The 123,159-nt window shown below is 39.2% G+C and overlaps 1 protein-coding gene across 5 annotated transcripts; it reads left to right on the top strand.

Moving 5' to 3' along the window:
* The first annotated feature begins 4,759 nt into the window (after positions 1–4,759).
* On the top strand, positions 4,760–112,135 carry COL12A1 (collagen type XII alpha 1 chain). 5 transcript variants are annotated; one of them, XM_049817783.1, is made up of 66 exons: positions 4,760–5,065; positions 7,673–7,780; positions 16,180–16,296; positions 17,065–17,208; positions 18,111–18,167; positions 18,878–19,141; positions 19,255–19,419; positions 19,873–20,046; positions 20,873–21,163; positions 21,387–21,989; positions 23,378–23,650; positions 25,971–26,243; positions 27,199–27,471; positions 38,629–38,898; positions 40,806–41,072; positions 43,418–43,610; positions 46,341–46,462; positions 49,111–49,260; positions 49,350–49,469; positions 50,014–50,178; positions 50,369–50,515; positions 51,183–51,322; positions 52,529–52,658; positions 53,719–53,864; positions 54,144–54,273; positions 55,092–55,231; positions 55,987–56,116; positions 57,522–57,661; positions 57,906–58,038; positions 58,139–58,165; positions 58,477–58,619; positions 61,075–61,204; positions 62,092–62,231; positions 63,338–63,467; positions 64,094–64,236; positions 65,301–65,430; positions 66,954–67,096; positions 68,992–69,121; positions 69,316–69,435; positions 70,082–70,228; positions 71,045–71,161; positions 71,616–71,762; positions 72,228–72,302; positions 72,858–72,997; positions 75,001–75,124; positions 75,329–75,472; positions 77,722–77,886; positions 79,902–79,940; positions 80,034–80,172; positions 82,347–82,489; positions 82,876–82,985; positions 88,185–88,334; positions 89,500–89,577; positions 90,211–90,297; positions 91,174–91,227; positions 91,755–91,850; positions 93,804–93,857; positions 95,333–95,386; positions 96,590–96,643; positions 97,769–97,840; positions 104,239–104,274; positions 104,384–104,450; positions 106,031–106,219; positions 107,317–107,385; positions 108,440–108,610; positions 111,047–112,135. In XM_049817783.1, the coding sequence occupies exons 2-66, from the start codon at positions 7,708–7,710 to the stop codon at positions 111,226–111,228; spliced, it is 9,369 nt and encodes a 3,122-aa protein (XP_049673740.1). In that variant the 5' UTR covers positions 4,760–5,065; positions 7,673–7,707; the 3' UTR covers positions 111,229–112,135. The 5 variants fall into 5 exon arrangements, with proteins under 5 accessions (XP_049673740.1, XP_049673744.1, XP_049673742.1 ...); XM_049817787.1 differs by having other exon boundaries at positions 109,772–111,190; XM_049817785.1 differs by lacking the exon at positions 111,047–112,135 and adding an exon at positions 108,981–109,519.
* Positions 112,136–123,159: the final 11,024 nt, after the last annotated feature.

Raw genomic sequence — 123,159 nt, 5'->3', positions numbered from 1 at the left:
CACTGCACCGTTTCAGACTTCGCTGCCAATTAATATTGTGTGCTTCTTTGTAGGGAGTAATTACATTGAAATAGTTGAAGGGTTACCAAATGTAGGGGAACCCATGGCTATTAACCTTTCATCATATGTTGAATCCAATTAGGTACGCAGAGAACACTGTATTATGACATTCTGCAAGTAGCAGCTAGTGACTCATGATTTTTAAAAGTGTTTTGATTTTTTAAAGTGATGTGTTTCCTCAGTAGATCATCGTTCTTTCACTGGGGACCCCTCAGCCACATGGAGAAGAGGAATGCTTAGACCTGCATCCGCAAGTCTTTATGGCCAGTCCAATGCTGGGACAGGAACAGTTGTGTTAAGACTTACTGTGATACCTGACAAATATACAGGGTCACTGTCCTCAGTTAATTTCTTTTCTCACCCTCTTCAATCAAGCAAGATTTTTACTGGCTTCATTAGGGAATGCTTCCTGATTAGATCAGGATTCTGTTGCAAAGTAACAAACCAGCTTCTTTGAAACAAAGCAACTTAATTTAGGAATGTTTTAACACAAAGCACGTTTGTGTATATATATGCAAGGGAGTGTAAGATCCTTGCATCTTATTTTTTCCAATTTTAGTATTAAAGATCTGATATTTTAAAAAAATGACTGCCTACAAATTAACTGGCTTTTGTAAGAGTCCCAAATCACATTAAAAGGCCAGTTCCTTTCTATTTATACCTCTGCTTTTGAATGATTTATTTTCTTTTCCAGTTCTACTTATTTGGAGCCACAACCGTTTCTTACTTTCAGAGCATTACATGATGGGAGAAATCAGTTAGAGAAATTAAAGAAATAAACAGTTGCTAAGGAAAACATACCTGGTGAGGTAGATAATTATTTTATGGCTGTAGCACTCTCCAGGGATGCTGCTTCCATAGTTGTTCCACTAAATGAGTAGATTTCAGATAGAACCAGTCCTCTCTGAACACTGCTAATATAAGAAGCCTCATTATGAGAGGCCAGACTAGTACTGCTCTCTGAATACCACTCTGAAATGAAATTATCCAAATAAATAAACACTGGACAGAGTTCTTCTCATGCTATTGACTGGAAATCTCGCAGAGAAGGCAGGACCTGGAGGAAGCAGTTTGCTGTATTTTGTCCTTCTGCATTTTATGGATGCAGATATAATACTGTGCAATATTAGCTTTCTGACCCATTTAATAGGGAATAAAAAACACACCGGAAAGGCCGTCCTTTGTGTTGTAAGGAGCTAATGAGCCTCCTAAATGACTGTGCTAAGACAACGTTTTGTTTAGATACACCGTAGTGATAGATGCAGTGATAGACCGACCAGCAAAGTACTTCTCGGGTAGATGTAGGTAAAAGTCACTCGTAGCAGCGCAGTTTTGCCTGTATAACAACACTTATTGCTGAATCTATTTATTGTTTAACGTTCAAAGAGCTGACACTTTTTTTGATTCTTCCTCTGTGCAAAACGTGTACTCAACTACATATCTACATACGAACCAGGCATTTACCGTATCCATATGTAAGGCAGATGCAACTGTCAGGAAGCCACGGAAGCCAAATCTAGTGTGATATCCACATGGAAACGATATTCGAGGTTTACAGTGCTGAAGTGCAGAACGTCCTGTTTTATTCTACCCTGGCAATGCAGCCCGAGGAAACAAAAAAAAAGGTGCCAGAAGCACAAAGAAGCTTGAATTATTCTAGACTCAAACCCAGTTCAAAATTTCTAAGAAATTCCTGGTTACCTGCAATAGTACTATCACATACCTACAGCAGAAATGGGCAATATTATTAGAAGTATAAATATGAATTCAGAGCTTGATTTTTGTGTTTAAATTTGTCACTGTTTCAATTTATTCAGCTTAGATAGCAAAGAAAATTGCAGAGCTGGAGTGCATGGTCTTAATGTGTTTAACACTTGTCTGAGAGACAAGCAGACAGGAGAGCGTTAGTAAATGTTTATGCATTTCAGAAATGCCTTCTGCATCACATATTATGTACTCAGACTATGAACGTACATAGCAACAGAGCTGATTAAAAACAACCCGTTTAATTACTGTGATGTATGGAAGCACACACTCTAAACGCAATTTGTTGGTGCATTTTACATCTAAAAGGTCTTAGGAGGAACGTGGTTAGAATGGTTAGAACAAAGAGTTAAAGATAAGAATGAAATCCTGCTGTCCTTGGAGTCAATGAATTATTTGCTCTTGCCAGCTCTGAGTCTTCTTTCATGACAAGAAATTAAGCAAAGCTGGTCAGAATGGGAGACGGTCCCCTCAGCAGCACCTAGGTCTAAGAGGGAGAGTCTGTGAGATTCTTGCACCCCTGGGAGACACACTGGTCTCCACTCATGTAAAACCAGCTGTAGATTTAGTACTGAATTATTGAAATATTTTAAAATAATTGTTCCAAGTGATTTAATTTTTAAATAGAAGATTACATATTTTCTTCCATCCTCATTATTTGCATTAATTGATTTTAAGTATTAACATAAAATCTCGGTTATCCTATGATGAAAAACTCCACAGTACCCTGTAAAAAAATACCGCCGCAGCGCACGAGTGGTAAAAACACCTCATTTGCATGAGTTCACTTCCTATGGAAGGATATTTCATCATAATCCCTGATGTCCATTCTTCCGAACTATTGTTCACACCACATTTATACCGGTGTTCTTGGTGTGTTCATTCGGGAAATTAAACTAAAATTTTTGAAAAGTATTATTTCTTAGAAATACTGCTTTTACACACCAGATCTGCGCAGGAACAAACTAAATTCCTCACTCCAAAATGCCAAAAGAGAAAAATCCAACTCAAGAGCTGGGCAAGAGGGTTGACAGGTTGAGAGTATTTGAAAGTTTATCAGCAGAGGAGACGTTGCTTTTGGAAAGTGCATTTTATCAATACCAGACGGCCGAAGCTGTGGCCTGTCCCTAAGAGCAGCTGACTCACTTCCAAAAGCGTCTGGAAATGTCAGCGCACGTCTTCTGGTCATCACTTTTTCTTGTCAGCGTTCGGGTTCTCGTGCAGATGACGGGTCTGTGACGGAAACGAAGGCAACCTCATCAGCTCAGGGGAGACAAGTCCTCCCGTCGACGCGTCCTCGATGTCCCCAATCCTGCGGAAAAGCGCCCAGGAAAAAGTGCGCAGTGTCACCCCGGTAAACTCTTCATCTCCGCTCTCAGGCACTTCCACCCAGCCTGGAACTCGCCCCGCAGCTCACGTCCGTGCAAAAAGCCGGTGTGGGGGGGCCGGTATGACCCGGACACCTTACCGACCTCTCCGAACCGGGGGTCCTGGACACCTCCCCGAGGCTCTGCCCCTCTCCCCAGCCTTGTTCACCCTCTTGTCCCCTCACGTCGCGAGCTGCTAACCCGGGGAGCCCCGCCGGGTTGTATGTGTGTGTGTGTGTGGGGGGGGGGGTGTGCGTGGAGCGGGGGACACGGGCCGTGGGGTCGGGCCGCTCCTGCCCCGGCTCCGCGCCCGCCGCCGCCGCTGGGGGGCGCCATAACACCGCGAATGGAGCCGGCCCGGCGCGGCGGCGGCGGCGGCGGCGGCGGGGGGGCGGGGGGCGGGACACACGGGACACGGCAGGGAGCCGGAGCGGGGCCGCGGCGGTCAGAGAACCGCAGCTTTTCTCTCTCCCCGTTTGTCCCCGCTCCTCGCCCATCATCTTTTCCGCTTCGCCGAGTTTGCGGACCCGCTCCGAAGGGGCGGGAAAGGAAGGCGTTCCGCGGGGACGGTGATATCCCGTAGTTTAGCCCGAAGGGGTGCCCGAGGAGCCGCTTTCGAGAGCGTTACCGGGGGTGCCGTTTTCCCACGGGGGCAGGCGTGGGGTCCCTGCAAGCCCTGCCCGGCCCCGGGCAGGGAAGGGACCGCGTGTCCCGCCGGATCACCCTCCGGCACGGCGCGCTGCGGAGGCCGGGACACGCCGGCTCCCCACGGGCAGGTTCCCGGGAGCGAGCGACGGGAGACCCCGGCGGAGCCTTTCGCCCAACGGGCTGCCCGGTTTTGGAAAGCACAGGGTTTTCAGACGGGAGCCACGGGTTTGCCCGCGGGCTGTGAGGGAGGAGGCGGTGGGGGCCGTGCGCTCCCGTCCCGTCCCGTCCCGTCCCGTCCGCCCGCTGCAGGCGGTACCCGGTACCGGCGGCGTTTTGCGCTCGAAGCAAAACACCTTGTGTGGCGACGGGGGGGAGTGGGGGGTGGTTTAACGTATGTAGGCTGCATAGGGTGGAGGCCAGACAGCCCCCAACTGTGTCAAAATGACTGCGGTCTCTTTGCCCCGAGGCTGCCCGCACCTCGAGGCTGTCCCGGGGATCAGCCCCGGCCCCGGGAGGGCGAACGGATCCTCGGGGGTGGGATGGGGACTGCGTGGAAACCCCCGCGCGGGGACACCCTTCGCTCCGACGTCCCTCGAAGCCATGCCCGGGGACTCAGTTTTTCCACTGGCCTCCCGTGTCCCTTCCCCCCCCCGCCCCGTTTGGGAAGCCGAGGGGCGGGAGGGGGCGGCGGGCCGGGTCCCTGCCCCCCGGGCGCGCTGCCGGGGCGGCCGCCCGCCTCATGCCGCAGGAATGCGCGGAGGTATGCGCCAGTTTCCAGAAGTGGATCCCCTTCTTTGCTGGAGCAGAGCAGCGCATATATCACCCGGTGGCAGCAGTCCACCTTCCCTGCAGTTTCGTAACCGCTTACGAGGGTAAATTGAGAGTTGGGAACAGCCCTCTATTAAGTAGCAGATTGAGAAGAGGCTCTTCCCACTTGGAGAAGGCAAGTCTTCCCAGACGGACCCCTCGCACCGGGAGCTACAGTAATCGAGGCGCCTCCTCTGCGCTCAGCTATCGCCGCTGCTTCTGCCCCTCCTTCGCCGCCGCTGCTACTTGCTGCTCCCTCCACAAGGTGCCCCCGGAGCTTCATCCTTTCTCCTCCTCCCTTTATCCAGGTCCGACGGCTGCGGCTGCTGCTGCTGCTGCTGTTGCAGGCACCGCCGGAGTCACCGCCGGAGGAGCAGCCCCCCGTCACCGACCCCGGCACCCCGCAGCCGTCCCTGAAGGTCTGTGCCCGCGCAGGAGCGGGGACCCCCTGCCCTCCCTCCCCTCGGCCGACCCCCGTTGCCTGTCCGTACGCACCACGCACTCAGCCCCTTCCCATGCGCTCTAGGCTGAGGTTAGCAGCGCCGGGCTGAAGGCTGACAGAGGGACCGCGGGGGGTGGGTGGGGGGAAAGAGCGTGTCCGTGGGTCTCCGCGTGTGCGTGTCGGGCATGTCGGAGCCGGCTTGCAGGCGTGAGGCCGAAAGGGTGGAGGAGAGGCGCCGAGCGGAGAGAGCCCCGAGGGGCTGCTGGCTCTCAGGCCACGGGGCAGCCCGGCGGGTGGGTGTCCCGGCCGCGGTGGGTGTCCCGGACCGAGGGTCCAGGCGGAGCCCGGGGTCAGCGCCCAGCGCGCCCGCAGGCAGCTGGAGCCCCTGCGGCTTGGGCCGGAGCTCGCCGGCCCTCTCTTCTCCTGCGGGTGCAGCTCCCGGTGATGCTTTCTCCCCTTTGCCGTTTTCTGTGCCTTTGGTAGGTAGTGGGTTTTTCCCTGTGGCGTCGGGGTTTTTTTTTTCCTTCGTTTAGGTTATTTTTTTCTTTTTGGAAGGGGTAGCTGTCGCGCGCTATGCAGTTTGGAAATGCTTCGGCTAAGGTTTTGCAGGTTGAATTCGTGTGAGATGGGACTGGCACTGGTGGAAGCTCCCCCCCCCCCCCCCCCCCCCCCCTTCTTTTTAAAGTGGTCTCTAAGGATCAATGAGGAAACCTTTAGTCCTGAGACAAAGTCTGCTCGTGTCCCTGCTGAGCCAGCGAGAGGACCTTTCCTCCATCACCTCCAGGCTTTCTTTCACACACCTAAGTTTGCAAGAAGGAAACAGAGTGTTTCTAGGTGGGCAAAGGAATGATTTGGCTGAGACGTTTTATTTCAGGAAAGAAAAATGTGTCTCAGGAACGGTAGACCTGCAGCAGTAGTGAACTCTTAGACGCCTTTGTGAGATGATTAATTTCTGTTGCTCTTCAAAAGGATCAAAAGATGGCACTCCAAGCCCACACAAGCTGTCTGGGACAAAAGTCCATTTACGCTGAGTTTAGGCGATCCTTTAACTCGCTGCAGAGTGCGGTAGACGTGCTCAGGGACAGCCGTTTCCCACGCAGAGCAGTGACACGATGTTGGAGCTTTCAGGACAATTTGATGCTAACCTTGGTCTTTCTCGTGTTAGTGTCAGGGAGTTGCTACGGTCAATATTACTCCTCTGTTTACCCGCTGGAGGTACCATTGGACTGAAACCGTTGCTTAGTTTTTCTTTGAGCTCTTGGTATTTTTATGTGCAGTAAAGGCATTTGGCTAAGGCAAGTATATACAGCTGCCCGGCAGAAGCCTGTTAAGTTCAGTGTCAGTAACTGGGAAATTCCTGGATCCCCATAGCGCCTACCCGCTAAATGTGCCTTGCTGGTTAGTTCTGTAGATGGTAGAAGAATATTATTTTCCCCTTCAGCTGTTTCTGCAGAATAATGATTTATGTATTTTTCTTTTGTTTTGCTCTTGGCACCTTTCTGATAAAATCTGTTGCCTAATTGCTTTTGGAATTCTCTTTCCTCCAGCCTAATTAGTATATATGATGCATTTATGACTTTATTCAAAGAAATGACTCCTCCCCTACTTCCCGAGATAGAAACCCCCAAACTTTAGAAACACTTATATGTATATGCAATGAGGACTGTTCATATTAGCCTTTAGTTAGACAAAGAAATAACTTGCAAGTTTTGCTGGGGTAATTGGGAGGAATTTGATGTGACTAGAGCATATAGTTATGAAGGTAAAGCTACTTGCAATTAGGAGCCACTAACTTGGCCTAATCCCACCTAGTTTGTCAGGCAACCTGCAGCGATTGCGAGACTCTCTCGCCTGCCTGCTTTTTGTGGTGTATTTTGAACCTCTTCTCTCTCAGGACGTGTAAATGAATTATCAGATGTTGAAACATCATGGCTAGACAGACGTGTCAGGTTTCAGTTGTGTGTTATACACACTTCTGTATAATCTATTTCTGACCTTCGAGAAATGAAGAATAGCACATTCGTAGGCAGAACCCCTCAAAAAAAGTTTTATTACAGTTTCCAAACTGCCTTGAGACCACTAAAACACAGCTAACTAAGTGCTTCAACAGTTACGAAAAAGGAGCCGAATAAAATCCCCAGCTGAAAGAGACATTTAGTTGATCCAAGGCAGGAATGACCTCTGAATTAGCTATCATCACACTCGGCGATGAAGTCATGGAGCTCCCTCCTGGCTCCTGCCCGTACGGAGGCACGGACCTTCACCGCACTTCCCTGATCAAATTAACCCCAACTAGGTTAAAGCCGCGTGTGCTTACCGTGATTGGAAAGGGTTCAGTAACAAAAGGCACATTATTGTGAGATGAAACTCCAGTTAGTCATGCAGTTCTGTCATCGTCTTGGACGGCTTTCAAGTCTGGAGGTTTCAACCTGGTCCCTTGGGTGGGGGCTGGGGATAAGGGAACAAAGTGAAATCCACGGTTCGTCTTTTTTATGTTTCATGAATACACCCACGCAACCCTCTAATCCACGCGTATCATTTCCTTCTCCTTTCTCCCGTTCCCCCCCCACCCCCATCACTGCAGATTCATTCATGTTGTTGTGATCTGAAAGGGCAGAAATGAAGACAGCGCTGTGCTCGGCAGTCGCTGCTCTGTGTGCAGCCGCCCTCCTCTCCTCCATCGAGGCTGAAGGTAACCTTCCCCTCCCTGCCCCCTTGCCCCCCGGTGCCCTGCTGACCAGCAAACCTCCCAACCAGCCTTGAGCTACCGTCTCTCTTCCTCTCTGTTTTTGAGTGTAACTCCTTCGCCTTCTCTCTTTCTCTCCTTCAGAGAAACGCCTCTCCTTCCTTGCCCAGCTCCTTCTGTGCTCTGTTTCTCCCGGCTAGTCAGCCGGACCGTAGCTCCCTCTCTCTCTGTCTCTCTGGTGTGCTGTCCACACATCCCCACAGACAGGACGCCGGCTGGCACGGCACGGCACGGCACGGCTGCCCGGGCTCAGCGCCCCGAGGAGCCCGCTGCCACTGCCGCCGGTGGTGGGCAGCCCGGCACGGCCGGGGCCCTGCGGCACTGCCCCGCTGACGGACCGAGAACGGCCGGGCTCTATGCTGTAGAGTGCCCGTTTAGTTATGTTGAGAGAGGAAACGAAAAAAACCCACCACCCAACAACCCGCAGCTTTGAAAATAAAATGCTCCAACAGAGTCTGGCTCTCTGCGCCTGTGTGTTTTGTTCGAGTCGGACCCCTCGCCTATGCCCCGCTGGCGCAATGGCCTCCCCTGCTCGGCGGGGCGACCCCCGGCTGAGCCCTGGGTTGGCTGGACCCTCCCTCAGGGACGCTTCGGCCTCCATGGTGGGTCTGACCCGGGGGCACCCCCGGGAAGATGCCGCCGCCGCCATGACATGCACTCACCGCTGAGGGGTGGCTGGGCCTGGGCCGGGCCTTGCCGTGGCAGCTGGGGGCCCAGGGCTCTGGCACGCATGTGGCTCCGACACCCCAAAAGAGGCCTTCCTCCTCCTCCTCCTCCTCCTCCTCCTCCTCCTCCTTGCAGGGCCTTGGCCCCATCTCTCTGGAGGTTGAGGTCCCTGTCAGGCCGTGGCAGTGTCCTGCCTCCAGCTGCAGGGGGGAAGACCCATCATGGCCACCGCACTCACCACGGCCTGGCTCAAAATGGCCTGGCCCTGGTGCATTTGCCTCCCCGGCGGATTAACAGCAAGCGTGGGGGCAACCTCTGCGTGAGCTGCACGGCTTTGCTCGTAGGGACGGTATTTCTGCCAGCAGCAGCTGCCAGGGGAAACAGAGATGCTGAACGTCCTGCGCTGAAATGACTTGATCTGACCTCTGGGACCTGACGCCATCGTAGGCCGAACCGAACCCCTGGGTGTGAACTCCCCCGGATTTACTGGACAAAACCAGAAGCCAGCATCTGATAATTCAGGTTTTTTCCTTTCCTTCTCTTTCTCTATTGAACTGACACCAATTCTCTGATCGTGGCCTGCCACAAGCTCCTGTGCTTGGACCTGGCCACCTTGGCTGATGGCTACTAAAAACACAGTGTATCAGAGATGCCTCTGGGGCATTTGCCCCCCCCTGCTCCCGGGCAGCGGTGCTTGCTTTGGGCATGCAGATGTGAAGCACACTGGCTTTCTGGAAAAAGATGACATTTCTGCCAGTAGTGCAACATCTGGTCACCCTAGGAGAGAATCGGCCTGCTGCCTCCCTCTCGCGCTGCGTTGTTGTTGGCTGAGGAACCCAAAAAGGTCATTTAAAGTCATTTCAGAGTTGCATTTGAAATGCAGGACCGCCATGCCAGAGAAAGCAGAGAAAGTGCACAGTTTTAATGGAGGAAGGGAGTGGATGTGCTTGCACATTCTTCCCCATCTTAGGAGCTTGCTCGCAGCTGGAGTAATGTTGCTGTTGTCCTGCACCACTGATTACATGTATGGAGTAGGTTTTTTCAAAATGTGAGGGCGTTTTATTTAGCTATAGTGGGGACTAAACCAGTCATAGCTTAAGTACTGTTAATGAAAGCTACAAAAATGTATTTGGAGAAGCATACGGTTATTTGGTAACAGCAAAACTAGACACATTGCCAGACAAGCTGGCCAAGCTTGTTTAGATCTCATGTTGAAGGATGTGCGATTGCTAAAGCAAAAGAGCAGACAAAGCCTGACCTTGTGAGTTGTAGAGGGGTCCTGGACAGGCATTCAGAAATGTATATTAAATAAAAAACCTAGTTTACAGTGATCAGGTTTCTACAAAAAACTTCTCCTAGCTCTAGAGTTTTAAAGTAAGAGCAGAAAAGTGTCTTGAGTAGGAAGTGCAGTGAGAAATAGTGGTGCTGAAAATGGAAGTTCAAAGCTAGGAGTACCTTTGGACTTTCTCTGGTGGGAACTGCTTTCGTAGAGCTTTTTGCAGTGTGTTTTTTGTTTGCACTATACTGGTTATCCTTCTGCACTGTTTAAATTTTGTGCTTCAATTTTGGGTCATCTTGTAAAGCGCATGTTGGATCTCATTTAGTTCTGGTATCATTACAACTTAAATCCTGTCTGCTGAACTGACTTTCTCCTGTGGAGATTTGTCCTTTAGTCTATTTTTCAACTTTCAGATATTTTTCAACTTTCAGATCACATTGTGGCAAAGCTCTCCCCTCAGTCCTCTTTTTTTTTTTTTTTTCCTTTGGCTCTCCCTGTTGTGTTCACAAGAGATGCAGTTTGAATTTTCTTTCCCTGAGGTGTGGGTAGACACTTGGTGGGATGAAAAAAGTGAGAGGAGGATAAGGGAGAGGGACATCTGATGTGGTAAAGATTGTTGATATGGAGTGGGAGGATGGAGTGAAAGCAGAGGAAAGGAAAAGCTTGGTTCTGTTTCGCTGCCTTACTTCAGCTTTCATTTTTCAGTCTTCCCTGGGAGTAGATCTGCCGTTTATCTGATACTGCTGTTCATAGATTCCTAAATCTTCCAGGATGAAACTGGTTCTTCAGCAGCATCCCAGCTGCTCTGCGAGTCCTTTGTGAGAGCCGTGCTCTGTTGCTGTTGGCAAGGCAGTGAGCTGCAGTAATGGTGTTAGAGCTTTTCTACAGAGATACAGCAACGTGGGGGTTTCTAGTTGGACAATCACTGTAGCAGTAGAGGGGGTAAAAGCAACATATAGTGTGAATGCATTCATGGCATTTCACTGGGGAAGTTGTTTGTTTACCCTGGACAAGGAAGCAAATCTATTTTCACGCTCAGCATTTTTGCTCTTTTCTTTTACAGGGAAATTCTTCTTGTTTTATTTTGCAATCCTGCTGATGTCTCTCTCTCAGCTTAAACTTCTTGTGCGTGATGCTATATTCTATGCTCTGTTTAAGTTGTTTCTTGCCTTTTTAGTCCAGCACTGCAATACTCCAGTGCATTCCCTCTGTGTCCTTGTGTCAAGATTTCTTTCTGTCACAGTATTTTTTCCATCTGTGATCACAAAGAGCCAGGGGGAAATCTATGTCCTTTCACTAGATAAGATTCTTTTTGCATTATTCTAGTCACAGTTAAGCCAAGTAGATTAGTATGTGAACAACCTGTTAGTAATCTCAAGGTAATGCTGTGATGATGTCAAGGCTTGTGTAGTGTGTTGTGTTTCCCAATACGGAGGGATTTTTCAAAGGCACAGGAAAGGAATGAGGAAATCATTGGTTCTGTGTGACCTCATTGAGCATGTGAAGGTGCTAACTTCACAATGTTTCAGGAACTGGTTCAGACCCAGAAAAGTCTGTTTTCTGGGCTGGAGGTAGGGAAGGAGGGCATCACTGAGCCAAGCGTGGGACCTTTGTGTAGCGCAGAAAAAGGTTTGTTGGGTGAAAAATCTGTCTCCAGGACACGCAATGCAGTAAGTGACAAATAATTGCAGCACAGCAGTTACAGAGGATTAGAAAGTTTCTCATATAATAAAGCTTGTGTTGAGTACATTAATTTTCATTGACTGAATGGTTTAGAGACATTCTGGGTAGCTGAAACTTTTGAAGTTAACCAACTACTCAGCTTTGGAACTGGTTTGTAGGACCATTATTTTATTACCTTTTGATGTCTGATTTCTATCTTTTGAGAAACTAGCTGTTGATTTCCAGGTTCTTAAAGAGAGAACCATGTAGGCTGATGTGTGAAATTGAAATTTGTGTATACATGAAGGTGACTAACTCCCTGTTTCTCCCACTTCTAATTGGAAGCAAAATGTATGTGTGTGTATATGTATACACACACATACGTACATACATATAGATATGCACAAACTCATGTAAAATTGGGTAAATATTCATGCATGGAGTGTGTATATATATGCAATTATCTTTAGTTACATACATCTTTACACGTATAGGTGTATATATTTAAATGAATTTTTTTCAAAATACACTTATTAACTATAGATCTCGTATTTTGAAGAAACTTCATATACGTGTATAAAATAAAAAAAATGCCAACATACAGGTGCCAATGTTTCTGTGTTGTGATTGGCAATGAATATCTAACCGGGCTGAGAAGGTGCTCTTTATGAGATCTCTAGGCTATAGCTCGTTCTTTCTCCCATTCACATTGGCAACACTGGCTTCAGAGGAGCTTGAATGGCATTGTGATCTAGTTAGTTGTGTCAAATCCACGCCATTTATGAGGAAAATAGTAAATTAGGCGTTTTGGTCTCTTCCAGCCTCAGCAAGGCTTATCTCAGTGAGAGCAAGGCTGGGCTTATTCTTCATCTTCCGTGGCCTGTATGTTATTTTAACATGGGCTAACGTGTTATTTCATATGCTAATTATGGTGACTCTTTTCCAGTGATGGAATTACAGATTTTGTTTCACATAGGGATTATGGATGGCAGCTACTTCCAAGTTATATCACTTTTAAGTTTGGTGCTAGATTTAAATTGCTTGATCTTCTGGTTATATTTTACTTCTGTCTTGTGAAGATGATACTTACTGGGATCCTCTAGCAGTCACATTGTGTTTTCTCTAAAAAGGTGTAGACTTTTATGGTATATTAGGTTTGTATTACCTGTCAAGTAATACAAGCTAGTAGAAGACATACATAGCAGAAGACAGATGCCTTGCCTTGCTTTATATTTTTTGTTTCAGAAAATATACTGTTATAATACATGTATATAATACAAGGAGTGGCAATGAATTAAGTATATTATGTCTGATTTTTTTTTTTTTTTTTTTTTTTTTTTTTTTGTGGTACATAAGATAGGGTAACCAATCATGGAAGTTATCATATATCATAGCTCTAAGAGTGGTGAAAACTAACATTGTGTAAATTACTGCCATACAGCAAGATGTTTTTTTACTACGCTGGAAACCTGTAGGGGAGCCATACACTTCTGTGCATCAACAATGGAATCACTGTATTAAGGCAGTACTATAATACCATCACATGTTACGATCACGATCCTGTACCTTGACTAGTCAGTGAGAGGTTTGGCATGGATTTTGATGGGCACAGGAGCAGACCGATCAGCACAGTCACTTCACTGTAAGCATAGGTGCAGCTTCACTTACGCAAGTAGCCCGCCATCAAGACTGCTTGCTTGAGTAAAGCTGTGCTCACACATAAGACTTTGTAGAGTGGAGTTTTAAGGTTTGTCCCTGTAATAGGACAAACTCCCACCACAACTAGGGGCACTTTGTTCCTAGAAGTCTGGTCTGATTCTGTATTGCATATGTATTATTTCTCCACTGGTGAGTTGCCTTCTGGAAGAAGAATTTTAATAAGGTGGAGTAACAGTTGCCCCGTTTTTGTCATCTAAACATTTTTCTGTACTTCAGATCAACTTACTGCTCTCAGTCATATGCCCATGGTTTGGTCTTCACCCCGCAGCTGTTTTCACATGGGTGAAATCTGACCCATGTGAAGGTCCGTGGATGTTTTGGAGGTTCTGTTTGAGTATCAAAAGCTCACAGGCCATCTGGAAGACGTTTTGACAACATTGGATCCAAACTGGCTTTTTTTTCACTCAGGCAAGATTCCTTTTTGGATTTCAGTGGGAGAAGTATTCAGTGCTTGAGTTTGATAAGCCAGCCACAAGTTGAGAATGAATGGATTTGAAGTGCAGCAACGAAGACTGGGGTTAGGTGTCGGGAATAAATTTACGATGATCAAGGGAGTGAGGCATTGGAGTAATTTCTGTGGGAAGCTGGCAGTCTTGTCAACAGTGGAGCTCTTTAGGAATGATCTGAGCAAACATGTCAGGAATGGCATGGGGTGGCTGGTCATGTCCTGGCTGTGGGATGGATGAGGGGACTTTCTGAAGTCCCCTGCAACGCCATTGTTCTCAAAGGCTGTGAACACCTGGATGAATGGATACATCATTTATGTGTCGATGTACTACTATTCTTGGTACCTGCCAAGATCCACACCTGAATTTGCATAAAATGGATTAAAGTCCTTTAAAATGTTAAAGACTTTTCCTCACAGTCAGTTTTTTCAGTTTATCTGGAATCCGGTCATTTGGATATCAACAAGTTGGGCTGCTGCTGTCCTTCAGCAGTTAAAGCCTAAAGTCTCTGCTGCAACATGCCAATTTACTTGCAAGGTTGGTGGTGCTATTTTTTCCATGTACTGAATTTTTTTTAAAAGCATGCTCAGGTCAGTTGTCTCTGCCTTTGCATTAAATTTGTCCTGAGCCATTGCTACTGAAACAATATTTTATAATGATATTCTTATCACCTAAATGTATTTTACTATTAACACGCGTTGCATGATTTTGATACTAAGTAACTACCCTGCTGTCTCTAGCATTGTGATACTCGTAAACTGAATGATGAATAAACTATGCATGCAGGTTAATGGTCTAATCTCACTGCCTGTGTATGGACAATAGGAAAAATAACATTTACTTCAGTACTAGCGTATCTATTGTATCAGTATTACAAAGCCATATTATCCTATGGTTGGAAATGACAGTAAATTCAAAGGAGAAAAAAAGGCCTACACAATTGGTTGCAAGTTTTTTTTGAGCTCAATATTACTTATTGCAATTGGACAGTGTCTTTTCATACGTATACATTCTAGCATTCATTTCTTTATCTGCTCTATAAATTATGTTCAAAACTGAAACAAACTTTGATGTATGGTGGAGATCTTCCATGAAACAGAGAAAATCTGTCTATTAAAAATGCCTGCAAACCGATCTCACAAGTAGTTAAGGAAAGTATGGCTGAATCTAATCTTACTTAGTAGACCTATTTAAACAATAATATATAATACACCTACCATGCACTGACAGTGAGTCAGTAAAATACTGCATGAATAAGCATGACAATTTTAGAAAGAGAATATCATTATAAAATATTTATGAAACGTCTTTGTGTAATGAACCTTGTACATGGAGGCTTTTGTCCATCGTGGGAAGCTAAAAAAATAATAATCAACATTTCATTTACATATGCATGATGCTGCAAAATAGCGTATGTAAACTATTTCTTTCTGTACTGTTCAGTTACTTCTGTCATCAGCTCCTACAAGTTTTATTTGCAGTCATTTGTTCAGATCACTGGTGCCCTCTTTGCTGTTTTCTATAAATTCTGTAAAATAAATGTCCATAAATATACTTTGATGTTGTCTTTTCATAATTAACCATTGTGTTGTTTGGAACCATACTGGCATTTTATGTTAAAATGCCACTACTAGTATGGGTACACCTGCTGCAAAGGGAACATGAAAGCAATGTTTACACCTTTGAAATTGTACAGCAATCTGGTGTAAACAGGTAGAATCTTATTTTTGTGAACTTTTGCATCAGCTCAAATATTTCAGCAAATTGCAACCATTACTAACCCCATTTTTTATCCCCTTAGTTCCTGAATCCTTTGCAGCCATATGCAAAGTACATCACTTTAGTGGCTTCTAGGAACAAAGGGGTGGAGCTCTCCATATTTTGAAATAAAATAATACATCGGTATATCATTATTACTGATATACATTTTATATGTATATTTGTATCTAGACCCTAACAAAAATTGCTTTACTGAACATTAAATGCCCAATCTTTTCCTGTATTCTTTAAAATATTTTTTCTCTGCCAAGTTTCTAGATTCAGTGAAATTGATAAGAAATATGACTATGCAGAGACTATATTAAAAAGCTGATCAATTCTTTGATGTCTAATTAAGAAGAGTACTGTGTTCTCAATGTCCTAAATGATCTCATGATATTGTAAGCAGGTTGTGATTTGGCATGCTTGTACGGATTGCACCCAGCATGTAAAAAAATTTCCTTTAATTGTTATGTGAAATGTTTGCATATGTGGTGATTATCTGTGAACTCATTGTACATGTATTCAAATGTGTTTTCTATTGTGCTTGATTTTGCTGGCCATTCTTGAATGTCTTGGCAACTCAAGAAACATACGTTCTGTGCTGTCCTCTGTAATGCGTATACTCTTTGATGTTTTGTCATATTTTGTCAGCTTTTATTTTACTCTTTTTCCAACAACATATCTTTATATTTGTTGGAAACAAATTTATGCAAAGACAATTTTAGTAAGCTTTGCTCAACATTATTTTATTTATTCATTTGCCAAAGCTTGTTCAAACTTTTAAACATCAACCTGGTATAAATCTTTTGCAGTTAATCCACCGTCAGACTTGAATTTTACAATTATAGATGAACATAATGTTCAAATGTCATGGAAAAGGCCACCAGATGCAATAGTGGGTTACAGGATAACTGTGGTTCCAACAAATGGTGAGTTCTGTAAAATGTTGTTATGTCATTAAACTTTTTGAAAACTTAGGTTTATTTTCACTTATCTCTAACTTAGCTATGAAAATAGCCATTAACATCTTTCTGAAGTCTGTGATCTAGACTGGGTGGAAGCAAAGGGCTTACAGGAAGGAGCAGTGATTGTTCCAAGTTAGAGTTTTTCTTACCATAGCATTTTCCTTTTGGGGACTGCAACTAATAAGTTTTGGACGCCTTTCCTCTGCAAGGAGCAAAAAGAAGGCAGAATCATCACTCTGCTCCTCTTCTATGCTTTTACCTTAACGTTAGAGAATTGTATTGTACTTCATTCAAGTTCTTCTCCCGGGGGAAATATTGTGCGTGTCAGGTAATGATGCAGCGATGTCATATAACTTCCTGATAATGGCCGTGTAAGACACCCATTATTCTATTTCACTTTGAGAAATAATCACTGTAAAAGTGATATTGAATCAGAACCGGGCCATGATTTATTAGTTGATAGTATATTTTGTATGTGCATTTTAAGTTTCAAATTTCCTGGAATTTACTAAACACTTTGGTAATTTTGTTCACATTGAAAAGAGGTTAGTTTGAAGTTCAATGTTTCAAAATTCATACTTCAGGAAAAAAGAAAGTGTATCGTTCTAAAATTATCTTTGGATTTTAGATAGATTATTCTCTTGTTGCCTTTATTTTTTTTCTTATGATCAACTTGTCATTGATATTGCTGGATTTAAGGGCTGCACTAACTGTTTTATGTATTTATTGCAGATGGGCCTACTAAAGAATTTACTCTTTCACCTAGCACTACCCAAACTGTCTTATCGGATCTCACACCTGATATAGAGTATGTTGTATCAATAGCCTCATATGATGAAAGAGAGGAGAGTCTACCTGTTTTTGGCCAACTGACAAGTAAGTATGTGTAATACAATTAGAAAACCAAGTAAGATAGGTGAATGGTCATTCTCAAAACCTGGCTTTGTTTCAGCTCCTCAACAAAATTGCCACATACCTAAACTCTGATCAGATGTAGTTGGCTGAACAGCCTTTTTCCATTAAGCATAATTCCTAGTAGAAACAGAGATAATGTGCAAGAGATAAGAGGAGACTGACATGGTTATATCATGTCCGACAACAGACATATAGAATTCTTTGCAGGAAGCCACTAGTTCTTTTGAGCTAAACCTGATTCCTATAAACTGCATCTGCTGAAGTCAAGGGGAAGACTCTCATTGACCTCAGTAACAAATGAATCCAACCAGCTTCCTGTGTGCGTGGGACAAAAAAGCTAACTACCTTCATCAAACAATAAAATGTGACACAATATTTCTATATGCATAATAAAATATGGAATTTATTTTTTATATTTAATAATTAAATAAAGCATAAAGTAAATTTAATTAAATAAAAATGTTAAGCACAGCAGACTATCTTCTCTGACAGTTTGTCTCATGTCTCAGGCTTCCCAACCAACCATGGGAAAATTCATTATGATGAGTTCTCCTATGTGTTAGAGAAGGGTAATATTGGTATTTCATCCAGGGACGTTGCAGTTAATTTTCAGGAAATTACTGTACAAGATGTACAAATACAGAGGATTCTTAATTATTTGCATTTTCTGTATTTTGTGTTGCCATGAATGCTATGTTGTCAAATCTGTCAGTACAAGTGTTGTATTCATTACTTGCACTTATGTTTTCATGTTCTGAGGCTTGTCAGATTTGTGCCTCTAATTCTCTACATGCTTTTCTTTGATGTTTACAAATGTAACCTGATTTTCTCCATTAATTCTCTCTATGTTGTGCTTTGTGCAGTTCAGACAGGTGGTCCAGGGATACCTGAGCAAAAGAAGGTTGAGGCTCAATTACAAAGTAAGCTGTTTTGTCTTTCAACTTATCTGACATTTTAGAGATAAGTGAGGACTAGCTCTAGGGCCCCATAAAGTTAAACTGTGTTCCTGTGTTACCTAGCAATGAAGTTAACTTGTAAAATTGTCCAGAGTTAAGAAAACTTGGGAAGGGACTGGGGTGGAAGGAATTTATAGCTGCCTTGAAAGAATAAGGTTGCAAAGTTGGTACTGAAACTAGGAATTTCACTCAACTAACCCGAGCAAGTCCATGAGTGTCTTAGTCCTATTAACAAAAGACTGTGGATAAAAGGCATTGCAGAAGAATCTGTGCAGCTATTATGGGGAGATGAGATAAAGATGCAAAGTGAAAGTGGTAACAAAAATGGAATGTTCCTATAACATCAAACTGTTGTAGAAAGTTTTGTATGTGAGTTTTCATCTGCTGTGGTATAACACATCTTGTGGAATAGTGTGACAGGTGTCTCAAAACTGAGTATTCAGGTCACAGTTCCCTTTTGGTAATGGCAGCTAGAAGGCTTGTATGGGTGTTCTCATATGTGAATAATGCTTCCCCAAGTAAGTTATTCCAGATAAGAATATCAATCTATTAAACATTTAAACATCTGTTTGCTTTGGCTTTTACCTATTAAGTTTCTGTCAGACATTTCTCACTGCTTTGTAAGAATGCAATTGCTTGCTTGCTAACAGAGATTTTTTTTTTTTGTGATCCAGGATGCTCCATAAGTGCAATGACAGATTTAGTTTTCCTGGTAGATGGTTCATGGAGTGTAGGGAGAAATAACTTCGGATATATTCTGGACTTCATGGTTGCCCTTGTATCAGCTTTTGACATTGGGGAAGAAAAGACGAGAGTTGGAGTTGTTCAGTACAGTTCAGATACAAGAACAGAGTTCAATTTAAATCAGTATTTCAGAAGAAGTGATCTTATTGATGCAATTAAAAGGATACCTTACAAAGGTGGCAATACAATGACAGGTACAGATTTTCAACATACATGTTTATTCAGCATTTCATTTTATAATGCATATTTGCTTTAAATCCTAGTTTTTTCAAGCCTAATAAAACACAACTTGTGGTGTTGTTTTTAGGTGAGGCTATTGATTACCTGGTTCAAAACACCTTCACTGAGTCTGCTGGAGCAAGAAAAGGTTTTCCCAAAGTAGCAATTGTCATTACGGATGGAAAAGCTCAAGACGAAGTCGAAATTCCTGCAAGAGAGCTTCGCAACATAGGGGTTGAAGTTTTTTCTTTGGGTATGTTGAGTTTTTCTAATGATTGAGAGATTGGCATTCCTAAAGAAGTAAGTTATAGGTTCTACAAATTCTCTGTTTCAAGAATTTCGCTGTGCCACTCTTTCCATGTGGATGCCTTGAAATGGGTTGTTTGCGTCCTCCAGAGTGGAACATACCGATTGTGTTAATTTGATAGTAATTCTGTAGCTTCTTCATGGAGATTAAGACAACTGACAAACATAGTTTCAACCTTGGCCTTATTGAAGATACCACATTATTTTCTCAGGCTGAAAATGGAGTATGTCACCTCATTGCATTAATCATTATTTTGTAGTCTGATTATTGATAATGGCAGAAGACAGAACCAAATTAAATTCAGCTTTACCCCAGGATGTTCCGATACTTTGTGAATACATTCACAGGTGTCTGAATTTTACGGCCACTTAACACAGTCCTGTCTATTGCAACTTCTAGGAATCAAAGCAGCAGATGCAAAGGAACTCAAGCTAATTGCATCTCAGCCTTCACTGAAGCATGTGTTCAATGTGGCTAATTTTGATGGAATTGTGGATATACAGAATGAAATTATCTTGCAAGTGTGCTCTGGTGTTGATGAACAACTAGGTGAACTGGTTAGTGGAGAAGAAGGTGAGATACTTTATATGAATGTATTTATTGACTTCAGTTTATTCTGATGCGTACTTAAGGGGCTATCCCTGCTTCCTTTGCTTTATTTCTGGAGTTTGATCTGTTGCCTCATTCAGCAAGTGTGGAAAACAGGTCTCAGCTTTGTGCATTTAAATGCAGGAGAACAGAACATGTGATGTAGTAGATTTGGAATAGCTCCATTATTCCGTAGTTTCAAAGACAATACAATGATGTGCATTTATCAGAGTCTCATACAGTTAGTTTGGATGCAGGCATCACTTCTATGGAAAAATGTACTAGAGGGAAAAAAACCTGCTTGGTGAATGGGCAGAATATATCATACATTAAGAACCGAGGAATGAAAAATGGAGAATGCTGAGAAAACAGACATCAAGCTGTATTGTTGTAGATTTCTGGCCCTGTAAGATTCTGTTCTTTGACCAAAATGGCAGCAGAGATGACTCCACTGTCATAGTGCTCTGCTCAGGTCTGCATTTGTTCACACTCTCTACTATGTTTCTGGGGGTGATAGCTTTCACTTCTGGTTGAAACAATATTAAAGCAAGGCAGCATTTCTCCTGGAACTTCTGCTATGCTCAGGGGACCACAAATGCATTATTCATATTACTGTCCTCTCACTGGTGCCTCATTTGGACTGTCCTGTAATTCACTTATGCTAAAAAAAAAAAAAAAAAAAAAAAAAAAAAAGTATTTTTAAGTAAATATTAAGCAAACATGACTAAATTTATTCCAGAAATAAAAATGTGGAAGAAAATATGTTTTTAATTGTAATTAATATTTTGGATTTGTTTTTCATTTCTTTCAGTGGTGGAGCCTCCTTCAAATCTGGTGGCCACTCAGATCTCCTCAAAATCTGTTAGGATCACTTGGGATCCATCCACAAGTCAAATAACTGGCTATCGGCTGCAGTTCATTCCAATGATAGCTGGTGGAAAACAACATGTACTGAGTGTGGGTCCTCAGACTACTGCTCTGAATGTTAAAGATCTCTCTCCAGACACAGAGTATCAAATTAATGTTTATGCAATGAAAGGACTGACCCCCAGTGAGCCAATAACGATAATGGAAAAAACACAACAAGTAAAAGTTCAAGTGGGTGAGTTAGAAGCTACTATGTTATTTTCACATGGTAGCTTTTTGTTGTTTAAACCTCTGATGCTTGTTTTAATATCATACCTTTATTATTTGTGAGAAACAACTTTACTTAGTGTGTTTTTTTTCTTTATAAGCAACTGGGTATGATACATGAACTGCACATACAATTGTAATTTTGTGGCTATTGACTATCTGTTTATAGTGGTGATTCTTTTTCTTTACAGAATGCTCACGTGGTGTGGATGTAAAAGCTGATGTTGTGTTTTTAGTGGATGGTTCCTACAGCATTGGTATCGCCAATTTTGTTAAAGTAAGAGCATTTTTGGAAGTGTTAGTTAAAAGCTTTGAGATATCGCCTCGAAAAGTACAGATAAGTCTTGTCCAGTACAGCAGAGATCCCCATATGGAGTTTTCTTTGAACAGATACAACAGAGTGGAAGACATAATTCAGGCTATTAACACCTTCCCCTACAGAGGTGGATCTACCAACACAGGCAAAGCGATGACATATGTGAGGGAGAAAGTATTTGTTACCAGCAAAGGATCAAGACCAAATGTGCCAAGAGTCATGATTCTTATTACTGATGGAAAATCGTCAGATGCTTTTAAAGAACCTGCAATAAAGCTGAGGGATGCAGATGTAGAAATATTTGCAGTCGGTGTGAAGGATGCAGTGCGTACAGAGTTAGAAGCAATTGCGTCACCTCCTGCTGAAACCCACGTTTACACAGTGGAAGATTTTGATGCTTTTCAAAGAATATCATTTGAACTAACACAGTCTGTCTGCCTACGGATTGAGCAGGAACTGGCTGCTATACGGAAAAAATGTAAGTAATTACTATTACTTAGAGAAATGTAGAAAATGCAATGAAAATAGATCTGAACCAATGTTTTGTGCTTGTAGTTACCTGAAGAATTGATATTGATAAAATTGTCCATATACAAATGATAATTTTAATAAGTAGGGATTAATTTTCATTTTCAAACATATTAAAAGCAATGGGGGAAATTAATGGAGAAATGGAGATGAGAAAATTATTGGAGAAATATTTTTTTCCCTCCACTCCTAGGTGCCTAGAAAGCTATTAAAGTGTATGTCTATCTGGAATGACCTTAGTGGATGTACTCTGCTTTTACACTTAGTGTCTTGACTAAAACAGTTACTAGGGCCATTCTTCTTTAGCTGTCCAAAATGTGGTAGCTAGTCTAAGCTTGTCTTTTAGAATTTCAAAGGCAATGGAGCAATGCCGGTACTTCCAGAGTGTGATGTGATAAATTTTTAGGGTAAATGAATGGTCCTTTGAAATGGACTTAGACAAGACAATTTGAGACAGCAGATGCTAGGTGATATTAATCTCAATCTAAATGTAAAGGCTGAAATGAAGTAGCACATAAAAGTCTTCACATGCATCCAAATTTGGTGAGCTTGGATAATGTCTAATATTTAAAAGATTTCTAAATGACCAACTTTTGGTCAGCTAAAGTTACTTATGATTAGTTGCACCCTCAGTGTCCCTACCTATGTTTAGTAGAACACTAACATTGAATAGTCCCCAGTATTGAAAACCCCACTGTCTTTAAAAATAAGCCTTTTGTTTCAGGGTAGCTTTGAGGAACAAACCAGCAAAGCAGCCTTTGTTTTAGAGGGCTCAAGCAGTCTTAACATCCTCACTGTTAGGCTGACTAGGCCAACCAAAACAAGCCCAGGATGTCAGGTTTGTGTTTGTGCCTCATGTCAAGTTCCTTGTTTCCCCTTTGACTCCATTCCTGAAAAAATACTGGGATTTATTTTGTCCTATTTCTAATCTAGATCTGAAAAAAACCCCAAGGATTCTTAGTTCCCATTGAGGGCATAATGTTATTGCTGTTCATGGGGCGTAGGAAAGAGGGAACCCAGCTTGATCATCAGATTCTAACTTAAGTTTTCATAAGTACATTTTTTTTAGATGGACTGTTCTTGTTTGATCTAGAAATCACTGAGTTGGTGCTTCTACTCATTGTTGTATGATTTGAGACAACCCAGATATGATCTTCGTGAATATTTGATAGCCATAAGCAAGTATAGAAAACAAGTACTGTTGCATGTGCAACAAAATATCTGTTCAATTAGAATAAATCAAATTATTGAGGGACTTTTTTAATTTATTTTAGAGATTTTGTGATAAAAAATATTCTAGCAAGTATGCCTCATCTATGCATTTTTATTTCCACACAGCTTATGTACCTGCAAAGAATATGGTCTTTTCTGATGTAACATCTGACAGTTTCAAAGTGAGCTGGTCTCCAGCTGGATCTGAGGTTTTGTCCTATCTCATTAAATATAAAGTAGCAGTTGGTGGAGATGAATTCATTGTTTCAGTACCAGCTTCAAGTACTAGCTCAGTTCTTACCAACTTGCTACCTGAAACTACTTATGCAGTCAGTGTGATTTCTGAATATGAAGATGGTGATGGCCCTCCCTTGGATGGAGAGGAAACCACCTTAGAAGGTAGGCTTCCCATTATTCTCAGACACCAAAATGTCATATGTTGAAATAAAAATTTTCTTTGAGTGAATGGGTGTACGTGGAACAGCCAGCTAAGGCTGAGAAGCTGTACTGGTATGCAGGATGAGAATAAACATTATTGTCTCTCAATGCGTTTAGTAAACATATAAAATTCCAAGAATAGGCCAACATTAAATTGTTAAGATTGGATTTTGTTTTCCCTGAAAGTTGGGTGGAACCTGTGTTTTTCTGCAATGGCCTATTATTGAACGAAGTGGTGTGTTGTCCATAATAAATTCATTGGCATGTATTAATTTACTATACACTTAAGTTGGACTAGATGATCGTTGTAGGTCCCTTCCAACTGAACTATTCTATTTAATAATTATGACTGATGCAGGAGTGCACATTGACTTTAATACATTTAAAGTCAAGCATGTACCCATGTAATTTGCTGTGTCTACATCTAACTTACATTAATAGAAATTCTGTTTTATATAACATAGGCTTAAAGGGGGCTGAGTATTTTGTCAGCTGTTTCTTATCAGAACTTCATGGGTCTGATCCAATACTGATTCAAAACTTCCATTGATGTCAGTGTGAGTTTATGTGATCAATGGCTGTAAATTTAAGCATGGTAACAGTACTTTTTCTTGATAAGAGTTGCCACAATGCATTTCCACTGATTTAAAGTATAAGGATGATGGTAAACTTGATTTTCTATTCCAGTAGTTGAATAGTCAGTCTTGTCTAAATCATGCTTTTTAAAATATTGATCTACTCTTTTTCATTATTCCATGCTGTCATTTGTGACCTTTGGTGATGTAAATGGTTCCAAGGGAGCAAAAGAAACAGCATGGAAATTTGTTAATTGCTCTTTCCTCTTAGGACTGATAGAAATGCACACTTATAAAATAGCTTAGTTTGGATGTTAAGTATGGAAGATACAGGTTTCGCTGTTGGTGTGCATGTTTCCATGACTGTACCAGTCAGAATGTTTTGGCCACACATAACTTTTCCTTAGGAAAACAGACAAACTCTTGGCTGATATAATATGTAGCTTGTGAGTGTAAGGGGCAGGAGAAGGAATAGCTTTCATAAAAATAATCAGTGTTCCCATGTTGCAACTGATACTGCCTTACATAATTGTCAGCATCTTGATCTGATGAAATCCCAACATGTCTGAGAAGGCAAAGTTCTTCTGCAATCATGTAAACGTCAGCAGCTCTCCATGCAGATCTAGCTAACAATTTGGGCCAGACAGCTTTCTTGGCAACTGACTTTGGTTGCAGGCTTTTAAAAAATTTGAAATTGAGTATTGTGTTTCTGATTAGTAGAAAACAAGTTAGTTTCTTTAAAACTAGGATTATTAATTGCTCCACCTTTAACAAGTTTGTAATTTAACGCTGAAGAACAAGGCTTTTGGCAGATAATATTCCAGCTGAATTATACTTCAGATAGCAAACAACAAACCCCAAAACTTTATTTGCCTAAATGACAATGCTACATACTGCTAGGTGACTTGCAGTACAGTACATCTTAATGTATGTTGGAAGTTCCAAGTTTTTCTTTGGCGTGCCCACTGAGTTTATATGAAATAACCTGAGCTGCTGTGTCTTTTGTCAAGGAGTAGGCTAGGTTAAATGATTCATCACCGTTTTCCCTTAATTTCTGGGATAATAAGCTATTTCTTGTCTTTGAGTTTGAGACTTAATTCAGAAGCCTTATTTAAATGTTATATGCAACTTATATTGCAATGAATGTATTTTTTGTTCTGAAAATCTAACTTGAAGAATAGAATTGTTTTGGTGTTTTTTTCCCTGTTGCATCTACCTTTGTCATTTCTTTAAAATAGGATAGCTGCCTGTGTGTAGTCAGGTATGTCTGACAACTATCTGTAAATGGAGGTGGTTCAGAAGCCAATGGCCACAGCAAAGAAACAAATACGATTTGTTGTGTTAAGAAATTTCCCCAGTATGCCCAAATGTCCCTTAACACAGTTCAGTTCTACTGTTACTGCTAAACACAGTCAGACTGTCTTAAGTTTCAGGAGCAGTTGTATAAACTGGGATTAATGTACTTTTGGGGACAACTTTGTTACACTGCTGGTTGTAACTCTGGCGATAAATTTTCAAAAAATAACTCTGGCCCTAAATTTTCAAAAATGACTAATGGTTTGTGTACCTTAAAACAATGGGAGGGCAATATAAGTTGTTGTTTTGGTAAACTGGATAAGCTAACAGAATGGTTGGAATGGTTTCACTTCAGATACTGCTTAATTAAAAGCAAATATTTACAAATTATATGTATGTATTTTTTCTAGTGAAAGGTGCTCCTCGAAACTTAAGGATAACAGATGAAACTACAGATAGCTTTGTAGTTGGCTGGAGTGCAGCTCCAGGAAATGTCCTACGGTACAGGATTGTATACAGACCACTTACTGCAGGAGAAAGGAGGCAAGTGACTGTCTCAGCAAATGAAAGATCAACTATTCTGCAGAACTTGATCCAAGATACAAGATATGAAGTGTCTGTTATTCCTGAGTATCAGTCTGGGCCTGGGAATTCGCTGAATGGATATGCAAAAACTGATGAAGGTACATGATCAGTGCTGTGAATGTAGTAAGCTTGAGAAGAATTCCCTGCATGCTGACATATTCATACTGAAAACAGAATAAGCCATATTGGCCATATCTATTATCCCAGATGAACAAGGAATTATAAAATTACTCAAACCTTGTTGAGAGGTAATTTAAGACAATATAGTTTGTCAAAATTTTAATATTTAATTTTAAAATATAGTCTATTGAACCTGCAACACCTAATATGGCAAGGTAGCTTGGGTGAAGAATCTACTTGTATGTTTAATTAATTGTCCTCATGATTCTTCATATTGTCAATGATATAAATGATATTTCTTTTCAGCAAATTCAGACCCTGTTTTCACTTTGTTCTGAAGGGCTAGCAAGGAGTGAATGAAACATCTAATTTACTAAAGTTATCACTGTAGCCTTAACTTGTATGAAAATGTATGATCCTTTAACAGGTATCATGCCTTATTAAACAAAATCCAAAGAGTACAGAGACAGTATGAATGTCTTGAGCACTAGTGAAACTTCACTGAGATTTTAAATTTTAGAAGCCAGAAAAACTATCATAAAAAAGAACTCTGTAGGAAACAATAATGTGTTAATTTAACATTTCATTGGTGACCTTTGACTTGATTCTGCAGACAGTGACTTCAACACAGATATTGGTGTGTTGAAGTTGAGCATATATTCAGGTGCTAGTATGTATAAGTGTTCCAGGATTCAGCCTGTTTTAACAGAAAAAAATAGGAGGAAAAAGACTTTATTGGGCATTTTTGCCTAAGGAGGGTGGGGATGGAATTGTACATCCTGATTACAGTAAAGTTATACTGTAGCAGTGTTAGTGCAGGCTATTCAGGAATTATTTTTTTCAGCATTAAGTCCTATGTTGTGGTAACCTAAAAAATAAACCAAGAAATGAAGCTTGCTTCAACTTGTTTTCACCATCTTTTGACATGTGCAGTTCGAGGAAATCCAAGAAATTTGAGAGTTTCTGATGCTACAACATCAACAATGAAGCTGTCTTGGGGCGCTGCTCCTGGCAAAGTGCAGCAGTACTTTATAACATACACTCCAGTCGCAGGAGGTGAAACTAAGGAAGTGACTGTGAAAGGTGACACTACCTCTAAAGTGCTGAAAGGCTTAGACCAAGCCACTAGGTATGCATTGACTGTGTCTGCCTTGTATGCCTCTGGAGCAGGAGAGGCCCTTTCTGGAGAGGGAGAAACACTTGAAGGTAATTATTTATTGTTTCTGTACAGTCGTTCATCATTTATATAATTTGATTGATATTTAAGGTGTCTTAAAGTGTACTGGCTTCCTGAGTTTTCTGTAGAAGTAAGTGAATGAAAAATAGGCACAAAGATATTCTCCTACTTTACAGGGATTTTTCCAAACCTACTGTCCATCAGAGAAAACAGTGGGATCAAATCGTTGGTTGTGGAGGCTACTCTGGGTTTCTTGAAAGGGGTATTGCCAGAAGCACCAACCAAAACTGACTGTACTTCCACACCAACCTCAGTGAAATATTTTGTCTTACAACTTGCAACTTCTGAGCAGTTTTAGTGACAGATTGCTCTTAATGTAACAGTATTAATTAATGGCATTAAAGTATGTAAACCATTTGAAAATTTGCAGGGTTTCTACTGTACTGAGACTGAAAGATTTTCAGGGACAATTTTTGCATTAGAGAAGTAACCACTAGTCTAGGAATAGGAATAATGAATCATATCCTGCTTTTAACTAATAGAAGTAAGGACCTGAGACTGAGCATTAATAGAATGCTGGCAAAAGCGTTAAGTTGGAGCCAAAGACTTTCTTATAAGGAAGGGAGGCTGCTCCTGCTTTGCCTTCAAGTGGAGAATTTCCCAGACTACTTCTCTTGAGCATTTTCTGTGTCATCTGTTAATTGTCAGAGGATAGGGAAAGCTGCCTCCTAGGCCATGAAAGGAAGTGTGACTGTGCTCTGTGCTGGCCAGGTATGTATTGCTAAAGTCTGGCACTGCAGCTGTGTAGGCATGGCACTTGAAAACATCTTACAGATTAATTATGTAGAATTAAAACTTGTCCATTGATGCTAATTGAGTTATAGTAGGGATATATTTGGCTCTCAGTTTCTCCATCAGTTTAACTTTTTGTTTATGACACAGGTTAGGAAACAAACCAGAAAACCTATTTTAATAGGAAACTGTAAGAAAAAAAAGAAAAAAAAAATCAGTTCCAATGATTCACCAATGTACTAAATTAATCCCACTAAATATTTAGGCATGTATTTGAACACTGCAGTTTGCAGCATGGACCCTATAGGATCCTTCTGTGATTGATGAAGGCAGATACTTCCAGAAGGTAGTCCCTGTGAGATCTCATTTTTCCTTCAAAGGAACCTTTCTTTGTCCATTAACTGTAGAAGGACCAACTGAGAGCTAGGCACCAACTCCCTGCCTACCCCACTATCTAGGTCTTGGACAATGATCCAATCCACCTGCTTACACTAAGACAAGGTGCAGCCATCAGAGAATCATGCACGTTGCAATTCACCCTGAAAGTTCCCTAACTCCCTTGCTTTCGCTACCAATGCAAGATCCAAAATGCTCCTTTTGCAGGAGAAAAGAACCTGTCTCCTTCCCAGAACAGTGCCGAGATCCAGGTAAAGGAGAACAGGTAGCTGGATTCTGTCCACATCCTCCAGAAAAGCCAGAGGTGATCAGGACTTAATGAACTTCCCTCTTGGTGATGGTGCTGCTACTTCCTTTTGTACGGTATTCTGCTAGGTCTAACACTTTTTTTGAGGGAAGAGGGAGCGTGGAGATGTAGGCCTTACTCAGCCTGGGAGAGCTTGAATTTACATCCCCACATCCCAGCAGATTCATAAGGCTGTAGTGTATGCTGGGCAAGAGTCTCCTTTACTCTTTCTGTTGAACCTGAGCCACTGTACATCCAGGAATGCAAATTTCACTCTCGAACAAGAGCAGGCTGGGTCCCAAGTGGACAGAGGAGACTGCCATTTGTGCTTTTTTCTCTGTGCTGTCAGTGGAGAGAGGAACGCCTCGGTCTTCCTTTGCAAATCTTGAGACGCCTCTCTCTGTCTGTTAAACAGACTGAATTGTCCACTTCCTTGGGGAGATGCCTCATATTTTAGTGAAGCATTGACCGAGTTAACTGTTTACATTTGGTGGAAAGGTTTTAATTGAGTATCTTTGTAGTAAACCCATAAGAGACCCTTTATTAACATGGAGCTCTGGAGAGATCAAATGTGTTTCAAATGAATAAAATAAGCTTAGCTTTTTACCCTATCATAAAACTTGAGCAACAGAAAAGTCTTTTAAGGCATTGCCTAGAGCTTCAGTTAAAACATATTCTAAATAGAGAGAGAAGTGAATGAAATACAGCAGAATTGAAAAGACAGAGTCATCAGAAAACCAGAATTCCGTCTCAGGGAGAGACTGTCTTGTCCTTTCAGTGCTTCCCCCTGTCCAGGAGGGCTCCGATTCTGATTTGGACTTTCTGCAGTGATAAATTGTCAATTAAAAAAACATTCTGAAAATTAGTTAAAGAGTCAAAGAATTTAAAAAGGATAGTTCACTATAGCTCAGGAATGGGTTTATATGCAACCAGATGGAGTTTAAAATGGATGTTTCACTTAAAAGGACACACAAGCATTCCTGTAAGAGGTTTTACTCTAAGCAACTGATTAAAACCTTATGTAAAAAAATTCTGTGACAGATATTGTCTTGGGACAAATACAAATAAGTGAGCATCCTGTCACTTAACTGAATTACTTTTTATTCTGTTCCTCAGCTGGGAGAAAACCAAATTAAAAATTACTTTTACCATTTTGACAGGTATAGCTTTGTGACTCAAATGCATATCCTTTGAAGATTCAACTGGATTTGAATATCCAATCGGGGTGCACTCCAGAAAACATTACTGTTCATATTAAAGCTGTCTATTAAATTTTTTGTGGTTAGGTAAAATGTTAGTAAGAGCATATACAGATGTCAGTCATTACTGGGTGATCAAAGGTAAAGAATAGAATACAAATGTCTGTTTGCATGACAGCAGAGGACTAAATCGTGATGTTTCCTCATGGAACATCCACCATGTATTTCAGTAACCAGCATATCTGCAGTTTCATGGGGTAATAAAAATACTTGAATTAGGCCAAAACTCTTTGGACATCGTTCATAGATATTTTTAAAGACTCTCTGACTAATGGTATAAAAGGTTCTCAGAATATCTGTCAAAGTACATATAAGACAATATTTTATTTTATGGTGTTGTCTTACCTCATTAAAGCATAAAAAGACAAAACCTTTGAGGAAAAACCAGACAATTAAGAATAAAAAGGTTGCAATTTTGGAACTGAAAGTTAACATTCAAACTTCAAAGCTTAGTATAGAAGTTTACTTGAAAAAGAAGTCATGCTGCCCATGAACTAAAATAAATATGGTTGGACTTGGCTGAAAAGTTACACAGGTCAGTGAAGTGAATACTTGACTAACTATTAGCTGAAATAACCTGTCTGACTGAGGCTGGGAATGGGACAGATCTTAATTCCTGGAGAAATAAACTTATCAACAGTAATGACAAAAAAGCTGTGAAAGGAAGCATAAAAAAGTGTTTAGTATTTCAGTTAGTTTTTCCGTGAGCCATAGTGTCTGAGAAACAAAATAGTGTGGTGTGTGTTTTTCATTGCCAACAGCACTGAAGTACTGAGCACTTAAGTATTTTCCTGTATCAGGAATCCCAGTGGGGCTTACTTGATGTCTTCACCATATGAATTCTCACCAAACCTATTCAGTCAGTGATGCCATAGTTGCTGGCCACTTCATTATCATATCAAGAGCTAGGCTTGAGATTGCCTTTCAAACTGGGGCAGTTGTTAGTTTATGGTATTGATCTGTAGTCTAAGAGAAATCAGATTGGGTATAGTGAACATTTCAACACTAATAGGAAAGTGAGAAAAGAGGAGCCGGATACAGTAGCTTCTCCAGCTATTGTATAGTCAAGTGGCAGGAAATGAAAAATCCAAGCTCTCAGATGTTTATGGAATTTTACTGAGTCACTAAATGGTCCCCTGTGACTAAGGGTGTAGACAAACATTCTTACTGCCTTCAGTAATGATTTATTTTGCTCTGCATGTAGTAGAACTCACATGGGCAGTTACTGTATCTCGGTTGCAAGAGTAGCCTTCAGCAGAGAGAGGAAAAACTGAAAATTTTTTAGACTGCTCTAGCAAGATTTGCAAGAACATGTCTGCCCAGGTATTCATTGAAGGTCCTTCAGTTGTGTATGTTATCTGCAATGTATCTTGGAGCAGTCACGAATTGCTCTTGGAAGTTTCTCCTCTCCATCTGCTTTGCTCTGCATGGCAATTTTTCCATGTTTCAAAGTGATTTGTTTGTTTCAGGTTACTTGGGAAAATCAATCCACACAAACCCAGCAATCATTCTGTGTACTTGGTATCATTTACCAGCTGGGTAATCTCTGCTTCTCCTTTTGCTTTTCTTTTTGCTAGGTATGTGCTTGCCCTTATTGTTTCTCTGCATAAAACAGAGAGGGCAAATATTCCCCCAAGTAACTGTAGATAATCTCTTCTATAAACTGCATAGCTATCTGGTCCAGTCCAAAGATAAACACATGCCAGAGGATCAGAATTTTATGAACTGTCCACAGACAACATGGTATAGAGAGTTTAGCAAATGAGTAACCAGATTACTCATTTCTGAGGGTGCTGTTCCATACCATACAGGTAATTGTTATTCAGAGAGTTTTATTTATTATTCAGAGGGTTTATTTCTTTTTTGTGTTTGTGGAGCGGGAAAAGGGAAACAATGTTTCTGCCCCTTTGTTGAAGGAGTGTGCTTTCCTTCTTCAGTAATCCAGATTTTAGGAATTTTATAGTGCTGTGATCTTTTATACAGCCTCTTTCAGTCACTGGCTGATTTTGTCTACTGTTATGAAGTACCATCCAGAGGTGAAAGTTCTGGAGCTTTATATTTCATACTGCATTAAACATAACTGCACGTGCAAAATATGTGCTGTAGAAAACCTTCCAGTTTTATCCTCTCGCTTTCAAAAGTGCACAGTGATCCATCACTAGGCAGCTTTGGTTGGAACCCTTCTATAAAGGTGCCATGGAAAAATTTTCCTCAGACATATTTTGTTGGCTGTGCTTCCCCTCAGCTCACACAAAGTCATTGAAACTACTAAGGTAAATTAAAACAGTGCAGGCTGCCATTTGCCGTGTGGTGGAACAAGGCTTGTGACAACTGGGGGAACTAAACAAATTAGCACTGATGGTTGTATTTGATGATACATAATACAGATTGAAGAACAAGCAAGAAACACCCACAGGAATGCCTTAGGGAAAAGACTCCCTCTTATCGCTGAACACCCCAAACAAACCATTTGGCTTTCAATTTTTTGGGGATCAGATGATCTTACCCAAGTCATCATACACCAGAAATAAAATACAATGATAAACACGGTGAGGTCTGTGAGTATAAATGCAACAGACAGTGAGCAGTTTGCGAGAGCTACTGTTTTTCTAATCTGTTTTTTAATAAGAGAGGTGGTTGTAAGTCTGGCAAGAATTTGGTTTTCTGCCCAAAGGCATGCCGTCAGATGAAAAGAACATACTGTACATTAGCTGCTAAATAGATTAACTTTCATAATTTGCAGTTGTTTTAAAAAGAAACAAATTCATTGCTAGATTAAGCAATCTACACAGAAATGTTTAATCCTAATGAATGTCTGAAAAGTTTGAAAGCTGCAGATCTATTTTATGAGTGTCCTTTTGCTGGCAGTTATATATTTTTCAGAGCAGCGTTAAGACTATTTCAGTTACTGACTGCAAGCAGGGGAGTCATTACACTTTAAAATATGGATTTCAGAAATTTAGGAAAAAAGGCTTTTTTTTTTTTTTTTTCAGAAAAAGATTCAGTGATCAGATTCTCATCTTGCTTGCACTGAGACATTTCAAACTATTTCCACTTATATCAGTAAAGTTCTTAGGCTAGAAACACTATTGGTGTAAATGGACATAGTTTTTTGAAATAGATGAGACTGCTAGTCTACAGTAGCAGAGATGTCAACCCATTTTATTTATTGCCTTTGTACATTATAGAATAAACAAGAGGTGTAGTGTATTATATGCAGAAGATAAATCTGAGAGAGAATTATGTCATAGTCTCTTCCCCTTTAGAAAGAGAATCTTTATGTTTCAGTAATATAGGGCCCAATCCTGCCATCCTGTTTGACAGGGAGCTATTTGTGCTGTGAGAATTGGGCTGTACTGAAGCAATATATTAAAAAAGGTTGTCATGACTGAGTCACTTTTCAGTTTTGTTTTCTGTTGTATACATTTCTTAGAGCTTAGGTTGGGGATTTTGGGGTGTGTGTCTTTTTTTGGTCAGAAAACGGATAGTAGTTCTTTGGTAAATAAATGATTCCTTTTTGCTGTTTCTATAGTAACGTAAGATTGCTTTAGAAATGAATGACCTCCTACAGGCAGAATAGCACAAATTCAAGTGACATTTTCTTACAATGAGGGTTTTAGCATATCACAGGGACTTTACGTAATGTTCAGACTGCATAGTGCTGCTTCCGTCCTGAGAGAAACAAGGACTCAGTGTCCTCAGGAGATTTAATGCTGTTTCATGCATTTTTAAAATTATACATTCCAGGATTTTTGAGTCTGACATTTGAAATTGACTTCTGATAATCTGTGGAAAATTATTTTAGTTTTAAATAGGAAATGAAATATATATCAGAAAAAAAACACAGGCGAAGGTTGAATTAATAATAAAAAGATATTTCTAGACAGTTGAGAGTAGTGTTAACTGATTAACTGTTGGAAAAGACAGACAAAATATTAAAGGGACTAAGTATGAATTCCTGTTGGCTTTATCCTAGAGCAGGGACTTAGGACTGCTCTGGCCAAAGTCTCTCTGTTTTGGATCAGAACTCTTCTCACCTTTCTGCATTCCCAGTAGCAGAAGTGCAAGAAAACTTTTCTAACAGGGTCAAGTGAGCATTCCCTTTGCGTGGCAAGTCCTCGATTCTCCCCTGCACCATGTCCACATCCCCTCACTACGTGCCTGAGGGCTGGTACTCCAGGAATAACCAACTACTTTGTGCCTCGGAGGGAAGGGTATCAGCCGACCGAAGTGACTGCCTCCTCCAATGCTGAGGAGAGTTTCACCAAGTAAAATAAAACCTTAAAGTGATTCTGCTACCATCATGCCCGATGCATGCACTGAGACCCTTGGCTGCGGCGACCTAGCCTGCTGACTTAATGGGATACTCCTGACGTATCTCATTGTAAACAAGGCAGGACTCAGGCCATAAAATTTTGGTTATATGCCTCTGCAAGAGAAGGTTCATTTATTTAGTTGATTATGACCTTTTAGGATACTGGCTTACATCAATCCTATGTTTAACTTAAATGAAACATGGCTGTGCATGAAATTTACCCCTGCAGGTTGATTTTGAAAGCTGGTTTTAAGAGCACATACAGAAAATTCTTTAAACTTTGGGCCCAAACTGCATGTACAACTCCCACTGAAATGAGCTGGAGTTGTGTAAATGTTTCTGAAGGAAAAGGCCATCTGAATAAGGCCATTTGATTCTTATGAATGTCAACATTTTAATTTTAGCTGATTCACAGTCTTGTGTTCAGTAACAACAGTGATTGCTGGAGAGCTATGGGAAGTGAGCCAAGTGGACACAGGGAAACTGCTTTAATATTATATTTTGTCTCTGGCATACTATAGTGGAAAAACTTAATATGGAAACTGGACATTGCAGAAGTCCAGAAGTGGATGTAAAAGCACCTGACTGAAAGTTACCAAGTTGATTTTTTTGTGTGTCTGCGCTGAGTGATGGTGGAGATGTACAAGGGACTGTCGGCAGATCAGCTCTGAGCTAAAGACTGCTGAAGAGAATCCGATAGCCTGAAACTGGTGACTGGCTTGCTCACCCAGAGGTTTGACCTGTCTGTGCAAGCACTTTGTTTTGCTGCATTCATACTCACCATGGCTTACAGCTGTGCTTACACCAGCCGGTTTGGTGCTCCAGAGCATCATAAGACCCAATGTCTCTTAGGGAATAATTTTCAAAAACCAGCTGCTTCCTCACTTGCTCATGACTTGGGGCCTGTACAAAGTGATGACCATACTTTAGCTTCCATTTCAAGTCAGGAAAAAGCAGGAGTCTTTTGACAACCACTTGTGAACCAGCCAGCGAGCACTTTTCTTTCTTGCAGTGTACATTGTTTTTATCCATCCAATTTAAACAAGCAGGCAAGAAGCAGGTGTACAACAAATGTTTCTGAACATGTGGACCAAAGAACAGAATGACTTCTTAGGTGTTACAGTTGTAGATATTTTTCTGGTTTTTTTGTGAAACGTAAGCAAGGTAACTAGGTATTTTGTTTTAATCCAAGGGAAAAATATCTCATAGGTCTAATTGTGTGTTTGCTAGTGACTACATTATATCAGTGTTATTGTGCAGCATAAATATGTTTCTTTTCTTGACTCTGAGTGTAGCAGCATAGATAATAATGGGTGGAATCCTAATAATTTAAGACTTAACAGCTGGACTGCAACTGTGTCCCCTAATACAAAAACACTTGTGGGAGATCCAGTGAAGCAGAGAAAAGCCGTCAGTGAACTTCCACCTTGCACATGAGGTGCAAATCAAGTTAGTGTGTTATGTTAAAGACATGTTCTCGTTGCAGTGTAACATATAAAAAGTCTAATTTCCCTTCGTAGGTAAGTTGTCTTGTCAGCAGTTTCCAACTATTTGAAGTAAAAATTTTCCATTTAGTTCTAGTGGTTTGGTAGGAATCCCAGTCACTTTTCCCTCTCTTACCTTGCCTTATAAAAAAGACATTTAGTTCCAAAGAATATTTCTTTCAGAACCAACATATTACAGTAACTGGTGTTCATTACAGTCCATTCCAAACAAGTATTTTCCTCTGTTATTTAATGACCTCAGTAATGACTTAATCAATAACGGTTTTAAATATGCAGTTATTTTTGCAGTGTTTCCAACGTATATCATTAGCTGTAGCGTCCAAGAGTAGACTTGCAAAAAATTGTGCTGTGGTAGCAGATACTTTAATACTGAAATCATGTTGTGGCAGAGCCATGTTTTAAAGTAGCCAAAATAAAGTGACTTGTATATTTATATTACATTAAAATATGGAAAGAAAGGTTTTTATTGTGAGACATCTGTGCATTCTATCAAGTTAGGTTTTCCATATTTTTTCCATTTGGATTGCTTTAATATTTTTTTTTATTGTATGAAAAAGCCAAGATTTGGGAGCAGAAGCTTAAGAGCAGACAGAAAAATTGGTGTAATTTACTTTTGAAGGCAAATCTTTTTTTCAGGCTTCCAGGAAAATTGGTGTTTGGAGTTTAGATTCTGCCCTGGCTTGCATTTAATGCAGTCACTGAATTCGGTGAGACTTCATGAAGCACGAGCTGAATCAGGCCTTTTCACTATAACTTTTTCACTATATGCAACTGATATTGTTGTGAAATGATAAAGAAGTGAACTTTACCAAAACCTCTGTATCTCAATGTTTTCTTTGAAGAGAAGATGCCACCAATTGTAATGATTTATATTGTGAGGCTAAAAATTGGTTGGAAGAGTAAAATTATAAGAACTGATGCAGAGTTAGGATGGGAAAAGAATTGTCTCCACAGAAACATTATGGGATGTTCCAAGACTGTGAATTAAAATCAGAAAAAACTCACAACACAAAGGAATTCTGTTACATGATCTATTAGCTATATCTGAGAGTCCACTTCATGGTTGGAGTGGTACCCTCTGATTCTGTAGTCTGTGTAGCTGATGAATCTTTATTATACTGTAAGCATTGTTTTCAGATAGGCTGATATTAATTTCCATTCATCATTAAGCCAAGTGGGATTCATTGGCTCAGTTTTAATGAAGTTGTGCTGGCGATGAGATATTTCCAAAACGAAGCTTTCTGCAGGTAGTCCTGTTTGCTCCAGTGGGATTATGTTTGGAAATGTTGCAGATTTGCAGTGAAAGTGAAAGACAAATGAATATGAAAAGTGAAAACACAGTATATGGCTTTGAGCAACTTGTTGCTCAGTCTTGGACTGAAACTGCTTCAGGCTTCTGAAAACAGTGAGGTCTGTTCTTGCAGTGAGCCTAAGCAGTGGAAATTGGATAGGTACTGAATTTCTCTGTGTTCAAAGAATTTTGAGTCTGGTCCTGTGGCTGCTGTGGTATAATATAGGGATATATTTTTATCAGTGCAAGTAAAACTTAACTGTGATGTGTTGAGGCCACCTCAAGCATTTAAGTCCTCTTGCTAAGCAGTCTCTTAGGAATGTCTTGTACAGTGAGAAAGGCCACAGAGAATACACACCAAAGAACTGAGCGCTTCTGTGTGTATGTGGATCTGGTTTCGTAGATCCCTTTTGCAGATTTTGCTACAGTGAGGCCATTGCATTAAACCCACCAGTCAGTGCCCCTTTCCTGCCATCAAGAGGCAGCCACTGCAATAGGAAAATTGAACATATGTTATAAACGTATGTTAAACATTAAGCGGAGGCACTCCGTTCACTGCACCGCTTTAGACCAATGAGCTCCATTTTTAAGCAGTGGAATTACTCTGGTGTGTTAGGTGAGGCTCACGCATCCAGCTGACAACTGGATTTCACAGACTAATGAGCTGTTTCCTTTGTTCCAAGCTGTCTGGAACAAGCTACAGGGAGGAAAGAGGTACAAGTCTTATGAGTGGAAAGGTGGAGACTGTTTTCTACTGTAACTGCGGCATAAAGTAAACACACTGCAAATTAATTGTAAACATAAAAAGAAATAGCTGTTAAATCTGGTAAGCGGTAGTCTGGAAGATAAGAATAGTACTATTAAATGAGAAGATAATGTTGTTAGAGAAAGGACTGTTTGACTTGTGTAAAAGTCTCCTTTATCTAACCCCCAAGAAAAAAGATACACACATGAGGTTGAAGATGTATGGTTGAAATAAAATTATTTTTATTAGTTTTAACTTGAGAGTTAAAACCTACCTAAATGAGCTTCAGCACATTTAAACACTGGCTTCATTCCAAGTCTTTGATTAATGCCATTTTTATTTTGCATATTCTAAAGCATAACTGCTAAGTATCTTGCACGGTAAGGGATGGGATCATTCATAGTCTAAAGTTAGCTTTAAGCATTTTGATGAAAAATCAGTGAATTTTCTCTTGAAAGTAGAAATGTACGTTATTGAAACTAATATTGATGGGAAAAGTTTGATTTTGCTCTTATGATAATTTCATTTTTCCATTTGTACTTTGCTAACTTTTGTTATTTGTATTTTAGAGATAATTTGCTGTTTTCTTTCTTGCAGAACGTGGTTCACCACGTAATTTGATTACCACAGACATAACTGACACTACAGTTGGGTTATCATGGACACCAGCTCCAGGAGCAGTTAATGATTACAGGATAGTATGGAAATCACTTTATGATGATACAATGGGAGAGAAGAGAGTCCCTGGAAACAGAGTGGATGCTGTGCTAGAAGGCTTGGAGCCAGAGACTAAATACAGGATTTCAGTATCTGCAATCTACAGCAGTGGAGAAGGAGACCCAGTAGAAGGAGAGGCTTTTACTGATGGTGAGTGTAGTACAAGGTTACAACCATTTGTAACATTCTGTGCTTGGTGAAATTATCATATTTTAAAGAAAATGGACCTTATTTTTCTTCACCTTTTTTTCTCTCAGATGTCCTCCAAATCAAAATGCCACCTCAGATCAGTCAATTTTGGCTTTTTGTTTGACCATTAAAAAAAGGGAAATCTCTTCTATGTCATGTAGGTTTGGATTCAGCAAGAATTACTTCCAACTTAAGATGTACTTTGTCTGCAAATTACCCTGAACCTGGCCTTTCATAGGTTTGGTGTGACTGCTAGAAATCAGGTGGAAGAAATGTTATGGGTAGAGTAAGGAGGAAACATGGGGTAAATTCCCAGAGAATCAAGGAATTTGCTTTCCAGGCTATTGCCCTTTCCAGTCTCCACATTCCTCAAACTGAGGCTCACTGGATGATTTTGATGTTTGTTATTTACCTTTCCTAAGGCTCTTTTTTTTTCTTATTTGCTAAACGTTATGTAGTATTAGTCAAAGCAGGCTCAAGCCTCTCCTGCAGTGTAGGCAAAGTAAAAAACACTGAGAGGCCAGGGATAGCTTGTTGCTTTATAGCAAGAACTGGCAAGTAGACAAACCAGAATGAATGAAGGGATGCCCTGGATCAGCCGTGATGTTTCTGTTGTTTGCTTAAAGGGGCCATGTGAAGCCGAAGCCTGAGGGAGTGCTCTGGGGAAGCATCATGTGTGTTTACATGTTCTTGTACTCTTCCCTAAGCATCTGTTTTGACTACTGTTGGAGACAGGCTGCTGAACTACGTTAACCTTTGGCCTTGACCCAGTGTAGTTGCTCATAAGGTCTCGCAAGAGTAGTGATTGCTGCCATTGGTAAGACTGGACTCCCCAGAGTCAAAGCAGACCGCTGTCCCACATCTTCCTTTTTTCAAGAACAGCAGCGTTAGCTGTCCTGCATCTTCCAGGCTAAGGAGGCAGCTTAGCCATGTATCATTTGTTGCTTCTCTCAATGTGCTGCCTGAGGGAACTTGCTGTCAGGCCCATCAAGAGACCCAGACCTGAGACCAACTAACATTACTTCTTTCTGTTACAAACACAATTAGAAATTGTGAGTTCCTAGGACTAGGAGAGGATGCTATAGCCTGAGAAGTCTACCTTACCGTGTGATGAAATACTGACCGATTCTGGCATGCCGAGGAGCTTCTGTTTTGCCAAAACCTAGATGGCTTATTCCGGCTGACAGCCAGCATTGCATACCTTTCAGTTCACTTCAGATCATTTGTAACATTTGTACAGTCTGGAAAATATCTCTTAGAAGCCGAATGCTCCAATTTGTAGAGAAAATGCTTTATTAGTCCGTGTGCTTATTTCAGCACATATACTATCCTGCAAATAGCGGTGAGTGATTTTCCAAGCATTTGGAAAGTCACTTACCGCTATTTGCAGGTTAGTTTGTATGGAGCCCAACACCCAGCAGTTTAGGTATTTAGCAGTGTCTTATCAAATCTGTGAACTCGAAACTTAGAAAATCTTAACTCTATAGGACATTGTGTTCATAAAAACCCAATGGCTTTATGATTTATCACTTTCATTTGGGAGTGCTGAATCCATTATTTAGCAGATTACTGAAAAGTGTGACTAAATAAAACCCCCAATTATGTTGTGTCATCATGTAATTTATACTTCTCTCTTTTCTTCTCTGTAGTGGAAAGCACACTTATGCTTGTTTAGTTCATTACCATTAAAAAATAAATTAACAATGGCTTGTGAGATTCCCCTGTGTATTCCCCACAATCAAATACTGTAATTTTAAAGATGGCAATTGTTTTTTTTTTAATACAGCAGAATGAATTTTGTAGGCATGCATTTGAATATATTGTTCTGTGACAAAGTAAACATTTATCCGTATTTTTACACTGAAAAGTGTCACCAAATGCCAGGACTGTGACAGTAGACAACGAGACAGAAAATACAATGAGAGTTACGTGGCAGCCTTCACCTGGAAAAGTCTTGTCTTATCGTGTGTACTACCGACCACGCAGTGGAGGAAGACAGATGTTCGGAAGAGTAAATGCTCCTACTACAAGCATAGTGTTAAAGCGACTTAAGCCGCGAACTACATATGACCTCAGCGTTGTTCCAATTTATGATTTTGGACAAGGAAAATCAAGAAAAGCAGAAGGAACAACAGGTATGTATGACAAGCTTGTACAGGATTTGATAATTGAAGCTTTGTGCTTAAGATTAATAAGCATGATATGTAGAAAAGTATGGTGGAGGCTGCTAAGATCATGAATTAAGAGGCAAATTGAAGGAAATGCTAGAGGTGAAGAAGAGAGTTTGATTTGTTGTAAACTTCACTATGGCATAGCCTGAGCACAGCTTTTTGCTGTTGGCATTGAGGGTGTAAATGTGGTGTAAAACCTGGTTGAAAATACTGGACTTGTTTTGAAACACTGTCATCAGAAGTCAAAACAAAGTGTTTTGTGAGGAAGACAGTATATCAACAGACTGCTTAAATGTTGTCAGTTGTTTCATAATTTGCCTTTTGGTTGTGGGTATTGATTAAATAGCTACTCAGCATCCTGTTACTCAGATTTGTCTTCTTTGGTCACCGTATTTTCTGTGGAAAACCTGAGGTAATAAAAAGGGCGAGTAGATGCTTTTGAAGAGTTATCAGGGGAAGCTTGACCTCAGAGACCATGGTCTTTTTGACCAGCTGTCTTCTCTCTCAGAAGCTGAAACTCTAAAATGTTTATTAAGTCCTGGTGAGGGGATTTTTGTGGTATGAGCAAAACTGATTTTGTACTCTGCCTTTAGTATGTATCTAACGCTGGTCTTTCATTTTGTGAGGAAATGTTCTCTTGATATCTTGATCAAATCAACCAGATTTAGAGTCAGTTTTCTGCTTCCATAGACAGAGAGCCATTACCAAAAGAGAGGTTTTTTGAGGATGTTTCTGCCCACGTGAGACTAGTGCCATTCACTGAGGTACACTGTAAATACTTCATGACATTCTCTGTTCTCTGAACATACGTCATATCAAATGATGACAGGAAGTAAGAAACAAGTCTCTTAACAACGGAGATATCAGCACTTCAGTTACTGCAGGAAGATTTCTTTTTAAATTAAAATGTGGTTGATGTAGAGGAGTCATGAAAACTTGATCAGCTCTTGACCAACACCTAGTTTTTCAATATTGAAAACTATACTGAGATAAATCTCAGATCATCCAGCTGCTTTTGTTTTTGTGACCTGTTCATCTTGATACGGAAATGCTTCTGTGCTTTCAGTGTAAATAGTTGTGGTGGTAATCACTCTTTGGAAGCAAGTGGAGCCCAAGTGATCTTGTTAGTTGAAGCTGTCACGATAATTCAGGGAGGAGTGTCATGGGAGATGACACAGAGAGGCTGTATTTTTCATTGTGAGTGGAAGTATATCTACTGTTTCTCAGCAGAATTCACAATCTGAGGACATTTATGATCTTTCAGCTATAGTCAGACAATTGCATAGGCACAGAGATAAGACAAAAGACAAACTCTTACTTTTTCCCTCCACTTTTTCACTCCAAAGCTATGGGGACTTTCTGTTTACCCTAATTCCCATTTTTGCAACTTTGAGATTACATTGCTGCAGTGTATTCTGTGACTGCACTTCAGATATACACAAAACCAAAAGTGATGTAGAAGCTAGCAGCAGGCTTGTTAACCACTCTGTCTGTGAGTACTGACCTGCACTGAGTAGCCGTTAGTCTTCAGAGGAACTTGCTCTTGACCTAAAAACCTCAAGCTGTTTGGCTGGCACTCCTCTGAATAAGTATTTTTTGACACACTGCCATACCTGTGGTTGGTGAAGCTGCTAGAACTGCCAGGCCCTGAGCCTGTAAAGGGAGAGGAGTGTTGGCAGGACCTTTTCTATGAAAGGGTCCTTGCTTCCACTGTCTCCATACTCTGACCTCTGGGACACAGAGCTCTAAGGAGGAAGCAGCTTGAGAAGTGATATTGGTGACTGAGTACTGGCTGGGTGTGACTTTTGCCTGCAGTAAATTCTGATTTTTCCAGTGTTGGTTTGAGAGGAAGCTGCTTCCTTTTCTCTCTTTTGGTCTATATGGCTCACCTACTTGTTGCCATTTAAGAGAGGGCTCATCTAAGCTGGTCATCTAGTCTTTCCCCCCATAATTAATAGAGAGAATGACTGACTGTGGTTAGTCCACCTATTGCCAACTTTTATTGTAAGATCAGGTGGATGTTTAAGATAGGTGAGATGAATTGCTATCTATACCTCAGTCCGTTGACTGTAGAGGCAGCCTTGATAACAAACCTGACCCACATACCTATTGGTTAGACAGCTAAAATTAAGTGAAGTGAATCTCACCTTTCAGCTCTTGATACTTGTCTTCATGTGAAAGGAAAGGCACAAATAGTTTAGGACTGCCACTAATACTGGATTTGCATATGGATTTTTACATAAAAGCATACTTGTTGATTTTTTTCGATAAGCAGACCTGATTTAAACCCTTTTATTCCACCCTTGCAGCCTCTCCCTTTAAGCCGCCTCGAAATCTGAGAACTTCTGATTCAACTATGTCAAGTTTCCGAGTAACCTGGGAGCCAGCCCCAGGGCGAGTAAAGGGGTATAAAGTAACTTTCCACCCTACTGAAGATGATGGGAGTCTTGGAGAATTAATAGTGGGACCATACGACAGCACAGTGGTATTGGAGGAGCTTAGGTATGGATAATAATTCATGTCTCTCTTACTCCCCCAACCCCCCCAATAGCTTTAGCTTAGGGTTTTGTTTAATCATGTTCTGGGGTTGAAAAGTCTGGCAAAATCTACTGTAAGTATGAAAGTAATTTGTCAATAAGCTATGAGGATCTTGTTATGCCGTCTGTGAAAGGCACCTGGCAGGGCTCTTTCTGAGAATATTCAGTCACATCACTTGTGGTGTTCTCACAGGAACTGAAGGAGGCGAAGGTGTGGGCAGAGGCTGTGTACTGCATTTGGCATATGAGAAAACTAATGGGATACCGGAGAAAGTTGGGATTTCTAAAGTTTCCCCCTAAAACTTCCTTACCGCATGTTAGTTAAAAAAAGCTTAGCTTAGTTCTTGATGAATTTTCTCAGAGGCCTGGATTTGTAAGTTAGGATCAGACCATGTCAAAATCTGTTATGCAAATATACTAAATACATTAAATATAGGAACATTAGAAGTCATAGAATCATGGAATGGTTTGGGTTGGAAGGGACCTTAAAGATCATCTGGTTCTAACCCCACTGCTATGGGCAGGGACACCTTCCACTAGACCAGGTTGCTCAAAGCCCCATCCAGCCTGGCCTTGAACACTGCCAGGGATGGGGCAGCCACAGCTTCTCTGGGCAACCTGTTCCAGTGCCTCACCACCCTCACAGTAAAGAATTTCTTCTTAATATCTAATCTGAATCTATCCTCTTCCAGTTTAAAAGCATTACCCCTTGTCCTATCACTACATGCCCTGTTAAAGAGTCCCTTCCCAGCTTTCTTGTAGGCCCTCTTTAGGTACTGGAGAACTGCTATAAGGTGTCCTCAGAGCCTTCTCTTCTCCAGGCTGGACAAGCCCAACTCTCTCAGCCTGTCTTCACAGGAGAGGTGCTCCAGCCCCCTGATCATGTCTGTGGCCCTTCTCTGGACTCACTCCGACAGCTCCATGTCCTTCTTATGTTGGGGGCCCCAGAGCTGAATGCAGTACTGCAGTTCGGGTCTCAAGAGAGCAGAGTAGAGGGGGAGAATCACCTCCCTCAACCTGCCCATCATGCTTCTTTTGATGCAGCCCAGGTTATGGCTGGCTTTCTGGGCTGCAAACACACATTGCTGGCTCATGTTGAGCTTCTTGTCAACCAACACCCCCAAGTCCTTCTCCACAGGGCTGGTCTCAATCCACTTATCAACCAGCCTGTATTTGTGCTTGGGATTGCCCCAACCCATGTGCAGGACCTTGCACTTGGCCTTGTTGAGCTTCATGAGGTTTGCACAGGCCCACCTCTCAAGCCTGTCCAGGTCCCTCTGGATGGCATCTCTTCCCTCCGGCATGTTGACCACACCACACAGCTTGGTGTTGTCGGCAAACTTGCTGAGGGTGCACTGAATCTCACTGTCCATGTTGCTGACAAAGATGTTAAACAGCACTGGTCCCAATACTGACTCCTGAAGAATGCCACTCATTACTGCTCTCCACTTGGACATTCAGCCGTTGACCGCAACTATTTGAGTGCGGCCATCCAGCCAATTCCTTAACCACTGAGCGGTCTGTCTGTCAAATCCATGTCTCTCCAATTTATAGACAAGGATGTCATGCAGGACAGTGTCAAGTGCTTTGCACAAGTCCAGGTAGATGACATCCACTGCTCTTCCCTAATCCACCAACGCTGTAACCCCATTGTAGAAGGTCACCAAATTTGTCAGGCATGATTTGCCCTTAGTGAAGCCATGTTGGCTGTCACCAATCACCTCCTTATTTTCCATGTGCCCTAGCATTGTTTCCAGGAGGATCTGCTCCATGATCTTGCCAGGCACAGAGGTGAGACACACTGACCTGCAGTTCCCTGGGTCTTCCTTTTTCCCCTTTTTAAAAATGGGGGTTATGTTTCCCCTTTTCTAGTCAGTGGGAACTTCCCCGGACTGCCACGAATTCTTAAATGTGATGGATAGTGGCTTAGCCACTTCATCCGCCAGTTCCCTCAGGACCCACAGATGCATCTCCTCAGATCCCATGGACTTGTGCACCTTCAGGTTCCTTAGATGGTGTCGAACCTGATCTTCTCCTTCTCCCACTCTGCCTTTGCCTTCTGTGACTTGGGTGGTGTGGCTGGAGCACTTGCCAGCGAAGACTGAGGCAAAAAAGTAATTGATTACCTCAGCCTTCTCCATGTCCCACGTAACCAGGTGTCCTGTTTCCTTCCAGAGAGGACCCACATTTTCCCTAGTCTTTCTTTTATCACCAATGTACCTATAGAAGCTTTTCTTGTTGCCCTTGACATCCCTGGACAAGTTTAATTCTATCAGGGCTTTAGCTTTCCTAACCTGATCCCTGGCTGCTTGGACAATTTCTCTGTATTCTTCCCCGGCTACCTGTCCTTGTTTCCACCCTCTGTAGGCTTCCTTTCTGTGTTTGAGTTTGTCCAGGAGCTCCTTGTTCATCCACACAGGCCTCCTGGTGCTTTTGCCTGATTTCCTCTTTGTTGGGATGCATGGCTCCTGAGCTTTAAGTCTTAAATTACTTGAATGAAGAAGGCTATAAATTTAAGTATAGAATCTAGAGTCAGCTTTTAAATTGTTGAAACTTCACTGTCTTGTGAAAGAGCTAGTCTTCGGGCTTCATGTGTAACCACCTGCTTTTTTCCTGTGAGAATTTTGTAAGTGAAGTGTCAGCATTTAGCTAGCCAAATGACTTTAGTTACAGTATGTTTGTTTAACTATTGCAGGGCAGGAACTACCTATAAGGTAAATGTTTTTGGAATGTTTGAAGGAGGAGAGAGCAGCCCCCTGGTTGGACAAGAGATGACCACCCTTTCAGATACTACTTCGGAGCCATTTTTGTCTAGAGGTAAACCTGACTGAATTGAAGAAAAGGCAGTCTTGGCTTTTGGATAAGAAAAGACCAAAAGTTTACCAGTGTTTCCTTATCATTTTTCTAATGCACATAAATATTTATTTACAGGATTAAGTATACTCCCTACCCTGATGACATAACCCCTGGTCTGGAATGACCACTAAGTATGCCCCAGTTCATGATTCTAGTCCTCTGCACCCTTTAGATGATCTTACAAAGATGATAACTCAGGCAACCCATGTTTTGCTGATTACTCAAAGCCATCTGCATTGCGTTTTCAAGCCATCCACATCTGTGTTAAATCACATAAGGTCAAATTCTTGAACAGAGATCAGAGCTCATCTACAAGGGTGTCCACAGGAGTAGAACAAGGAATTTTAAGCAGATATTTAGCCCTTTGCTTGTCCTTATATGGTGACTTTTCCTTTTAAGACTAAGATGATATAATGAACAAAGATCTGATAGTTAGAAATGTCCCAGTGTTATTGTGTATTATTTAAGTTCATATTCAACATAACCATTATTTAGTAATTTTTTTTTTACCATAGAAGGAGGAGATTTAGTTCAGAAATGCCATTGCTGAGTGCTCTCCGGTATCTGTTTGGGAGTTTCACCCTGTGTAGCTAAACCTTCCAGTCAGAGTTTCTATGAATGTTATGATAGCAGCTCCCTTGGTGCAGTTAATTTGCCTCTGCATGCTAATAGTTGTGTTCACCATACTCTCAATTAATGGATGAAGAGAGTTTCAGGGGTCAGTCCTGCTTCATAGAGAGCACAAAGAAGTAGGTCTTTGCTTCATAATAGCCAAGGATACACGTAGAAGGAAAGACCTTCCTCTTCTGCCATTTCAAGGCTTGCTCAGAGAGAATTTGATGAGGAGAAAGAACCTAACTGTGAAGGCCTTTCAGAGTTAAATAAAGAAAAAAAAAGTTTCTGACAGTTGACTCTATATTCTTTTCACTTAACCTCTTTGATGCCTTGTTTTCACACTGGGCTGTGTAAAAAATACTCACCTTGTGTAACTTTATTGCCAACATTTTTAGAAACTTGTTAATTGCTGTCCCACTCTGTCTTATACAACAAAAAAACTACATAACATGCCATCAGTGACATTAGACTAAAGCTGTAATAAGTCTGGCAGAAAAATAATTGCACCAAGAGTGGTTTGTTATTTTTTATTATGGCAGCTGTCATTTCTGTCTTCAGTGTTATATTCTTTAAGCTAATTAGTTTTACTAATGCATGGATTTGAGTCATGGTTAATGTGAAAAAAAAATTTATATCTGGGACTGTAAATGTAATAGTACATTATTTATTAATAGGGGGAAAAAAAATCACCCTAAGTCTGGTGCCTTTGCTAGAATTTTCCATGTGGGGAACTATGGTAGTTGGAAGAAAAATAAAAGTCAAAATAGCTTAACTTTTATACTGTACATGAAGCTAACTTCCATATTAAAGTTATGCATGCAATTTTTTGAACTAACATGGTTTTATTTAAACCCTACTCCCAACTGATTTTATTGTCCTGACTAAAGACTAGATCTATATTTTCTATGCAGAAGAGGATCATGCTTTTAACCCCCAGGTACATGGAATAGTTATATTCATGAGTCTACAGTGTTGGATCAATTATGTGGAACATATATGAAATCACAATATCTTTCAACTGTGATGAGTGTGGCTGATTTTTCTCAATGGGATTTCTTCCATATAAAGACCAGAAGCTCTGATGGCAGGAAGCCAGAAAATTTGCAGCTGGTAACACAATCTACAGGAAAAGAGAGAGAGCAAGGATTTTTTTTTATTTTTTATTTTTTTTTTTTTTGCAAATGGCTGTGGATAAAATCATTGTGTCTTTCTGTTTTGTATAAATATTTTGTGATTTTCCTTGTGATGAAAAAAATATGATACGTGTTTTATTCTGTAATTTGTAAATTGAAGATATCTGAAATAGCTTCCTACCTTTTCAGAACATTGCAGCTTTATATAAATGTTTGTTCTTGTCCCCTATCTCTTGATCTGTGTTTATGTTTGTGTATCTTCTCTAAATTGTGTTCTTTCTTTCCTGTATACGCAAACTTCTCTACCACCTGTATTACTATGTCTTTTTCCCCTGAAAATTCAGAAATGCTATTTATTTGAAAGTGGTTGTAATTTATGTTATTAATTCCACTATTATATTGTTAAAAGCTAAGCAGTAGTGTAGCTATCCATGACAGACTAAAATACTGTAAATTTTGATAATCTGATAATGCTCACTGCCACGTCAGCAGTTATTTTAGTAGTCTTACAAAACTTCTGAAATCAAGTTATCAACCACCTTTAAAGATGAAAACAGATAATGACATGACAATAGAGAAGAGCACTGGCCTTGACATTTGTGAAGGCTTATTTATAAAAGGAAACATACATGAAGAAATTTATACAGCTTTTGCTGTGGAACCAGTGACTAGTGTGAATAACGTTCACAAATAGGTCATACTTGACAGCATGCCAGTGAATAAAACTAGAGCTATTTTGGAAGCTAACTCATGACATATGTCATATAAAAGGATGGGGAAAGCAAGCTATCATGCTAAGGCTGTATTTTTCTGGTTGAAAGCTATCATGCTAAGGTTATATTTTTCTGGTTGACACGGCAGGTTTAGAATGTAGAACCAGAGCAGAAGCTGATATCGTGCTGCTGGTGGATGGCTCATGGAGTATCGGGCGGCCAAATTTTAAAACTATCAGGAACTTCATTGCTCGTATTGTTGAAGTTTTTGATATTGGTCCTGACAAAGTACAGATTGGTAAGTCCTTATATGCTTATATGAGGGAAAATGAGGCGTAACTGCTACACAGCCACATAATAACTGAATAATGATGGCTTTTTTTCCAGGTCTTGCACAGTATAGTGGAGATCCCAGGACAGAATGGAATCTCAATGCTTACCGAACCAAACAGGCTTTGTTAGAGGCTGTAGCCAACTTACCATATAAAGGAGGCAATACTCTAACAGGTACATCACACTGACAGGATTTTCCTTAAGCCTCATTAAAAATGATTCTAGTAGCTGACTCCAGTATTGTTCAGTGAGCTCGAATTTGTCCATGACAAAAGGGCCTTACTGTTTAATTCAGTATGTTTGGTAGAGAGCAGGCATAGCATTGACATATAACCTTAGTGGAAGTCTGGAGAAATGTGAGGGAGGAGAGCTTGCGTGATGAAGAGCTTGGGTTTCTGTTGAGAAGAAGGAAAGGCAGTTCCATGTCAGGGTTGGGATGAAGACAAGGTGAGGACCCAGAAGGGAGGCGAGAGGAGGTCAGATAGGAAGGTGATGCATAAAAGGTAAGAGATGAGAGACTTTGAGAGGGCTGAAATAGTATCCATTGCTGATAAGTCCAGATGATGGGCTGCAGCTAGATTCTGAGTGCTTCTAGAAGGAAGTGACTTGTGGAATGATGTTGTCAGAGTGAAATCACTAAGATGAAATACTCTCCTTTACCATGACTGCTATGTGGAAATAGTTTATAGTGATGGTTACCTTCTTTGTATCATGCTAGGAATGGCCTTGGATTTCATCTTAAAAAACAACTTCAAACAAGATGCAGGCTTAAGGCCCAGAGCTCGCAAAATTGGTGTTCTCATCACTGATGGCAAATCACAAGATGATATAGTCACCCCTTCAAGAAGACTCAGGGATGAAGGGGTGGAACTTTATGCAATTGGTAAGTATTATATGAAGAGCTGGCATGCGCCAATCCCCTCATGCCCATCTGCTAAATGAACAGAGAAGTGGCCACGTACATAAGTACCTAAAATGCTATTCAAAGAATGTATTTAGGGACTGAAGTTCATGGCATTATGTTTCATGGCCATAATTTCTAACAAGTTTTGTTTTCATATCTTCTCTGTAAGGTATTAAAAATGCAGATGAAAATGAATTGAAGCAGATTGCAACGGATCCAGATGACATCCATGCTTACAACGTTGCAGATTTCTCCTTCCTGGCTAACATTGTTGATGATGTAACCACGAATCTGTGTAACAGTGTGAAAGGTCCAGGTACATCACATTTTCAGTCTAATTCATCCTTTTTCCATTTAAGTGCTTGCACTGCTAATTCCTTTTTATTACTTATTGGGAACACTGTGTAGCCCTGGGCTGTTTTTTCAGCTGCTGGTGTGAGGAAGTTGTGCAGACCACCTGGACTACCCTGCAGGGGTTCTTCCTTTCCTTTCAACAATGACTGTGTTATACCTAACACAGCGTGACATGGCTGGACGTGCCTTCTTTTCAAACTGAGTCAGGAAGTATGTTGCTCAGTGTGTCACCTTTTTGCTCGTTGTGGCAGGTTCTTTGATGATACTCATCCAATAAGGAAAATTTCAGCAGCACTGCTTTTTTCAAGTATTAATGTCTGACAGCCCAAAAGCAAAGCCAAGCATGGAAATAATACAGTAGTGTTAGCTGGTGATTCTCCAGTGAAACACTGGTGTTGGAGGTGGAGTAAGAATGATAGGGAGCTTGTTTGGTCTTGAGGGTGTGATGGTGAGCTATCTCTTCACACAGTTATTTTAAGGGTTCCTGAGGAAACAGAAAAATAAGCAAGTACCTAAAGTGGTTGGTTTTTTGGTTTTTTTTTTCCCCTAAGCAATTTTATTTGTCTCATGTTTTTATTCTTGATGATATAAGATAAATTAATAATTTTTTAATTTGCTTCCACTTGTAGGTGATTTACCACCTCCCTCTAACCTAGTTATTTCGGAAGTGACACCTCGTTCTTTCAGACTGAGATGGAGTCCACCTCCTGAGAGTGTTGATAGATACAGAGTTGAATATTATCCTACCTCTGGAGGTAGCCCTCAACAGGTTAGTACTGTATGTTCATCTCTGACATTGTCCATAATAACCTTGGACTTCCACATCCCAGTAATGTCATTCTGAAGTTTGTGCTGTGTGTGGTATAACAGTAAATGAAAAAAGGCTCCCAAGGTCAAGAATATCATGCCTCAGTAAATGATACACAAAATTACAAAAAAGTAGGAGCATAAAGATAACTTTGGTTGTTTTAAAATCATGAATCAAGGAGTAAAATGTATTTCTTAAAAACAGGTGACTGGTATTCCTAGTAATTCCTTTCAGTTCATATTCTGTTGTCATATATTGGTTTAAATAAGTCTGTAGTAGAAATTTTCTTAGCACCCTCACGGGTAGCCTCACTGTCCTTTCATTACATTTCCTCGTTAATAGAAAAAAAGACAGTGGGCGATACAGGTTGTGAGGTAGTGCTTAGATTAACATCGTATGATGGTACTTTGAATCTGCGCCTAAGCATATTCTCCAAACTGTTTAATGCACAGGGCCAAACTCATCTTGTGGTTATTCTCTAGAGAGAGAGAGACAGTAACTGGCAACCCTTCATTTTAGGCAATCTGATCTGCTCATCACTCTCTTCAACCAGACAGAATAGTATTAGGACAATGAAGTTAGGCACCTCTGTGTACCTAACTCCAAACTTCCCATCTCTGAATGTGGCTTTAAAATCTTAACTCAGATTTGACTCATGGAGAATTTAATCTTAATAAATCATGACCTCAGGACATGGCCTTTGATTAGGGTTGGGGCAGCCATTCCAGTGCACGCTGACTTTACAACTTGACTATTTGCTGGCATTTTTTTCCACAAGAAGTTGCCAATACCATGTGCTGTAACCATCTAGATTATCCTGGATGTTTAAAACATTTTTCCAAAGTGGTAACATATATGTCTGCACTTTTTAAATGTTTCTGAGTAATATAAAAGTGTAAACCATGTGTGAAAGCAGGATACACAGTGAGTGCTGCTAGATATGTCCAGCTCTATTGAAAACAAGCATCTGTCTGAGGTTTCCCTACAGCTTGCTTTGCAAAAATAATGGTATCCTGTCAGACAAAATACATGGAAGATTAAGACCATACTTACAGTTCCATACCATTGATTTCTGAAGAGTTTCGCAAGGAATGATTTTCTTTGTTAGAGATATGATTACAAATGCATTTGTTGTACCCTGGTTAACATTGCTTCTCTTTTATGTAGTTTTATGTAAGTAGGATGGAAACAACGACAGTTCTGAAAGATCTGAAACCTGAAACAGAATATGTTGTTAACGTGTTTTCTGTGGTAGAAGATGAAAGCAGTGAACCTCTAATCGGCAGGGAAACAACTTGTAAGTTAGAAATGGAACTTGAATAAGATGTTAACAGCCAGTTTGGCATATGGGTAACTGTCCAGTAGAACTTTCAGCACTATGGGCTTTCTTCTTAAAGGAAACAAAATTTTTAATTTGAATGAACAAATTGTTTTGTGTTACACTGGTTATTCAGATCTTAGCTGAAAAACTTTAGCAACGTGAAACTGCATTGAGGTAAAAAAAGTTTGTCCCAGCTTCTTGCCAGGCTCATAAAGGACGGCTGTACAAGACTAGAGCAACAGACATGAATTACATGACAGTGTTCATAAATTCCTGAAATTTGATCATATACAAATGTGTACTCCTTCATTTTTGTGGTAGATAATTAATTCCTGCTACTAGGAGCCAGAATGCTATAGAAAATCATTCTAATTTTATAAGATTAACAAAACGCCAGTTCAACAGAATTACATCACTTCTATGAGACATAACTTAGCCATTACGATTCTATTACCAGCTGTCTACATGATTGATTTTAGGTATATTTATGCTGAATGCAACATAAGGTGACTTTCCTGCCACTTTAAGTATATTGAATGTTAGGTGTTCATTTCAATTCTTTGATTGTTTTGTATTAGGCTTGTCATAAACCCTTAAAGTATGTACATATTTTTTATGAAGCCTGTGGTAATTTTTTATGTTTGTTTAATAATTTGAGAAATACAGAAGAAAAGAAGAAAGTACAAGAAATCCTTTTATAAGTACATATTCCAAACCAGTCAAGTTCTGTTTCATATTAGAGCATTCATGTGAGTTCACGTTGCTTTTTAGAATATTCAAGTGTTCCAGTGCAGACTTGTAAGATCGTTTTAGCTGTGTGTAGCAAATCTATAGCACATTCAATATGTGACAACCATTACCTCATTCTTAAACTAAGCACCATTTAAAATACCACTACTTGCAGATTGCTTTTCTGCTATCTGTAATGTACCCTAATACCCATGTGCAATATTCTCAGTGGTACTACCTGTGATGTGCAATATGAAAGGTGAAGAAGGTGAAGGAAATAAATTCATATATATCTTTTATTTGGCAGTGCCAATCTCTTCAGTCAGAAACCTGAATGTTTATGACATTGGATCAACTTCCATGCGAGTGAGATGGGAACCTCTCAATGGAGCTACTGGTTATTTGTTAACATATGAAGCTGTGAATGCCACAGTCCCAACCACAGAGAAAGAGGTAAGAGAATTTGTCTTCATTTCCTGCACTCTACCAAAAATCAATTAAGAAAAATGGATAGATTTTCTTGATATATCATAATAGTCCAAAGAGACTGGCATGTACTTCTTGAAGTGCAGTGAACTTACTGGGATATTGTATACAATGACATCAGTCAGGAAGCTGTAAATACACTGTGAATCTCACAAACAAAATTCCCTTGAAGTTAAATCATTGCTTGCTTTTGTGCCATTACTTTCTTCAGTTTTTTAAACAAGGTATGTTATTTTTCACGTGCAGATGCGTGTTGGACCATCAGTGAATGAAGTTCAGCTGGTAGATCTCATCCCCAATACTGAGTACACTTTAACAGCTTATGTATTGTTTGGTGATATCACCAGTGACCCACTCACCACCCAGGAAGTGACATGTATGGACATCTTGATTTTTTTTCTTTGTTGTTATTGCTTCAGCAACATTTAACTTTCTTTTTATTTCATGCAAGAGTTTTTTTATATTCAGTTTTTGTTTAGAAAACCAACTTTTCCATGTTTTATGCATTTTCTAGCACTCATACATTTCCAGAAGATCTTAAAGGCAATTTCAATGAAAAGGGACCAACTATTAAAAGAGGAACAAAAAGGGGTTTTCCTTGAATAATGAAGGGCGTTGGCTAGACAATCTTGAGGTTATAGTGTTTTTAAAGTCTCAATTTTGCTTGCATTAACTTAGAAACATTGTTCCCAATTTCAGACATTCTCTAAAGTATAGAAAATGCCAAGAAAATATGCCATACCAAGAAAAAAAATTGATCTAAACATGGCTTTCTTTTTTAAACCTTTCACTAGACACCTTTTCTTAAACATTTCCTACTGGCAGAGGCATGTTTCTGGGCTAGATGCACGCAGTATGGTTATTCTTATGTTCTTAAAAAAATGTTAAACCCTTAACTGTACATGAAAAGTGACTGTTCTCACCAAAAGTTATAATCTTAAGCACTGATACTTATAAAAGCATTGTGCTCATAATTTACAAAGGTGAAGCTACTGTAGTTTATAGCTATTTTGCTCATGACAGGGACAAAAAGCTCTTAAGCTGTGTCATCTAATGGCCAGAGCAATGAACTTCCCAGGAAGTTATTGCCTCCATTTCAATGAAATGCATGAAAAGAATTTAATTCCTTCTGCGAGAGACCTATACCTCTGCCATGAATAGCATTTTCACTTACTACTGTCATTATTTTTACAGTACCTTTGCCTGGACCCAGAGGCTTAACAGTTCAGGATGTTACTCACAGCACCATGAATGTCCTTTGGGATCCTGCTCCAGGGAAAGTTCGAAAATACATCCTAAGATACAAAATAGCTGATGAAGCTGATGTAAAGGAGGTAAATGACAGGAACATTTTTGAAAGTACTAGAAGATAGTTTTATTCTGAGGAGCTAGGTTGCTAAAATAATAGTAAAAGTAGTATTTATAAGCCACCACTGAGAATAAAGAACATCAGTTCATGGTGATTGCAGTCAGGAAAGGGTACTGATTTCTTGGAAACTGAATAAGCATGAGAGAGATTTCTTTGTGTACTCTCCTCTTCCTTCTCCAGAGAGGAAAAATCCTCAAACTGAGTGGAGAATTTTCCTGTGCTTTGATAAATAACCATTCCTACTCTCTGCCTAAGTGTTAGCTTGCCAAACTGTAAGAATAGCTTACAATTAGGAGGACAGGATTGTGGAATATAGGTATGTTATCCCCTTTGCCCACTGTCAGAACAAGTGTGAGCATTGTTAGAGATGTCTTTGAGTTATGTGCAAGCTTTCCATAATTGCGCTGCTAGGCATGAATCGCTCTTGAAGGATTATATGTGTTTGTAAGGGAATAAGAATTTTCTGGAGATGCAGCTTGCATCCTTGTTTCCAAAAGAATGAAGCAGTGAAAGATCCACAAGTAGTACTAACATCTGAGACAATATGCTTTGGGAGTTAGTAGATAGCTCTCAATATTAAGATGTAAATTTAGGGGTAAATGGCAAAATTTGGTGCAGCATACTTTTCTGTTTTTAGTACAGGCATTTCTGTCATTTAATCAAAAGCAGAGTCAGAAATAGAGCAATTCACAATTATTAAGTCACTATTTTTGTTCTTAGGTGGAAATTGACAGACTCAAAACCAGTACTACTCTCTCTGACCTTTCCTCCCAATCACTGTATAACATAAAAGTTGTTGCTGTATACGATGAAGGGGAATCCCTACCGATAAATACAGAAGCTGTCACTCGTAAGTTTTCCCAATAACCCTACTTGTGGTTATTTTTGCCTTATGTTCCATTTAATTTGTGTGTTGCAGTATATTACTGAGTTTAGGTGGAACCATAATTTAATTTATCTGAGACAAGTTTTTCTTGCATTTGTAGCATGATTTGCAGTATAATAATCCCTGGGAATTTTAGATGAGTTCAGTGTCTTACTGCAGTAAACACTGAGGCTGCAGTCTGCAGAGAGGCGACAGACGAGCAACTGAAGCAAAATTATTTGTGTTTAGAGGCTGAAGGAGGAGAGTAGGGGTAGAATTAGTAAGAAAATATGAGGGCAGAGGAAAGCTTTATCAAGCCTATGCAGTAATCTAGGAAAGTGAGTAGGAAGTTGGGGCATATGCTAGAGGATTAGAGAGACATATGATCTTGCTTCTGATCCAAGAGAGTTTTTGTACCATGGAATGCTAAACCATGTACTGTATCTGGAGAATCACAAAGGCAGCATCTGAAGTAATCTCAACAAATAGAGGCAAGGAAATGATGTTGCACAAACAGTAAGAACCGACCTCTATACAAGAGCAGTGACAGCCTGAAAGGAGAAAGCTGATATCAGGGAAGCCCTCATCCTGACCTAGGTTTAAGACAGCTGACCAGAAAAGCTAGACTAGAAATGAGCAATGTTACCTTATCACTGCCCCTCACTCTGATGTGAAAAAGAGAAAAAACATGCATGTGCTCTCTCTCTTCCTTTTTTCTTTGGAATTTTTCATTTTGTAGCCTGGTGTATTTAAAAATGTTTGTGGGATAATTTTTGCTTGCTTTTGTGCTAGCCTTTCTTCTATAGCTGTGGTTTCGTGTGACTATGTGTGTAAGGAAAAGGAGGAAAGCTCTGCCAAAGAAATTAGTTTAATTCTCTGGTTTTACCTATTTACTCATTTCTTCCCAGTGGCTATAATATTTTGCCTCCTTAACCTAAAGTTAACCTCTGTGAATTCTTTCTAAATAAGTAGTGTAATTCAGTCATGTCTTATTTGGCTTATATAAAGAATTTTAAGATCTGGGAGAAACACATGCAGGAGCTTGACCTCTGTGTGTGGGAGTTCATAATTACTCCTTACTCCAAAATGTAACAGCTAGGACTTCAGTTGCTGTGACCAGACACGTGAATTGTGACCTCTGCTGAGGTCAGTAGAGCTACTTGTGTTTTATCAGGTGATGACCTGGTGATGTGACCTTGTGAAGGACGATTTGCTTAGTGTAGGTGGGCTGGGTTATACTACAGCTTTTTATTGGAGTCATTAGAAGCATGGTAACTGAGATATGAATCTTCTACATAATCTTCTAAATTCTTTCTATAAGTAATTCCTTGGTTTAACTATTTATTTTATAGTTACGTTTTGAGGAATATTTTTACTTTTCTCATAATAGAGCCTGTGCCAGCACCAGTCAATCTCAGAATCACAGATGTAACCACGAATAGTTTTAGAGGAACTTGGGATCATGGAGCTCCAGATGTCTCTCTATACAGAATAACCTGGGGACCCTATGGAAGACCGGAAAAACAGGAGGTAAGAAAAGATAGTTGCCATAAGATTCTGTGGGCAGTCTCTCAGAGGGTATATTTTTATAATCAGAAATGTGATTAGTAAATGGCCTATAACTTGCAAGCCCTCCTGTTGTGCTTGTAGTGATGTTACTGTGTAAGAAGTTACTCAGTTACATCCCGCTCTCTGGTTTGGTTTGTTTGGTTTGTTTTTATTTATTTTTTTTTACTTTTTTTTTTTTTTTTTTTTTTTTTACTTTTTCCACAAGACTATCTTAAATGGGGATGAGAATAGTTTGGTCTTTGAAAATTTGAATCCAGATACATTGTATGATGTCTCAGTTACTGCCATCTATCCTGATGAATCAGAAAGTGATGACCTCATTGGCAGTGAACGAACATGTAAGTAATTAAAGGGTTTCTGCATGTTGTTATTCATAGTTATTAAATCAGAAGGCATACACATATAAGAATTCTGAAAACTCTTTCTACTTTTTTCTAGTACCCTTGATACCTATCACCACACAAGGTAAGAATCTGAATTTCCAGGTATGGTATTTTTAAAGAAAACTCAGAGATATCTTTTTCTAAACTGTGAGGAATGTTGACATTAAAAAGCTGAGATCATTTAATAAATATTATTGTATATTCGGAAGAATCCTAAACACTAGATTACCACATGTTTATTATTTTACAAACATTACAATTTATGTTGTCTTGTACTTAATACATTCTGCTTTTGGTCAGGCATTCATGCAGCCCTAAAAGTATGAATGAAGTGTTTGTCCCTGCTTTTTGCTTGAATTACATATTTATTCTTTTCTTTATTATGTTTCTCAGCCCCAAAGAGTGGCCCACGAAACCTTCAGGTGTACAATGCAACTTCACACAGTTTAACTGTGAAGTGGGATCCTGCCAGTGGCCGAGTGCAGAGATACAGGGTTATTTACCAGCCTATCAGTGGGGATGGCCCTGAACAGTCGGTAACTAATTTTAAAGTGCTATAGTTATTCAACCTTAAATGATAGTTCTGCAAAGTAATCTTTTAGCATAATTTATTTTCAAAGCACAACGGTGTATATGTTAATCACCTTTTAGGTGAAAAATTTATATTTATAGTGAATAAGTATATATTCCCACCTTTTTCTTTCTCCCCTTTCAAATCCAAGACAGAATGCTCTTTATGGAGCAAAAATAACTTTGGATACAACCTGTTTTCTTGAAAATCATGATCTATAGATATAACTAGAATAAAGTTAAAATCTGTTGAGGAACAAGTCAATCAGCACATGAGACTACAAGTCATGGATATATAGTTATCACAACAATCAATAATATGAACTATCATGACTACTTCCATAGTCCAGAGTTTTCCATTGTTTTCATGGTGTGGTTCATGTGCTAGCAGAGGGACTTTGCCATGGAACATATTGTGGACAGCTGAGACTGCCTCTTACCATGCTAGGGACAGAATAACCACTCAGAAGCAGCAGTTGCAAAACCAAATCCATGCAAAACATATGCTAGGGAAGTGTTTAAGGTATTTTAGTGTCTTTTAATATGATTGAGCAGCTGTAATGATAGAGAGAGCCAGTACCATATGATCAGCCAGCTTTCCCTGCATTGTCAGCAAAAGCTGTGTTGACTACTGGCGGCCTACGCAACACAGCCTGGGAATGGTAATTCAGTCAGCCTGTTTATCAGAAATGTGTGCTACTTAAAAATGCCCTATTCTGCAGTGGGAGGCTGTTGTGGTTACTTCCAAATGACTCAGAGGAACAGTCTCAGATGAGAACCACACTCATTTGATTTGTTCCTGTAATCGGAGATCACACGTGTTCAGAAGCGTATCTAGGAACGTTTACTTTAGAATCGGTTGGATGCTTATGAACCCATTTTTACTCCCTTCTGAACAACATGTATTTGAGTTAATTGAACTGTTGAATGAATTGAGTAGTTGAAGGCAAGTTTAGTGAGAAGTCACTACAGGAATAAGGAGCAGCAGTAAGGTTAATTAATATCTGTAATTAATTGCTGGTACTGGAGCAAAAAAAGAATTATGAGCATTCTGTTGAAATTTGAGCAAACAATAGACTTAATTATTCACAACTGGATAAAGTCCAGCACTGGCAGTTGGAGAAGACACCTCTTTCTGAGGAGAGCACACAGAGCACTTGTGCTCTGTTCATGGCATTTTAATGTCTGTCTGCAAACAATTGTCAGTCATATGATAGTAAATCCTTGTCTGCTTTTTTTGTTACTGTGATATTTAAGTAAACTGCAGTTGCTAGGTAGGCAGTAGCTGTGTACCCACTGAAATATTTAAAACAGAATTTCTAGAAGTTTTTTATTGCTCTGTCTGACATTTAATGGCCTCAGCACCAAGAAAGAGCACAGGTGATTTGAAGACAACTCTGCAAAAACTGCACTTGAAACTTCAGAGACCATCATGATCACTTAGGGTCAGGTTTTGAAAGGCAAATAAATGCTAAAATGTGGAGGCAGCTGTGATGAGATACTAAAAGTATTTATGCTTTGAACTGAGCTTTGTACACTTGGGTACAAATAAAAAAAATCCTTTAAATTAAAATAATCTACTTCTATGAAATGTGAAGATGTATAAATGCTTGCTCATTATCAGTTCTTCACCATCAGAAGCTTTTAAGTGTTGTGACAACATAGTAGCTGAATAGGCTTTGAAAATGTGCAGATAGTCTTAAAAGTACAAAGGATGCCCTTGAGCAAGTATAATTTTGTGCAATTAAAACCCAAAAAGCTCATGCTTCACAAATGCTGAAGACCTAAGTATTACTCTCAGTACACTGTAAATCTTTTACTTGGTGGAGATTGTGATCACAGGATTATATGTAAAAGAAAAAATTGAAAGATGTATAATGATTTTAAACTCTTAACAAACTTTTTAGAAGCTGAAGTATCATACTGTAAAATTTTTGAAATCAAGGAGGAACAATGTTGATATTGTATCAAATGTACATTAGAGATCTACAGAGTGTTGTAATTTATTCCATGCTTGCATTCTACCTGAGAGTGGAGCTTAAAGAGCCCAGTTCGAAGTCTGTCAAAATGAATAAAAGACTATCATTGATTTCAATATGATATAGTCCGAGGCAATGCAGAGAAACAGCTCTGTGCTGGCACAGAACTGGCAGTTTATTATATAATTGTGGTTATATGCAAGTTTGGAGGTCTTAAAGAATTCTGGCTTTGTGTCACTGGACTCTGTCTAAACTTGCTGAGATGAATATGTACTAAATATTATTATTGTTAAATGTCTACTGTCAGTCACAAGAGCATTGCAGCGTATGATATCATAGTGTTTTCCACTCTGCATCAAATGCATACATTCTTCACTGTAACAGTAAGCATAAAAGGGCAGCATAAACCAAATTTTAATCTTTTTCTTTCATTTTACTGCAGACTATGGTTGGAGGGCGGCAGAACAGTGTGGTGATACAGAAGCTGCAGCCTGACACACCATATGCTATTACTGTGTCATCAATGTATGCAGATGGTGAAGGGGGACGAATGACAGGACGAGGCAGAACCAGTAAGTAACTTGTTGAGACCGTACTAGGTGCGAAACAATATTGATATATTGCTTTTCAAATTAGCTGAGAAAATTTTCTTGTGGTGAAATTCATCCCATTTGTATTTGTCATTTGTCCTTTGATGGGTTTCAAGTATCTAAAGTAAGAAGGCCTGTCAGTCTACTGGCTGTAGAGAAACCCTGGACCACCACCTTAGACCGGACGCCCAGCTTTTAAGGCTAAAGAAACCCTAATGCTACTATGGAACTTATTCCTCATTTTAATCTGTTTAATTGTCTTATGCCACAATTTATTTAAAACACCTAAAGCATCTGAAGGCATGTGACTCTCCTATGTGTGCTGTTAAGTATAAGTTTACTATTTTCCACCTTCAGTTCAGAGGCTGACCTTTACAATGTGCATTTTGAGACTGTACCATTTTATGTTGATAGCATTGTTTTGATCCTGCTATGGAAAGCACTGAGTGATTTGCTACCAAAGGCACTTCAGGCATAAAAACCAATTCACTCTTTTAAATTATTTATTTATTTAACTAAAAATTTATTAATAAATTTATTAATTGATTTGTACTTAGTTTACTTTTGGGTCTGCAATGGAAAGTCAGACATAACAATGTCTTTGGTGAGGAATGAAGAAAACAATCCTAATGAGCTTATCGTATAATTCTAAAATAGTGACCAGAAAGAAATTTTTCTTACTATATTTAGCATTCCTTCTGCTGTTGGATGGGGTGATGTGTTCTGATTAATGAAGACAAATGACATTCAACATGAACTATGAAACCTGTTGTTTTTAAATTTCCTAATGATACATTACGTAGGCATGATCTGACAGCACAGGTGAGAATGTAGTTCCACATTTCTGACAGCTCATTGATCTGTTTCAGAACCTCTCACTACTGTGAAGAACTTGCTAGTTTATGACCCAACCACCAGTACTCTGAACATTCGATGGGATCATGCAGAAGGAAGTCCTCGCCAGTATAAAGTCTTTTATAGACCTACAGCTGGAGGTGCAGAAGAAATGGTAAATACTTTGTGTGGATGTCACTAACCGTCTCAGATAAATTGCAGCTCATGGTGCTACTGAGAGAAATACTGCTGAATGAAGTGGGTCTTGCTTGCCTATGCACTGGCTTTTTTTCAGTTCATAGCTACCCTGGAGAAAATGCAGAGCACCTACATGAAAGTTGGTTACTCCCATATGTATTACAGAAGTTTGATATTATATAGTAGACCTTCAGTGATTAGTTCTTAGCACAGGGATTTAATGCCACATACAATTTTTTATTTGTTTATTCTTAGGGCAGTGTGTGTGAATGTAAAGCTGACTTCAGGGTGTAGAAAAGGCTATAAAGTCAGCAGACCTAATTTCTACCCATTTTTACTGCTAAGAAGTCATGTGACTGTAGGCAGTCAGCTGGGATGATATTTGTGAAAGCAGAAAAATCCACATGGGTGTCTTATTTTAATCTCCTAAAATTATTTCATTGCTAAAGAGCTAAAACAATCTTGAAAATGGGAAGCCATGTTGCAGACTGGGAAAATATTATTCTTTCCCACTTGCGTTTCTTTTTCCACATCTATGCAATTTGATGTGCCTGTGAAATGAGGAGTACATGAATTGCTACTGTTTCAATAGCATCTAGAGAGATACTGATGATAAATATTCTTAAATGCTGTGGAATTTTACCTTCTAACATGAGCTACTTATTACTTCTTGTCATTAGCATGTTGTAGTGTTATGTAATGTTTATTTTTTTGATTTAGAAAGTGACCTTTTAATGGCTCTGAGCTGCTAAGTGGTAGTCACTAAAGAGATCACTGCAGATTCTGCTACTGTTATTAGTAGTACAGGATCTGGCCCGAAAAGTGAAGATATCTGTAAGGGGTTGTATAGGAAAGCATAGAACTTACAATCATTTTTGTTAAGTCCAACACCAAACCTTCTTGAAAGACAATTCCAGAAGATACCATGAACCCTGTTACTTCAAGCTTCACCTTCTGTAAAGTTTTTATCACATCCTAGAAATGGGATGTGGTGGACGAGTAAGGGAGGTGATACAAAAAAGCTTAAACTTTTTGCATATTTATGTAAATGTCATGCCTTTACCTTTCTGATTCAATTTGTAGACCACAGTACCAGGAAACACAAACTATGTTATCCTGAGGACCCTTGAACCCAACACACCTTATACTGTAACTGTAGTTCCAGTTTTCCCAGAGGGGGATGGTGGACGTGTCTCTGACACTGGAAGAACTTGTAAGTAAAATAGTCCTTTCCAAGAAAATGTTAGGATTTTTTGTGTGAGTGGCTGAGATCATTAGAATTGTTTTTACATCAAATGTGGAAGTTTATTTTCCCCAAAGCTAAAACATAAGTATAAGAAACTCTGTTTAACTGCTTGGTTGTTTTTGGAGCTCTGTGACTTATTCTGTTTTCTTTGCTTATTTGGCTTTCAGGTCCACTTATCTCAGGCAAGCTCAGGTCTTATGTTGTGCAGTGAACCTACTGTTTACTTCCACACCATAGTAAAATTTTAATTGTAGTGCCAGTAGCAATAGTGGTGAACAAATGGCAAATATTGGTGTTAATCCATGCTAATGTCTATACCATGTGCTTAAAATTTCCCAGGAAGTAACAAAGTATTATGATTATAACTTCAATTTGCAGTATAAACATATGTACTTTGCTGCCTGGCAGGGATGTTTGTAAAGACTAATCACTGAGATTTTTAGATTTGTAGATTTTGGGATAACAAAATTAATGTGTTTATCTTGGTTCTGAAGCACTTTTCAGATCCCTTTGAGTACTGTTGTAAATTCAAGTAGAACTAGAACTTATGTAAACAACTTTGTAAAACTTAATTTAAATTATCCTTGATCTAGTGGAGAGAGGAACACCAAGAAACATTCAAGTTTACAATCCCACACCAAACAGCATGAATGTCCGATGGGAACCTGCTCCAGGTCCAGTACAGCAATATAGAATTAATTACTCTCCACTGTCTGGCCCAAGGCCATCAGAATCTGTAAGTAATTTAGTTTTTATACTATTCCTTAAAAGTTTGTGGAGGATATTGCTTCCTTCAATGAGTGTAGAACAATAATAATAAACTGAGGCCAACTGTCTGGCTGGGAGTGTCCCTGCTGAAAACACTGTGTCTACAGGAATTTAGTCCATTATAAATAAATGCTTAATTTGGTGAAATAAAAGAAATAAGAAATAAGACTCTCCCATTTAAAGCTGAGTATTGAGGATTGAGTATCCTTTATCACATTGCAGGTGAAGATGAGTTAAAGTAAAACCTTTCTTTCTTTTTTTCTTTTTTTTTTTTTTTTTTTTTTTTTTTTTTTAAGAGAGAAGGAAACAACAAATATTTATTAGGAAATGTTTAATTATGAAACCAGATGCCAAGTTTATGTGATTTTTCCACTAAACCATCTGTTTACCCCAAATCGTTAGTGTTTAAGTAGGTCTTGGTGAGCAGTGAAGTCTGGATATGGGTAAAAATTTGGCCTCCAGATGTGAAGTAAGAGTTCTTGGATTTGTGTATAAATAGGTGCAATATTAGAGCTATATCTGTGAATGCACTCACACAGAATGTACACCCACATTGTACACATACAGATGAATATGTTTTTATGTAAGGAAGTGTAAGAATTTTTAATGAATCATTTGCATCTATAAAGTGAAACTGCATATTACTTCACATGAGTGGGAACTTGTCTATTAGTACCTGTTAGAAAATGTCCTTTGTATGGCAGTAAACCATGACAGAATTTACTTTTTTGGTTTCTGTTCCTGAATGTTTCTTCTTTTTTTCTCAACTATTTTAATGTAAAATGTAAAAAAAAAAAAGCAATTCCATTTGCAAAATGAGAGCTTCTTATGTATTTGTCATTTTTTTCCCACCTGCTCTTGAACTTTTTTCAATATTATTTCATTATTTTAAACTTGTATTATTTTTCTTGGAAAATGTGCAGAGTGGTCATGTTTCAAATTTTTCTATATTGCATTCAAATTGTTCATTCTAACAAGACATGGTATAAACTGAACGTTTTTTTATATAGGTGCTTTTTGTTTCTGTTTTAGATTGTGGTACCAGGCAACACTCGCGATGTGATGCTGGAGCGCTTGACTCCTGACACTGCTTACTCAATAAATGTTATAGCTCTGTATGCAGATGGAGAAGGAAATCCAAGCCCAGCACAAGGAAGAACATGTAAGAGTCAGTCAGTACTTGTTTTTTGAAATATGTGTCAAAATTGATGTGTGAAGAATTTATAAAATTGGTTACAGTCACAAATAGGGTAAGTCATTCAGTGCAACTCTGAGATCAATGCATCTGAGTTATGGCTGAAGCAATTATAGGGCTCTGTGCAGGGGAGCTTTTGCTATGTTGTCTGGCAGTTGTGGTACATGCATAATCACCAATGTAATTTTCACTTGTGAAACAAGCCTAATTTGAATGTTTAAGAGTTTAAAAACTGTTCTTTGACATGTCATTACAGATAAATAGCAATTGGTTTTTTGGAAAAAAAATAGCACATTGAGATGGATAGAATTTGCCGTCAACAGAAAAAGATTTGCTTCGTGTTTTGTGTCTTACCTGATAATTGTATATGTCAGCCTCCCCACATGTTTGTTTTTTCCTGGAGATGCCTAAACACCAAAACCTCCTTGTTACAACTTAGCTTGTGGGGTCTTGGTTGGCTTACGCTTGGCTTCTTTAAAATTCCTTCTAGAAATAACATGTAAAGAAACTGTCTATGGCAATAATAGGTCACCTGTCTTTTGCTGCTTCTCTGCTTTCTCTGTTAAATCCCCATATTCATCTAAAACTTGCACATGTGACAGGCTATATTTATACTTGTCTGCAAGAGTCTGAGAAGCAGAATGTATATAGATGCTCACTGTGCACATCCCTCTGATGTTCTCTCCCTTCCATTCTGCTCCAGTTCCTCCAGTTAAGGCCCTGTTTCTATTTAAGACTTTCAGGCACTGCTATATTATCGACTAAATCTACCTGTATATGTTTGTCCTGGTTTAACCCCAATCAGTAACTAAGCACCACACAGCCGCTCACTCACTCCCCCCCAACTCAGTGGGATGGAGGAGAGAATTGGGAAAAAAAAAAGGTAAAACTCATGGCTTGAGATAAGAACAGCAATAGAACAGAAAGGAAGAAACTAATCATGATAATAACAACAATAATAAAATGACAATAATAATAAAAGAATTGGAATATACAAAACAAGTGTTGCACAAGTCCATTGCTCACCACCCACTGACGGGTGCCCAGTTAGTTCCCAAGTGCCTCCCCAGCCCAACTCCCCCCAGTTTATATACTTGGCATGACGTCCCATGGTATGGAATACCCCTTTGGCCAGTTTGGGTCAGCTGTCCTGGCTGTGTCCCCTCCCAACTCCTTGTGCCCCTCCAGCCTTCTTGCTGGCTGGGCATGAGGAGCTGAAAAACCCTTGACTTAGTGTAAACACCACTCAGCAACAACTGAAAACATCAGTGTGTTATCACCATTCTTCTCATACTGAACCCAAAACACAGCACTGTACCAGCTACTAGGAAGACAGTTAACTCTATCCTAGCCAAAACCAGGACATTGTTTATTCAGAGTTTCAGAGAGGGCCCTTAGCTTTGGCTTCAGGGCAGCATTTGAACCAGTGAGAGTGACACTGAACTGGAAGAATCATGTGCCATACGACCTTCTGTATTTTCTTTCTTTAGTGCCTCGCAGTGGTCCAAGGAATGTGAGAGTGTTTGACGAGACCACAAACAGCCTTTCTGTACAATGGGACCATGCTGATGGGCCAGTCCAGCAGTACAGAATCATTTATTCACCCACTGTGGGAGACCCTATCGATGAATATGTAAGTTCTGTAATTCCTTAGTAAGCACTGAGATGTTCTCAGTCAATCCTTTAGGCTACAGAAAAACAGACACCTGTTCTACATGTAATACACTCTGCATGCTGTATGGGTACTTTGGTCATTGTTGTCAATGCTGAGAAGCCACGGTTTATATGGAACAGGTTTTTTTTTCCTCACAAAGTTGCAGAACGTATACGGTTTAATGAATCAACTTGTGTGTAAAATGTTAAATATGTCACACATTAATCAGAAGATTCTGAGCAGAACCTGCTTCCTGACATTTAGTTCAAACATTGTGCTACAGTGAATAGCCATATATTACTTCATATTCTATTCGTTATGAAGTCAGTGTGGTAATACACAGAATAAACATAAACCTGCATTTTATAAATTGAAGAGATTTGGCAGAGTTTAATAAGAAAGTAATGGTAACTTTGGTTCAGCATCTAACTTGCTTTTGTAAGGTTCAGTATGAATTATAAGTGTTTGTGTTTAATTTCCTGCAGCTTAATGATAGAACAGGTTAATCAGAAGCTTATAAAATTCTCTGAGTGCTTATAGCAAAGCCAAACTCAGATCCTATAGAGGTCAATGGCAGAATTCCTGCTGACTGCCACCAGCCAAAATGTAATGTATAGAGTGCTATTTAAATGCTATTACTGCTTATATATTATCATATAGGGCATGCTGAAAATTCAGTTGTTGAAAATTCCCTACTCGACCTGTTAATCAGGACACGCATATTTTTCAACACACATAAAAATAGCAAGTCTCAAACAGCTGAAAATTTTTATCAAGTAATAGTGGAAAATGTTGACTGGGACGTGCTTTTGAGATAGATACCTCTAGATAGAGACTTTCTTTCTGTAGTTTCAGTGCTTTATGGCCATTTTATGGAGCAGTGTTACTTTTTGGATTATACCTACCTTTTCATTAGAAGGGAGCAATAGTGTATGGCTGCACCAGGAAGTTGAGGAGATTAAGGGATGCATAAACAGGCACGTTTTTACATATCAAAATATTTAGAGCTTCCTTGATGTTGTTTAGCTTGGAGAAGAGAATGCTCTGGTGAGACCTTATAGCAGCCTTCCAGTACCTAGAGGGGGCCTACAAGAAAGCTGGGGAGGGACTTTTTACAAGGGCATGTAGTGATAGGACAAGGGGTAATGGCTTTAAACAGAAAGAGGGTAGATTCAGATTAGATGTAAGGAAGAAATTCTTTACTGTGAGGGTGGTGAGGCACTGGAACAGGTTGCCCAGAGAGGCTGTGGATGCCCCAATCCCTGGAAGTGTCCAAGGCCAGGTTGGATGGGGGTTTGGGGCTTGGAGCAACCTGGTCTGGTGGAAGGTGTCCCTGCCCATGGCAGGGGGTTGGAACTGGATGATCTTTAAGGTCCCTTCCAACCCAAACCATTCTGTGGTTCTATCCTTCTCAGACTGTTATTTCTCTCAAGAGAATTATATCCTAAGGTGAGGATAATGAAAAGGTAGAAATGAAGCTGATGAGTAGCATGAATGACTTCTGTCCCCATTTTAGGAGCTTTTTTCTCTTTTTCTGTCTCCAAACACATCACCATGACTTTTTCTATTCTGTGAGGGAACAGTACTGAAATCTTGGTGAGGAACTGCAACATCTCAGTCTGATCTGAGGGTAGGGACTGAAGAGTCAATTTGATTTATCATTTTGTGCTGACCACAGTGTTTTATAATTTAAAGTAACAATGACTAATAATTGTTTATAGGCTATAACCCTTAAGATATCCCAAATAACTTTATCTACAGTGGACATAAAAAAAGTGCATCAAGTGTCAAAACAGATTTTTAATTCTAGTTACTGTCATTATTGATCAGTTACAGGACTGTGAATTTGTTTACCTGTTTCTTTTGTGTTCTAGACAACAGTTCCTGGGATAAGAAATAATGTGATATTACAACCTCTGCAATCGGATACACCATATAAAATTACTGTTGTGGCTGTGTATGAAGATGGAGATGGTGGACAACTGACTGGAAATGGCAGAACAGGTAATTAGTTTTAATATTGTATATTCTTTTTTAAATTTAAGACACATCTTTCTTGAGCACTCCAACATTGTTAAGTTTTCATTATGTTAATTATGCCTTTGATGTGATTATTACCTGACAGAGTTACAGTGTAAGTTTCCAGAGGTTGAAAAAAAGTCACTAGTCTAATTAGAATTGTTTTTCTTTCTTTTTAGTTGGCCTGCTTCCTCCTCAGAATATGTATATAACTGATGAATGGTATACACGATTCAGAGTTTCCTGGGATCCTTCACCATCCCCTGTTCTTGGCTATAAAATTGTATACAAACCTGTGGGTAAGAAAGCCTCTTCATTCTGAGTATACCACTTTCAGAATAGTGGGTGGCTAATGGGAGATCAGAATAGAAATCATAAGTATCATGAAATGTTTGTGTTAAAGGATTTATTTATTTCCTTTGTTTACTGATTTTGATGGAAGCTTAAGTCTTATTATCAGTATTTTATATGAAGCACAAACTATCAAACACAGTGTTTCATACATTCAATTACAAAGAATGAATTGTATAGTTAAAATTTAATACAGTGACTAGATAAAGTCCTGGACGAGACTTGATTTTCCTCTCCTTAATACCTCTTGTCCTTCTGAGCATATGAACTGGTGTATGTGAGATGAGTATTGGATGGGTATTTAGGTGCTAATGTCCTTCAGAACCTTTGTTTTATGTGACAGTGAAACAATATACATACCATTCTATAAGTTAAACACAACCATTGCACAGTAGCTTGTAAAGCTATGTGTATGTTCTGTTTGCAACAGTCTAATATGCTAAAATTTAAGAAATCAGTATGTTTTGTTTTAGAGAAAATGAGATTAACGCTTAATGACATGTAAAGGACAGTGGATAGTTTTGTAGCTCACCTAATCATGAATATTTCTCTCTCTCTTTCTCTGTATTTACTTAATACTTCTTTTGATTCAAGGTTCAAATGAACCCATGGAGGTTTTTGTGGGAGAAGTGACTTCCTACACCTTGCATAATCTGTCTCCCAGTACTACTTATGATGTGAATGTTTATGCCCAGTATGATTCTGGAATGAGCATACCTTTGACAGATCAAGGCACTACATGTAAGTCAAAATAATTTTGTAGTAATCATGCTAGGTACTTATGCTGATCTGAGATGACATTGATTAAGAAAGGATTTTTTAAGGCTGGTTCTTAGAAAGTCTGAAAATCCTCTCATGGAGAATACTTATCATCTGTCCATGGTATGGATCTTAAAAACACTAAGCTTGGCAACAGTAATGGAAATATAGTTTTAAGTAATGATTTGATGATATAAAATTTTCTAGTCTGCTTCCTAAAATTTTAATCAGCTATAGTTGGAGTCAGTCTTTAACTGTCTCCAGGGTACTACAGAATCTAACCATGCTAAACAGGTCTAGGTTTTTGCTACTCTGCTTTTATCTCACAGGGATGTCCAGAGACTGAAACTTCAGCTTTTCAGAAGGAGATGATTTTGTTGATGGCCTCAGCTAAGAAACTTCTAAAAATTTCTTCAGTTAAGATGAATCAAGCATCATGAGTTTTGTTGACTCAGTACATTCCTTCCATACTGCCATATATATGAGTCAGATTCCGATTTTTGGAAGTTTCTTATTTTATAAAGAACTCAACTTATTTCATGTGAAAACTCATAAAATGGGCTGTTACCCAATACGGGAAGGGTGTCAGACTTCGGGCCTTTGTAAATAGCTAGGCTAGGATCTCTAGGGTGTAACAGAAAATGAAGATATTTGACTGGAACTGTTCTTTCCTTCTGTGAGTATTTTAAAAAAACCCAAGTTCTGGACCAGCACTGCTAATATAATTTTTGTTTTGATGTGCTTCACCCATTACATACTGTCTTCCAGAGAACAGTTTATCTTTTTCTCTGTTCACAGTATATTTGAATGTCACTGACCTAACAAGTTACAAAGTGGGTTGGGATACTTTCTGTATCAGATGGTCACCTCATCGGTCAGCAACTTCCTACAGACTGAAGCTAAACCCAGCTGATGGTAAGTGCATTTTATTTTTTGCATTTTCTGGAAACATAATTGTCTTATTTCAGTGTCAACACCACTTATTTGGATTGCTGGCAAGCACCCACCAGAAGCCACAATACATCTGGTTGAGCTTTAAAGCTCTGGACATAACCTGTTTTTCTACAGTGGTGAAAAAGCTGCAAAGAGGCAGTGCTGCCTATTGTCAAGTTAACTTTCATTACTGGGACCCCGCTAGTTACCTGGGTTTCACATGTACGCTGCTATGTTACTCTCCAGTATGCTTCAGGGTGCATAATCACCACATAATCTTGGTCTAGAAACGCTTTTATGGGACAAGAATAAGACTGCTGTCTCACCCACTCCAACCTCCTCTCAAGAGGTCTCTAATTTTTACGCTTGTTTGTACATATATTAAAAGGGAAATAGTGGGTTCTGACTTTCTTTCCATTGGGCTTTTTTTTGACAGGTTCCAGAGGACAGGAAATCACAGTACGTGGATCAGAAACGAGCCATTGTTTTACTGGCCTCTCACCAGACACAGAATACAATGCTACAGTCTTTGTTCAGACCCCTAACCTTGAGGGACCTCCAGTCTCTATGAGGGAACGTACAGGTAGGTAATAGATACTGTGAACCTTAAGTTTTACTTATAGAACTTGTCTTATTTCAGCTGTAGAACCTGTCTTGCTCCTAAATGGCTTTCAATACCCTTTTAAGTGGTCTTCTTTCCTCTTTCTCTCAGTATAATGTCAACTGGAGTTTGTGAGGGAAATTCTTATGCTCTTCTTCAAGTATTTCCTAGCACTTGGATAAAAAACAGGTGCATTATCAGAGTGCAGTGTTACTCAGCTCATGTAAAAGTGTTCCTGTTATAATGAAATCATGTACCTTTGTTTTAACAATAGCTATAATCTCATTACTGTTGTGACGAAAGAAATGTTTTCCTACAAATTATACATTGTTCAGGTTAGTGAGAAAAGATTAGAATCTTTCTGTGTGGTAATATAATACATAATCTAAAGTTTTTCCTTGATTGAAATAATTCATATGTAGTAAAAAAATTATTATTTCATTTCAGTCCTCAAACCTACAGAGGCACCAACTCCACCACCTACACCTCCTCCACCTCCTACGATCCCTCCAGCTCGGGATGGTATGTTTATGTGTAGAATTATTCAGTATTTTTATGTAGTTGCTGCACTGCTTCAGACTTTAATTCTATTTTTCATAAACTTAAGTAGATTTAAAACTAGCACAGCATTTTAGGGAAATAAGTTTGAGACCAGTTTCCTAATGCCATCCTTTTGCTCTTGAGCTGTATGTACTAGACTTCAACATTTCGTGGTTTAGAACAGGAAGGTGCATACATTTGGGGAAAAAATTCATGATATTCTATAGCTCTGCAGCAAGTCTGTGAGTCTGTCTGCCCTCAACAGACAATTTATGTTTTATGGCAGCTGATTAGAAAAAAAGAAGTAATTTAAAACATCTACATCCGATTCTTGAGCTTCTCCTCATTTCTTGAACTTTGAAAATTTTTAATAAATGTTTTTGTGTTGAGCATTAGCTGTCTGCCAGGTTGACTGTGTGGTAATACAAGTTTGCTGAATATTTGTCATTCTTGAATTTTCAAATTTTGAAGCAGTGCTCTTTATTTCACAGTGATATGACCGATGTCTTTTAAGTGTTCCTTTTCTTGGTCTTTCAGTATGCAGAGGTGCCAAAGCAGACATAGTATTCTTGACTGACGCTTCCTGGAGTATTGGTGATGATAACTTCAACAAAGTAGTGAAATTTGTTTTTAACACAGTAGGAGCCTTTGACTTGATTAATCCTGCTGGAATCCAGGTAGGTTTGTTATTTCCATTGGGTACATTTCGGAGGGAAACTGAAGATGAAGCTGAATTACTAAAGTTACACCTGATTTTTCCTTTCTTTCAGAATGCTGTCATTTTTTTTGTATTAGACTGTTGTACAACGCATGTGTATGTGTATGTGTGTGCACGTATAATTATTTATGAAATATGTTGGTCATTTTGTAAATACAAAGGAAATCCAGTCTATCCTGAGAGGTTACTATTCTGAAAGACAAAAGTTGTAGTGTGGGAATCCTCCAGGCAGAGAAACTAGGGTGATGTATGGTCAATGTATGGTTAATTTTATAGTTTTGTTTCTTTGTATAGGGCATCAACAACTGGCACACAGCCTAGTTGTTATATGCTAGGTTTTGTCTGTGTCGTATCAGAAATCTGTTTTGGGAACAGTCTTGACTGTTGAGTGAACCTTAAGTTCACTTTTTAATTTATCAATGTAAGAAAGGAGTCTTGTACATGTAGAGTCCAGGTGGCTTGCCATCAGCCTTGTCTTGTCGAGCTTCCTAGAATCCCACTGGAGTAAGTAGGCAGAATTCCTTTGAGAGAGGCACTTGCAGAAGTCTCTTCATCCCATCCTAAAGAGAGATGTGTCCACTCCACAGTGGGCATAGTGAAAGTATGAAAAGGTAAAAAAGTTAGTCCTCTTTATGAATTAATGCATCTTTAAAGGGTAAACAGTAACAGCTAATGAGGAATAGACTTTCAGGATTTCTGGGCTGATCATAGTTAAGTCAAAGACATTTCCTTCCTTCCAGTTAAGACAGCTTCTTACTGTAAGCCTTGCACTATTACTGGTTTTCATTTGCTTATGGGAAGCTGGATGAGGTCACTGCCTAGGTTCCCATAACCATTTCTCTTTCACTAGATGAAGAGATGTGAGAGAGTTTCTTACAGGGTATTTCTGGAGCATTGCAATGACCTGCAGGTGCAATGCATTTTCCTTGGTTAGAAGGCTGAAGGTGTGTTTTTTTTGTGGGAGATTGTGGGAGTGATTTTTCCCCAGTAACTATAAAAACTATTTGCATTGCTCATGAACTGCCTTTCATCTTCTAAGCATATTTTTAGGTCTTTGATTCCCTATCTTTAAGCCTCTAGATATTTTTAAGGAAAAGATACCCCTCATATTTTGCTTTGTCTCAGACATCCTTTATCCTTCTTAGCTCTAATCTATACCAGGTAGTTTTCCTTTCCTTTTGTTTGTTTGTTTGTTTTATAATATTTTTTTTTCCTGTGAACATATATGGTCCCCGACCTAGAGCTAGAGAAGGCCTAATATAGGTGACAGAGACATGTAAATGCTAATTTTTAGTAACATATTTCCTCTTGAGATAGTTGCAACAATCTCAGGTTTTGAATTGGATATTAATCACTTAAAAGGGAATTTACTTCAATAAATGTGAATATATACATACAGAGAGATGTCTATTCAGCATCAAATTAGTATATTATAATATTGCAATTTTTTAGAACATTAAAAGGAGCAAAATACAGTATATAGATATAATATTTAAAGATGATTTCAGAATAAACATTCAGTGATTGTATTCCAGTATTTAAGGCAAAAGAGTACACAATTTTGTATATCTCCAACTTTATTGACATTCTATTGCCAAATTATTTTTATATTTCCTGAAAAAAACTGGAAGAGGTTTTGTAGATACTGTACATCTGCTCAGAAGCAGAGAATAGGCACTATATATACTGCATCATAGTAATAGCAATAAGTTAATCATACTTATTTAAGGTCACTTGACATTTCATACACAAAGAGAAAGAAAGAAAAAAGTGTTGCGTGCACATTGCTGTGATGACATCTGTGTCTGTAAATATGTATGTGTGTGCATTATCATACATACATTAAACAGATTTTTTCAACTATTTAATGCTTACTAATATACCACAATACTGATTTCAGTGGTGAGAACTGGTCTGAACGTGGAGGTATGAGACTGAACACTGTGATATGTTGCATTTCAGGTTTCGTTTGTGCAGTACAGTGATGAGGCAAAATCTGAATTTAAACTGAATACGTTTGATGACAAGGCCCAGGCCCTGGGAGCTCTTCAAAATATTCAGTACAGAGGAGGAAACACAAGGACAGGTAATTCTGAGCAGTAATTATATTTCTTTAGGATAAAATATTTTCAGAAACTACCTCATTATGCTAATATTGAATGGCTGAAGAATTAGGTTTTTATGTTCTTCTACTTTAGCTTGTGTGGCTGTTGCCCTTTCAAAGTAAAGTAAGGGGTTTCTTCTCTTGTGGATAATAGGGCTGACTCCTTGTTCATTGTGCTCTTTGCAGGCAAAGCCCTAACATTTATCAAAGAAAAGGTTTTGACTTGGGAGAGTGGCATGAGGCGAGGTGTTCCCAAGGTACTTGTTGTTGTCACAGATGGTCGGTCTCAGGATGAGGTGAGGAAAGCAGCAACGGTCATACAGCACTCTGGTAAGCAATTCGCAGTACCTGGCTCTTTCATTTCCTTACGTGTTAAGCAATGCAATTATAAGTGATGCTTCAATTATCTGGGAATCCTTTCATCGTTTATGGACTCAGAAACATATTCTGAATATTTGGGAAAACCAAAACTATTTAAAAAGTTTAGACTGTCTGGGCCAGACTTTTTTTTTTCTCTAGCTTTCTCTCTGAGGAAGGTTGTGGCTTCCCAAGGCTTTCAAGTAATTCCTCATGCATATCGTTTCATAGACATGACTTTTGGTTACTTCTTTACTTCCTTGATGTGTGGACCCCAGGGACCGTTGTGAAGTGTACTCCAGTCTAGTGCTTTTGATGTAATGGGCCTGACTTTTTGAGCTTTATGATTTACCTGATATAAACCAGTGGATCTCCTGTTTAAGTAGTTGCTTTTGGTGGAACTGGGTCTGAACTGACTCCTTCATTGCCTTTTGAGCAAAGAAGTGTTGCACTTCCTCTTCAGATTTGCTGAATATGGCTTATGTGAGCCTAATACTCTATTCCTGTCCCTGCACCCAGCAGTTTTGCCTTTCAGTGCATAAACCACATGGAGGCCTGTTCCCAGAGTAAGGAGATGTTGTACTTCCTTACGGAGATCGTTGCCATGTAAACTACAAGTTGTCGTCTCTGCCTCTGTGATCTGAAGGCATCAGCTCTGTCTAGATGGTTTCTAAAGATGTTTGGCTACCCTATTAATAAAAATCTCTACAGTCTCCCTGGATAATCTGCTTCAGTGCTTACCTACCCTAATAGTTGGAAAGCTTTGCCTCACATTTCACCTAAGTGTTTCTTCAGGCTAATTAAATGATTGTCTTCTTTTCATTTACCTAATTAACCAGGAAAGGTGTTGATCACTGTCCACTGTAACGGGCCTTCATATTTGAAGTTTGTTGTCATTTCCTCTTTCTGTCTTCTCTTTTCTAGACTAAACAAACCCATTTCCTTCAACCTCCTGTTTATCATGTTTTCCAAACCTCTTACCGTTTTTCGTCTCCTCTCTACTTGCTTTGGTTTCTTTGCATCTTAAATGTTGTGCTCAAAGCTGGACAGAGTATTTCAGCCAAAGCTTCACCGGAATTGGCTACAGAGGAATAATTATCTTCTTTCTGAAAAATTAAAAATGTAAATAAAAATAGCTTTATCATTTGCAATAAATTTGAATTCTGCTTTCAGCCTCCAACCAGCATTTCCAATGTCTGTGCAGTTTCTTGTAAATGAAGTTTTGTGGGAGATTTTTTTCTGTATAGTGCTGAATTGTGCGGTGACCTTTTTTTCTTCCTTGTTTTCTGGTATCGCAAAGAGAGGTCCATTTATCACATGGAGGCTTAGGTAGGAGAAGGGAAAGGAAGAAATGAGTCAGAGACAGAATTCTGTAAAGGCTAGAAGCTAGCAGGAACCAAAAACTTGATATAGAAGTCAAGGAGATGCTAATTAAGGACTTGAAGAGGAAAATCACCCTGACAAAGAAGGAGATTATGCCATTACACATGGTGATATGATCAAATTGAAGGGTCTGGGTTCTTCTTGTTTGACTTAAGCCATCTAACAACTAAATGTCTAGTCTAAGGTCATCATGTATGGTCCTTTTATGGCTCGAAGAAAGCAACAGATAGGCATCCACAGACCACGGCTTCTTCTATCTTGAAGTTGTTAGCATCTTAGGGAGGTGCGATGAATTGCATTCTGAATCTGCCCATGTCTGTCTGTTGATTATAGAGGAACGCTAGACAACTAGCTTAGACTTGTTGCTAACTTGGAAAGTAAAAATTAGTGAGATGAATACCACATTAAGAAAGTGAAAGAGAAACTAAGAAGCATGAAGTGCAGGAGAGGGCAACAGGTAAAGAACTGGATAACTAATAGTCTGCACAGAGATTTTGGACACAGAACAGATTTAAGATACTGCAGAGTTGAGAGGATTGTACATTTTGTATGAAAGAGTGAGGAGACTATGTAGCCAAGGCTGTGTGAGATTGGATAATGTCCAACAAAAATCAATGAAGGGAGGAGTAGAAAGTTTTGAAAGATGCAAAAATCAGTTTAATCCCTCCTGAGCTTGGATAGGTTGAAAGGATATCCAGAATGTGTGCTCATAATGAAGGCCAAATAAAAGACCAGGTAGAGCCTGAGAAATCAATGGTAGAGGTGGTTTGTGAAATACTGACCTGAACAATGGTAATGTATGTTTACTACATTTCAAGTAACAAGTGTTATTTTTGCAGGCTTCAGTGTCTTTGTGGTTGGTGTGGCTGACGTAGATTACAATGAGCTGGCCAAGATTGCCAGCAAGCCCAGTGAGCGTCATGTATTTATTGTTGATGACTTTGATGCCTTTGAAAAGATTCAAGATAACCTCGTCACCTTTGTGTGTGAGACAGCTACCTCAAGTGAGTAGAAGACATTTTGTTTTTCCTTTTCCTAAATCAATACATATGCTTGTATATTTCTACAGCTGTGTGGTGGGTTGATGCTGGCTGGATGCCAGGTGTCTACCAAAGATGTTCTGTCACTCCCCTCCTCAGCTGGACAGGGGAGAAAAAATATAACAAAAGGCTTGTGAGTCGAAATAAGGTCAGGGAGACATCAATCACCAATTACTGTCATGGGCAAAACAGACTTGACTTGCAGAAAAAAAAATAATTAATTTATTACCAGTCATATCAGAGTAGGATAATGAGAAATAAAACCAAATTTTAAAACACCTTTCCCCCACCCCTCCCTTCTTCCCAGGCTGAACTTCACTCCTGATTTTCTCTACCTCCTTCCCCCCATCGGCGCAGGGGGACAGGGAATTGGGGTTGGGGTTAGTTCATCACACATTGTCTCTGCTGCTCTTTCCTCCGCAGGGGGAAGTCTCCTCACTCTTCCCTGCTCCATCAAGGGGTCCCTCCCACGGGAGACAGTCCTCCATCCATCATGAGTCCTTCCCATGGGCTGCAGTCCTTCATGAACTGCTCCAGCGTGGGTCCCTTCCCTGGGCTGCAGTCCTTCAGGCACAGACTGCTCCAGCGTGGGTCCCCCGTGGGGTCACAAGTCCTGCCAGAAAACCTGCTCCAGCGTGGGCTTCTCTCTCCATGGGACCACAGGTCCTGCCAGGAGCCTGCTCCAGCGTGGGGTTCCCACAGGGTCCCAGCCTCCTTCAGGCATCCCCCTGCTCTGGTGTGGGGTCCTCTCTCCTTGGGCTGCAGGTGGAGATCTGCTCCCCCGTGGACCTCCCTGGGCTGCAGGGGGACAGCCTGCCTCACCGTGGTCTTCATCACCACGGGCTGCAGGGGAATCTCTGTTCCAGTGCCTGGAGCATCTCCTGCCCTCCTTCTGCACTGACCTGGGGGTCTGCAGGGTTGTTGCTCTCACATCTTCTCACTCCTCTCTCTGGTTGCAGTTTCTGTGCTGCAGCAACTTTTTTCCCCCTTCTTAAATCTGTTCTCCCAGACGCACTACCACCGTTGCTGATGGGCTCGGCCTTGGTCAGCGGTGGGTCTGTCCTGGAGCCAGCTGGCTTTGGCTCTGTCGGACATGGGGGAAGCTGCTAGCAGCTTCTCATAGAAACCCACCTTGTAGCCCCCATGCTACCAAAACCTTGCCATGCAAACCCAATACAAGTTGCCATCCCATTTAAGGTACATCAAAAGAAATATATGTATATAAAAGTTAGGTTTCATAATAACTGGACATAGTCCAAGGGATCAAGTTACTTCTTTAAAATTTTGAGGTAGGTATTATTTTTTATGTAATGTTGTCTCACATTTCAAAAGTACTGGTATAACAAAAAGAGAGTAACAGTCAGTGAGAACTACTGCTCTTTAAGAAGTAGAACGATGCCTAACGTGAACTGGAGGACACAACAGGTCTCTTATTTACTACCGGTCTAGGGGTGCTAAAGAGGTGCAGCTGATGCTGTTTCAAAATTATCTAAATAAAGTTGAGTTGTTTACTCAAGTGAAATCCTTCTATGGCAAAAATGAGAAATTCTCAGGCCTGTCATGTGCAACTGTGTACTCCCTAACTGCCTCATCCCCTGGCTCCTGAGGAGCCATATAAATCTGCAGTGTTTCCTTGTGAATCTGACAGCTATTAGGCAGCCTGACTCATGCCTTAAATATTCATGGAAAGACTGTGTCATTGTGCTCCTTTCTTAATATGAATTAGACTCTAAAATATTTGGGGGGTTCATTTGTTATTCCATACAATTTGTCACAGTAGAAATATCCTACTAAAAGTAACAAGTAAAGATTTTAACACTACATCTACCGCAGAACACGGTATTACAAATGTAAAAAACTTTGGCCGACAATTAATATTAGCACAGATGTTTTGGTAATAAAACTTTCTGAAGTATATATATGTTTATTTCCTGTTAGGTTTTATAGTTTTGAATAATATGTTGTTTCATGTCTTTTAGCTTGTCCTCTTATTTACTTGGAGGGATACACTTCACCTGGTAAGTAACTGTCTAATATTTTGGCATAGCTTCATTTGTGTCTTTTACAGCTCTACAGTGTTTTTATTTTTTATTTTCTCTCTGGATTTAAAGGTTTCAAGATGCTGGAATCATATAATCTAACAGAGAAGCATTTTGCTTCTGTACAAGGCGTATCACTGGAATCAGGCTCTTTCCCAAGCTATGTAGCATATAGACTCCATAAAAATGCCTTTGTCAGCCAGCCAATCCGGTAAGTAAACCTGAAAGACTCCAATTTATGGCAAGCAGGTGAGGAAGGATTAATAGAGTTTATAGATGGTAGCATTACTATCTTGTGGAAGATGCATTTATTTGATCTTCTTTTCACTGAACTCCAAGAAATATACTCCAGAGAACATCTATCGTTGTTCTCATTAAATGCTAATCTATTTCTTCTGTTGCAATCTGTTCACTATTAATCCAGTTGCTTATTGTTCTTTTTTGAGATTATGCTTCTTAACCATTTGAGTTACATATAATCCACAGTTTGTCCTTAGGCAGTTGAACAGCAGCCTCCTTAATACAATGAGCTCCATGTTGCCAGAGAGAAATAGTTTCAATATGGAGGGATAAGTACCACTTTTTTCAGAGGCATCATTCTTATTGCAGTAGGCAGCACATTGACGCCATTGACTTAGGGCAGTTTCTCCTCTGCTTGAGTTGCCGTATTTGGCAAATGGAATGGAGTTTTCAAGGGCCTGCGGTCTTAGAGCTTAGTTATGGAGGGGTAATAGATGGTCATTATTGCCAACATTTTTTCACAACCCCCAAAAAGACTTAGTTAGTAGTTAGTTTTACTAAAAGGCAAACAGTAGCGCTCTCTTTTTCTCTTTACATTTGTTCCTCTCCCATCAATTGAAGTAAGTTTCAAAAAAAGTCATTCTGAGTCAGAGGAGATGCCTAAAGATAACCTATTATTCCTATTAAATTTAAGGAAATTTAATCTTTTCATACAAGCCTTTGAAATCTTCTGCAATCCTGCTGGATTGTGTAAAGATCAGATCACAGGCATAGGAGCTGACGTATATGAAGAAATTTCTTTTTGCCAGCTTTCTCAGCTCACAACTTTCAAAGTGGAGGACTTGAGGACTTTTTGAGTTCATTGACATGCCATTATAGCCATGGTGGGGATAGGTCTCTGACAGCCTGGATTTTTATGATCTAAGGAAGTACAGATAATCCCAGTTTTGCAACTTTCTTACATTAAGATAAACCTTGCATTTAGCAGGATAAGAAGATAAAAAGAGAATGAAAAGACAGAGTTCCTATTATTTCTTTCTTTTTTTTTTTTTTTTAAATGTTGTGATACATAGTCCGTTGTCTGCTGTAAGAAGTGGAGTAGACTTGCCGGAGTATTCTGGACACTTAGTTTAATGAGAAGCCAGAAAAGAAAACTCACTTTAGACTGAATCAACAAAGCAATAAAAGCATCCTAATCCTGGTGGCATAGTTGTTTGCGTATCTGAAATAACTTAGTATCCAAGTTAAAATTGTGTTGCTATATCTACTTTAATATTTTCATTCTTGCACTGTGCTGTATGGTGTTGACTTAATGATATGGCTATTATTGCAGTGTCCATAATTGTATGGGTACATAAGCTTTACCTGAAACACAGAGCAGCTCCTCTCTCCATTTTAATGTTTCTATATTTATGTTCATGAGGCTAAATCCCCTTCTCAGTTCCATTATAATGATTAAGGAGAAGCAGAATCTACCTCCTTTCTTACAGTTTGCTTCCTGCATTCCCTCCCTTCCCATCAGAAAATACTGGAGGCCATTTAATGCATGTTTTTGTTTACTTTTGCCTTTCTGCTTTTTTAATGTCTAACATTAAAATGTTATTCTGATGTCTGAACATTAGAAATCTAAATATCAGCCACTGATGAATGAGGTGGAGCCCAAATACATTATCAAATTCAGAGAATACATCAGACATCTCCTTCACTATATCTGTGCCTGAAGGGCAGCAATAGTTAAGTGCCGATTTCTGCTGCCTGTTTTAGACAGGCCAGATGAAAAAAGAATGAAGCTGTGGTCCTTTTTTCTGTACTTATCATCAAGGAATTTTAAATATGTGTAGTTTATACAGAATCTTGCCACAAGAATACATCTCCAAGAGTTCTTGGTCATATTCTGGCTTCCTCCATAACCATGGTGCCTGGACCAACTGAAGACAGGCTGTGAGTTCATCGTAACAACTCACATAGTGTTTTTTATCACAAAGTTCTTTTCTATTTGAGAGAGTAGTTAAAATGCTCAGTCCATTAAACACTGTGGTTTCCCTGTTACTCTCATGTCTTTTCTTAGAAAAAGAGCAAATGATGAAGATCTTATTTTCCTAATGTGTTTCCATGTGAAAAAATGTCTTCATATTGTCTTAACAGGGAGATTCACCCAGAGGGATTGCCACAGGCGTACACTATCATTCTATTATTCCGTCTTCTGCCTGAATCCCCCAATGAGCCCTTTGCAATCTGGCAGATTACAGACAGAGATTACAAACCACAAGTTGGAGTTGTGCTTGATCGTAAGGATGATTATGCTTATTGCATAAAGAGTTTATATGTTACATTACTTTGCATGCATTCTTCCCAAATATTTCCAAACCCAAAGCATTCCTACATGGTAAATGATTATATATTTTTAGTTTTAAGAGGTTTGTGGTTTTTTTTTTAGTTTGTACATTAATTGTTTTTTTCAACTAAGAATAATTCATCTAAGCTACGTTTCAACTTTGGTATTACCTCTAAACCCAAAGGAAAATACATCTATGTAGTTACGGGTCAGTAAGACCATCTATAACCTGTGTTTACCCAATTGAGTGGTATACTACATTTTATCTATAAGTGTATCTTAGGATGGTGGTTTCAGTAGTACAAATGAAATGAAATGTACTATTTTCATTTATTGCAGCTGCCAGCAAAGTACTGTCATTCTTTAACAAGGATACAAGGGGAGAGGTTCAGACTGTAACTTTTGATAATGATGAAGTAAAGAAAATCTTTTATGGAAGCTTCCATAAGGTAAAGGATTGAAATTATGAATGTTGCTTTCTGAAGTGCTGTTCTTTGAAACAAAAGACAAGCAAGCAGAAGTCACTGTCAGTCATATCCAGTCTTTGTATTGGTACTGTGAGTTGACATAGAAACTTAGAGATCATGTAAAACAAGATCTCTGAAGTTATAGCTCTTCTTTGAACCAATGTAAGAGATTTGTCAATAATTTGTCAAGATTATGTAAGTGGAGGGATATATCTGAACAAGACATCATAGCTTGATTCCTGGAACATGAAAGAGGAGAATAAAAGATAAATGGAAAAAAAAAAAGGAAAAGAAGTTGTGGTGAGAAAAGACTGGGGGGGAATGTAATGATTTAAAATCATTCAGAGAAGAGGATGGTATAGCCACAGAAAGCCAGTAGCTATTGATAAAGGCAGGGAACCAATTCTGAGCGGTGAATAGCATATTGAATAAGATTGATATATTTAACAAACATAATACATGTATATGTATATATTTTGTATGTATGAATGTGGTTTGGCATATTTTTGGCTTAAATTCACTGACTCTAAAATATTCCAAAGTAATGTTAGCTGAGGAAGCAAAAATAATAATAGAGAGCCCATAAAAGATTGTATAATCTATTTGCGATTTAGAATGAAACTCAATGTTTTTTGAACTGTCAAAATGGTTAGTGAAATCCTTACATGTTACTGCATCTGCCTTCAATTGTGATAGTTTTGTGCTTGCTTTTCTAATTTTGTGCACTGAATTATGACAACTTGATCCTGCCATATTTCCTTACCTCTAGTCATCAGGAAGTGTTTGACTCAGGCTACATATACACCTAAAACACAATTTAAAAAATATTTTCTTGCTGTGTTTATATACATTTAGGGCAAGAAAGTGAGTTGCAATTGCAACATTTTTGTGAGCTTAAATGCACATTCTCATGTTTTCATTTATCTCCCTTCTGTTTAGTTTAGTTTTCTTCTGATGACTAAATATGGCTGGAGTATAACATTTGTTTTCTTTATGATACCCTCTCCTGCATGACTAGTCACTACCAGTATTCCTTTGAGGATACTGATAAGAGGTTGCATCTGTCAACTTGCTGATACTGGAGGCCACATTGTCAACCTAGCTCTGCTAGGCTGAAAGCAGGGAAAGATAGCTGGTGCCAGCATTATAATGTTTTGTGACTTCATCTGTTTAAAACTCAGAGGACTGCAAAAATCACACAGCACCATAAAAGCTATTGGTTTCCTCAGAATTTGACACAGCATAATTTCCCAAACTGCTTCTATGTTATATCCAATTATTCTGGTTTTATAATTTCTTTAATGGCGAATTATTTTTGCATATATGAAGAAAAGTTTGTCATTGACTTTGTAACTCATACTTTTGAGTAGGCTTGGATCATGCCTGCAGTAGGCAACCTCTATTTTATTTTATCCTTAGCATTTGGCTTTGTTTTTTTTTTTTTTTTTGGTTTTTTTTTTTTTTTTGATAGCTTAGTAGGACAACTGAATTTTTAAGGGAATGTATTAATCTACTGGAGTGAGAAAAACTGTCAGTAAAGGCTAGGATAGATATTGTTTTGGTGTAAAAGTTGAGTCATCACCAAGAAGTACTGTTAAAACACAGAACAGCATGTAGCATGCCTCATTTTAGATATCGGTGTGAGAGTTGAGAGTTCCCTTCTTCAGCTCCGTGGTGTGAAGCTCTCTAGATGCTGTACTGCCAGCAGTCTGTTTTAAGTGTCTGCTGCTAATTTCATTGACGTTCAGAGTCATATTTTTCCTTGTAATTCCTCTAAATGCGATAGGGCTGAGCAGAATTATCTGACAGCACTTACAGCGAAGCTCTGCTCATTTATCAGAGCAAATGGGGAACAACCTGCAACCCCAGCAATACTAGCAGTTATGTATAGCAATTGTTTTGAAAAACAATTACATGGGAAATAAAAATCCAGAGTTTTGTATGATTTCAATATTTAAATTCACTCATACATATTAACAGTAAACAATCCTAAGATGCCAAACGATGTACAGGAGTAACAGCTATTTGCAAATTACCTTAAAGCTCTGGGACTATGAAATCTTGCTTATGAGATTATTTCTTAAGCAAAAATGTACCAGTTATTTAGTTCAGTGTGTCATTCCCCTTCTTTTTTCTCAGAAAGGAATCAAAAGTTCAGTTTTTGATAGTATTTAAAGTAACTAGAATAGCCTTGATTTAAAGAGCTGTATTTGGGATTTTTTTACTGTGTAACTGAGCTGACTCTTCTGGATTCTCTCCAGGATGATTACTGAGATTGCTATATGAGTCAGGTTGTTAATGATAGCATCACGGGATTCCCCAGCTCATGTGCAGGGAAAGCCTTATGTATCAGCCATGTTGATAAGCTCCTAATAGAGGGTAGCAGTAGTTTCAGCTGGATGAAGGAAGGAAAGTAAGATTAACACATTTCAAAGGGTACTTTTGCAATTTCTCCTACCATCCAGTTTCAAAGAAATGACAAATTTTTAGAGTGCAAGAAGATGTTTTCCAAAATATCAAACATTTTTGTGGTTTTCATTCAATGACTTACTGGCTCACTCAGTGAAGCACAGTTAACTACACCTAACTGTGCAGGGAAATTTACTTTGGCATACTTGAACACTTTGCGTAGCATAGCTATGGTGAAAGCTGTTGAATCTGGCAAGTCCCATAGGAAAAATCCTGACTGCCTGAGACAGTCATTAAATTTATAACTGAATGTTTTGGAGAGCGAGACGACTTCTACTTTCTTATTCTTACCATGCTAGACTTCCTTTTAGATTGCAGTTTTGCAGTAGTTAGCCACAGGAAATTTGATAATGAGTGTATGTCTTTCTGCTGATGTACATATTAGATAATAGTTTGCTTAGCTTACTGATGTGGTTCATTTAGCAGTAGATCAGAACACCATCAGGCTTTATCTTAGAAGGGGTCTGGAGAGAAAGAATAAAGTATGTTTTCTTTCTGAAAACCTTAGTGCCTTCTGGCACTGGAAATGGTCAGAAGTGATGCTTTACGTTGGTGTGTTAGAAATTGAAGAGAATGTTTCTGTTAACATTGTTAACATTTGTTGAAAACAAAACGTAGCAGGATTGAATACAGACATGTTCTATTTACTGTAAACGTTAGACACCTACTTTTATTAGATTTATGCCTGGGCCATGAGATCCAGGCTGGAATTTGGAGCTGGTGTTAAATCAGCAGTTAGCTGACTGAGTCAATGACTTGGGGGAGCTCTGCTTATTTTTGATTGCTGGGATTGCTTCTTCTTTGGATGTCTAGGCGATGCTCAGCAGTTCTTGCTGTTTGAACATTTTCAAATTGATCATCTCCCTCAGCATTCTGATGTAGATTCACCTCTCCTAAGTTTTGTGTGCAAATGAAAATGCCGTAATACATGTTTGCTACACAGATGTCACTTACTTTATTTAAATAGTGACAAATACATAACGTTCCAGTGGAAGGACTTGCATATTAGATACCTTTCAGAATCAGTAAATTACATCTGAGAGGAGTTTAAACTGTTTGATGGATTAGTTAACCTGTAAAATTCGTCACATAAGCAAATGGCTGAGTATATGATATATAAATGATAATGAATTTAAAGTTTTGGCATGGTGCTTACTTTATTTTGTGGAAAGTTTGTTATGTAATACCAAACTATACTTTGGATACACTCAGTTATCTTTCCATTATTTTTTTATTTGGTCAATGGACAATCCTCAGAATGTTAATTAAAAAAACACAGCACTGAGAATTAAACTGTGATGCCAACTGAATTTCAGGTGACAAAAAATGAGGGCAGTTTCAAAAGTCTTAATTCCAATTATATAAAGCATAAGCACACGATGTTTAAAGAGTTTTAGATAAGCTATGCTGATGCCTTGGAAACAACTCCACATGGGAAAATATTTAATATAGGAAAAAAGAACAAATTCTCAGGAGATTGTTCAGGCACTTGTTGACTCAGGACGTTTAAGGGAATCTGAGTTTCAACTTTATGCCGTTTTTTTAAGCAGTCATCAAATAGCAATATGTTTCTGAAGTATTATGTGCTGTGATAACAGAAGCTTTAAAACATAAATACATACTTCAAGGATTCCTTACTGCTGATCTTACTGTGTTGATATTTTAACAACTACGTAGATATGATAATGTTGTATATAAAATATATGCTGTATGTAAGGTGTATAAAACCACTGAAACCTTTCTGTTGCCTTATGATGTTCTTCCATCAACTGCATATTAGATTTACTAAAATGTCAGACACTTGTTTCTTTCTTGGAGACTCCTGAATATCTTCTGTTTTCATAGAAATGTAGGAAATTCACTTGCATAACATTCTCCATACGTACTATAAATTTTTTGAATGGTAACCTTTGCTTCAATTTTGTTTGTTCTTCCGTTTAAGATTTACTGAATTTTCCCCAAACACCTCATTCTCTTCTCCTGGTAAACATACTCTCCCTTTGTTACAGTCATTCTTTTCTCCCTCTGAAGTTTCCCCTATTTCCAATAATTAATCTTTTCCTCTTCTTCCCCGTTTCCCCTCATTTTAGCATATATTTTTGTAGCCAAATTTCTCTCATGGAAAATTCTCTCTTGCATCTTCCATTAGTTTGTCTTTTTCTGGGCAGGCTTCTCTGCTCACTTCCTGTATATCTCAATGCAACTAATGCCTCTGGTTGAGTCATCTGTGGAAACTGAACCCTGGATCTTTTGGATCTGAAACAATCTACTCTCTGAACTGCAGACAGAGTCTATTAGCCAGTGGGCAGTCCCAGACTCATAAACCTCTTGTGTGGTCTCAGCCATCAGAAGAGGACAAGAAGAGCTTATATTCACTTCCTCTCAAAAATTCTTTTTTTTTTTTACTTTTATGCCATCTTAAGGTGATTTTCAGGCAAGCTTTTTTAAATAGGTCATTGTAGTTCAACTTAACATTAAATAGTACTTAGCTATGCTTGTGTATTCGTCTTACTGACTTTCAACACATTTTAAAGAGGTTACTAATGTCATAGACTTCCCTTGAGTTTGAATTTTTCCACCAGTTGAAAGTAAAGCAGGATTACTAGGAAGAAAATTTAAAACAGTATTACCTAAACAGTGAAATACTGTGAAAGTATTAAAGTAAATATGTCTATGTGCCTTTTCTAAATACTATGTTAAACTTTTTTTCAGGTCCATATTGTTGTAACTTCATCAAATGTTAAGATTTACATTGACTGCAGTGAGATACTGGAAAAACCAATTAAGGAGGCTGGGAACATCACAACTGATGGCTATGAAATACTTGGGAAACTTCTGAAAGGTGACCGGAGATCAGCAACAGTAAGCAATAAGCATTAATCCATTTATTAATGCAAACCCTTGATATTTTCTGAGGAAAGAGATTAAAGATCAAGGATTGCTAAGAAATCAGTAGTGCACCCAAAGCTTTCAAGTGTCTGTACTGCAAGACCCGATATACTTAACTGAGAAATTTGGTCTTGATAGCTTCTCATTCTAGCAGAACTGCAAGAACAAAAATCTAATAACTGAAAGTTGCAGTCAGGTAAATTCAAACAAGAGTGGAAATCTTTTTCTTTTAATATGGAGAGCAGTTAGTCATTGGAACCATTACTGTGGATTCTCTATCACTGGATATCTGTAAATGAAGATTGTTTTGTTTTCCTGAAAGACATTCTCTAATGAACAGGTTTTAATCCTGGCAAGTTCTGTGGTCTGTCTTGTACTGGGTTATCAGAGTAATCCCCACTGGCCTTATGATCTATAAGCCTATAATGAAAAGTGGCTGCTGCTATGAAGGGCACATCAATTATCTTGATGGATTAACTATACTTATTATGTAATCTATGCTATTACCTGAGCTTCGTACTAGAAGATTTAAGTCTGCAATCTGACCCGTGTGTGCAAATCCTAACACCTGAAGATGATGCTTGGTGCTCACCACCAAGTGTTTGGTTGTATGTATCAAAGTACAGGAGCATAGCTCTTGGGGTGAAAATAAGAGAGGAAACTGCTTTTACCATACAGTCTACCTAAGGTCCCCACTTCAGCCTTTCTGCAGATTTTTTCCCCACTAATGTTGCTTTAATTTCCATTCATAAATCTGAATTAATATATGACCCAAAGACTGCAGTCCTTAGAGCTGGTCCAAAAGCTTTTCAGCCAGATTTCACGTTGAAGTGCACAGGCACTCAGCTGATGTAGAAGTTCATTGGTATTGTTCATTAAGTGTTGCAAAATATTTCTTGAGTCACTTTATTTGGTTTCCTTTTGCCTCAGAACAAGAGCAAGCATCAGTGCTTGAAGTTCTTGTAGCCATCTGTGGGCTTGGTTGTAAATTTTTTATTATTTTTAAATCATTTTTCTGTCAGTGTCAAAGAAGTGAAGGTCTGAATGATGTTAACTACATTGGAAGTAAATTGTTTGAGGAGTCTTTTTTAATGATAATGCCACTAGACTATTTCAAGAGCCCTCCTTTCTTTTACAGTTAGAAATCCAGAATTTTGACATCGTATGCAGTCCAGTTTGGACTAGCAGAGACAGATGCTGTGATCTTCCTTCTATGGTAAGTATAAAAGAACCAGAAGCTATCCAGAAATTCATTTTTAATAGCAAATTTAATAATATCAGTATTAGCCTGGTATTCTACCTCATACTGACAACACATCTAAATTGCAGTTGTCAGAATAGCCAGTGAACAACACTGCATTTCCGAGTTTTGTGTCTGAGGGAGAAAGATTGTAATGTGCTAGAACTGAGTCCCTTAGGAGTGGTGGAAAAAATGTCAGTTATATATTGGTTTTCAGTGATATTTAAGATCCTAAGTATTATGAATGGAATAGCTATATTATTTTCTATTTAATCTGTTCTAGATTAGCATTCAAAAAGTAACTAGTTTATTCTTTGTCAGTGCAAGCTGATTGTGTAATGGATATAAATATCTAAACAACAGAAATTACATATGAATATGATTTTGCCTGTGCCTCTGTTGTTAGTGTCTTGTATAGCTTGCAGAGAAAATTTGCTAAAAATATGAAAGGTCCTCTAGAAACATTTGGAAACCACTGTTTAGCTGTGAGTTTTACTTGTACTTTAAAACAGGAAAATAGAGAATCTTTCTGTTATTGTTTTAGAAAAATATGCTGCTACCAACTACTTTTCTTTAAAAGGACAGTAATAGTTGTGATTGAATTTTCAGAGAGATGAAGCAAAATGCCCAGCTCTTCCAAATGCTTGTACCTGTACTCAAGACAGCGTGGGACCTCCAGGACCCCCTGGACCAGCTGTAAGGAGCTATTTGCAATAGACAGATTTTCTGATTTTTAAGTTTATGGAAGCAATTTTGTGTTGACTTGTGTTTTTGTGAAACAAAGGTCAGTCAGAGAAACAGTTTCTATCAACACGTCCATAACATCATGGTAATCTGTTCCCCTTTCATCTTAGTTTAAAACACAGTTGGGCAGCTCCTTACCACCTCTACTTGTTTATATAATAATCCTTTTCCCATATTTCCAGTGTGATCACTGTGAATACCTCCTCATTGTTTGATAGGTTGAAAGAATCTGGCCCATTCTCAGCTGTCTTGCACTTCACGTACAAGATATTTTTAACGGACTGTGCAAATATTTTTCCTAAATACAGAGTCAAGATTTCACTCCAAGGAAAGATTCTTTACTCTGTCAGGGAAATAAATTACTACTGTCTTTTTTTTACATGAGAGATAGTAATCTATGGAATGGATATGCTCCTACCAATTGTTTTGAATATATGGGAGTTATACTCAGCTCAATAGTCCTTCTACTTTGAAGCTATCAAAAATGCTGCATGAGGAATCTGAAGCCCAGTTAAGTTGTCTGGCAGTATACTAGAGAGGTATCCAGAGATTTTGGTGAATATAAATTGAAGAAGTTTATATCTGCAGAGACAAAAATGACAATAATTTTTCATGGGCTGAATTGGCAAGGCTGAAGCTGATGTGGTTTACCTGAGTTTCTGATGCATCTTTTATTCTGGTACTCTTTTTAGCAATGTGATCTATACACTTCAAAGCTTAGGGCTTTTGCGTAAGAGTGTGATAAAGAGGATTCATGATGCACACCAGTATGATGTACCCTTGCTTTCCCTGTATGAAATACATTTTCTTTCCAAATATTCAATTTAGGGTGGCCCAGGTGCTAAAGGTCCCAGAGGTGAAAGGGGTTTGACTGGATCATCTGTAAGTATCTTTCTGGAATGTATCTATAATTTGCTACATGCTTACCTGTATGAAAATTTGTACCCTTAGTTCTATGCTGAGCTAAGAATGGAGATTAAAAATTTACTTGGAAACTTGACTATATGTTATTTGCATGCAGCCTACCTATTTGAGACTATATATACACACCTATGTATATATGTAGCCTCAAAGGCATTGACTGCATATCAGGAAACTAAAGTACGTGCATCGGGGTGTTAATACACACTCTGCAGCATTGTTGTCCTTTCTTCTGTACAGAGGAGACGGCTATACTTCTAATTAACACTGCCAGAAGGTGTGTATTGGCCTGAGACCGCCAACATGAATCAGAGAATAACTTATGAAAGAATATACCACTTGGATAACTGTTTCCACAGTTGTTCCGAAGTATTAAATGTGTCTCCAGGCTTCTGACTTGCCTTAAGTGTCTAACACAAAGGATTTTGCAGTTACAGATCTAAGAAGGGGTTGTCATTTACAACGTTGTTTTAATTTTCTGCTTTAAGGGGCCACCTGGTCCTCGTGGTGAGACAGGTCCTCCTGGCCCTCAAGGTCCCCCAGGTCCGCAGGGCCCCAACGGGCTGTCAATCCCAGGTGAACCGGTGAGTGGCCGTTCTGAGTGCGAGTGGCAATGTGTGTGGAGTCAGAGCTGTCCATGGGGATGGTGCTCTTGGGAAGAGGGTGGCAGCTTTGCCCTGACATTAATTTTTCCCTGCAATACAGTAGTATTATGAAACAAGTCCCTTTCTGAAACAAGTCTCTTTCAATAGAATAGCATTTTCTATCCTGAATGTTACATGTGCTTATGGAATGCCTATGAAGGGACAGTCTAAGTGTTGTAACTTGTGCTACTGCATTTTCAGTCTTACAGCTCTTCTGTAGAGTTGCTAGGCCTTCAAGTTCTAGGACTCAAAACTATCAAACTGTGGTGCAGAACTAAGCATGCAATATTACTCTGAAGACACAGATCTTTCTCACAGATTTACATGTACAACTTCTATTTTCTGAGCTTAAATCAGTAGCTGAAAGTTCAGAGAGGCAATGGGTGCCTAGATCTAGGCATATAAAACAGCCCTTCATTCCTAGGGGTCTTTCCTGGCAACAGCACACATATTTTAGCAAGAGGCTGGTTCTGATTTCATGTACATGCCTTCAAAGCCAGAGTAACTCTATTAACACTGATGAAGTTCCACCAGATTCTGTTTTTATAGCAGATAGCATAGGTAACCCTTTGCCTACATTCTGAATGCATTAAGACTACTTTTGCCATATTTTAATAAGTAATCACCCATAAAGCAGGAATATAATTTTGATGTTTCCTGTTTAGGATCAGCTTGAATTTTAATATAATCAGGAGCTTTTTGTATGAAGTCTTCGATTAAAATATAAAGTTTATGGAAAAAAATAGAATTGGTGTCTGATTGCACACTCATTTTGCATTTGCATACTTCTCAGTTTGTAATGTAATTTGGGAAATGGAAAATAAAATGTGCTTTAAGATAGACATTAGGTACACCTTCTGTTGTAAGTACACCTTCTGTTTTGTAAGGACAAAGTAGAAAGATTTGGTTAACCACTGTAGATGTTTTTCAGTTTTTTGTTATGTACCAGGAGGAAAACTTCATGAAGATGACCTAGAGGTACCAAACAGCAAGAAAGACCAAACACATTCCTTTACATGTGAAATACAATTAATACATTTATTTGTCACATTCAGTTTGAAAACCTCTGAAGAGTGAAAACACCAACATTGGTGGAACTTATCATTAGTTAACAATAAGTTAGAGCACCACTTTTGAGTCATGTAATTTCATTTTTCATATCAATTGCAATTCACATTGGCAGGCTATGTTTACAAATTTTTTGATTATTTGTGTGTCATCAACAGTTATTAATGCTGGATTATCACGCAAGCCACTGTGAAAAATAAATATTATATTGTCAAATTTAGCTCATGTGGGTTTAGACTGTGCATTTATACCACAGTGCTGTAGTGTATGTGGAATGCAAGCTAGCTGTGAAAGGCAACACGTTGCTTCTTTATATGCTCCTATATCTTGTGTCCCGGAAGCGTGTAATGCCTTTTAGACCATGGGTTAGAGAAAAATAGTGATACTTTAAAAACACCAAGCTTTTACCTTTTGTGAGCGTAAACAGTTCCATTCACCAGCTGAGAAAGATAAGGGAGGCTGGGAAAAAACTTGTAACCCTTCCCTGCTTTCCTGCTTGTGAAGACATTGGTATCAGTCTCTCAGTGAAAAGTCCATGTCACTTCCTTATCAAAATATGTGCCCCCTTCAAATGTCTGCTTGCCTCTGTTTTTAATATAATGTCAACCAGTCATCCTGCATTTGCAAATGTTTGTGAGATGATCAGTATTGCTTCAGTTAAGAGGTATATGTATCTTGATTTATTCCATAATACATAGTTGGCTTATGGATTCCTTAATTTAGGTCTCTTGCAGGAAATATTTTGTGTCCATTTACATAAATTAATTATTCTTCTGATGTATTTTGTAATTCAGAATCTCTAACAATCATTTATGAAAACTATAGGGTCGTCAAGGAATGAAAGGTGATGCTGGCCAGCCTGGACTACCAGGGCGATCGGTAAGTTGATGCTTAGACAAGATAATGTAATTTTACACTATTCCTGATGCAGGTTGGCTGCTGGACAGCTGTCTCTGACATCACTAGGAGTCATGGGCTCTTCTCATACCTTCTTAAGCAATAGTTTTGGAAACATAATTATCATACACTTAGGAATTTGAAATGTAGGAAATGGTAAACCATTCAAAACAGCAAGAGTGAAAGAACAGCTGTACTGAGTCAAGCCAAATGTCTGTCTGGACAGTTGTGAATGCACAGGGGCAGACCCTTGGATTAGGAAAATTACACTCATAACTCCCCAAGAAGGTCCCTCAACTTCTGACCACCAGCAGTTAAACATCTTCCTAAAATAAAGGTTGCAGAACATTTGCTGAACCCCTCTTCAGCAATGTTGTCTAATTGCTTTCTACTTTTGGAAGTCAAATGGTCTTGGGACATTAATTGTATGCTTTCTGAAATAAGAAAGCAATATTAAATTTCACTTACTTGCAGGTTTCTATATTGTAAACTAGGATTAGGTTTTGAGAAGAAAAAAAATAAGGGTGTTTTTTTTATAATCAGCCAGATTTGGATAATCCAAGGTCATTGATCTGTGCATGTGGTCACATAACTAATATTCCTTGGTTACTATATTGTCCTTGATTTTACTGGGCATATAAAGACTATATGGAAGATGCTTAGTGTTGTGGGTATAATTTCATATAACAGATGAGGTCAGTTATGGACCAAGAACCTTGTATTTGTTGCCTGTTTTATTAGTCCTTATAACCCTGAGTAATATACATTTAGGGAGTAGTAATATCCTGTAGAAAGCAATGCTCCATTTTAGTGTACAGTGAGATTACACAAAAAAAGGGGAAGAACATGACAACATGATACAAGGCTGTTCAATATCCAGTACCTACAACAGTTACAGAGCATTGAATGAAATTTCTGACTGTCGTCTAATGTAGAACATGTTTAATTTTAGGGTTTATTCTCTACCCAGAAGCTACAGAAGGAACAGAAACAGAGAATTTAGAATGTGCACAATAAAGCAGCAGAAAGTTAAAGAATAGGACAATAGGGGGAAAAGAATAATAAAGAGTCTAATTTTTATTTCTTTAGATACACTCTGATGACTGCAGCTAGGCTTTAGCACCAGGTGTTAAAGGATTAGCTGATATCTGTAAGTCATGCTTGTAAAGGCAATAAACCAGATATATCTGTTCTATGGAAACAGTACTGAAAATGATTTTTGAAGTTGAATTATGGGCTGGTGGGGAAACAGAAGTAAAAAGTAGTGTGAGGGTGAAGATTCTTGTATCATGTATATGAAATAAATGTTTTTTTCTAAAGGTTTGTTTTATTTTTGTAAATGCCAAAAAGCAACATTGAAGACAAATACTTAATGTGTGCATATATAATGGAATGATTAGCATAGCAGTCATGTTTGTTCTGTCATGGATACAGTTTAACATCCCTTTTCACTCTAGGGAACCCCAGGTTTACCTGGTCCACCTGGCCCAATGGGACCTCCAGGAGAAAGGGTAAGGTTTCCTCAGTTTATCATCTCAAAAGACCAAGTAATGTGGTTTGGGTTTTTTCCCCCATTCTTTATCATATCTTTCTATTTTCAAATGCTTTCTCAAAAGGAGTCCTTTTATCAGCATCCAGCCTAGAGATGTAAAAGTGGAAGGACTGGAAAAACCTAGGTGTGAAAACCTCCCCATATAGCCATAGGGTAGCCAGATAGGTTCTGTAAAAATTGCACTGCTCTCTCTCCTGACTAGGTTCTCGGATGCCTGCACCCACAGAGCAGTATGTCCACTGAGCAGGGCTCTGCTGAGGTGCTCAGCCCTGCTGTCTTCCACTGTTGCTGCTGCAGGGGACCCCTTTGAAACTCTGCTTGTCTCCATGTCTGGGAGATGTCATACCCCTAAAGAATCTGTCTGTGCCATTCTTACTGTGAAGGTCAAGTTTGCTCCTTAACATTTGACTGGCTGGAGCTAAGAACTTTTCTTTGGATGGGGGATTCTGAAATGTCTTCATAATGAAGGGCATGCACACAGGTATTTCATTGTGGTGTTGTTGCAATCCCTTTCTTCTAATTTGGGGTCAACTAAGCAAATCTCTTTTGTCTTCACAGTGACATATCACCTTTGAGATGGCTGAAGCATTTATAGTTATCCTTTAGTGGGAGTTGATAGCGGGAAATGAAAACAGACCACCATGTGATAGCCAGTTGCCAAAGAACATGCCATTGGATTGGTGGGGCATTAGTGGGCCGTGGACCATCAGTGTTAATATGTGAATGCTATGCTAGATTATTGAAATGGGATTTCTCAGCATCTCTTTTTGCAGGGGAAGTATCTGAGAGGGAGGTTGTTCTTCAGTTAAGTAGAAACATCAGATTTTCCAGCTAATCTCTGAGTGGGAGAACAGCAAAAAGGGAGATCTTGCTCCTCTGGGATAGAACAACGATTACTTTTCTTAAAAATGTTGAGAGAGACTCATTCTATCTTCAGTTAATCAACAGCAGCTGAACATCTTCTAAATTGGCTGAAGCTCATTGTTCCATAGCCTTCTCCAGCATTAGTTGTGATAGCTATTTTTATAACCTACATTATGGATAGGTTTTAAAATACATGCTAGTAGTAATCAGGAGTATTGCAATTACATAATCTTAAAGGCCATTTTAATCAGCCTACAGTCTTAAGTTGATCTCTAATCATGCTTTTGTTTTTGAATAGGGTTTCACAGGAAAAGATGGTCCCACAGGTCCCAGAGGCCCACCAGGACCAGCGGTAAATATAATTTTGTCTTTGATATACTCTGAAATAAGAGAACTGAGCCAAGAGTGAGCCACATTGACATTTTCAGTTTCTGTCAAATATGAAATGGATCCTTTGTTTAATATCCTAAATGGATCTGGGAAACTCTCAGTGAAAGGTGGGCAGACAGCTGTGTAAAGTATGTATTCACAAACGTTCATAAGAGTGGTTTTGAAACTGATTTCTGCCAGTGTAAATAAGGGAAGAACCAGTTTACCTGGTTCATTAGCCACGATCTTTAAATGCATAGCTAGGTCTACTGGAACCAATCAGCTTATTACTTGTAGTCTGGTGAAAAAACCCATGTTAGTACAAGTTTTTCTTGCCAAGAGTATTTGAGGATTAGTTTTTGCTTAAAAAGCTACTTCATTGTGTTTTGTGGGACCATGTTAGAAAAGGTGCTGGTTGTTAGAGAAAAATATCTTATGCTGGATCACGCAGTCCGAGATAGGCAAGTTGCCACAGCTCCATGTCACCAGGTCCAACCAGTAGCGAGGTGGAAGATGTCTTCGCAGTAGGCATAAGCACACAGAGCACACATTTACACCACATATACTTATATAGGCAGGAGTTGCTAGGGCAGGGTATTATTAAGGCTGCCCTGCTCTCCCATGATTGTCCTTCTTGTGCTCCTGTGTGGGTGTACAGATGAGCTTTTATCACATAACCTGACATTGGTCTTTTTTTTGTGTTCATGTTTATCTAGTATCACTAGAATTATTTTTATGGACTTGATGCTGTAGACTTTTACATGGATCACAGACCTTCTAGATGATGTTAGAAGGCCAAACTGTCTTGTTCTGCTTTAGGAATCTGTCATTAAGAGCGATACAAAAACCATATAGACACTCTCTGCATCTTTTGATTCAGAAATGCTGGTTAAACTGTGGTGTTATGTAAAAGAACACATTTCTGTGAAGAAACAAACTATTTCTTACAGAGAAAAGTTCTCAAGCCTGATATGTACCTAACAGAAAAAAAACCAAAAACCTGATAGGAGCCATTTTCAGTATTGCACTCGATACAATAACATATTTCTTATTGGCGCTTAGACTGTTGTGGATTTCCACAATTCACTTTACATGTCTTCTACTGTAGGGTGCCCCAGGAGTTCCAGGAGTTGCTGGCCCAAGTGGAAAACCAGGGAAGCCAGGAGATCGTGGGACACCAGTAAGATAATGATACACTTACAGTATCAAATTTAAAATTACAGTCTGTTGATGAATATGAGACGTGTCCTTGCTTTAAATACTTGTCTTGTACTTATGACAGTGGTTAATACAGTGGAGCTAACCTAAGACCACAAGCCTTTTTTTCAAACAATTTTATTTTTACAGTATGCCATTTTGCTGAGTTTAATAGTTGGGGCTGGAAATTGCGGTCTCTGGTTTCCACTAAAAAGATCGTAGGCTATTATGTGCCAAGACATATATATTCCTACACTGCATAAGCATGAAGAACTAGGTCAGCAAAATGACTGGAAAATCTCTAGATTTGTGTATGAGTGTGTGTAGTAAAAAAGTGGTACACTGCTGAAGGTGGACAATCTTTGGTAATATAACAATCACTTCTGTTTTGCAAATGTTTTGTGCTTTTTACAATGTGATTTCAAAATTATTTGGGGGTGGTTTCCGTGTGTTCCATTCAAACCTTTAAAGAACATCCTGAATGGAGAGAAAGAGCAGGAGGTGCTGCCTCCCACTAACAGTTTTAGGAGAAATTTGTATTGATTCATTTTTAGATTTTTCTGAGAAATTATGCCTGAGTCAGGAGTGGAGACAGCAACTGAAATGGGAAATCACTCGTTACTTGTACTTAATGTCTGGCAATCAGCCAGAATTTTCCATCCTGCTTCAATGTCTTTGTGTATATGACAGCTGGATACTTTGGAAGAATATATAGTGGACTGGGCAGCTTGATGGTTATGAAGTGGAAGTTCCCAGGAGCACCTGGAAGCTGGGTCATTTTCTCATACACACATTGAATTCAGTCTGCATTTGCCAGCCTATAAATCCCATTTCTCTTTGCGGTAGAGGACATTGAGTGTCTTAGGAAAGCACTGAAGCTTTCCTGCCTTTAGACATATGTTGGTCATGTGATATTCCTGCCAGGTCAGATGCTTGATAGACATAGCCAGGGCACGAGGTGCTATGGTTTGTTCACAAGTGAGCTTCAAACTACCAGGTGTATCTGAGTTTTCCTTCACCTGGGACACTGGATGGCTGACCCTGTTCAGTACCAAAGACCTTCTGCAGGTAAATAACGTGCATAGAAGGAAATTTGGCTACAGTTTCAGTGCTTTTGCAAAGCAAAGCGGTCAAGTCCTGTCCAAGCACCATGTGTAAGTTCCCCTACACTCTAATCTTTAGAGTTCCTTTCAGTTAGAAATACATTTTTTTCCCCAGTTAATTGCACTGTCTTGTAATGGGACACTGTGCATCATATTTACCATTTCTTATGTTTCTAGAACAGATCCCAGCAGGAATTCTGGCTTGCACCTTGCACAGATGTTTTATCAGACTCCTGGTGGACAGAATTTCAATGCTTTCCTTTGTGTCCACTATTAGAATTGCCAAAGGTGCAGCCTGATGGCCAAATGCAACTTGCAGTGTCATGAATCATAGTTCAGACCTGTCTGAATTTGTAACTTCCCGTCCTGAGAAAGATAATGAGGCTTCACATTGCCTCTGGGAAATATAAGAAGCACATAATTTTTGAGCAGATCCTGCCATTTTCTCTTCTACCTGAACAATCTGTATTGCTGGTACTATGCGGCGCAAGTCAGGTGAAAGACCCCTACAAAGCAAGGAACGTTACACCTCAGGCAAAAGATAAACAGTTACACGCAAATATGAGGAGCCTTGGTGTTGCAAAGACATTCCCAGTGAATGCAGACAATTGGAGCTCTTTTCTGATGCGCTAAATTCCACTGATGGGCTTAGCTGAGGCAAACCACACGACAAACGTGGCTGTATACATTTCTTTACCTCAATGTGTACTTATACTAGAACAAGTTGATACTTGAAGTGTTAACTGAATTTTCATGGAAATAGGAAATTTGACTTTTTAATCTGCTTATAAGTACTTCCAAGAGAAACTTAGGTGTTTTTTTTTCCAGTGTAGTAACCAAATGACCGAAAAAGGAACAGTAAGAACACAAATGAGTCAGTAATCTATTGAGAATTGAGCACTGGCTTTCCTGGAGGAGACTAAAATATCTCTCCTCTGTCTGTCTGGTCAAACAGAGAGCAAGCACTTAGTAGTATTCTGTACACATATTGTAGGGTAACGACCAGCAAGGGTAAGAAAGTCATTAAGCCAAAAGAGGACATTGGCTCAAGAAGGAGTGGGTATGTTTTCTGTGAATAAATGTAGTGGGAAATAGAAGATCTTGGACTATCAGAGGAGGAAAGTTCCAGTGCTGTTGGTTTATAGGTATAAGAGTGAAAATAGTAGTGGATGGGTAGGCAGACTAAGTGGTCTTAAGGTAGAGCTGTCTTGTAAAAACAGGGTCTGAGTTTATTGATGCAGAAAGTCCCCAGGAAATAGTACATGGCATTTATGTTTTATATATAGGGTGCTATTAGACTGATGCCTCCAGGACCAAACAGACTGTGAAAACCTTTAGAGGGTAATCCTGGGCACATAAGGGAGATGTTTCTTGTGAGTTAAATGCAGTTTTTGAGCATTTTCTGTTCTCTGTTGCCATGTGTTTACTGATCTTGCATCCATCTATGCAGACATCCTAGATGAAGTCTCAAAAATGACACTGCTTTGGGAGCAATGAACTGGTGGTTCTTGTGGGGAGCAAAAATTGTTTTGGGGAAAACAATCGAGCACATTATCTTTTAATGTAAAAATAGCAAAACTTCCTTTGTTTTGCCCTCCTTCAGCTGTAGAGCTTTGCTGCAGCTCCAGCCTTCATCCCACAGCTCAGAAATATCTCACACGCAGCATAAACTAGCTTTTCTTCATACTGACCCCAAGTGACTCTCTCATTGTAGGATATCAACAAAACAGAATGTCAGCAGCAGCTGCTGCTTCTCAAAATGCTGGCAAGCAGTTGGCTAAATTGCACTTTCTTGTCTATTAAAAGAAAAGAAACTGAAATTTAAGAATATAATCAAGTGGGAGGAAAATGCAAATAGCAGCTCAGTAATTACAGTTGTAATTATTTTTTGGAAATCATATTTTTAAACTATCCAGGTGGAAAATGAACTTTGTCGTTAACATAGTCAGTCAGTCTCTAGTCTTCAAATTTTAAAATTAGTTTGGAATAACCTATAGATTTCCAATCATACGGTTGAATCAGTGTATCTTTGCAAGGTCACAAATTAAAGAATGAGGCTCACTTGATTTCAATGAATTGTAAAATTGACTGTGTATCGCTTAGAATTAAGGAATGGCCTTAGCATTTTTTTTAGCTGGGGAACCTTTGTTGGCAATACTTTGGAGCAATGTTGTGCTTTTGTTACCGGAGCACCTTCCTGTTTTACCAACATGGCTTGTGGCTGAAGACAGCCTTAAGAAATTTTCTTAACCAGTCAGCAGAAAATATTTCCAGAAAGAGTATATAGGATTTGAACATTTTAAGTTTGCTTCTTTTCTTCTCTTCTGTATATAGTTCTGGTGTGTGAATGCTCTAGCAAGTGAATTCAATGGAATATGGCATTTTAAGAAATTATTAAAATATTGCTGGGATAGTAGACCAGAAATCTGATTTTTAATGCTTGCACTTACCTAGTGAATAAACAAGAAGACATACTGCGTGATTTGCTTCCTGTCAAAACAATGTGAAGTTGTAGTATGAAAGCATTAGAATGAATGAGAATACAATGAGCAGGAATTATAAATATGTACTCAGCAGATAATTTCAAATGAATGTGCTTTCAGAAAATAGCAACAAATGCCAAGTTTCAAACTGAAAGAGAAGCACAAAATGATTTGTTAATATCCTCCTCCCCCCCCCCCCCCGCCCCGATTTTCATGTTATAGACTAGTGCAAGTGAAAAATCTGCAGTTCTATTCAATGGCTATTTCAGATACATGTGATAGTTTATGACTGAGACGTTAATGTTGTTGAATTAAGAGTCAAATCACATCTCTTTTAGAGATTCAGTACATCAGCATTTACCGCAATGCTCAGTATTAGAGAAGGACAGATAGAAAGGTCATATTTTCCTGATGCTTTTAATTGTTACAGTTTATTTATGTTCTTATGGCATTTACAAGTCCATGGTCTGTATCAGCACGTGGCTGTGCTAAGCTAAACTAAAAGACAGACCTTTTCCCTGTGGACTTTACCAAGTAAGAAAAGATACAGATGAAAGAGTGAAGGACAGAAGGGAAAGAATATTCATCAGTTTGATGGGTGTATTGTGTACACATTAGTAACTGTCTCATTGGTGGGATAATTTATTCCAGTGGCACTTTTATGGTGTCACCATTTTAAATCTTCCATTTGAGTCTGTAAAATTAATTTTGCATAAACGATCTGTTATGCATGATGCAAAGGTACCGTATGCCAACTACTTAACTCAATGATGGATGAGCTGCCTCATATTTTCTGTGACATGTCATGGGGTAGGTGTATGCAGCACCGCTGCAGAGAAGCTCAGATAGCATACTAACTCACACCCCGACATATCCCATGGGAATTTGTTTGCCCAAAACATTGATAGAAGTCCATGAAACAGTGCCACTGCATTTGAATTGTATCTGCTGTGACCTCAGAGGAATGATTTGTTGTCTCATGTTATTGAAATTAATTGTGGGTACTGTAGGAATGTTATGAAAAACAGCTGCAGCCCACACTTAGCCTTTGCTTTGTTAATGGTGATAAACGGGCTCCTTAAAGAAATACTACGATGTGAAAAGCAGTAATACTTGGGATGTAGGTGTAACTACGTGGAGAGCCATGGAGAGCAGCAGATGACCAAACTGGTCTTTCACCTTACGCTCAAATAGTAATTTAGGCTACAAGTGAAAATCTATTTGAACTCTTGCTAGCCCCTTTTTGCTTAACTAAAAAAGCTCCTTTGCTCTTTGAACACATTCTGGCAAGTGAATTTACAATAGATTTTAGGACTCAGCTGTGGCCTAACTCTGCGTCCACGGAAGTCACCTGTAAAACTCACAGCGGCCACTTCAGGAGCCGTAATTTAATCCAAAGTTTTGTTTGTACTGCCCTGGAATTTGGCACAAGTGTCATTTTTCACACATGACATTTGCCATGGTGAGTATTCAAGAGCTTTGGAAGGGCTATTCGTGATGGCTTCCTAAGCAGGTCTTGCAGCAAATGCAGTTTTGTTTTCTTTTTTTTCCTTTGTATTTTGATGTCAAAATTAAAAGAGTCGTTTTAAAACACTTTGCAGATTTTCAGATTTTTCAAAGGGCAACCTAGTGGCTAAAACAAATGACTGTGAATCTAATTTTCTACTTACTTTAAATGGGCATCTGCAATTTTTATTGTGGCCAAAATCATTTCAAATAGACCGAAGCAAGTTGCAAACATCCTTCTGAGATCATTGCTGTCTATTCTGGAAATCTTTAAAAATCCATCATGCCAAGCATTGTAATTACATTTTCTTTGGAAAATATGGTTTGCTCTCTCTTGGTGCTTTTCTTTGCTAGCAGTGGAATGCAAACATAAGGCTACAATCTCAAAATGTGTGAGAGGTGCACTCACAAAATTTTGTTTGCAGAGCAGCTTGTGCATGCATATCTCCAGTTCAGCATTTAGAAATATCTTTACAGTATACCTGATGTTTTTCCAGCCATAGACACATACATACATAAAAATCAGAATCAGTCCTTCTGGTTAGCTTCTTACATAGTATTCTTGAAAATGAAAAAACCCACAGCAACCACTACAGTATTCAAAGGCAAATGGAAATTGCTGTTAGACAAAAGTTAGCTCTTGGCAAATGTCAATAATTATAAAGCAGGTCAAGCTAAGACTTCTGTGAGACTATTGTAAGACTAGAAGTGGTTGAAAATTAGCAGGGAAGCTGTCATTATAAATACAATAAGCACTTAATGGCACTCCAACTTATATGTCATCTCTTCATAGTGTCTTTTCACTTAACACAGGGTCTGTTTCTTGTAGGTTCAAGGAGACAGCTACCCTTCATAGAATGTGTTATTCTTCCTAGCTTACCTTCTTTAACAATGAGTTGGCTTAAGACTTAAAATTAAGCAGTCATATATAACTCATACAAGACCATTCACCATTTACAGAAATGTGATGCTAGAAATTCAACTTTCAAATTGCCGGTGTGGCTCCAGTGTCAGAATGCATCAGTTTCTTTGGCCCTAGTTTGAATTTTCCCTCTAGATCTTTTTCTTCTGCATCTGTCAGTATGTTTGATCATACACAAAAGATCATTGCTTGTCCAGTCTTCTGGCACCTGCTTTAGCCTCTCTGAAATGTAGAGTTCAAGGAGGACCAGGTGAGACACCTTCTGAAAGGAGTCAAAATGTTTTCTAGAATTGCATGTCTCAAACCTATAGGTGGGGTGGAATAACATAATCCTTCAGTTGTTTTATTTTTATTGTATTTATTTTAGGGTGCACCTGGAATGAAGGGAGAAAAAGGTGACAGAGTAAGTCTGCTTTAAAGTCAGTTTTTCTCAGATTTCTTAATTAAACACTATGTCTTTGAAAGCACAGACACTTGCTAATAAAACACTTGTTTTGGTTTTGATTACTTAGGGTGACATTGCTTCTCAGAACATGATGCGAGCAGTTGCAAGACAAGTTTGTGAACAACTGATAAATGGTAAAGAGTGTTGCTTGCTTTGTTTTCATACTAGTAATTTACTACTTTGTTTGTTAAAAGAGAAAAAAATGGTATAAATTTAAGGTGAGATACTGGCCACAGAGCATAGCAAGAGCTTGAGTGATCTGATAGCTGTCCAATGCCAATGATTTGGTGGAAAAAAATGTAACACTAAATTTTTGCCAGATCTGCATGGCCAGCTTGATCATGAACTAATCTGTGACCTTTGGAAATACACATGCAAGTCTAATGCTCTGTACAAGGAAGGTGACTTTCCTTTTGTCAGTCTGGTCCAACATTACTTCATCTTTGTCATAAAATCAGTATACATTTTCTCATTAAACACATCTTCAGGAGTAGGGAATTGGTGACAAAAAGGATCCTCACTGCAGGTACTTTGCTAGCAGAAAGAGACAGATGAGTGTTGGGTAAATACTGTGCACAGAATCAGCTGTGCTATGCAAGGAAAAATGATATTTATTTGGAAAAGGACTCCAAATCGAATTTCAGTCCTCTACTGCCACACAGTGCAGCTCTGCAGCCCATAAAAGCGGTCCCTACAGAGGCTTTCTCTCTGTCCTTGAGGCAGTGCTTTTGCTATCAGTAGACCTGCCAAGGAGGACGGAGACAAATGGGGCCATAAATTGTTAATGTTGTTTCTATAACAACGGTAAGTGCTGACTGAGGTAAACAGATATACCTTTTGGATCATTAAGAGTGCTTGTGTACAGGGAGGAGGACATTATGTTCTTTAAAATGTCTGTGATGGCTGCTATTTAAAACATTTCTATTAGTTGGCCATCACAGAGGAAGGAAAGTACATTCATGAATGTGTTAGGCTTATGAATAAGGATGTGTTATCCGAGATCTTTTAGCACCTCTTTTTTGAACATCCTTGCCTTATTTTTTTCATATTCAGCTCATCTCTTTAGGGTTATGCTAGGACTGGCATGTTACACTAATCAGGAAGGGCTAGATGTGGTCCCCTATTAAGGGCTCCCTTCTGCATAATTTCAAAATGCTGTTGCTTTTGTTCAGATACCTTTCTTTGGAAATAAAATTTGCCTATATCCAGGAAGTATGTAGTCTATGCATCCCACAGGCTTAAGAAAGCAACTCATAGACTGTGTGCTGCTAGCTCTACACATGAATAATTTATGATGTGTTTGTGGTAGCTTCAGAGCTCTGAAAGTACACAGAAATGCGATACTCCACTTTTAGAAGTGTTACAAGTCCTTTCTGTTCTTCAAAGTGGAAACAACCTCTAATTAGAACTCTGAGAGGGAGTATTGTAAACAAATGCTTATTTTGTGACTTTAATTGCTTTAAAATTAGTTTTTGTTAATGTTATTGGCTTCCAGAACTCTCCTTACCTTTTTTCCCTTCCCTCTTCCATTCATGTTCAGCCTTCTTATCAGACATTCATCCCGAGTCTTTCTACTAGTTCACCACTAATTTATGGAATGGGAACAAGGACAGGGTTTGATGCAGAGAGATAATTTCTTATTCCTTCCCACTTTGATAAAAGACTTTCACTCATTTCACATGGTTTATTGAACCATTTTTCTTTCTTTTTGAAGGTCAAATGAGCCGGTTCAACCAAATGCTGAATCAAATCCCGAATGACTATTATTCAAACCGTAACCAGCCAGGGCCACCAGGACCACCTGGTCCCCCAGGAGCTGCTGGGACAAGAGGAGAGCCTGGACCTGGAGGAAGACCAGGATTCCCAGGACCTCCTGGGGTCCAAGGACCCCCTGGTGAAAGAGGTGAGTAAATTCCAAGGCAGCTGTGTATTTCACAGCAGATGTAGTGCAGAGGCTGCCGGAGGAGCAGTCTGATCCCTTTACCATGTCAGACTGGGAAGTCCACACCTAGCAGTAGCCTGTTAGGCCAGCTGGGTTGCCTGAGGGGCACTGATGTTCTGGAGGACAAGGTTAATTACATCAGTGCTTTCCTCTGTCTCGCCACGGCTCATGTTTCATGAAACACAAGTTGGTATAACATCTTGGCTGCTCTCTCAGGCTTCCACAGGATATCCCAGGAAAGTGAATGTTCTCAGAGCTCTTCTGGCACTAAACAACTACGTCTTGAAAGGCTGGCTGGAGTAACACAATGCTTTACAGAACAGAACTCTGATTAAGAGAGAAAATGAGTCATTACCAAGAATAAAAAGTAGGAGTTGAAAGAATTAGGTCTACATCCTTGGCTCTTTGCAGTTCTCTGAGGGAGGGAAGCAACTCTGAACTGAGCTTGAGCATATGGGTAAACATATTTTGTGGCTACCTTGGATCACTGCAATGACATGGAGTGTCTGTACTGTACTATGTTGCAGCCTTTGCCTATTCCAGCTACTCTACCGTAGCATAGACTCAGTGCTGTGTTTTCTAGCATATATTTTAGTATAATCTTTAAAAAAGACTAGAAAAAAATCAAGGAAGAATGAATTTCTGCAATCTGCTCTTTCTTAAACTTATTTCATCATAACTGTTTCTAAGGAAACGCAGAGCATGCTTTATAGTAGAAGTATGCAAGCTTGAAAATACCCTCCTGTTTGTAGTTTAAAATAATAAGGTTCTGTGGTGTTTTAAGCATCTCAGAGACTTTTCTATTTTTGAGAAAGCTTATTCACACTAAATTACCTCTGCATCCTACTTTATTTTTAGGTTAGTATATTTATATCCAAATTATTTTCCCAAATGCTCATTTGGACATCTGTACAAAATACGGTTTGACCAGCCTTGTAACATTAAATAATGGGAACTAAATATTAATATCAAAGAGTGAGCATGAAGAAATATTTGTTGATGTTGTTTCCTTCCTTTGGTTTTTATTGCTTTTTTTTTTTTTTTAATTTATTCTGTAGGAATGCCTGGAGAGAAAGGTGAAAGAGGGACTGGATCTCAAGGGCCACGAGGTTTGCCGGGACCACCTGGTAAATATTTCTTGTTTTATCAGATTACAGAAAAGTAGGAGAAAAAGACAACATTTCTTCATAAGGAACCAGACTCCATATGGTGACTGAACATGCTTTACTCTGTCCACTTCATGTTTTTGACACATATTAGAGTTTACTGGAAACCCCTATAAAAAAGGGCAATTTAGAAAAATTTTTGGATGTGGCTAATAAGTATTTATCTTTATCTTGTAATTTACTCATCTGGCATGCTTGCTTGTGTGAAAATGTATTTCATGAAAATACATTATCCAAATATTTGATGGATATTTTCATAAGTGTTATCCAATGATATTTTTGCAGTATCTAGTTCCATTTTTTACTCGTGATTACAGAACTACAAATTGTCCCTGGACTACCAAATACTGCCAGACGCAGAGTTACCAGATGATAGAGTCAGATGATTTGACCCTTGGTTTTGGTCTTTGTATCATGCAGTTTTGCTCACTGATGCCTTGGCAGAAATCAGCTGCATCATTTGTTTCTGCTTGTAGTTTACTAGGCTAAACATGGTTTTTCATTACAGGGCCCATAAGACGCTTGCAGCAAATTGTAGCCCCAGTTACTTGAAGCTTTATTTTTCTGCTAACCATAATAAGACCGTTTCCAAAAAAAACATTACCTCATCTATCCTGGGGCTACAGGGTAGCAGAATTAATGTACTCCTGTATTTTAATTGAAATCCAGTGTGCTTGTCTAATCTAGTGGTTTCCCTGGAGATCTCGTATCTTACACGGAGGGGAAATAAACCAGAGAATTCATTGATGTTTCTTACTTGGCTCAAACCTTACTAAATCAGTTTCTGTGAATAAATCCTTAAATAAGCCACACACAGGGAAGCAACTAATGATGAGTCACATTTCTAGTTTTCTTTTGTTTTTCTTTGTTGACCCCCGTATAGCAACAAAGTGCAAGTGTTTTCTCACCAAAGACATAGCCTAGTCTGTGTAGTCTAGACAGCAGTAATGCTAGATGTTTTATCAAGCTAGTTCTTAAAGAAAACAACCTCCCAACCTTTCAATTCTAAATTTAGGTCCACAAGGAGAATCTAGAACTGGTCCACCAGGCTCCACAGGATCACGAGGACCACCGGGCCCGCCAGGGCGTCCTGGAAATGCGGGTATTCGAGGTCCCCCAGGGCCACCAGGATATTGTGATTCATCCCAGTGTGCCAGCATCCCTTACAATGGCCAAGGATTCCCAGGTAGGTTATGAGCAACTTAACTTGCCTTAAATAGCCTTCGCAGATGTGGCTGTTCGTATTGAGCTGCTTTACATGAGACAGTCCTGCTAGCCTGGCCGTACTGAATCAGGAGGAAATGGTTGCAATGAGCAGGCCTGCTTCATTGTAATGTGCAGGTACACGAGCAGTCGTTTGGACTTTGATGCAGATTTACTTGATGTTGTGTATGGTTTGCTTTAAATAGGAAGTAGTAACAAAATATTTTAGTCTTTTTTTATTTTTTAAACGTAGACGGTTAGTAGTTGATAATGTTGCTTATAGGATTTAAGTGACCATTTTCTTCTTCTTCTTTTTTCCCCCCTCCATCCCCACCCCTTCCTATCGTCTTCAGAACAAGGTTGAATTCTCCATGTTTCTCTTGAAAATAAAAAGAATGCTGTGGTTGGCAATTTCCGTGTGTCTCTTTTTGAGCAATGTCAGGAATATTTATACTAAATTGATACCTGAAATAAAAATTTTCCACAAAGGAAATCCATTTGTTGATACAGTGCAGACAACTGAAAAACACCACTGTCCTACAATTTCTACCGAGTTAAACACCATGGAGTCTCTGATTAGCCCTGGGTCATATCAGCCTTCCTACACTGTGATGTAGCTCAAAGCAGTAGGCTGCTTCTGGCATCAAAATAAAGGGTCACAGTGGCCACCAATTTCTGACTGGAAAGATTCTAATATATTTTAACATGGGGATCCTGCAGGACCACAGTATTGTTAACAAATTAATATGTATGCATTGCAACATCTCAAAATTAGTGTATGTGATACTACTCTTGGATATGGTTTGCTGTTAGTGTATTGTGCATGTACCCATGAAATGAAAAAAAAAGAAAGAAAAAAGAGATATAGATATATATATATATATGTACACACTTGCAGACTCAGTGCTGCTGGTTAAAGAGCCAGGTGGTTGTGCAGATCTCACACAAAATTCTTATTTAAGTGAAAAAGAAAGAAAATTGTACCTGTGATTCAGCAGTGTTCTCCTTTCTAGTAAGCAGCTATGTATACATATATAAATATATGCCTATGACTTAACTGTTATGTATTCAGTTGGATGAAAGTATGTTTTTGCACATCAGATGGACTTTTTAAAAGACTAACATCATCTTTGACCTGTTTCAGGTTTCGGCTAACACATTTTCTAAGTCGCCAGTGCTGCTTACAGTTTGAATACATGAAAATCCTGTTTCTGAGATGTTTGCGCACGTGCTTATTAGAAAATGAGTCCGTATGGATATTTCACCACGGATATGGTTTTTGAACCATGTTGGCCTCATAGAATGGGGAGATTCTTTTTACTAACACAACTCGTGAATGAGATAAAGGACAGTGATGTCAATTCATTAAGCCTGTTGCATTTCAATAATAAAATAGAGAGTCTTTCTTTTTTAAAAAAAGACCCAGATCATCAAAAGCCTCAGGAGGCTTATAAAACTACTAACCAGCAAAGGTAATGCCATTAGAAGAGACAGACTTAACCTGGTAAATGAGAAATGACTTATGTAAATAGTAAACTAATTGTGGCTTGTAAATGATTTGTATGGGACCGTATCCACTAAAATCCGTTAACAACTCTACGTGATGCTTTTGCATAAAAGCCTGCTGCTGCTTGCTATATGCCAGAATAACATCTTTGACAACTTATGAAACCTACCTGTCTGTTGCTTGTTACCAACATGTCTGAATTGGGGCATGTGTCTTTTTTTATATGTAATCTTGTTGGATTCTGTAACTGCAGTTATAAATACCAAAGTTTTATAATTATTTTTCTTCTGTTTTGCTGTAGTTTTTGGTGTTCCAGAAGCACCAGCTGTAACTCGGTTTGTTACGAGGAACAGCACGAGAAAATGACATGTACTGTATATTGCCGCTGGTGATAGCTATGTCTACATTTACTTTCCCATTCTCAGAGAAAATTAGTATATGCCAAACCCACCTAGTCATCTTACCTGCTCCATGTCTTCTACTAATTACACAGTTTAAAATAAAGTCCAGTGCTTGGATTTACTGAAGTAGCTGTAAAATAATATTTTTATTTGATTTGCTTTGGTTTTGGTTTTGGGTTTTTTTTGTTGGTTTTTTTTTTTTTTTTTTTTTTTTTTTTTAGTTTTACGGTAATTGGTCCCTTGCATAATTTAAGACTCTTTCTGCAATGTTTTGTGTATTATAAATACAAAGCCTTTCAAAATTAATTTTAAACTTTTTATTATTTTACTGCCAAAAAAGTGTTCATAAACAAAACTGAAAAATACCCCCCGTGAACTATTAACTTATATATTTATTATATGGAAGTAAGATCAGACTAACATTACGTAGACAAACTAACCTTCATTGTATTTGTGGATTCAAAGACATGCGATAACTATTATGTTCAATCGGACAACTATTTTCAACCAGAACCATACGTGCCTGAAAGTGGACCCTATCAACCTGAAGGTGAACCCTTTATAGTACCTATGGAGTCAGAAAGGAGAGAGGACGAGTATGAGGACTATGGAGTTGAAATGCATTCACCAGAATACCCTGAGCACATGCGCTGGAAAAGATCACTGTCAAGAAAAGCCAAACCAAACCCATAAAAGATCTGTGTCTTGTTTTGGTTTTTTTGGTTGGTGGGTTTTTGTTTTTGCTATACTCGCATTTGCAGATACACACAGGGAGAGTGCATCCTTTCTTTTGCTATATAGCTTTCTGGTCTTTTCATATCAGACGCACCCCTGTTTTGTATCTCGCTTATGTGGGGATAGCAATGTGTGTACCTAGAGACTTCATATTGCTCTGGAAATGCTTGTAAAATACTTTTGCTTATAGTGGCTGCGTACAGGTTAATATGTGCATTCAGTTATCCCAGTGCTGCCTTTTCATTAAAATAATGTAAAAACAAATAAATAAAAAAAAGAAAACCAAAAAGCCAAAACAAAAATAACCACAGAGCTGCTGCAAATTTCCTAAGGACTGTCTGCTTTAGCTCTACATTTTTCTTCTTTTTCAAATGCATGTTTGCAGTTCAGTCAGATCACAGGTCTGCATTATCTAGTTAAAAAAGAAAGAAACAAAAATTTCCCTCTCCTTCCAATATCATTGTCATTTTCTTCTAGTCTTAGTTACACTTTGCAGAGCATATACTGCTCTTACACATCTCCTTTAAACACCACAAACATTAAGTAGCTGAAATCATTGTATCAACTGGATACAGTTTAATAATGCCTGAAATCTCCCTGTTTGTAGACACAGTAACATTTATGCCAAATTGCAGTCAATCCTGCAGAGATGGAATTGCATGTTTATGTTGTATATTTAGTATGGAATTTTTTTTTCAGAATACAATGTTTCTTAGTTATCAAAAGCAGTTGGAAATTGTTTGCAAGACTATGGATATAGAATTGCTGCTTTTATATTGTAACTGCAAATTGTGAATTTCACTGCCTTATATTATTTATTTCTGAAATGAAAGAGGCATTTTTCAATAAAACTACTGAAAATTTATATGCGTCTATTCATTTTTTTGAAAGGCACGTTGAGACTGATGTGTGTGTATTCTATTAGTGTTATTTACTCAACCATTTGGAAATGCCAGATACCAAAAATCAACTAGAATGGGAATAGTCTTAAAATAGGTGTTAAGGCTGTGGTGTCTAGAGGCGGGTGGATGAAAGCAGGAGAGGCTTCCTTCGTCTGACGTATGAATAAGAGTTTTGAGAAATTCAGTCTGCAAGGCATTTGGTGAAGAAAAATGGAAAAGAGGGTCTGAGCTTCCACCGCTGTCTTTTCTGGGGTTTTGGACGGATGGCTGTTGCAGGGAGAGAGCAGACTGGTGGTGATCCTTCCTATCCATTGTATCTTGGCTGAGGTCTGTCTTAGAAGTAGAAATGACTTTTGCAATAGGACCTGGAGCGAAGCTGTTTGACTTCATTGGGATAGCTGGAATGCTGTTTCTTAATGTCATGCAAGACTTCTGTCACACAGCTAGATGTGCAGGCTGGCTTCCTGATCACTGAGTTTTGCTCCACACTGGAAGCTATAGGGCAAATTTTAATGTCCACAAATGGAAATTATACAACTCCATAGTCTGCCTGACGGGTTATCAGTGAAATGAAATCCAAACAAATGGCATTTCAAAGAGTGATCCTGATTACAGCCATATGTCTTTTAGACCGTAAGAGAATGATTCTGGGCTGAACAGAGGAACATTTAAAGGAGAATCAAAGCCATTGATTATGTTTTCTTCTCATTGCGAAGGGTTAAATATCAAAAACATGTCCTGCAGCTTGATGTGCAATAAGGAAATGCATGTCTCTGGCGGAAAAAAAGATGCTGGTAAAATCTGTCTTTTTCTGGCATTAAGTGTGTCCCTAGGACAAGCTTAACCAGATGCCCATATCTTCATAAAAAACATTCCCTTCTGCCCTCCAAACATAAAGTTTTACCTTACTTTAAGCATCTCTCTTAAATTATTTCTCTATTTTTTCACGAAATACACCCAGTGCCTACCAACCATGCCTTGTATTCTTTGTGTTCTTTATTAATATCAGTCTTAATAGAGATGCCATGATTTGATTATCTGGTGGCCTGAAACATTTAAACATTCAATAAACCCTAAGCTTATTGGCAGTCAGTTCATTTTGATGACAAAATTCTGCTCGCAGATCTGCAGGATGGATACAAGCTCTAGGATGTGTACTTCCTACAGGCACAGAATTACAAAGTATGAGTCATGACCAACTCTGAACTTGAGGCATGCGCTGATGAGCATTTGTATCTCAAAAAGATCCCCATAAGCCCCAAACCTGGTTAACATTTCTTTCACCTGTGCCACAATGTTTGACAGAGTCAGACTTCTTCTGACAGAGCATTTTGATGTAAAAAGGACTTTCACTGGCTCATCCAAAATATGGAGAAAATACTTGAAACATTTGGAGAGCATATAAATGAGTGTTTACTGATAGAGGCCAACAAGGAAGAACAACTAATTTCCAGGAATTCTCAGGGGAATGACTCTCAGGGGGTGGGGGGGTACTGATGACACTTCTGGGAAAGCTGTTGCAAAGCTGAGCCAAGCAAATCCTGGAGAAATACAAATGCAAAGCAAGTACAAACAAGTTTGAGTTCCTGAATATCTCATGCACAACAGCAGTTTACATAGTCTGGCAGTTTTAAAGAAGGAAATTGTTTAAAAGCTCAATTTTAATTGTATACGCATTTTCTCTCATTTTGGCAAAAACTGTTTGCGAACAAGCAGGTGGGAGAGGGCTGCTGCTTGTTTGAAATTAGGATGGAGCATTGCAGAGAGGAACTTAATGAAGACAGTCTTTGTGCGTCCCGCAAACATTTGCTCAAAGACTAAACTCTTTCCATTCCTGACAGCATAGGAAAACTGCACAAATACCCAGAAGAGTGTTACTGTTTTATGGAGGCTAAATATTGTGGCAGTACATCACTGCTGAGATCTCTGTGCAATAAAAGGCAAAAATGGAGCGAAGGAAAGCGTGTAAAGAGCCTTATTTGAAAGCGTGCCTCCCTTCATTTTTATTTCTGTTGTGGTTTTGCAGTAGCCTTTTGAATACCCTAGCACTGACTGCACAGAGATGCTTATAAAAGAAGAAGATAAAGGGACAGTGACTGATTTTCCCAGACATGAAGAGTTTCAACCAACAGCACAGGCAGTTGATCTTTGTTCCCATGAGGGCCCCTTTTGGTATAAAATAATGGGATATTAGTGATAAGTTGATCAATCTATAAGGATCCTTAAGGCAATAATTCATATTAGCAAGTTTCCAACATAAATTCCTCTGTGGAAAACAGAGTCACGTAGTCCTTGAGGTTGTCCACTGCCCTTATGAAGTGAAATAACATGTTGATATTTTTTTCACTGGAACTCAGACCAAAGTTACAAATGGGAAAACAGTTTGGGAAGATGTTGCACTGTAAAAACACTGATTATTTTCATGTCAGCTTTTTAATATAAGAATTAGTACCTTTTGTATCATTTTGCTTTTGATGTCCCATTGAACATACTGTTATGAAGGTAGTTGTATTTCTGGTCTTCAAAAAGTCAAAAAGATCAGACCAGCTTATAACCAGCAAGAAAACACAGCTTCTCATAAAGGCTTTACTCCCTTCAGTATTCTGCAGAAGACCTCAAACTTTTGCCTCGACCAGCTAGTTAGAAGATGCACAGCTATCACTTTCATGCTTTGGAAAAAGAGATGGGAAAGAAAAGAAATTCTCTTAAGGCTTCTCCACATCAGAACATTTCTTAGATGACATTCAGCTAAAAAGAATAGACTCCAGCAGTGATTTTAGTGCTGATGCGCTATTGGCCTCTGAAAAGAAATACTCAGTTGCGTTTTGATTGAGTTATTTTCCTGTGCAGTTTGTTTAATATGTTTCCATCTCATTGTTTTTGTTCTTTTGTGTCATGCATGAGATCATTGAGCTAATTGTGACAAATTGCACCTCAGAGAGCGATTCTGAAATACAAAGTGAAATCCTGCCTCTCCTAAGATCAGCTATGGTTTGCCACTGAATTTAGCGAGGTTGAATTTATAGTCTTGCTTTCATTCAACAAATCTGTTCTGTAAGCTTGGAGATGTAGAAAGCCCTTAACAATAAGATATTTGCTTTTTGATGAAAAAATGCAGCAAGAACATTTGGAGCTGTTGCCCAGATGCTGCTCTCCGTTTCATTTTGGGCTCAGCTTTGTTGTTCTGAATTTCCTCATCCTTCAAAACCACTGTTTGTGTCTGAACTCTTCTTACAGAATAGTTTAGTGCCCTGTTTGACTTCCAGTGTCTTTCATTCCTGTATAGGCAGTCCAGAATGTCTTGAAGGTTTAGTTCGTGACCGCTGTACCTTTTCTTTGTGCAACCCATATTTATTCCTCCCTGGAGTAATGCAGGCTGTTCACAGGATTTTCGAGAGTTGCTGAAGTTTTGGGAACATAACATTTCTGGATGCTCACTATGAGACATCCATTGATCTCTTAGTTTCAGAACACAATATGCCTCTAACGACTTGACCTCTTTAACCAGCCGCCAGTTATCTTCCCAGTCACTACCAAGATTTTCTTTTATAATATTAAATATTGAACAAAACAATAAAAATAGGACAGAGAAGAAATAAGATACTTTCTGTCTCTGACTTTCATAGCATTTTATCCCTGCAACGTTCTTAAGTTAAAAAGATTGAAGGAGATGGATTTTCTTCCTTCAGCTACAATGAAAGCAGAAAAGCTTCAGATGCTCAGGAAATACCAGAAAGGAGAAAACAAAAGCTGAATCTTTTTCCATTAGAGAGGGCACTATTCAGAGACTTCTGCCATAAACCTCACCAGACTTGTTGGTCTCTGAGCAAAATAAAGACATTATAAGCTACAAGAACTCCATTATTGATCATGGAAAAAGTGTTCCTGTCTGGGATAAGCAAAAGTATATAAAACTGATAAATGCCTTGAGTAATACTGTTTTTACAGCTGCCAAACTGAAGCAAATGTGAGTCGCCTATCAGTTTTAATGGCCTGCTGTTTATCTCTCATAGCAACCACCACTGGAAAATTGCAATACGTTATTTAATGTTTGCAGCTTTGGGCTCTGTTCATGACAAGGAACAGAACAAATTAATTAAAATTACTGTACGCTGTACAGTACTAGTTTTCTCTTTAACAGTAATGCCAACATGTCATGCCCTGCGAAGCCTTCCTTCCCCCCTTTCCTTCCTGAAGCTTATGTGCTATTCCCCTCTATTCAGCCCGCCTGCCTGTGCAGCTCTGGGCTCCCTGGGGACAAGAAGGATGAGGACAAGGTGGAGCAAGTCCAGCTGAGGAACACCGAGGTGGTCTGGGGGCTGGAACACCGGGTGATTGTGAGAGTGGGGCTTGTTTAGCCTGGCAAAGAAAAGACTGACAAGGAGGAATCTCTCTGCTGTCTTCAACTCCCTTTGCCTTCCTGCTATTCCAAAACTTTGTTTTCTTTTTATATTGATGGCTGTACATGAATGAAAGATTAACAAAGTTCCCAGGATTCCTGGATCATACACTCCATGTGACTTGCATTTTGCTATTGCCTGTCTTGCACCCAAAACTGTAGAGCTGAGTTTTAGGAACAGAGTTTTAGGGTTCCTTATTGTTGACACTTGTAGAAGTTTTGGCCTTTTTGAGTGTCCCTGTATCTTTTTGAACTGTTAGTCCTCTACCTGCTTTTATACTACTGTTGTAATAGATTAACAAGCAGGAAGTCTCCTGGGTAGATTTTATTATTTGCTTCTTATATGTAGCTACAGGTGTCAATTACCAAGTAAGATGGTTCAAGACATATTTTTAACCCAAAACTATTTCTTCTATGTAATTACAAGAAATGAAACAAGTACTTTTTTGTGCACTGGAAGACAGTGGAAAAAAATACTCTTTTAACTGCAATGGCTTTTATTTTAACTTTAATTTACATTAAGGCTAAATAACGAAAGATCGAAAACCATAACCAAGGTTTGAAATAGAAAGCCGAAAAGGAATCCTGGCCCAGTATCCATCCTTAGATGTTTATCCTTAAGTTTTCAGTTCTAGAAACTCTGTTGATGTGAGAAATGTCAGCATAACATCAAATAAATGGTAATCTGCAGACTTATTTTCTTTGGCAGGTCTTCAGAATACCATGAATACTCTCTGTTGTTATTTGGCAATGCCCTTGTGTACAGTATATCTGACAGAAAATGCCTGTAGACTGTAAAATCCCAGCCAACGCATCCTCCAAGGTAGTATCCTGAGGTTATATTTCTCAATCTCCCTAGCTGATCACTTTTCAGTAGCAACAGAACTCAAACCAGCACCAAACATTTCATATATCTGTCCTATTTCTCAAAGATGTGTCTGAAAGATCTGTTTTCCCACTACAGCACTTGTTTCCCCAAAAATGAGCCAAGAAATTTACTAGTGAAATAGGTGAAATTTTCAGAAATTTGAAGAGAAAAAGTTTTAAATGTAAAGATTAAAAGCTTTGCTTTAGACAGTGGCATGACATTAAAGTGTTTCCGTGGTTCAGAACAGTGCTGGCCCAATGGTCAAGAAAATGACCCATAGGTCAAGAAAGCCAAGGAGAGAGGCCATCTTGCACAAGACCTATGTACTACCACAGGGTCATAGGTTCCTCCCATTTCTTCCTGAATCTGAGATATTAGAGGTGATTAAAAAGAAAGGAATTTGATCCTTTTCATAAGGACCGTGGTTGCTCTTGACCAAAAGAGTGTTTTATGAGAAGCTGTTTTCTGACTGCTTCTTCTGTTGTCCCACATAGAATCATAGACTCATTGAGGTTGGAAAAGACCTTTAAGATGATCGAGTCCAGCTGTTAACCCAACACCACCGTGCCCACTAAACCATGTCCTGAAGTGCCACATCTACGCGTTTTTTGAACACCTCCGGGGATGGTGACTCCAGAACTTCCCTGAGCAACCTGTTCCAACGCCTGACAACCCTTTCAGTAAAGAATTGTTTTCTAATATCCAATTTAAACCTCCCCTGGAACAACCTGAGGCCATTTCCTCTCGTCCATGTAGAGCACAAGTTACGCTGTTGCTCATCCTGTTAGTTTATATGCTAACAGACAAAAAGCCTCAAGGGGACCTAACCCATTTTATTAAGCACTTTTTGTCTTTTAGCCTGTGAACTAAAATTCTAGGTTTTTAGTGACACACTCTAAAATAAGTATCGGAGTTTCCTGTAGAATCAAGGAAAGGAGCACATTCCTTAGGAAGCCTCTAGAAGTGCGTCCTGTTGGCGCAATATGAGAACCTGAACTTGGGGATCTGCATACGCAAGGGTGACCTCGAGGTTTGGAAGGTCAGCGTATTAGAGCAACCAAACTTGTCTCATGTTGCCCATCGTGAGGAAAAGGGCAAGAGCTCTGTGTTGTCCATCGTCACTGCATAGATAACCCTCTGAGCAGCTGGAGGCTGGCCCTGCCACGGCGTCACTGGGGCAGGGGCTGATGGCCCCAGGCTGGGCTGAAATGGCATTTTGGGGCACAGGAGGGTGGGGACGCCCCAGTGGGTGTTCGGCAGGCACAGTCAGGCTTCGCACTGCCCTCAGGTCTCTGAAAATACTATTTTCTGTCCGTACGGTATTTTATAATATTTAGTTTGGGAAATCCTTATGTGGTCATACCTGGGGCTACTCCTTCACCAGGCTGGATGGTGAAATTGTACAGTCCCTTGCGAGGAGGGAGGTGCTGGAGGTGTGCCCTGAAGGACAACCGAGTTGACGCTCTAAGACAACTCAAGTGAAGCACGGTCTTGCTGGAGGGATGGAAGACAGCGAGAGTTGTCACTGAATAAAGATGACAATGAGGCCTCTGCTGAAAACAGGGAAGTGGAATAAATTAAGAACCAAGATATTAGGCATGTAATACTTGGACTACAGACACTGGAACAGATGTAAAATTTAAGAAAACCCACAGTTTTGCTCACAAAACTTCATGCTCGTTTTTAAGGCAATGCTATGTACTGTGATTTGTTGAGATCTACTGGGGAAAAAATGCTGAAGATTGTAGCTGATGTTCTACAGGAATACAAAAAAAAAAAATATAATTAAGTGGCCCACACTTTTAAATAAATGTACTCGTCATCCCTTTCTGGCAGAAGATACACAGATACAATTTCTGCATATTCTAAAGATGCAGTCATTTGAAGCAGGAGGTGATTGATATTTTTTCAAAAGGCAATATGTTCAGAAATGTGAATAATGATTGCCATATCCTGCTTTATGCACCAGTATATAGAAATAGTAACTAGAAATGTAGAATGAATAAGAGCTACAGACAGTTATTTATAAATAGATATTTTAGGCAATTCTCTTTGGAATTTAGCTCTAGATGGAAAGACATTAAAAGGACACATAGACAATAACCTCTCAGCCAAGCACTGGCTGTGTCAGAGGCAATATTACAGGTTTCCTGAAATAAAGATTTTCGTCAACTATCCTGCGTGAGAGAATTCATTCGGTTGTGTGACTCTGACTCAGCCTATTTGCTATATGTCTCAACTTCAGTCTAACTACATTACTCAGACATGGAACTTTTTAAATTCCTGCCTTAAATGAAAAAAAAAAATCTCTTTTCACATTTCTGAATCATTTTATGTCTCTTATTCAAAGCTGAATGGGTAATATTACAACCATATATGACTACGTATCACAAGAACAGTTTTTCCTATTTTCTGCATAGTAATATTGTGCATTTTAATAGATCCATCTTGCATATTAGAGTAAATGAAGGGTTCATGATGTCTCAAAGAAAAACATATCCATCCCTTCTTAGAAGTACTTCTAAGATGGTCTCATAAAATGTGGTGGGGTTCAATGTGAACTTAGAGATGCTAGTGAGGAAAAAATATCTGGATGGGCATATGCAAGAACAGTTTCATTTCAGATCAAGATATAGATCTTACCTGGAAGTGCTCAGAAAAGGCAGACTTCCTTTATTTTTATTACCTGTTAACAGTCTTTATTGGACTTTCTGCATGTACTGTAAGGCTCACAAATGTATTCAAGTCAGAACATAACACATTTGTTTTATGATAACTTACAACACCAGAAGTTTCATAAAAATATTTTTCAGTATGAAAGAATGCTCCTGGGATACTTAGATACTATACTACATGGTCAATTAAGAAAGTCCAGTCAACTGTGCTTTCAGAACCTCACAAGATCAAAACACTTTATGTTTCCCATGTAGAATAACTTTTTTTTTTCTTATGTTGCATTCTGTGTAAACAGATTGAATAAAAAGAGGTACATTATGACAAAAAGTGTTTTGTGATTCATAAGATGTATATTCACTCCCATGTCTTGGTGTGGTACATTTTTTGTATATTTAATCTATTTTGCTTTTGCAGTTTTAAGAATGGCTCCAGCTACAACAGCTGGGAAGTTCTTACTGTAATACCAATAGTGTATGACTTTTTGTTGCTGTTAAATTTCACCCAGCTTTATCTGCTACATCTGATTTTACTCTTCCTTTTCTTTCCCCAGGATCATCATCTACACAAAATCTTGCAAAATTATACATATTTTTAAAGCTGCATGAATCAATTCAGCTTTGGCAGTCAAAATTTACAACCAACGTTTCTCACTTTCTTAGTATGTAGTCTTTTGGCACATCACATTGGACTATGGTTATCCTGTAACATTAGTACCATTGTGCGTTGTACTGTGGGAAAAGCCACATCTCAGTGTGGTGGAAATTCCACTGGAGGAAGAAGCAGTTCCTTCCAAACCAATTGGGTTTTAATAAACTCTTTGGAAATGGATCAGTATGGAATTTCATGAATTATGACCAGATTTTCAATAGGTCTCAAAGCAAGCAAGAAGGACTTCTATAAGCAGCAAAAGAGTAGGGAAAATGTGGTCCTGCTGCTGGATGGTCCTGGTGACACAGGGGTGAGATCCTGAAAGGTTTTTTTGCTTCAGTCTTTACTAGTAACACCAGCCTTCAGGAATCCCGGGTCGCAGAGAGCAGAGGGGTCTGGAGCAAGGAAGACACACCCTTGGTGGAAGATGATCAGGTCAGGGAATCTGAAGTTCAAGAAGGAGAAGTGTAAAGTCCCGTACCTCGTGCACCAGTATGTGCTGAGGGCCACCCAACTGGACAGAAGCTTTGCAGAAAAAGACCTGGGGGACCTGGTGGCCCTGGTGGCCACCAAGTTGAACACGAGCCAGCAATGTGCCGTTGCAGCAAAGAAGGTTAATGGTATCCTGGGCTGCATTAGAAGGAGTGTTGCCAGCAGGTCGAGGGAGGCCATCCTTCCCCTTTACTCAGTAATGGTGAGGCCACACCTGCAGTACTGTATCCAGTTCTGGGCTTCCCAGTATAAGACAGATATGCACAGACTGGAGAAAGTCCAGTGGAGGGCCACTAAAATGATTAAGGTACCAGAGCATCTCTCCTGTGAGGGTTGGCTGAGAGAGCTGGGGCTGTTCAGCCTGGAGAAGAGAAGGCTCAGGGGGATCTCATCAATGTGTATAAATACCTGATGGGGGAGTAAAGCAGATGGAGCCTGGCTCTTTCCAGTGGTGTCCAGTGACAGGACCAGAGGAAATGAGCACAAACTGAAACACAGGAGGCTCCGTCTGAGCATCAGGAAAAAACTTTTTTCACTGTGAGGGTGTCTGAGCACTGGTACAGGTTGTCCAGACAGGCTGTGGAGTCTCCATCCTTGGAGATACATTCAAAAACTGTCTGGACATAGTCCTGGGCAATTGGCTTTAGGTGGCCCTGATTGAGCAGGGAGATTGAACAAGATGAGCTCCAGAGGTCCCTTCCAGCCTCAACAGTTCTGCGATTCTGTTATTCAGTCTTTGGTTCTTCCTTAATGCCGGCAATGCAAAGGGGAGAATACCTGCATGGAAAACCCTGGGGCAAGTGTAATAACATGGATTTGAATTCCTAGCACAATTTCTCATGCTGTAAAACCAGTTGTTGAGACAAAGCATGAAGATGTTCTTAGCAGTGTTTTATGTTCTCCTCGGATTTTGAGGTCTTGCCAGTCTAGCCTTCCCCCGCAGCTCCCACTGCAAACTTATCTCAGAGAAATGTTGAGTATCCATCATTAGCATAGCAAGCTTCCAAGTATTGTGACATGAGTCATGTAAATTTATGCAGTCACTCTCAAAGCATTTAAAACAGAGGCTTATTTTCAGAAGTGAACCCTTAGAGAGGACAATACTTTTATGTAAACAAATGACAGAGCACTAAATAGTGACTGCAGTTTTGGAAGAGGATGCCTGATGTGTGCAGGGGTGGCTTCTGAGCATCTCTGCTGGGTCCTCCATGACCCAGTGGTGTTCCAGGACCAGCATCATTTCCCACCCCAGGTCATCTGGCACTTTGTAGCTCTGATCCCACATACAGCAGAACTATGTGCTTTGTCTCAGAGGCCAGTTTCTACCATGGTTTGAAAAACTGCAGGTCTGAGCTGCTTCCAGACAGACCTGAATTTGGACCAGAGCAGTCATTTAGTTCATACGTAAAATTGAAAATTAAGGTAATTAATACTATAAAAAAGCTTTTAGGAAAAGAGCCATCCTAAGACTGATGAAGGACAATGGACTGGGAAGGTCATAAACTAGCTGATTTCTGACTGTGCTCATCCAATTCCAGCTCTTAACCTTTTCCCGGCACCTTGCAAAATAAATAATTGCAGTCAGCATGGGAAGCAAGACTTTTGCAAGACCTTTTTTTTAGACTGCAAAAGTGAGGCAATAATGAATTCCGCTCTTTCTGTCCCGTTTTGTTGTCCTCTTTCATTATAAGGGACTAAAAGCAATGACCAACCTTCTCCCTTGCTGAAATGCTCTGGTTTTAAATTAATCATTAGCTGCCACCCAGTGAAAGCTTTGGGGCATGGGCCTTGGTGCTAACTGGAACACCAGTGACTGACTCAAGCGGGAACCTTCTAATCCATTAAAAGAGGTATTTGTCAGAGGAGTATCCTCTTGCTGGTAATGATCCAGGGAAGATGGCTGA

Source organism: Accipiter gentilis, chromosome 15 (assembly GCF_929443795.1).
Source record: "Accipiter gentilis chromosome 15, bAccGen1.1, whole genome shotgun sequence".
NCBI lineage: Eukaryota > Metazoa > Chordata > Aves > Accipitriformes > Accipitridae > Astur > Astur gentilis.
The sequence above is the reverse complement of the archived record's forward strand: the minus strand, read 5'-3'. Positions and strand labels throughout refer to the sequence as shown.

What these genes read in the sequence shown, in the direction of transcription:
- COL12A1 (XM_049817783.1), top strand. Translation starts at nt 7,708, where the DNA reads ATGAAGACAGCGCTGTGCTCGGCAGTCGCTGCTCTGTGTGCAGCCGCC. An exon ending in GGCTGCTATACGGAAAAAAT is followed by an intron (nt 21,990 to 23,377) that starts GTAAGTAATTAC and finishes ATTTCCACACAG; the next exon opens with CTTATGTACCTGCAAAGAAT. An exon ending in AGGAGAGGCTTTTACTGATG is followed by an intron (nt 38,899 to 40,805) that starts GTGAGTGTAGTA and finishes TACACTGAAAAG; the next exon opens with TGTCACCAAATGCCAGGACT.